The sequence below is a fragment of the Rhipicephalus microplus genome, chromosome 3 (assembly GCF_043290135.1).
Source record: "Rhipicephalus microplus isolate Deutch F79 chromosome 3, USDA_Rmic, whole genome shotgun sequence".
In the NCBI taxonomy this organism is placed as follows: Eukaryota; Metazoa; Arthropoda; class Arachnida; order Ixodida; family Ixodidae; genus Rhipicephalus; species Rhipicephalus microplus.
In genome coordinates this window covers 92,700,222-92,844,400 of record NC_134702.1, presented here as the reverse complement: position 1 = coordinate 92,844,400, position 144,179 = coordinate 92,700,222, and the positions used below count along the sequence as shown (strand labels likewise).

Below are 144,179 nucleotides of genomic sequence, written 5' to 3'. Positions count from 1 at the left end.
TACTGTTGTTTGGGCATGCCACCAAATTCAATAAAGTGTTTGTGTATTGCTGCTAATCGAACACTGTCTCTTTTGCCACGCCGCGCTAAACACTTTGTTTGTTGAGCGCGTGCGGAGCGGTGCGCTACACGGGAGTAGGTGATGGAGACGGGGCCCTGTGGCTCGCTATGCTGGAACTCGTGGTGATCTTCCACAACGGTGAGTTGCGAGGTCACTAAAATGCAAAAGAGGTGAAATCAGCAGCTGATAGCAAAAAGAAACCGTGAGTGTTTTCTACTGGAAGTTCGAACATTCACTGCATTAGCACGGTAACATCATAAAAATATTGCAGCCATTTTTTCATCACGCGTGGCATGAAAGGTATACAAATTGCCGTAGGTTGTTTGGGCGACGTACTTGGTGGGGTTTCGATACGCGGCGTTTCTGCACTAAACATCTTCAGATGTGATTGGCCGCTAGCCTTTAATATCAGTGCACTATTATTATCCTTAGTGGAAACCTTCCTCGATAGGTTCGGCTAAAAAAACTTTACGTAATAGTAAGATTAGAACCACGCAAAAAAAAAATAGCAGATCACACGTACAGTGGGAGTCAATGATATTAGAAGCACGAATGAGGAAGGTTGATATGTCACTTTAAAATCACTACAACGATACGAAGTGGAAGTAAGTTATGTCGTACACGACTTCCGTGTCATGATCATCATGTTTAGATGTGTCGTTTAACTTCGTCATTTATCTACGTCACGTGATGCCAAATTTAGTATATGTGAACCTAGCGAAACGGCCGCGAGCACACTATGAACGTGGTCTGTTGCATTGTTCTTACCTGACACGCGTGGCATGATTATTATGTTTGCACAAGTCGCGATGGTCACCTTCGTCATCCATCGACGTCACGTATTACCAAATTTGGTATATGCGGAGCTAGCAAAATGGCCGTGGGTGAAACGCGAAGGGCCCAACATATTGCAACGTAACGTTGACGTGCGCGCACGCTGGGCACAGCGACGCTATACGTTAGCAAAACGTGAGAATTCTATAGTGTGACGCCAGGCGCGACCGGCGTGACCAGCACGACCAGAATCCGTCGGCGCGGCCCGACGCCAACCGGCGCGCGAAATGCGACATGCTGCATTTCACACACACTACGTTACCCAGACAGCACTGCGCCTGCCTCTTTTCGTGATGGGGGAACGCCGGATGCGCTGAAACGCGCATGCGTCAAAGCAACACAGCGCGGCGCGCGACTGCAAGTATATGACAAGACCAGCGACTGACGTGGCAACGCCGGCGTGACGCGACGAAACGAACGCCAGCGCGCACGCGCGCCGTGTCACGTCGAAGTGTAATGGCGCCTTTACTGTGGCATGTAGTCATGTTGTCACATGACACGCATCTCATGATTATCATGTTTGCACCAGTCACATACCTTCGTCATTCATTGACGTCCCGTAATGCCAAATTTGGCATATTTGAAGCTAGCAAAACAGCCGCGATCGCATCATGAGTGTGGCATGTAGTCATGTTGGCACATGACACGCTAGCCGTAACTATCACGTTTGAGTGTGTCATTTACCTTCGTCATCTATTTGCGCATCGTATTACCAAATTTCGTATATGTGCCGCTAACGAAACGGCCGCGAGCGCATCATGAGCGTGATTTGATTGATATGTGGGGTTTAACGTCCCAAAATCACCATGTGATTATGAGAGACGTCGTAGTGGAGGGCTCCAGAAATTTTGACCACCTGGGGTTCTTTAACGTGCACCCGAATCTGAGCACACGGCCCTACAACATTTCCGCCTCCATCGGAAATGCAGCCACCGCAGCCGGGATTTGAACCCGCGACCTGCGGGTCAGTGGCCGAGTAGCTTAGCCACTAGACCACCACGGCGGGGCGCATCATGAGCGTGGCATGTAGTTATGTTGTTACATGACAGGAATGTCATGATTTTCATGTTAGGGTCTATAGATTGTGTTCACCATGCAGCCATGCCATACCATACCAGTTTTGCAACATGTCATCTCAACGAAACGACCGCAAGAGCTACAGGGCTATGAAATGTAAATCATGACATTCATGCCATGCGTGTCATGATTTTCATGTTATGACTAGTTAGATATCGTCGTCATACAGTCATGTTATGCCATAACAAGTTTGGTATTGATACCATTATCCAATCAGCCCGGAGAGCTCAAAGTCGTAGGTGGCTAGATAGATAGATACGCTTAAAGTCGCCGAAGTTCACTAAGAAAGGCTTCGCATTTCAAAACACAAACAAGAAGTAGTCCGCCTCCGTGGATCAGTGGCTACCGTGCTGCTCTGCTGCTTACCGGGAGGTCACCGATTTCATTCCGGCCCCAGCGGTCGCATTTCGGGGGAGGCGCAATCTTTGAGGCTGGTGTGCTGTGCGATGTTCACGCGCTTTAAAGAACACCAGATGGTCAAAGTTTGTGGAGCCCTCCATTAGGTCGTCTTTCATAATCACATCGTGGCTATGGTGAACAAAATTTCTGTTATTGTAATATTTCAAGCAAGAAGTAGTCACAATGAGCACTTAGTCGCAAGCAAAGGGTTTAATAGAAGAAACATTAACATGAAACATAAAAAGAAGTCTGCTCAAACTAACTGGCGATCGGTGCCACGTTCTAAAGGTGCTCACTTGTGAAAACGAACGAAAAAAAATTTCTTCAACAACCTCAATACTGCAACAGCCGAAACGTAGCAAATATGCATGCCATCATATATTCAAAAACCTTCAAAAGTCAGAAAAAAAAAGGGCAGATCTCACGTACATGGGAATCAATGATATGCTAAACACGAATGAGGAAGAATAATTAATATGTCATTTCAAAATCAGCACAACGCTACGAGGCGGACGTAAACTATGCCATACATAACTTCCATGTCATTATTATCATGTTTGGACGTGTCAATCTCGTTCATCGTCCATTCAAGTCACGCAATATTAGTTGCTCTATGCGAAACTAGCGAAACGTTTACGGTCGCATCATGAGCGTGGCATGTAGTCATGTTCTTACATGACACGCATGTAATGATTATCATTTTTACACCAGTCTTATGTCCTCATGATCTATTCACTTCTCGTAATGCAAAATTTGGTGTATGTGAAGCGAGAGAAACGACTGCGAGCGCATCATGAGAGTGACATGTAGTCTTGTTCTTACATGACAGCATGTCATGATTATTATGTTCGCGCTTGTCCTATAAGTTCGTGATCCATTCACATCACATTTTACCGAAATCGGTGTATGTGAAGCCAGCGAAATGACCGAGAGCGCATTATGAGCATAACATGTATTAATTTTCTTACGTGACACGCTGTCATGATTATTTTGTTGGCACCAGTCATATACCTTCATCAACCATTCACGTCATGTAATACGAGCTTTGGTGTATGTGAAGCAAGCAGATTAACCACGAACGTATCAAGAGCGTGGCATGTAGTCATGTTCTTACATAACAAACATGTGATGATTTCCACGTGAAGGCCTCTCACTTATATTCCCCATGCAGTCATGTCATACTATGGATCGTTTTTAGCAACTAGTTTGTCTATACAAAACTAGATGGCGCCACCTCACCGAAGGTCAATGCTCTTCTCCTTAGCGGCGCGGCGGAGATGTGGCATGTGGCGGGTGTTGCCCTGCAGCCTACGGCTAAAAACGGCCGTGGTAGTGACTCTTGCAGAAGAAAAACGGGTACCTAATTTCTGTCAGCCATAAGGTGACCTGACGCAGTGCGTAAGAGAAACAAAAACCTTAAAAAAGAGAAATGGGCGGCGTGGACTATGCGGAGCGCCCACTTTCCTTTGCTTCATCCCAGGAGCTGCAACGGTGAATCGGCCGGAAATCGGCTACGGCGAAGAAGTGGAAAGTATAAGGCCCTTAGATCACGTGTTCAAAGGTGGCAACGCCTGCTCGCCTCTGTGCAAAATCATGTATACCAGTTTCGCAACATTGGATTGGATAAACGTTTATTTGGTCCTCCGAAACGCAGATTACTCTGTTGCGGGCCACTCCCATGTGGGGACTGATATGCCGAGCTCCTGAGCCGCCTCGTGGGCTTGGTGGACCGCCCAGAGCTGATCTGCCAAGGACGAGCTGCGGATTGGAGCAGCAAGACAATGACATGTAATTCATGACATTCACGACACACATGTCTTGAATTTCACGTTATGACTAGTTAGTTATGCTCGTGATACTGTGACGTTATGCGATACCAAGTTTGCTATAGATCACATTATTATCCAAACGGCCAGGAGAGCTAAAAGTCGTAGGCAGCTAGAGATAGATAGATAGATAGATAGATAGATAGATAGATAGATAGATAGATAGATAGATAGATAGATAGATAGATAGATAGATAGATAGATAGATAGATAGATAGATAGATAGATAGATAGATAGATAGATAGATAGATAGATAGATAGATAGATAGATAGATAGATAGATAGATAGATAGATAGATAGATAGATAGATAGATAGATAGATAGATAGATAGATAGATTCAAACTCGTCAAAGTTCATTAATAAATGCTTCGCATTTGAAAATACTCGGCAGATCCCACGTAGATTGGGAATCGACTTTATGTGAAGTATGCGGATGAAAGGAGACAGTCATAGCTTTTTATTGAGCAAATCAATTCGAAGTGGCACTCTGCATCAGAGAATGACACAAAAGAAGAGATAAGAGGGGTTTAAAAAACAGAGAGCGAGAAGTAAACTTTTAGAGAAAAGTAAGAGATGAAAGACGGCTAGGGAAGCTTTTCGACAGATTCCGCATCGGTGAGCGGTCGTCAAAGACGTAACTTTGCGGACTAGATAACCATCAGCCAATGAATCCGCCAAGCATATCCACCGGAGCTTCGGGCACAGCTGCCAGGTAGACGGTCGCCTGTAGTTTGACAACATTTTGTCGACAATCGTCAACGTTCGAAACGAACAGTCCCGGACCAACGCCATTCCTGTGCTGAAGCGAGAGTTTGGCGGCACGACGAGCACAGCGAGGACTTGGTTTGCTCCACGTGTAAAAAAAAAGCCCGCACCAAAACATGGTGAACAAAAAAAAACAACATTTATTATACTATTCGCACGTGTTGTCCCTGATTTCTATGCTTTAGTGGGCAGTGTTCGGGAGACTCACGGTTACCCGGATGATCCCGCGGCGCTTTGTCCACTCATCGTTGTTCACATCATGAATACGCAGTGTTTTTTCTAAATCTGCTTCAGCTTCTTTTCAAGCGTGTCTATTTTTTATTAGCTATTATTAATATTTGAATAATTGCAATGACTATAAGTGCTTCTTTTTCGTCAAGCTGCCGCTTTGGTGAGTAAATTGCAAACATTTCAAGAGTACCATTTCAAGCATTTCTAGAACCTTGCGTTCATTTGGTTAAAGGATTAATTGGAAACCTAATGTCTTTGTTTGGGACACTTTTCACTCTAGGTTATAGTTTAAGCTATTTGGAGAGACGTAAGAACAGAGCGAAATAGCTAGGTTGACCACCAAGGCCTTTAGAGATGACCCAAGCTTGGAGTGTCCCTGTATGCTTGGCTTTATCGGCAGTACCACGGCTGTGAGGTTCCATTTCTAAGGGACGGCTCTCAGCTCTCCCATAGTAGTGTACCGATTACTCTAAATCGTTAACCAGTTCTTCTAAACACACTTTCGCGTTTGCTGTAATCAAGTAGGGTATTATTGACTGTCCCGTTGACTCATGTACGGCGGGAGTGTAGAGAAGTCCAATGTCCCTGATAGTGAATTAGGTGAAATGATTGAAACTATACTATGGGATCACCCGCCATTGTGCCCTAATGAATGTGGGCGCTTAGCGGCCGATGCTAAGGTCACGAGATCATGTCCCTGCTACGACGGCCGCATACCGATGAAGGCAACACGCCAGAAACTCGGGCGTCTTACATTTAGGCGCAGGTAAAAAACAAAACAAGAAAGGGTGGTCAAAATTTCCAGATCCCTCTACTACGTCATATTTCATAATCATGTTGTGGTTTTCGAGCATAAAATGTCAACAAGCAGTATTATTGGGTCATTTCTTCAGAACAGGTCTATTTTTTTTGGGGGGGCGGTAGTGTTACTAAATCTTATTTATTGCGGTTGGCAGTGAACGATTCAGAGAGTTACAATTTCTTGACCAGTTCTGCTTTTTCCAACAACATTTAAGCAACAAAGATAAATTACAATCAGCAAAACCATGAAAGGCAGCGAAATTTCATGCAAGAGGGACGGCTGCACGCAACTGCGCAACAGTCAAGATGACGCGTCGAGGCGCGCATGTAGCACTCTAAGAGTTCTCGGTTTTCACGTCAACATAGCCTGACGAGATGAGCAACCTGGCGTCGCCAACTTTCGCCGCCGCTGCCTGACACAAAAAGTGCGCTGGACTAGTTATCCCTCATTCTATAGATTTTGCGGTGTTTGTTATTTCATAATATTTATTCTTTCTCGACATTGCACATAAAAAAACGCGAAGGGAACTGTCGCATTTTCACTCCTGAACATTTTGTCGACAAAAGTACGGCCTCAGTGAAATAGTTCAGTTCTGAACGAACTACCATATTTAAATCCACTGATAAACGATGGATTCACGCAATGATATCCAAGTCATCCTATTCTTCGCGAGCTGGCTAACCCCCATATTTCTTCGCGTCATGTTACATTCGACCTCCCTCGACTGCATAACCATGCCACACACGATGTGATTCAGACCCGAATAATGACTCATGTCGGCTACTATTTGATAAATGATGACCTATAATGACTTGTGTTGGCTAAGTAACTCATAATGTTCAATAATATTGGAGAACATATGCTACAGTGCAGCCATGGGTGCTCAATAGGGCGACGGGATCCGCCTGGTCAAGTGTTGCATTTGTGACGGCGCAGCACTATGCAGGTTGTCCCACGTAATTTTAGACAGAGATTAAAAATATGCCGGATCACGTAATTACGATGCAACCAAATGCATGTTGCTCATCGTTGCTTGGAGGTAGTCAGACTACTTTTTGTGTTTTGAAATATTGTTTCATTAAACATGTTTAATTACCTAACTTTTGCAGGAATGTAGATCAATAAAAATGTGAATAAGAAAGTTGTAGATGGGTTTACAAAACGTCCAAATAGATAGTTTTGAACTTTATATCTTTTAAGTATTAGTGTTTTTGGGCTGATAACAAGTGCCCATGAAATACAAGAACATTGACGGCAGATCCACGATGTGAATGATGATGAGATTGGGCGAAGCTCCTGGAAGTAATACCGTGAAATTTTCTTCCGTTAATTCGCCTGGCGATATGCGCGCTTCCTCGCCGCTTCCCATTGTCGAACGTTGTCAAGGATCTGCTTCGCGATATTGACGTGCTGCCTCGGCCTCTCGTTCCCGTATGGAAGGATCTTGCCGACGCTGACGTGCCGCTGCAGCTTCTTGTTCACGTACGGCGGGATCTTGCTGACGCTGCCTTGCCGATGTGGCTTCTTGTTCCCGTACAGCAGGATCTTGCCGACGCTGACGTGCCGCTGCAGCTTCTTGTTCACATACGGCGGGATCTTGCCGACGCTGCCTTGCTGATGTGGCTTCTTGTTCCCGTACAGCAGGATCTTGCCGACGCTGACGTGCCGCTGCAGCTTCTTGTTCACGTATGGCGGGATCTTGCCGACGCTGCCTTGCTGATGTGGCTTCTTGTTCCCGTACAGCAGGATCTTGCCGACGCTGACGTGCCGCTGCAGCTTCTTGTTCACGTACGGCGGGATCTTGCCGACGCTGCCTTGCTGATGTGGCTTCTTGTTCCCGTACAGCAGGATCTTGCCGACGCTGACGTGCCGCTGCAGCTTCTTGTTCACGTATGGCGGGATCTTGCCGACGCTGCCTTGCTGATGTGGCTTCTTGTTCCCGTACAGCAGGATCTTGCCGACGCTGACGTGCCACTGCAGCTTCTTGTTCACGTACGGCGGGATCTTGCCGACGCTGCCTTGCTGATGTGGCTTTTTGTTCCCGTACAGCAGGATCTTGCCGACGCTGACGTGCCGCTGCAGCTTCTTGTTCACGTACGGCGATATCTTGCCGACGCTGCCTTGCCGATGTGGCTTCTTGTTCCCGTACAGCAGGATCTTGCCGACGCTGACGTGCCGCTGCAGCTTCTTGTTCACGTACGGTGGGATCTTGCCGACGCTGCCTTGCTGATGTGGCTTCTTGTTCCCGTACAGCAGGATCTTGCCGACGCTGACGTGCCGCTGCAGCTTCTTGTTCACGTACGGCGGGATCTTGCCGACGCTGCCTTGCTGATGTGGCTTCTTGTTCCCGTACAGCAGGATCTTGCCGACGCTGACGTGCCACTGCAGCTTCTTGTTCACGTACGGCGGGATCTTGCCGACGCTGCCTTGCTGATGTGGCTTTTTGTTCCCGTACAGCAGGATCTTGCCGACGCTGACGTGCCGCTGCAGCTTCTTGTTCACGTACGGCGATATCTTGCCGACGCTGCCTTGCTGATGTGGCTTCTTGTTCCCGTGCAGCAGGGTCTTGCCGACGCTGCCTTGCTGATGTGGCCTCTCGTTCCCGTACGGAAGAAGTTTGCCGACGCTGCCTTGCTGATGTGGCTTCTTGTTCCCGTACAGCAGGATCTTGCCGACGCTGACGTGCCGCTGCAGCTTCTTGTTCACGTACGGCGGGATCTTGCCGACGCTGCCTTGCTGATGTGGCTTCTTGTTCCCGTACAGCAGGATCTTGCCGACGCTGACGTGCCGCTGCAGCTTCTTGTTCACGTATGGCGGGATCTTGCCGACGCTGCCTTGCTGATGTGGCTTCTTGTTCCCGTACAGCAGGATCTTGCCGACGCTGACGTGCCACTGCAGCTTCTTGTTCACGTACGGCGGGATCTTGCCGACGCTGCCTTGCTGATGTGGCTTTTTGTTCCCGTACAGCAGGATCTTGCCGACGCTGACGTGCCGCTGCAGCTTCTTGTTCACGTACGGCGATATCTTGCCGACGCTGCCTTGCCGATGTGGCTTCTTGTTCCCGTACAGCAGGATCTTGCCGACGCTGACGTGCCGCTGCAGCTTCTTGTTCACGTACGGCGGGATCTTGTCGACGCTGCCTTGCTGATGTGGCTTCTTGTTCCCGTACAGCAGGATCTTGCCGACGCTGACGTGCCGCTGCAGCTTCTTGTTCACGTACGGCGGGATCTTGCCGACGCTGCCTTGCTGATGTGGCTTCTTGTTCCCGTACAGCAGGATCTTGCCGACGCTGACGTGCCGCTGCAGCTTCTTGTTCACGTACGGGGGGATCTTGCCGATGCTGCCTTGCTGATGTGGCTTCTTGTTCCCGTACAGCAGGATCTTGCCGACGCTGACGTGCCGCTGCACCTTCTCGTTCACGTATGGCGGGATCTCGCCGACGCTGCCTTGCTGATGTGGCTTCTTGTTCCCGTGCAGCAGGGTCTTGCCGACGCTGCCTTGCTGATGTGGCCTCTCGTTCCCGTACGGAAGAATTTTGCCGATGCTGACGTGCCGCTGCAGCTTCTTGTTCACGTATGGCGGGATCTTGTCGACGCTTCCTTGCTGATGTGTCTTCTTGTTCCCGTACAGCAGGATCTTGGCGGTGACGTCGCGCAGCTTCCTGGCGCGCTTCAGCCTCACGTGCTCTCACTTCAGGGTCGTATCTGCGAGCGCGCTCCACCACTGCCCCGCGCGCTCGCCTTTCGGCACCCTTATTCGTACGGTCACACACCGATGGCAACGAGCATCGGCAACTACAAACCAGTATCGATATGGTTTTGATTATAAAACCACTGCTTTAGAAAACACCTGGCGTCTTTCGTTAGGCAGCTGGCGTTTTCTTTTTGTTTTGGTTTAGAAATATTTGGCGTCTTTTCGTTTTGCTTTTAGAAAACATTTGGCGTCTTTCGTTGATTTATTTCATCAATCAATGGCGTTTTGAACAAAAAATTTTTTATTGTTTATTCACGCACAAGAGAAATCTCACCAGGCACTACCTTGGAGGTAAACAATGGCTGCTACTGGGAATGAGAGACAGCAGAAGTCGGCTTTTAACACTTCTACTTCTACTAACGTTTCCTACTGAAACATGCCAACGGCTGCTAATGGGAAATGAGAGACAGAAGAATTCGGCTTTTAGTTAACGCGCACGCTGCGAGTTTTAGGGGCGAAGCTCCTTAAAGCGGCAGCCGTTCGTCCCTCGTAGCCGTAGTAGTAGTAGTAGTAGTAGTAGTAGTAGTAGTAGTAGTAGTAGTAGTAGTAGTAGTAGTAGTAGTAGTAGTAGTAGTAGTAGTGTGTAACAAGTATAACATTATGACCTTCAAGGTGGTAACGGTGAGAAATTTCTTCTGTGCGTTGTTGAACAATAAAATATAGTGCTCAATGTACATGCCAATGGCTGCTTAGGGGGAATGAGAGACAGGAGAATTTGGCTTTTAGTTAACCTGCACGCTGCGAATTTTTCATTGTTCAACAACGTACAGAAGGCAAAAAAGGGTCGCTACGTTATACTCGCGGGGCGTAACCTCTTAGGTTTTAGAAAGGTTTAGCGAGCGTTGTGCTGCAGTGCCATGAATACAGTGGACTAGTATATACCATGAACTCGAGGTGGTTAAAGGTGGGAAGTAGACACGAAGCGCAAGCCGTACGAATGTGTGCGTGTGCCTCCTCTCGTTCAGTCCTTGGAATGTCCGCTGGATGGCGGTGCTTCTATATGAGGATTATATGATGAAAAAAAAATGCGAGATGGTGGCACTTGGAGTGTTGACTAGAATGACGAACGGACACACATACAGATGCATGGACGGACGCATGAACGGACGCAGGGGCGGCTGCATGGACGAACGCAGGGACGGACGCACGAACAGACGCACGCACGGACGGGCTGATAGACGCATGGACGGTCTCACTGACGGACGCATGGACGGACAGAAGCAAGAACGAATGGACGGACGAATTCTTCGCCCCACTCTCCATCATTCACTCCGTGGATATGCTGCCATTTTTTTTTTTTTGTTCAACAACGCACAGGAGAAATCTGCCACCGGCACCACCTTGGAGGTCAAAGCGTAAGACTGCCCCGCCGCGGTGGTCTAGTGGCTAAGGTACTCGGCTGCTGACCCGCAGGTCGCGGGTTCAAATCCCGGCTGCGGCGGCTGCATTTCCGATGGAGGCGGAAATGTCGAGGCCCGTGTGCTCAGATTTGGGTGCACGTTAAAGAACCCCAGGTGGTCGAAATTTCCGGAGCCCTCCACTACGGCGTCTCTCATAATCATATGGTGGTTTTGGGACGTTAAACCCCACAAATCAATCAATCAAGCGTAAGACTGGTTACACACAACGACTACGACTACAACTACGACTACGACTACGAGGGACGAACGGGTGCTGCTATAAGGAGCGTCGCCCCTGAAAATACCACGTGACAAACCCACTCGTGCGTCAGTGCGCACAAGGATTCTAGTGCTCCCTAACTTTCGGCGTACGAACGACCATAACATTTGCCCCATTGTGCTATCTCGGCAGGGCAGAAACGATGGTGGTGGCTTTAAGATGAACACGTGTTGCTATCGGCCACAAAAACGATAACCGCTGTGACTGCTTATCGCTGTCATGAACCGGTGCTAGGGAAACGTGTCGTTCGTACGCGAAACGTCAGGGAGCACTAGAATCATCGTGCGCACTGACGCACGAGTGGGTTTGTCACGTAGTATTTTTAGTATTCCGTGGGCATTTGTAATTAACTAAACAACACTAATACTTATCAGATACAATGTTGAAAACTATTTGTTTGGACGTTTTGCAAACCGGTCTACAACTTTCTCATTGAAATTGTTTTTCCGTATTTTTTCCTTTAAAAGATAGTTAATTAAACAGATTTAATTAAACAATATTTGAGAACACAAAAATAGTGTGACTACCTCCAAGCAACGGTAAGAAACATGCTTTGGTTTCGACGTATAATTACGTGTTCCGGCATATTTTTAAACTCTAGCTAAAGTCACGTGGCACACCCTGTATATGACACACATGGTCATCTAAAGCGTAGGGTGACGCATCATCATCGTCATGATCATTGTTTTCATCAAAATCATCAGCATGCATATTTCAGTCAACTGGAGAATGAAGGCCCTATGGTCTCCAGCTCCCCCTGTATCGTGCGAACTGTTGCCATAATAGGCACACGAAGCTCCTTATTTCAGCACAACGTGGCACTCTCTGCCTTCCTCGACTACGGTTCCGAAACGTTAGAAACCATTCTATTGCTGTACATGACCACTTAGCTCTAAAGGACTCCCAAGACCTACCCGCGGTGATATCAGAGGTACTTTTGAAACCATGACGGGTAACGAGGTCAAACCAGCTATGCGATCCCTCAAAGTGTTGACGTGACTAAAAGGTATTCAAAGCAAATTACAAATAAGAGATTTCAAAAGCAAATGCTTCTACTGAAATCTAACAGATTCTACAAGGAAAAAGAAATTTTTATTATTATTATGAAATAATTGTCTTTGCTCAGGAACTGTCAAACTGAAACTGGTCAAATGAATGTTGCAGAAACAAATATGTGAAAAAACGACGCACAAAAGAAAAGAGAAGAGGACGAAAACAAGAAAAAAAGTTAAAAAAAGGAGGGAAGGTAAAAACGAAAGAGAGAAAAATAAAAAAAAAATACGTAAGTCAATAAAAAACGTGAGACTGTTGCTTTATGAAAGAAAAAAAACGATAACAAAGTGAGAAAATAAAGGAAAAATTTAAAAAAGAAAAAGAAAAATGAAAAAAAATAGGCTAAGGCAACAATTGTGAAAACAATTTACGTTGCACTCACCAAAGATGAAATTCCAAAAATATCGAGTACCATTTGTCACAATTCAAAATTTTCTTCCTCAGAATTATAATCATGCAATTATATCTCTGAAGTTGAGGGAAAAAGTTATGAATACTTTCAAGTAAATCACGAATACTGTAAGCAACTCGACATTCTGTCGCACTTAAAATCTGCTAAATATCGTTGTATATCAAGAAATGAAATAAATATCTACAAATATTTCCAATTCTACGTACCTACTCCACATCTGCTAACAGGAAAAAGTAATGAAACCAATATGCAAACCAACTTGACACTAACGGGGGGTGAGAGGGGGGCAGTTTCTAAAAGTCTTTTAGTTTTACAGAGCACTCATTTCGGAAGAAAATTTGAATTAAATTGGTGACTTTTACTCTCACAACAAACAAGAAAATCAAAAACTCGAAGACAGCCCAATAAACGCAAAACATCATAACCGCGAAAATGCTCGCGACAGCGACGAGCAACGCGACGTAGATTCGAACACCCCACCGTGAAGAAGAACAAAAGTTCCTTTGCGGAAAAAACTTCGTTGCCGCTAAACTGGGCAACGCCGCGTCGTCGAGCCCCTATTGCAAAGTACCGCTGGCTCTTGCAATCTTTTCAGTCTTGCTGAGTAGCCTAATGCTGATCCTAAAGGTCAGGGCTGGAGCAAGGAGGTTCTATATCATTTAAATCTCCTTGGGCTGAAAAGCATTGTCCAGCCACCTTTTTTTTTTGCTGTTATCCTCTTCCTCTTCGGTGTGCGCCATGCATGCACTTCCACGTAATGTGGTAGAGCAGCGATGTGCTTCCACACCACGGTCTTTGTATGCTGTGGGGTAACACGTATGAAATTTGTGGATGTTCATATATGTGTTTGTTTGTAGTCAATGTAACGTCACAGAATTCATTGCCGAAAGGTTCTTGTGCTGTGTTGGGTAAAGTTTCCGCAAATCTCTGTAATACTGCAGAGTCGCTTTGTAACTCGGATCGATGGATGTAGGGTACCACCCTGTGCTGCTATCGGCAGCTCAGTAATAAGTGAACACTCCAGCCGCCTCATCTTTATATAGGTTCCCAGTAACACCTTCGTGTCCCAGGGCCCAAGTTATTTTCTGCGTCACCCCTGATCACCTCCCCTTCACCCTCTACCCGAAATATCAGCGAGACTGCCCCGGTTTGCTGCTATGCAGTGTAGGGTCAAAGAGCCCTCATGGCCAGCGCGCATGCCGCTGCGGAAGCTGAAGGTGTCCCGGGCTAGGGTCTCCTCCTAGAGTTTGTACAAGGTCAGCCATAAAGGTCACCCTTTTCTCTCATTTGTATATAGTTTCAATAAATGTTTTTCACCACCACCACCACAACCACCACCACCACCGTGACCAAGTGGTAACTGTTGTTAGTGAACTACGGTGACTTTATGCGTATCTATCTATCTATCTATCTATCTATCTATCTATCTATCTATCTATCTATCTATCTATCTATCTATCTATCTATCTATCTATCTATCTATCTATCTATCTATGTAGATATCTATCTATCTATCTATCTATCTATCTATCTATCTATTTACCCGCCTACGACTTTTAGCTCTCCTGGCCGTTTCGATAATGGTATCGATACCTAACTTCGTATGGTATAACATGACTCTATGACGAGCATACATAACATAAAAATCATGATATGTCAGTCATAAATGTCATGATTTACATTTCGTGGTCTTGCTGCTCTTGCGGTGGTTTAGTTCACATGACATGTTGCAAAGCTGGTATGGCATGACATGACTGCCTGGCGAACACAAGCGATAGACCCTAACAAGAAAATTATGACATGAGTGCCATGTAACGACATCGCTACATGCCACACTCATGATGCGCTCGCTGCCGTTTTGCTTTGCATATGCCATATTTGGTATTACGGGACGTGAATGGATGACGAAAGTATGCGACTGGGGAAAACATGATAATAATGAGATGCGTGCCATGTAACATGACTTCATACCACGCTCATGATGAGCTCGCGGTCGTTTCAGTAGCTCAACGTATACTAAAGTTGGTATTACGTGATGTGAATGGAGGATGAAGGCAAATGACACGTCCGACCATGATAATAATAAGGTGCGTGTCATGTAACAACATGACTACATGCCAAGCTGATGACGCGCTCATGGCTGTTTCAGTAGCTTCACATATACCAAATTCGGTATTACGTGACGCGAACGGACGACATAGGAAAATGACCCGTCCAAACATCGTAACATTGGCAAGCGTGTGATGTAACAACATGACTAGATGCTACGCTCATGAAGCGCTCGCGGCTGTTTCGCTTGCTTCACCTTTACATAATTTGATGTTACTGGACGTGAATAGACGACGAAGGTATGTGACTGGCGCAAACATAATAACCATGAGATGCTTGTCATGTAAGTAAATGACTACATGCCACACTTATGGCGCCAATACACTTCAACGTGACCCGGCGCGCGCACCGGCGTTCGTTTTGTCGCGTCACGCTGGCGATGCCACGCCAGGCGCCGGTCTGCATGCTATATGCTCGCAGGCGGGTGCCGCGTTGCGTTGCTTTGAAACATTCGCGTTTGAGCGCACCCCACGTCCCTCTGTCACGAAGAAAGGCAGACGGGGAGCTGCTTGGGTAACGTCATTGGCGCGAAATGCAGCATGTCGCATTTCGCGCCGGTTGCTGTCGGGCCGCGCCGACGAACGCTGGTAGCACCAGCCGCGCCTGGCGTCAGACTATTGAGTGCAAGCGTTGGTGCGCCCAGCGTGCGTGCGCTTCGACGTTAGGTCGGAATATATTGGGCCCTCTATGATGCGCTCGCAGCCGTTTCGCTAGCTTCACATATACGAAATTTGGTGTTACGGGACGTTAATGAATGAACAAGGTATATGGATGGTGCAAACACAATAATAATGACACGCGTGTCAGGTGAGAACAGGACTACATGCCACACTCATGATGCACTAATGCCCGTTTCGCTAGCTGAGCTGTACATACACTAATTTTGGTATCACGTGACGTCAATAGTTGACTAAGGTAAATGACAAGTCCAGACATGATAATGGTGACATGGAAGTCATGTAGGGCATAATTTACCTCCGTCTCGTAACGTTGTGCTGATTTCAGCGTGACATATTGACCTTCCTGGTGTTTGATAAGCTTCATTGTGTGTTTTGTGAAAAGCCCTGCCTGAATCCAATCATATTGTTTGTGTATATGTAATTATCTTCAAAGTACTTGTTTATCTAGTGTGGTATGGCATGTTCCGCAACCTTGCCGATACACCAGGTCATCGACAACCAAACCAGAGACGTGAGAGCCATTCTGTGCCTAGATCTAGAAAAAGCGTTTGAGAACATCTACCACTTATTCATACTCGTAGCAATTTCCAAGCTTGGTCTAGGAAAAGCCTTCTATGACTACGTATGGTCCTTTCTTACAGATCGGAAAGCCGTGATGAAGATTGCAGATATGGAAACCGCAGCAATCAAACTAGAAGCAAAGGGCACGCCTCAAGGGGCAATGATTTCACCAATGCTGTTCAACATTGCCATCATTGGATTGTCAAAGAAATTATTGAGCATCGAAGGATTGAAGCACAGCATCTACGCAGATGACATTACCATCTGGTGCACAGGTGGAAGTGAGGGGCAGATTGAGAGCGCCCTGCAAGAGGCGATTGACACCGTGGAAGAGTACCTTCGTCCTTCTGGGCTCAAGTGCTCATCGAGTAAGTCAGAACTTTCACTGTATCAGACTACACGCCGGGGACAGAAGCCAGGGGATGGAAGCTGTTAAACCAGATAGGTGTATTCATTTCCGCACAATTCAAGGGGATGCCATTGAGAGAGTCGGCTCTATAAAAATCCTAGGCATGTTGAAAGAGTCTACCGGTGCTAACAGCAAATCTATAGCCAAGTTAATTTGGAAAACATACAGTGCGGTGCCCCTGAAACGCAGAGTGGACAACAAAAGAAATGGGATCAAGGAAGACAACCTCATCAGGTTGATGCATGCGTTTGTTCTAAGCCACTTCACGTACGAGGCAGCAATGCACAACTGGTCAAGAACAGAGTCCGAGACACTGAATGTGATCCTCAGGAAAGTTATCAAGAAGGTCCTGGGCCTACCCATACATACCAGCACCGAGCGTCTGCTTGAGCTTGGCATTCACAACACGCTCGAAGAAATAGCAAAAGCCCGAGAGAGAGCACAGTTTGCAAGGTTATCCACAACAAGGTCGGAGGAAATAATCCTACAGGAGCTGGGCCAACACCCAAGGGCAATTACACGCAATTACAATGATGTCCCCGACAACATCATGAAGAATATCACGGTATCTCCTATACCACGAAACATGAATCCAGAACACAACATCGGGAGAAGAGTAGTGAGGGCCAGGACTATATTCGTCAAGTCTCAAACGAGGAACGAGGGGTCGTATATGTTGAAGCGGCTTCCTACGCCAATGGGAAAGCTTTTGTGGCAGTGGTGGTCGATGGGGCTGGCCGTGTCGACAACTCAGCGACGGTCAGGTCGAAAGAACCAATCATTGCGGAACAGGTGGCAACGGCATTAGCACTGAAGATGGGTAACATTCAAGTCGTCTACAGTGATTTCATAGCAGCATTGCGGGCATTCGCCAAAGGGAGGATATCTGAACAAACGCTGAGAATACTGCAAGGCAAAAACATAACGCATCATCTTCTGAGTTGTTTCCCAGCTCACCTAGGACAAATCAACGATTCCCCTCCCAATCTCAATGAAGCAGCACACAAGGCGGCGCGAGACCTCTCCAACCGCGCCTTCCCGGGGATGCGTTCTACCGTTGAAGGGGATAACCGGGAAATTCTTACAACATATTACGAGCTTACTAAACATTTCTACCTATCCAGAAGGATTTTCCCTCCACCTCACAAAAATATAAGTCGGCCCCAAGCGCTTATATTAAGGCTTTTGCAAACGCGGATGTACCCTACTTTGAAAATGTTACACGTCATGTACCCTGAACTATACCCAAGTAATCTTTACCCACATTGTGGGGAAATAGCTTCATTAGAACATATGCTCTGGCAGTGCACCAAATTGGCTCATTTATCGAACATCACCTCTGCCAGATGGGAGGCGGCAATCCACAGCTCGTCCTTGGCAGATCAGCTCTGGGCTGTCCATAAAGCCCGCGAGGCGGCTGAGAAGCTCGGCATCTCAGTCCCCACGTGGGAGCTGCCCGCAACCAAGTGATGTGTGTTTTGGAGGACCAAATAAAAGTTCGTCCAATCGACTCAGGGACATTCTCTACACCTTTAACGAGATTGCTATCCCCTACCAGAGGAGCCACAGGGCTTTCCCTTTGCCACATCGAAATCTCACGAGGCCCCAGGCCATGACTTTCAGGCTTCTGCAGACAAAGTCGTATCCCACACTCTCCGTCTTCAGTAGGTAAACAGAAGTCTCCCCTCTGTGTCCCGACTGTGGGGTGGTTAGCGACTTTAAGCACATGCTCTGGTCGTGCCCCTCTTAGCAGCACCACACAATCCACGGCTTGACGAATAAGCCTTCTCTGCTTTCCGCACGAGCCACGACTGCTTTGACCAACTCCGGGCTGTCCAGAAGGCCCACGATGCGGCGGTGAGGTTTGGCCTCTCTGTCCCAACGTGGGAGTGGCCCGCAGTCTTGCCCCTATAAAATGGGGTGAAGATTCTTTAGGACCAGAATAAAGTTATCTATCTATCTATCTATCTATCTATCTATCTATCTATCTATCTATCTATCTATCTATCTATCTATCTATCTATCTATCTATCTATCTATCTATCTATCTATCTATCTATCTATCTATCTATCTATCTATCTATCTATCTATCTAATCCAATTGACCTTCCTCATTCGTGCTTCGCATATCGTCGATTCCAACTGTACGTGGGATCTGCCTTTTTCTTTCTTGATTCATTCATTTGGTAGAAGCTGCTTCTTTGCGGTCGGCCATATTCGGCAGACAGTTAACTAGTGCAATTTCAGGCATCTCCACATTCCTCAGTGGTTTGGTTAAAGGATAAAAAGAAACGATCATTCCTCTTCATGTAATAGTCTTTTATTGTTTACTACGAGTAAAGCTACTTAGGTGGACATCTGAACTGTGCAATCAAATCAGATTGAGAACAAAGGCTTTCCAGAATGACTTAGTTAGACGTAGCTTACTTAGTTAGACGTAGCTTTGTATCACGAGCATCCTATACTGTGGTAGTGTACTAACATGTGTGTTCTCACGTTATAATAGAGTACCAAGTGCTCGTACTCTCAATCGTTACCTACTTTTTCTAATCTCCCCTCACGTCATAATATTTGTCAACAGGGCCTCATGAAGTATGAGGCCCTGTTGGCTTTATCCTGTCCCATAGTAGAGTACCCAGTACTTATTATCGTTAAACACTTTTTATAAACATACACATTTGTCAATGTACGTAGGTCACCCCCAAAGAGGGAAAAAATGGCAGCATATCCACGGAGTGAATAATGGATAGTGGGGCGAAGCATCCGTCCGTCCATTCGTTCTTGTTTCCATCCATCCATGCGTGCGTATGTGTGGCCATCCGTGCGTCCATCCGCCCGTCCATGTGTGCGTCCGTTCGAGCGTCCACACGTTCATCTGTACGTCTGTCCCTGCTTTCGTCCATGCATCCGCTCCCGCGTCCGTCCACGCGTACATCCGTCCGTGCAGCCATCCGTGCGTCCGTCCATGCATCTGTCTGTGTGTCCGTTCGTCCACCTATTCAACACTCTAAGTACCACCATCTCACATCTTTTCATTATATATTCCCCATATAGAAGCACCCCCAACCAGCGGACATTCCAAGGACTGAACGAGACGAGGCACACGCACACTTTCTAACGGCTTGCGCTTCATGTCTACTTCCGAGCTTTAGCCCCCTTGAGTGCAAGGTATATACTAGTTCACTATATTCATGGCACTGCGGCCCAAAGCTCGCTAAACCTTTCTAAAACCTAGGAGGTTACGCGCAGCGAGTATAACGTGGCAACCCTTTCTTGTCTTCTGTGCGTTGTTGTACAATAAAAAATTCCCAGCGTGCGCATTAACAAAAAGCCGAATTCTCCTGTCTCTCACTCCCCCTTCGTAGCCATTGGCATCTACATTGAGCACTATCTTTTATTGTTCAACAACGCACAGAAGAAATCTCTCACCGGCACCACCTTGAAGGTCAAAATGTAATACTGGTTACACACTACTACTACGGGTACGATGGACGAACGGGAGCCGCTTTGAGGAGCTTCGCCCCTAAAAATTGGCATATCCACAGTGGGAATCAAGGAAATGCGAAGCATGAATGAGAAATCTTGATATGTCACTTTACAATCAGCACAATGTTACGAAGTGGAGATAAATGATGCCGTACATGACTTCCGTGTCATGGTTATCATGTTTCGATGTGTCGTTTACCTGCGTCATCTCTTCACGTCACTAGGTACCAAATTCAGTACATGTTGAGCTATCGAAACGGCTGTGAGGACACTATGAGCGTGGTATGTTGTCATGTTGTTACGTGACATGCGTGTCAAGATTATCATGTTTCCACCAGTCATATATCTTGTCATCCATTGACGTCACCTAACACCAAATTTGGTATGTGTGGAGCTAGCAAAACGGCCGAGAGCGCATCATGAAGGGCCCAATTTACTCCAATGTAGTGTTGACGCGTGCGCACGCTGGGCACAGTGACGCAGCGTTAGCAAAACGCGAGCACTCTATAGTCTGACGCCAGACGCGACCAGCGTCCGTCGGCGTGGCCCGACGGCAACCGGCGCAAAATGCGACATGCTGCATTTCAAGCCGATGCGTTACCCAGACAACACTGCGTCTTCCTCTTTTCGTGACGGAGGGACGCCGGATGCGCTGAAAGGCGCATGCGTCGAAGCAACGCAGCGCGGTGCGACAAAATAAACGCCGGCGAGCACGCGCACCGCGTCACGTCAAATGTATTGGCACCTTAACTGGGGCATGTAGTCATGTTCTTACATGACACTCATCTCATGATTATCATGCTTGCACCAGTCATATACCTTCGTCATCTATTGGCGTCAATTAATAGCAAATTTGGCATATGTGAAGCTAGCGAAACGGCCGCGAGCGCATCATGAGTGTGGCATGCAGTCATGTTGTTACATGACACGCATGTCGTGATTATCATGTTTGGAAGTGTCATTTACCTATGTCATCCGTTCTAATCGCGTAATACCGAGTTTGGTACATGTGAAGCTAGTGAAACGTCCGCGAGCAGATCATGAGCATTGCATATAGTCTTGTTGTTACATGACACCGATCTCATGAGTATCATGTTTCCGCCAGTCAAATACCTTCGTCGTCCATTCACGTCCCGCAATAGAGAATTTAGTTCATTAGAAGTTAGCGAAACGGCCGCAAGTGCCACATGAGCATTGCATGTAGTCATGTTGTTACATGACACGCATCTCATGATTATCATGTTTGCACCAGTCACATACCTTCGTCAGCTATTCAAATCCCGTGATACCTTCCAATTTTGGTATATGCAAAGCTAGGGAAACAGCCGCGAGCAAATTATGAGCGTCGCTTGTAGTCATGTTGTTACATGAAACGAATTTTAGGATATTGATGTTAGGGTCTGTCGCTTGTGTTCCCCATGCAGTCATGTCACACCATACCAGTTTTTCAAATCATCATGTGAATTAAACCACCGCAATAGCAGCAAGACCATGACATGTAAATCATGACATTTTTGGCATAGATATCAATATTTTCATGTTATTACTACTCTCTTATGTTCGTCATACAGTCATGTTATATCATACCAAGTTTGGTAGTGATACCATTACCCAAACGGCCAGGAGAGCTAAAAGTCATAGATAGATAGATAGATAGATAGATAGATAGATAGATAGATAGATAGATAGATAGATAGATAGATAGATAGATAGATAGATAGATAGATAGATAGATAGATAGATAGATAGATAGATAGATAGATAGATAGATAGATAGATAGATAGATAGACAGATAGATAGATAGATAGATAGATAGATAGATAGATAGATAGATAGATAGATAGATAGATAGATAGATAGATTCAAAGTCGCGGAAGTTCGCTAAGAAATAATTCTTCGAATTTAAAAGGAACGTGGAAATCGTGCCTGTGACTCGTGCACGACCTCATGGTGGCATATCAGAATGCTGCTTAGACAAGTAGCGCCAAAACTTTTTTGGCTCAGACTGCATGAATGATGAAAGCGTGTCAGAATGGAATCGAGACTTAGCGCTGCGAATTTTGTTGTTCAGTGTAGCGATAAGGCCTTGTAGTTGATCAGATTTTTCGGCCTTGCGTCGCCTTTTAATCTTCCTTTTTAAATGTATGATCTCCCGCGTCACCCACGGATAATCACGGTCAACGCGTTTTCTTTTTAAAGGCACGTGACGAGCTTCACAATCGCCCACGATATCTTTAAAGCATGTCCACAGTTCGTCCACGTTGTTACTTTTATCGAAAACAGGAAACGACGATTCTAAATGGGCTAAGATAGCAGCGTGATCTGCACGTGCATAGTCCCTGAAATAAGTAGCTCTGGATTCCTTTGTTTTTTGAACTAGTGTTAAAGGACACGAAAGAGAAACAATCTTGTGGTCGGAAATCCCATCTTCAACACTTATACAACAGTTTTCAAGGGAATTACTTACAAACATGAGATCAAGCACAGATGAACAAGAACCTACAATAGGCGTAGCACTAGATACTAGTTGTGACAATGAGAAACTAAACGCTGTTAGCAACAATGATTCCGCACTTGCTACCTCTCGGTGATCATGACCCAATTCATGCCAGTTAATTCCTGGCAAATTAAAATATCCGCATAAAATTATCTTCGAACGTGAATTTGTGTGTTGTGCAATATAGTCGTGCATAATCTCTAAATATTCAGGGGAAGAGTTTGGTGGACGATACACTGCGCCCAAGAATATGCTTTTTCCATAGAAATTGATCCGGCACCACACACTTTCATGGTTGCTAATATCCTCTAAACGGGGAAACTTCACATTCTTTTTTATAGCTATCGCTACTCCGCCGCCTCTTGTTGTTCTGTCTTTGCGGATTAATTTGTATGAGGAGGGGACAACCTCAGAATCAAGCACGCCTTCGTGCAACCAGCTTTCTGTAATAACTAAAATATGTGGATTGTGGTTTAGTACTAGGCTTTCCAAAAGAGTTAATTTGTTTAAAACGCTGCGTGCGTTAAGTGATACAATTCGAAGGGTTTTAGAACGCTCCCGTCATTTCTTCGTTTGAATTTCCGGCTGCCTTTGCGCAGGCGTAACTGATTTTGTCATTCTAACCCTTCGATTTTGATGCGAATCCCAGATGAACAGTTTTCCGTCCACTTTTGATTTGTCATAAATTAGCGACACTTTTAGGCCTTTGGCCCTTTCCTGTGCTGCAGAATTCCAAAGTTTCTGTCGTTTATCACGCACTATTTTTGAAAAATCCTCCGAAATTGCTATTTTTCGTTCCTTTCAGTTTGCTGCAGCAGGACAAAATTCTGGTTTTTTCTGCAAAGTCATAAAGTCGAAGGATAATCGGACGGTGGCGTTCTTTATATTTTCCCACTCTATGAATCCTTTCTAATGACTTTACTTCTATGCCTAATACTTTCTGGAATACTTCTTGCTCAATTATGGCCTCCAGTGACTTCCAATCTTCGTCTACTTCTTCATTAATACCGTATATTACGAGATTGTTGCGTCTGCTCCTATTTTCTAGGTCGTCTACTTTGGCCGATAGTTCAAGAAGTTGGATGTTTGAGCTGCTACAGGCTTCCTCACATACCGTCAACTTTTGTTCAAGCATTTGCAGGTGACATATTTCCTTTTTCGATAGACGTAACCCTTTCTTGAACGTTGGTCACCGCAGATTCGACTCTTTTTAGGTCGGAAGTCAATTCTTTCAAAGATTTGGTAGTTTCCCTTTGCTGTTTCAAAATTTTTTTCAGTAGGTCGTTAGTCAAACTGGATTCAGACTCTGAGTCTGATGTTGGCCCCGGATTGGTTTCTATATCGCCAGCGGTTAGTAACAGCAACTTGATAACATCAGCAGAATCTTTGACAGTTTCAAGAAGAAAATGTGGACTTGGCAGCACCATCAAGGTCAGGGAGTCATCTCGAATGGAAGTGTATTGCACACTAACCTGGATAACGAACAGTAGAGGGATTAGCATCCTGTCCTTTTTGGTGCAACCAAGTCCACTGAAAGATCCGTCGTTGCACCCGGTATTTATACGGTCGAGATGAGGGCCTTCTGTTGACGTCACTGTGTCAGCCCGCCACTGTCTGCGCAGTATGCTTTCGTTGATGTCGGGTGGTAGCAGTTTCGTTGCGTCCATGGCGCATTGGTCCGGCGCAGGTGTTGTGTTGACTTGCAAACTGGCTGGATCACCGGCCTCAGCGATATGCCCCGTAGAGCACAAAGCGACCTGGATAACGAACAGTAGAGGGATTAGCATCCTGTCCTTTCTGGTGCAACCAAGTCCACTAAAAGATCCGTCGTTGCGCCTGGTATTTATACGGTCGAGATGAGGGCCTTCTGTTGACGTCACTGGGTCAGTCCGCCACTGTCTGCGCAGTATGCTTTCGTTGATGTCGGGTGGTAGCAGTTTTATTGCGTCCATGGCACATTGGTCCGGCGCAGGTGTTGTGTTGACTTGCAAACTGGCTGGATCACCGGCCTCAGCGATATGCCCCGTAGAGCACAAAGCGACCTGGATAACGAACAGTAGTGGGATTAGCATCCTGTCCTTTCTGGTGCAACCAAGTCCACAGGCTGGTCTTTTGTGTGCGCCTTTTGCTTTGCCATATAAGTCCTTAAGCTGGATGATGAGGGACAAGATTTTAACACGCTGCACGCCTTGCTTATTTCCTTTGGGGCCCAGTTTTAAAACACGCCCACGACCAGCGTACAGCATGCACTAAAGATATCGAGACATACCCTTTTTCAGGAGTGAAGCTTTTCATGGTCTCACTATGTTTGCTGGCGCGGTCGTTTTCTTCCTGTCGGACCGAAACACAATTAAGCGCGGAACAAGTGCATAGAATGTTCATATGGCACATGTAGGTTTAAAATATACCGTACACTGTCCATGAATTTGTTTGTCCATCTGTCCATCTATCGGAACGTGCATCTGTCCGTGCTTTCATCTGAGCATCTTTCCGTCCGTCGATACAGGCATCCGTCCGTTCGTCCGTGCATTTGTCCGTCCATTCGTCACTCCGTGAGCCCCAAAGTGTATTCGGCAAACGCCTGTGCCCATTGAGACTGAGTCGGTCAGAATCGAATGCGACTCGCGCGTCTCCCTTGTATCGATTGGTCCCGATGGGCACAATGACGCTAGCAAGGAAAGCGTGAGCGCTGTAGAGCCCGGCGCGAGGTGGGACCTTACGTGACCGCTGTCCGTTGGCACGCCCCGGCAGCCACCTGGCACCGCCGTAATCATTTAACAAACATTTCTTTCTAGACATTTCAAAGTCCAACAAGGAGCTTCGCTCCAACAGCAGCGTTCACTTCGTGGATCGGCTGCCAATTTTAATTGTTGTTGTTGCAGTGAAACGGGCACTGACAGTGGCAGAAGCACTGATTTTGTTGTTTCATAGATACCCGTATTTAATAAGAGAAGTTTCACGTGCTCGATGCGGGGTCGATGATGATATATGGTGTTTTTTGGCGCAAGGGCCATTTGATGGTCAAAGAGCACCAGTTCACGGGACATGGAATGTGGACGATGATTGTGATTAGCGGCTGTATAAGGGCCATAAAATTCCTCGCGGTAAGGCGGGTAAAAACATACAAGTAATAAAATCATGACCATGCCGTGAAAGGTGTGTGTGGTGCGAATAGATGAACAAAGTTGGTGATAATAAAAGACGATGGTGGATATGTATGGCATTAGCACAAGTGCCTCACTCGTTCATACCCTTGCGTCCAAGGGCCATGAGGCAAGTGCTTTCTTGTGTAGCCACCGCAGCGAAAACCTCTCAGGAGAGGTCATGCTACGGAATGCCCGGGTATATGATATGAAAACTATGAATTTCTTTTGAAAACGCTAGCAATGATTTATAACTAAAAAGCGGTTCCGTACCGACGAACATTGCAGGGTGTAAAGGTATATGTTGTCGGTAGGGTAATGGAAAGTGTTGTTTTCTTATAGTGTCCAATTATTTACATTGAATTAAAACGCGGAGAACTGTTAATGCCTCACCACATTTATCACACAATGGTGGATCACCACCGGACAAAAGATGTGTGTGTGTCGTGTATGTGTGTCCTATCCTGAGTCTTGTTAGTGTTACCTCTGTTAGACGTGATTTTGATACTGGTGGCCAATGGCCAAGGTGTGGCTTGACAACGTGTAGTTTGTTTTGTGTGTGTATATCCCACTTGCTCTGCCAGTAGTTCCTGAGGTTTCGTTTGAGAGACGGCTTAAGATCAAGGGCCGGGATTGATATGGATGTAATGGCAGTGCTCTCATGGACGGATGCAGCGAGCTGATCTGCCCTCACGTTGCCTTGGATCTCACGGTGCCCTGGCACCCAGCACACTACAACATGTTGTTTGAGTGTGTAGAGTGTGCACAAAATGGAGTAAAGTGAGACAAGGACTGGGTTTTTTTTTTGTTTTTAAGACTGTGCAGAGCCGTTACCACACTGAGGGAGTCTGTATAAATTACTGCTTTTTGTATTTGTAATTGCTTGATGTGTTTAGCTGCCACCAGTATCGCGTAAGCTTCCGCTGTGAAGATACTTGTGCGTGGATGTAGAGGGCCAGCATTTGAAAAGGATGGGCCGACAGCAGCGTAGGACACAGAGGAGTTAGTCTTGGAGGCATCTGTGAAGAACTCAGGACGTGTGTATTTGTGTTGAAGTTCCAGAAAGTATGTTCGGATATGGGCAATAGGTGCATGTTTTGTAACTTCTAGGAAAGACACATCGCAGTCTATAGTCTGCCACTGCCATGGTGGCGGGTATGCTACAGGAGCCATTAAACTGTGTTCAAGTGACACTTCAGTTTCTTCAGCTAGACACTGCAGGCGAACTGAGAACGGCTGCCTCATCAAAGGCCTGTTTTGAAACAGAGTTGAGCTCGACAAATCATTAATTGTAGAGTATGAGGGGTGCTTCTTGTCTGCTTTCACCTTAAGGAAATAAACAAAGGACATGTAAGTTCTCTGCAGATGAAGCGACCACTCATTTGACTCAACATAAAGGCTTTCTACGGGGCTGGTGCGAAAAGCACCCGTAGAAAGGCGGATGCCCAAATGGTGCACGGGGTCCAGCATCTTCAAGGCACTTTGAGTAGCAGACTGATAGACAACGGCCCCATAATCTAAGCGGGTGCGAATGAGGCTTCTATAGAGGTTCATGAGGCATTGCCTATCACTATCCCACGTAGTACGTGACAACACTTTTATAACATTCATGGCTTTTAAACATTTTGTTTTTAAATATTTGATGTGCGGTACGAAGGTCAACTTGTTGTCCAAGATTAAGCCTAAGAATTTATGCTCGGCTTAGACGGACAGGCGTTGCCCGTTCAGTCGAATGTCACGTTCCGAGTGCATGTCTTTCTTTCGAGAGAACAAGACACACGTGCTTTTTTGTGGGTTAAGTCGAAATCCGTTTTCATCAGCCCATTTGGAGACCTTATTTAAACCCAGCTGAACCTGCCGCTCACACATGGCCAAGTTGCATGACTTGAAGCCAAGCTGAACGTCGTCGACATATGTACAATAGAACATATTGCAGGGAATGGACAAGTGCAAAGAATTCATTTTGATAATAAAAAGTGTGCAACTAAGCACACCACCTTGTGGCACGCCTGTTTCCTGGACAAATGTTTGGGAGAGCACACTGCCCAGACGGACACGGAATGTCCGGTTTGACAGGTAACTTTCGATTATCTGAAACATTCTTCCGCGCACACCAAGGTGAGACAGGTCTCTTAGAATTCCGAAACGCCATGTTGTATCATACGCCTTTTCGATATCGAGGAACACAGAGAGAAAATATTGTTTATAAACGAAGGCGTCTCTGATCTGTGCCTTACCCCAACGCGGTGGTCTAGTGGCTAAGGTACTCGGCTGCTGACCCGCAGGTCACGGGTTCAAATCCCGGCTGCGGCGGCTGCATTTCCGATGGAGGCGGAAATGTCGTAGGCCCGTGTGCTCAGATTTGAGTGCCCGTTAAAGAACCCCAGGTGGTCAAAATTTCCGAAGCCCTCCACTACGGCGTCTCTCATAATCATATGGTGGTTTTGGGACGTTAAACCCCACAAATCAATCTGTCCCTCGATACAAACAAGGTGGTCTGTGGTGGATCTACTTTCTCGAAACCTGAACTGAAATGGGTCAAGCAAATTGTTTGTTTCAAGGATATGTACAAGTCGGCAGTTTATCATTTTTTTCGAATACTTTGCACAAGCAACTTGTAAATGCAATAGGCCTATAACTTGAAACTAAAGAAGGGTCCTTGCCCTCTTTCAAAATGGGAATAATAATAGCCTCTTTCCAGGAGGTAGGGATAGTGCCAGAAAACCAGATAGCATTGTACAAACAAAGTAAGGTTTTTTGTGTTTCGGCTGGTAGGTTTTTCAACATTTCATACACCACACGGTCGGAACCTGGGGCAGAAGTACTGCAGGAGTTTAGAGATGTCCGGAGCTCCGCTAGACTGAAAGCTTGGTTATATGCCTCGTATCTAGTGGATTTGTGTTCGAGTTTCTGTTTTTCTATTCTTGTTCTGTATTTTTGGAAATTGTCAGTATAGTGGGACGAGCTGGATACCCGTTCAAAATGTGCCCCGAGGAAGTTTGCCTGATCTTCCAAGGTATCACCTTGAGTGTTTACGAGTGGGAGTGAGTGTACTTTTCTTCCTGCTACCCTTCGAACCATCATCCAGACTTTAGCCTCTTGTGTATATGAATTTATCTCTGATATAAACTTGTGCCAACTTTCTCTTCTGGCCTGCCGACGCGTTCTCCTTCCTTGAGACTTTATTTTCTTGAAGGTGTCAAGATTTTCGGCTGTTGGTGAGTTACGAAGCAATCTCCATGCCCTGTTCTGTTCCTTTCGCGCACTACGACACTCTGTGTTCCACCATGGGACGTGTTGTTTGCCGGGCATTCCAGATGTTTGCGGTATGCACCTGGCTGCTGCGTCAGTTAGAAAATCTGTGAAGTACTGCGCAGCTTCATCTATGTTTAACCTACATATGTCTGTCCAACTCAAACGTGTAGTGTTGTAGAACTGTTCCCAGTCTGCTTTGTTTATCAGCCATTTGGGAACATGTAGAGGACACTCATATGTTGTTTGTGAACTCAACACTACAGGAAAATGGTCACTTCCATATGGATTATTTATGACTTTCCATTTAAGTAGGGGTAGAAGTGAAGGTGATACGATGCTGAGGTCTATAGACGAGTAAGTTTTGTTGGCAACGTTATAGTAGGTTGGCTCTTTCCTATTCAACAAACAGGCACCGGAAGAGAAGAGAAACTGTTCAATGAGACGACCTCGTGCATCACAGCGAGAATCGCCCCACAGTCCACTATGTGCATTTAGGTCCCCAAGAAGCAAATAGAGTTCAAGCAGTTCGTCTATTAAAGACTGAAATTCACGTCTTTCAAGACGGTGGTGGGGAGGTACATACAAAGAGCAGATGGTGACGACTTTGTTTAAGAGTACCGCTCGAACAGCCACCGCCTCAAGGGACGTCCGGAGTGGCAAATGTGTACACGCTACTCTTTGGTTAATAATAATGGCTACGCCACCGGATGACGCAACAGCATCATCTCGGTCCTTTCGGTATATGACGTAAGCACGTAAAAAATTTGTATTGGGGGATTTTAGGTGTGTTTCCTGTACACGCAGCACTTGAGGTGACTGTTTGTATAAAAGCTCTTGGACGTCGTCGAGGTTCTTAAGCAGTCCTCTGACGTTCCAATGTATAATTTGTGTTTCCATATTGGAAGTAAAGTAGTGCTGTATGTACGTTAAGAGAGTGACTTGTTTAAGCTGAAAGGTCGAGCTCAAATAATAGGGCTATTTTCAGGCCCTGTTATGAGCTTTTTAGTTCTCTTGGTGCGCTCCAGAGAGCCGCGCCGTTCTTTTGGCACAAGGGTTGCCGCCGTATCCATTGCCTCCTCGGAGGCACTGGATGCCCGCTCATGCGAGCTGGTTTTTCGAAGCTTGGGCCTCGCCTGGTGAGGTGAAGCCTTGAGACCCGAGGACCCTGGAGTCTCTGGTCTCTCTTCAATAGTAGGCGGAGTAGACTCAGCTACTGCCGCCTTGGGGGCAGGCGCCACAGCCAATGGCTCGCTCTGCGCAGGCCGAAGGAGTGGCGAGGGCTGGTGCGACACTGCCCCCTGGCGCGCCGCATCAGCATATGTGGGGCCCTAAAATGGCGAGACTCTTTTTCTTGCTTCTTTAAATGTAATGTTTTCTTTTATCTTTAAAGTGATGATCTCTTTTTTGTTTTTTCCAGAGAGAACAGGAACGCGAGTACGCGGCATGATTACCACCACAGTTCACACAGTGTGCAGGTGCTTCGCAGTTGTCAGAGGCATGGCCCACGACTCCACACAGAGCACAAGTTTTCCGGCCACGACAGCTTTGCGAGCCGTGGCCATATCTCTGACATTGGAAGCAACGGCGGGGGTTGGGAATATATGGCCTCACGGATGTATTTGTATACCCAGTCTGAATGGTTTCCGGCAAATCGCTCGAAGCAAAGGTCAGTACTAAGTGTTTGGTTGGTATTTCTTTTTGATCTCTTCTTATCTTAATACGCTGTACGTTTGTCTCGTTCTGGCTCTTCCATCCTTCCAGAAGTTCAGCTTCAGTCAGGTCAAGCAAATCTGCGCCCGATACGACCCCGCGAGATGAGTTCATGGACCTGTGTGGCGTAATACTGATGGGTGTGTCTTCAAACGTTGTGAGGGTGTTCAGTTTATCAAATTGGTCTTTGTCACGTAACTCAAGGAGTAGATCTCCGCTGGCCATTTTGGTAACCTTGTACCCAGCACCGAGAGTTTCGGTTAAGCATCCAGCCACTACGAAGGGGGATACAGTTCTGGCTTGTTTGTTAGTTTTTTCGTAGTGTATAACGTGGAAATGAGGAAACATTTGTCTTGGCCGGATGAAAAAATTGATATCTTCGGTGCGTACCCGCTTTGAGGAGGCACGATCACTAAGTAAAGGGAATGCTTTCTGCATGCTAATTGTATGTTGTTCAGCAGCGTTGGCGGCCACCCACCATGGAGCCCAACGAGGGCACGCTGCAAGTTTGCGGATGCTGAAAGCTTGCAGACGTCAGCCGTACAACGCTGCTATAACCCAATGCGCCTAGGCCAAGGTAGGCTATTTGCACAGGGTTAACCCTTGCCGCCGAGAAAATTGGAAGTAAGCAGAAGAGAGAAGTAGACAGGAAAGCTAAAAAAGTAAGAAAGACGAAGATGTAGGGAGAGAGAGATAGGAAAAGGCGACTGCCGATTTTCCCTGGGTGGGTCAGCCCAGGGGTGCCGTCTACGTGAAGCTGGGGCCAAAGGGGTGTGTTGCCTCTGCTGGGGGGCCTTAAAGGTCCAATCACCCAGCGTCGGCTCAACCCCCAGGATCCCCTTTTCCCCGGACACGGCAAAGCGACGCACGGCTAGGCGTGGGAGGGAGTCAAAACTCCCCCGTTAGCTCGGGTCCGTCGATGCGGGGTTGGGCAAAACATTTATATTTACGCCAGCTCTGTATCACTGGAAAGAAATATTTCAGGAACCTTTCTCTATCAGGAAATGCGGGAAAGTGAAGCTTAGCATGGCGTTTTCTTTTATTTCTCTTTGTTTGTATTTCTTTTTTTTCTTAGTTTGATTGCCTTTTCATTTTTTTCTCTCTTGCTTCCTTTCTCTCTTTATTTCGTTTTCTTTCTTCTCTCTTTCCTTCTTTGTTCTTTTTTCTCCACTTCATTTTTTCTTTTATTTCTATGTTTCTATCGCAGTGTTTTCTCCTAACTTTTGTCCTTCCTTTTTGCCTGGATCGGATTTGATTGGATGAACTTTTGTTTGGTCCTCAAAAACACAGATCACTGTGTTGCGGGCAGCTCCCACATGGGGACTGAGATGCCAAGCTCCTCAGCCGCCTCCGTGCTTAGCAGCGTGAAACTTCAGTTCTTGCTGGCAACAAAGGCGTTCATTCGTTTGTATTCCGACGACATTTAAAAGGACAAGCGAGTCCTTGTTGCTCACCATTTCACTCAGGTTTTAGACTCCGGCAAGTTCAAAACATTCCCGAGTTTAAATAAAAAGGCCTAAACTCTGGCTGAATCATAAATAATGTTACCAACAGGGTGACGTGAATAAAAGGACATATTGTCATATTATAAACGCAGGTATACTGAGAAGACCTCGATTGGAAGAGCACCAGTTACTCAAAAACGGCGCCTACTCATGCGCATATAACTGGTGAAGCTTCGAGGATCCAATTTCTGTACAATTCCGCAGCATGCCAATTTTGATCTGTATAAACCAGCTTAAGATCGCCAATGTTGCTCCAGATCATGTTTCTGAAATATTCGCGACAGAGCGGGACGGCTTTATGCTCTCCCATAGTAGAATACCAGGTACTCTACATCGTTAACCACTTTTTCTAAACACACATTAATATCATGTTATGCCCACGGGATGGCTCTGTTCTCTCCCATAGTAGAATGCCGAAAATGCGGAATCGTTAAGCACTTCAATTAGATTGCTCGTTTTGCTGGGGGGTTGTTTCTCGTCGTTGCGCAGGTCTGCAACTTGCTCGTTTTGGTAGGGGGTTGTCTCACGTCATTGCGCAGGTCAGTACGCTAGTTCTCATTGCTCTCTATATAGACGCAGCAGTGCTCTTCGTTTCAAGAGGGCTCATGAGAGGGCGCGCCGCCGCTCAGGCGACTGTAGTAGAGCTTAGACTTTCTCTTTTTCGTAAGGAGGGCTCAAGTTTTATAATTATTGAGTGAGACAAGTACTAGGGACAATTGGTGTCGGAAAGACATGGTTAAAGAGACTGTAAAGTGTTCAGGATGTGGGGTTGGTTTGAAAGTGGACCCAAGTGTAGAAGCGGAAAGAAAAGAGGCTGACGCGAAGTGTAGGCAATGTGAGGTTGAGGAAAAAATGAAGAAAATGATGGTTACCCAGAGTGACCTGCTGATGAGAATCACTGAGCTCGAGACTGCGTTGGCGACAGAACAAGAGAAAACGAGGTCTATCGTAGAAAGCCTGAAGTCCGCCGAGGAAGCACTAGCCAAGGTGAACAGAGGAGCGGCCTACGGAGAGAACAGTAGGGAACCGGCAACCAGAACGCCGGAGAAGAAAGAGCAAGCAAGTTTGGAAAAAACAGGTTAAGCCGGTTCAATTGTCGCAAGGCCCAGCTTCAGTGAAGTAGTGGTGGGGTTGGGAGGGGACAGAGCAGCCGGCGTCACAGGTGCAAGTAACGCCCAGGTGCAGGACGTTCCCGCTGAAAAGTCACAGCATGTGATCATCGCCGGGGACTCGAATTTAAATCGATGCACAGAAGCCATCAAAGAGAGGGTAAGAGGTGACAAGAGGGTTGACGTAGGGGCGTTTCCAGGACGCAAGCTGGAAGCAGTCATGAGGCAAGTGAGCGCAAAACTCAAAACTATAGCTGATAGACGAAACCTCGTGATAATTTCAGGTGGTTTAAACAATGTCTTAAATGAATACACGGCAGGACTAGCAACGACACTGGCGAAAGGCGTCGATGACATGCGTGCCACTTCTTCTCAGGTACAGGTAGTGATATGCACCATACCGGAAGTACCGGTGCGTGATAGCAACCTGCAAAGAGCGGTTGTCAACGAAAACCAAAAGATATGGCGGATGAGTCGAGAGAAAGGCTTTGAGGTGGTGGAATCAAACAGAGAGGTGCATAGGTGGGGTGGTTTTCAACGAGACAGAATTCACTTCGATGGGCGGCCAGGTGATGAGGTGGGTTGGCGACTTGCAGGACGTGCCGTAGCTTTTTCGGGGGGCAAGCGGGCCCTTTGGTGTGCAGGATAGCTAGTAACGAGGAAAACAACCATGGAGACTCTTTGACAGGTGGTATGGACAGATACGATTCCAAAGTAGCACCAGTATCTAAGATAGGTATAGTCCGGGGCAGAAATAGACGTAGCCACGAGCGCCTAGGAAATTCAGGCGTAGGGTATATTAACATGCAGGGTGGTAGGAACAGGCTGAAGTGGGAAGAGATAAAAGAACAGTTATGGAAGGAGAGGCCCATGTATACAGTTTTGTAGAAACACATCACAGGGACATGAAACAACCTCCTAACAGTGCGCACTACGCGTGAGAATATTGTAATAGAACAGAAGGCAGCAGAAAGGGGGGTGATATTGGGGCATTCATTCAAAAAATACAGACTGATAAAGGGTCAAGCAGGAGTGCAAGGAACATATGTGGCTAAAAGGGAAAGTGGCAGGGCAAATGACACTCCTTAGTTTCGTGAACTTGTGGACGGAAGCAAAGGCCAGAGAGGAAAACCAGGCAATGGTAGAGTGTATGTCAAATGACCTACAGGAGTTAGGAGGAGAGTGCGAGATATTTATACTAGGAGAGATGAATGCGCACGTAGAAGATATAGATGGGTATACAGACCCAACAGGCAAAATGATCATGGATATGCGTGAAAGGCTTGATTTGATCATTTGCAACAGTACCGAGAAGTGGTAAGGGCAAATAACATGGGGGGTAGGAAGGCTGTAGTCGACGACAGATTACGCGCTGATGTCACATAGGATGTATCATAAGCTCAGGCGAATGCACATAGATAAATGTGGCTCCAGAAGTCTGGGTAGTGATCACAAACGTATCAAGGTAAGTTTTGGAAGAGCAGTGAAAGAGGGAAGGAGAGAAGATGAGCAACTACAAAGCATTTTTTATCCAGACAGGCAAATTGCAATAGCCACTAAACCAATTAAGAAAGTAATCACTGAGTATAATAGAACACTGTGAACATACACAAATCTGTTTAGGCTGTTTGAGCTAGAGCTTGCTAAGGCACGTGACAAGTCACCCTGGAAAAGAAGACACAAACCCAAAAGCTGGTGGGATGACGAAGTTAAGAGAGCCATAGCAAAACGTCAGGAAGCCTCTAGGGAACACAGACATGCTAAGCAGCGGAGTGAACCGACAGATGATGTTGAAAGAAAATGGGCTGTAGAAGCTGTAGAAGGAATGCATCCCTTCGGATCAATGAAAAGATTAGAAGAAAGAGAGCTCAGTGGCTGGCAGAAGTACATAAAAAAAGATGGAAAGGCAGCTGCGAAATTTTGGAACCATCTAAACTCCCTAAGGAATGAGACGAGCCTACAGCAGAGGTTTATAACTACAGCTCAAGGTGCTAGGCTAGAAGGGGACGAAGCTATTGAATATACAAAAACAAGGGTGACAGAAAAAATTCAACAAAGAAGAGCTTCATGCACCACAATTGACAAGGATGAATTAAGTGGTGCAATGGCTCCATTTTCACAACAAGAGTGGGAAAGGGCTGAGAAAAAGGTTCCTTGTAGTACATCAACAGGCCCAGATGGCTTTCCAATTATGCTGATAAATACAATAGGTCGAAATTATAAGTAGGCTTTGAAAGGGGCCGTGAGCAAAATAATATTCGATGGAGAAGTTCCCGATGAATGGGAACTTAGCAGGGTGAGCATGATTTATAAAGGAAAGGGGGACAAAGCCGACATAAACAACTACCATCCTATAACAGTGACTTCAGTGGTCTAGAGGCTGGCGATGCAGATTATAAAGGAAAGACTGCAGGCATGAATAGAGGATGAGGGGGTGCTAGGGGAACTGCAGAATGGGTTTCAGAAACGCAGGAGGTTGGAAGACAATCTGTTCTCACTGACGCAGTGCATTGAAATATCAGAAAAGGAACACAGGCCCCTGTGGCTAGCATTTTTGGATATCAAGAGAGCGTACGATAGCGTGGCTCAAGAGGAATAGTTGAGAATACTGGACACACTAGGCGTGGAAGATGTAGTCACTAATCTTTTAATGTATATCTTTAAAGGTAACAAGGTAACGATAAAGTGGGTAAAACAGTTATCCAAGCCTTCAGAGGTTAAACGGGGGCTTAGGCAGGGGTGTCCCTTGTCTTCCTTATTATTCATGATGTACCTACAAGGATTAGAGGCTAAATTACAGGGAAGTGGACTGGGCTTTAAGCTCTCTTTCATAAAACAAGGAAAACTCATTGACAGACACTACCAGCATTGATGTACGCAGATGATGTAGTGATAATTACCGACAACAAGAAAGATTTACAGAGATTGGTAGAAATCTGCGGTAATGAGGGAGATGGGTTAGCTTTCAGATTCAGTAAGGAAAAATCAACAGTCATGATTTTTAATGATAATGAAGGTAGTGGGCTTAGAATACAGAAGGTCATGCTAGAGATAACAGATAAATGCAAATATCTGGGCGTATGGATAAGCAATGGGGCCGAGTATCTAAGGGAACACGAACTATACGTGTCGACTAAGGGTAACAGGAATGCAGCGGTATTGAAAAACAGGGCACTGTGGAATTACAATAGGTATGATGTTGTGAGAGGAATATGGAAAGGGGTCATGGTTCCTGGTCTGACGTTCGGCAATGCGGTCTTGTGCATTATATCAGAAGTTCAAGCAAGATTAGAAATTAAGCAACGTGAAACAGGTAGGCTTGTCATAGGAGCTCACGAGAATACACCAAATCAGGGAGTACAAGGCGATATGAAGTGGACATCATTTGAGGGCAGGGAAGCTAGCAGCAAGATAAAATTTGAGAAGCGATTTAGAGAAATGGGGGAGGATCGTTGGGCTAGGAAGGTATTCAGCTACTTGTACATAAAAAATGTCGATACAAAATGGAGGAAGTGAACCAGAAAATTGACGGGTAATTACTTAGCAAAGAGGGGGCCAAACCAAAAAGAATTATCGGTTAAGAAGAAGGTGAAGAAAGATGAGACCGATATGTGAAGAATTGGCATAATTGAGAAGTCCGCACTAGAGATCTATCAAACTTTTAAGCAGGAAATTGCCAAGGAAAGCATCTATGACAACACTCGGGGTAGTTCTCTACTGTTTGAGGCCAGCACGGGAGTATTGTGAACCAAGACATATCGGGCGAAATACGAAGGGGTATACATGGTATGCAGTGCGTGTGGAGAGGAAGACGAAACTGCCGAACACTTGATAATGTTCTGTAAAGGGCTTCACCCTAAAGTTCAGGATGATGGCGCAGAGTTTTTCAAAGCACTGGAGTTTAGGGAGAGGGAGGGCAAAATAGACATTAAGCGGGTAGAATTAACTAGAAGGAGGTTATCTGATTGGGGGCTAAAGTCAATGCAGGAGTGAAAATTAAACCCTTCACTGCAAAGTGAGAATCCTCAAACTAACTATTTAAGGCAAAAAGTAAATCTAGTTTTTGGTTCATTAAGTATTACGGCTTGGTGGCGCTAGCCACCGCCCGATCCAAAGGGTACAGCCATATACGTCCATATATCCATATATCTGAGGTCCCTAGATATAGGGACCTTACAGGTGATGCTAGCTCGCCTGAGCGCAGCGGGCGAGGCTCCATACCGGCTTAACGCAGCGAAGGATGACCACGATGACTGCACTTCGCTTTGAGCAGCGAGCAAGGAAGACACGCACGTTCGAAATGCTGGTGGTGGAAGTTGTGTGAACGCCGTGGCCGACGACGCTGCAGGTATCGCGTGTCGCAGCTTTTTGAGTGTCGACAATGGCGCGTCCACCGACAGCCCAATGTGTGTTCTCCCCAGATGACGAGTTGCGCGCTCTGTATACAGCTGGTAGAGACCACCATAAAATGGTGACAACACAACGGATGCGTGGAGGAATGAATGACCAAGACAGCGGATGGTATCATGCTTGTAGGCTGGCACCAGGGCGTTTGGCATTGCTCTTCAAACAAACAAAAAAAAACATTTTGCATATATGACGTGTATATACAATCACACCAAAGCAACTCTCGTGTCACTTATTTATAATATGATGAGTGCGCATATGCACAGATGATTCACAGTTTACCAGATTTAACCTCTGGAGCAAGCTCCTTCATCATCGTTCACTACGTGGATATACAGGAATTTCTTTAGATGCGAAGAAGCTCTTTAACCAGCCTGTGTAACGCTGTAACTCCGTCCGCACCATGCTCCCATGGTCGCAGGTGTTGGGGCGGCGCCAAGTAGGTCACGCATTCTCTCGCAGTGCGCGCGCGTTGACGTCTCTCTCTCCTTGGCCTGTCGCCGCTCACCGCGTGTCATCTCGCTCGCTTCACCCTCTCCACCACTCGCAGCGTTCGAGCGCAAATCGAGCGAACCGTCTTGCTGCGACGAAACTTACAGGAAACGTTACTCGCCTCCTGTGACTTTGCGTTTCAAACGTTCACGAGTAACGTTCACTCCAGTAAACGCTACACCAAGTTTCACTTCAAACCGCTCTTCCAGCCCCCGCGCCGACACCCGTTTAAGCCTGGTTGACGCCGGGCGCACCGCTGCTGCTTCGCATTCCATCAGGGTTCCCTTCAGCGAGCTGGTCCATCATTATTTTCTGAGCAAGCGTGTCGTTGAGTGTCGAACACAAGGGATGTTTTTTTTAAATGTGAGGCATTTCTTAGCGAACTTCGGTGACTTTGAGCGTATCTATCTATCTATCTATCTATCTATCTATCTATCTATCTATCTATCTATCTATCTATCTATCTATCTATCTATCTATCTATCTATCTATCTATCTATCTATCTGTCTGTCTGTCTGTCTGTCTGTCTGTCTGTCTGTATGTCTGTCTATCTATCTATCTATCTATCTATCTATCTATCTATCTATCTATCTATCTATCTATCCTAGCCACCAACGACTTTTAACTCTCCTGGCCGTTTCAATTGCGGTATCGATACCAACCTTGGTATGGCACAAAATGACTGTATAAAGAACATATTTGAGTTGTCATAACATGAAAATCAAGACACATGTACCATGAATGGCATGATTTACGTTTCATGGTCCTGCAGCTCTTGCGGTGGTTTCTTTCACATGGAATGTTGCAAAACTGGTATGGTATGGCATGATTGCATGGCGAACACAAGCGACAAACCCTAACATGAAAATATTGACATGCGTGTTATGTAACAACATGACTACGTTTCACGCTCATGATGCGCTCGTGGCGGTTTCGCTAGCGTCACACATACCAAATTTGGTATTACAGTACGTGAATGGATGACGAAGGTATGGGACTGATGCAAACATGATAATCATAAGATGCGTGTCTTGTAACAACATGACTACATGCCACGCTCATGATGCACAGGCAGCCGTTTCACTAGCTTCACTTATACGAAATTTGGTATTACGGGACATGAATGAATGACGAAGGCATGATACTGGTGCGAAAATGATAAACATGAGATGTGTGTCATGTAACCACATGACTACATGCTACGTTCATGATGCGCTCGTGGTCGTTTCGCTAGCTCCACATATACCAAGTTTGGTGTTACATGACGTCCATGGATGACGAAGTATGTGACTGGGGCAAACATAACAATACTGACACGCGTGTCATGTAAGAACATGACAACATGCCAAGCTCATAGCGTGCTTGCGGCTGTTTCACTAGCTTCCCATATACTAAACTTGGTATCACGTGACTTGAATAGTTGACGAAGGTAAACGACACATCCAAACATTATAATCATGACACGGAAGTCATGTACGGCATTATTTACCTTCAAATTATAATGTTGTACTAATTTTAAACTGACATATCAACATTTCTCATTCTTGCTTCGCATATCATCGATTCCCACTGTTCGGGGGATCTGCCAATTTTTCGCTCTCCAATAGTAGAGTACCAAGTACTCTAAATTATTAACAACTTTTTCTACACACAATGTCCCGTGACATATGACACTTGCATCTTATATGAATCTGGAGCTGGTACGGCCTAATGTTCTCCCATAGTGGAGTATATCGTACTCTAAATCGTCGAATATTTTTTTAAACATAATCGTTGCTGTTCTGAAAAGAAGTGACAGGAACTTGCTTAAGCTTGCAGTTCTCATGCCCTGGTGATTCTACCACTATGTTGTTGTATAATATGGAAGAGGTTGTGTACTACTCGTTTACCCAATTTACCCACTTAACCCACTCCCTATTGTGTAAATTGAGAGTTACATGCATTTGTTATTACGTTGATACGACTTCTGCTATTCGCAATATGTTAAATTATTAGCTTTTTGTGGTGGTGATTTCATGTACAATTTTACAAGTCATGGTAATACCGTGATGGTCATTGCATTGAACCACTCGATATGAGAAGACAGAAACACAGACTGTAATTTCTTAAACTAGTTTACACGAACAATACACCCCTAGACCCCTCATTATCTCTATCGCCCCTATAAACCCGAACCACTTGTCATCGTAGACAAGATGCTTAAACACCCTACCTCGCGAGAACAAATACAATTTAAAATTATTTTTTCCTTCGTACAATAACCTAATAGAATAGTGTAATCGAATGGACACCAAAATGCTGATTATTATTATTATTTGTTTGTATAGCGTTTCGCCAAACGTATTGACTCTGTTTCTGTATTAGTGTTCTTGTTTCATTTATTCTTTTTGTTTTCGGTATGTTCGCTGCTGTTGTACCATTTTATTTGCCCTCCCTGCTTGGACTAGGTGTCCGCAGTATTTGATAAATAAGTTAAACAAATAAATAAATAAATAAATAAAATATTATCATAATATAGGCTCTCATAGAACACGAGAAAAAAGACTCTTAGGCGCAAGCCCATGCTCAGTATGCTGCAGATATCTATGCTATATGCTCATTTTTTCGTCACCCTTCAATATATACTCACAAAACAGACATGTGCAAGCAAGAAGCGGTCACTAGTCACGGCTAAAGAGATTACAAGAAGGTATGCAGATATTTGCGCACACTATCGAATAAGATCACTTATATGTATCTTTATTTATAGTGAGCATTAACATTTGCGTCCTTTCTTGTGATCTGTTTGGTCATGACCGCGTGACTGCTTTTTGCTTACACATGTTTGTTTTGTAAGTAGATGCTGAAAAAAAGACGAAAAATAAAACTCGGTGCAAAGTTCGCAACTGACCCTGTTTCTGTGTCTTTATTTGCGCACACCATTTTACCTTGAAGGATGTCATTCTTCTTTGCCCCTTACTGCGTTATGTTTTGTATGACACGAGAAAGTGGATGCTAGCACTATATTTTATTGACAACGCTACCCGTTAGCAACATCCCTTCCGACTCGCAATACAGATTCACGACGCGCAAATTCATAATACACAAAGTGGTTCTAAGAGAGAAAGGAAGAGAAAAGTGAGCCCCGTAACTGACTGCTTCAGCGAGCGACACCTCAACAATAGCTCACGAGGGATGTGGGTGAGGAGGGATAAAAAGGATAAGAATAAAGGTGTGGCGAAAGAGAGATGAGGTAAGCCAGAGAGCGACGACATAAGAGAAATAGGAGAGATAGGAAAGATGAAAACACGGTCACAGGAGTCCGAGGATGGGGCACCACTTGCGAGAGCTCTTGTCGGCAACAGGAAGTGGCGTAGGGCTAATCCAGTCGGCCAGAGCTGCGCTGACGTCGTCGTTGGGGACCGGCGGCAGGAGGTGGCGTAGGACCAACCCAGTCGGCCAGAGCTGCACTGTCGTGGGAGATCGCGAGGGCACAACCGGTCGGCACGGAATCCAGCGAGCGAAAATTCATAAAACATCCTCGCACTTCTGCGTCGCTGAACGTGTCCGCGTAAATAATTCAGATAAGCGTTCACACGTATGCACCAATCAAAGTCGAGTCGAGCCAGGTCAAAACGGCACACAGTAATTAAGCCCGGAGCACAAAGCGGCAATTTTTCCCGCTTTTGTCAATGACCGTGCGCTGCATCAGTGGTGTCGTGTCTTGCAGCGAAGAATTTTTTTCGCTTCTGCGCCAGAGATGTTTTGGTGACGTGCACCACAAGGGCGTACCTTGTCTGCTTGGGGTAAATGGGAGCGGCTGTCGGAAGTGAGGGTGAACGAAATACATGTAGTGGCCGAACCTGTTTATTGCTTAACTGCGAGTGTAATTAGCGTCTCATATTATAGAAATAGCCTGCCAGAAAATATTGATCGATTATGGTAAAATTGTACTGTTTCAGTAGAAAAAAAATACCAACCGATGAACAGAGTGAATAGTGATGAACAGAGCACATGCGCGCTAATCTTCTTTCACCTTCTCGTCCATTGTGAGACCGTGTAATTGGGTGAGCGAATAAACTGGTGGTTGAGAAAGCCAGTGGATTGGCGTGTGATTGGCTGTAGTCGGTTACAATCTCAGAATAAATATAAGCTCCACACACAGCTGTACCTTTGCCACCCCGAGAAAATTCGCGTGTAGAAAAAGTGGTTAATGATTTAGAGTAGAAGATACTCTACTATGGAAGGGCATAAAGCCGACCCGGGGACGATTCCTTCAAAGCCACGAATGACTCAGTAAATTGCATCAAATTACATTTTTTTTTCATTTATGTGATGCCAAGTACCGTTCACGCATTTTATATCGGTGTTCTATAGTTCTGAATACGCAAGTAGGTGCCACTTGTTATTGGTAAACAAAACGTTGATTTCTTTCGCAAGTTCCGCAAAGAAGTCTACACCACTCGGCTAAGCACAGTTCTTCAAGTGAGGACGTCAAACTTTTAATTATTATTGGGCGTATTATTTATGTTAGCAGCAAAAAAAAGTAGTTATGGTTGCAACGGAAGCCACGTAGCAAGACTCTCTCGCACAGATGAATGACCGGTGACCCGCAGTTTTTGGAGCAGCGCTTGTTCTTTTATTCTGTGTTTTGATTTTTGTTATTAGGTTGTTGAGAGAAAAAGTGAATGGGCGAGTCCCTGAAAGTGGTTGGGTGAGTATGGGAGTCAGTTAAGAAGTGATTGAATGAATCATTATGCGAATGAAAAAATCGTCACATTTACACAGATGGCTCAAGTACTACAATGTCTTCAACATCGGCATTTATCATACCACAGCTCAATATTCAGGAATCATTTAAATTATGTCGCATGACGTCATCTACTACATCTGAGCTCTTCGCTATTCTGTATGCTCTAAAGTTTATAAACTCGGTAGCAGACGCTAGAAAACGGGTACCTTTCAGTGACTCACAGGCCGCATTAAGATCCCTCTCCAGTACAAACACGACAGTAATAAGTGATAGTATGACATACGAAACGCTGAAAGAGCTCACCAAAGCAAAGAAGGCGCAACATGAGATCAAATTCCAGTGGATATCTGGCCATTGCAACATTCCTGGAAACACAGCTGCCGATGAAGCAGCACGACAAGCACATCGTAAAGACGTTGCTGTTTCTTTACCCTTTTCGAAAAATGAATTGCGTAGTATTATAAAAAATACAACTTTCAGAATGAGCAAAACTGCTTGGTTTGACCAAAGTACAAAGAGCTGCGATTTATATCACATCGATACATTTATTGAATTCAAAACTACGCTGGCATTAGATAGAAGTATGGAAACTCTAATTCACCGATTGAGGCTAGGCACCGCATGCACAAAACATTTTTTCCACAGAATCGGCAGAGCTGAAACTCCCGAATGCGAATGTGGATTTATAGATGAAGACGTATGTCGCCTTCTCATAGACTGTCCACATCATGACACGCCGAGACGCCGTCTTAAGTCCGAATTGTTGGCATTAGACTGCAGACCGTTTAACATGAAGAAACTTCTGGGCTCGTGGCCTACTCGAGTTTTACAGTCACACGCTTTAAAAGCATTAACACGTTTTTTTACAAGACAGCGGGATTGCTGACAAGTATTAAGAAATAACGAACTTTCACTTGTAACACATGTACTTATTATGTACGGTATCATGTGACACCCATCATGCGTGTTGTGAAATGAATGATGTGTCGACTGTTATGTACACACGAGCGAATGCCTTTTTATAAGGACCAGACGCGTTCTCTGCTGTTTTGTGCTAGTGGACCGAATAGTAACGAGGGACATTATCAGAGACTTCATTCATTGACTTTTGAACATTTCCTTACCATTATGTTGTGATATGTGCATATAAGTGTGTCTTTGCATATCTGTGCTCGTGTTTTCTACTTTCCATGCGCTGCTTTGTATGTTTTGCTTCAAGATACGTGTTCAAGTTTCAATCAACGGCTAAGGAGTAGCCGATGCCATAATGGTGTGCCAACATCTCCTTACATATCATGTTAATAAAAAAAATAAAAAATGAAGAAGTGGCGATGTGATTGTTTGAGCGTCTGGGGAATGGTTATTTCCAGCCTAGTATACGCAGTGGGGGCAAAACTTACAAAAACGAAGCCTGAAAAACCCTTGCCCTGGCAGTGATGTTATGCTGTGGTATTGTAATTTCGCAACACGAATCCGAAATGAAGTTTATATTATTATTATTTCTCTACAGCGCTGAATTATTGACCAGCTATATGTTATCGCATAATATGTTCGGCTAGATTTGCGGCGAAATGAAAGCAAGCAAAGAAGCCAAATCTCGTTGAAGGCGCCCCAAATGTATGTATGATCCGAGCAGTCCACGCTAGATTTTTAGTAGCTCCCGTAGCACACACCGAATGAAATAGCCGTTCAACGTCCCCAGAAAATTAGATTCGCCAGTGGAAAGTTCATTTCTCGTATATGAAAGGAAACCCACCTGACGCTCGCTGTGAATGGACTGAGCTGAAAGGATCTGCGCAAGTGCAGAACGCCCCCGTTTTGCCCGCCGGGCTGGGCTGGATGTTGATTAGGCGCTCAAAACCTGTATTGAAAGATGGCAGATCCGCACTGCCCACGGATATACACAGAATTGTAATATTTTTAAATGCTTGACAAGCTATCTTAAATCAAATTGTCTTTTGAACCTCCCACAAAAACACGTTAATTAGGTCGGCTGCTAGATTGAGAAACAAAATAATCACATAGAATTGTAGACTTCCTATTGGCTGTTTTCTTTTTTTAATTTTTCAGCGTGTGCAGGATGGGTAGGTAGGTACATTTGAGGCTTCCCGTTCAGAATTACCAATTTCCAAACCTAAACTTACAGAATCTTTTTTACGCTTTAATTATTTGGAATAAAGATTTGTAGTGGTGCCTTCGTTGCCTTGCTTCGTGAGGACGTCAGCACGTCCTTGCTTTGCCGGGATGTGCTGACAGTCCGATATGTTCTTTGTGTGGCTCCTGTGATGCACTAAAACACGTCATCTTAGAGTGCCGTATACATTGGTTGCGCAGTGAGCACTATACTTCAAAAGGACTATGGACTGATTGGACTTAAGGGCATGAACCTTGACGATTGCTTGTTTTCAGGAGGGTGTGCTTCTAGGCGTTACCAGGCTCAGAGATTCCTTTGAACTTTCTTAAAGAAAACGGACTTCGCAACACGTTTATAGGCATTTTTCATGCGGCTATTTATTTCTTTGCGTGTGCGTTCTTCTTTCCTGCCTTCCTTTCGTCTATGTCTCCTCTTCCTGAAGGAGCAGGCTGGCGTTGTGCCCCTATAAGGCGGCAGATGTCAGCCTGTTCCCTTCCTATTTCCTATGTGTCTTCGTGTTTTTTACGTTCAGAAAACAAACAAAAAAATTGGCAGACCCCACGTACCTGGGAATCGACGTTATCCGAAGCATGCGGCAGGAAGGTGACCGTGTTGAATATTTTTTTTTTTTGTTGAGCGACACATCTATAAATGACGTTAAATATATGTACAAATGTTGCACCCACACACATATGTTGCAGATATGCAAATGTTTATATAACCAGTTGTTTACCCTTGGGCGACGATGCCAACTGGAACATGCGTGTTAGAAACACCAGAAGCTGATATGAAGCGCTGATAGTCGCGAGGATGCTGGCCGTGGACACTGCTACATAAATCAACTTAAGCGTATGGCAACTAACCTCAATTGACGTTAACCCGACATGACGGCTCTTTCAAAGGAGTACACATGTAATCTTTATAAAATTGAGTAGGCAGCATTGCCACCACTATTGACGTTAGATTAGCGTCCATTTGAAAAGTAGTTCCAAGACCTGGCGTAGCTCTGTGGTAAAATGCTCCATTGGCACGAATAATGCTTGGGTTCTATTCCAACTGGGACACTGACATTTATTCTTTGAATTCGTCAGGTCGACGCTACCGATGTACTGTCACCACTCGCGCGTTAAAATTGACTGTGTGTGTTCTCGCCGTTCCTGCGTAGACACTAAGTGTCAATCACCTGTGGCACATACCCACATACCAGCGGCACATACCCGCCCGTGGGTATGTGCCACTGTCTGTCGGGAAGTGTTTGACGACGTACGCGACGGGATTGTGACATTATTCATGTTTTGACTAGCGCTTCATATTCATCCAGCTATCGTACCCTCGCTAATTTTGGTTCACGTCAAGTTAAGGGAGTGATCACGAGAGCACCCAAACGTAAGTGGATAGATAGATAGATAGATAGATAGATAGATAGATAGATAGATAGATAGATAGATAGATAGATAGATAGATAGATAGATAGATAGATAGATAGATAGATAGATAGATAGATAGATAGATAGATAGATAGATAGATAGATAGATAGATACGCTCAAAGTCGCTGAGGTTCGCTAAGAAATGCTTCGCATGGTGGTGGTTCATACCCTGGCTTGCACCCGCTTGGAAGACATAAGCTACTGTCAGTAAAGTGATTCCCTGATCCAATTCGTGACCTATTAGCGGTAATATCATTGACGCAAAAAATGAAGTGCGCAAAAAATTGTGCTCTTTCGAGGTGGCCTTTCTCGCACCGGCTGGCTTAGAGTTATCCAGTTATTCATTCGGGTGCATGAGAGTGTGTGTGCCGCATTTCTGGGTAATTGAGTGTGCATAAATGCATATGTAGATATGTCTTGTTGTACAGAGCTTCTTCGCAGTTGAGAGCAGTGTCGCGGCAAACTGACAAGAAAATGGCCCAAGAAAAATAGGCTGAGCTGAAACTCTTCGAAACCTACTCATCACTAGCGCAGAAAATATATGGTATAATTTTGCAAAAAGAAGAGAAAAACTATGGTGACATGCAGTGGCTGCACTCTCTTCCGTCGTTGCACGCTTCTCCGCTTGGTACACTTTTCTAGTGCGCAAACATGGTTCCCAATTGCTCAAGTGTTTCGGCACGCAACTTTGCCTTCGCTTGAGATTTCGCAGCCTCTCGTCTATTTATATTTATCGGATGCTTGGATTCAGTCTGTCGCCAGCGCTGAAGCGCATCCACATCTGCGGCTATAGCTTCTGAGCTGGTGAAAAACCGATAGCGTTCTCCTACTTCGCTGGTTCGTGCCTCGAGCCATAGGGCTCTTCTGTTGCTCAGGTTAGCCGGATGCTCCTTTGTTACTCTCCGGTGGCTCAAGGCCATTGCGACATGACGAGAGGCGAACTAAAGCAGCAAGTGTGGCCCTGGACATGGGGTTCCAGCCACAGTAAACACGAAGCCTCGCTTTAAAAAGCTAGTTTCTCTCCCTTTTGCTTCTCCTTATGGACGCCGAAAGTCTTTGAATTTGCACGTATATATATTTTTCCCCGAGCATATGGGTATTCGCAATTCATCCCCTTCCCCTCACATATTGAAAAAGAAGACATGCTCTTTTGAAACAGTAAATGTTCAGTGGACAGCTAAGCATACAATTGTCGAGAGGAAGTAAAACAAAAACATTCCGCAGATCCCACGTACTTGAAATCGACGTTATGCAAAGCATGTGGAGGGAAAGTGACCGTGTTGCACATTTTTTGATTGAGTGACACCTCATGAAATGACGCTAAATTTACGTACAATTGTTGCACGCACAGACAGTTTAAGAGTTGCAGATGTTTATATAACCAGTTGTTTGCAGTTGCGCAACGATGCCAACTGGAAGATGCGTATTAGCAACACCACAAGCCGGTATGAAACGCTGATATGAAGCGCTGATGTTCGCGAAGATACTGGCCCTGGACACTGCTACGTAAATCAACTTCAGCGCATGACAGCTAACCATAATTGACGTTAATCCGACGCGACGGCTGTATCAAAGGAATACACATGTAATGTGTATAAAATTGGGTAGCCCGCATTGCAACCACGATGAACTTTCCATGAATATTAGCGTCTATTTGAAAAGTAGTTCCGAGACCTGGCGTAGCCCTGCGGTAAAATGCTCCATTGCTACGCAGAATGCTTGGATTGGATTCCAGCTGGGACCCTGACATTGGCTATTGATGTCGGGTATTTCTTAACACTGGCGCGTTGAAATAGCCCATGTGTGTTCTCGTCGTTCCTGGGTAAATACTAAGTGTCAATCACCTGTGGCACATACCAGCATACATACCAGCGTCTCATACCCGCCCGTGGGTATATGTGCCACTGTCTGGCGGGAAGTGTTTGACGACGTACGTGACGGGGTTGTGACATTAATCATGTCTTGACCCGTGCGTCATATTCGTCAAATCATCTTACCCTCCCATGCTAATTTTGGTTCACACCAAGTTAAGGGTGTGACTGCGAGAGCACCCAAACGTAAGCAGCTAGATAGATAGATAGATAGATAGATAGATAGATAGATAGATAGATAGATAGATAGATAGATAGATAGATAGATAGATAGATAGATAGATAGATAGATAGATAGATAGATAGATAGATAGATAGATAGATAGATAGATAGATAGATAGATAGATAGATAGATAGATAGATAGATAGATAGATAGATAGATAGATAGATAGATAGATAGATAGATAGATAGATAGATAGATAGATAGATAGATAGATAGATAGATAGATAGATAGATAGATAGATAGATAGATAGATAGATAGATAGATAGATAGATAGATAGTACGCTCAAAGTCGCGGAAGTTCACCAAGAAATGCTTCGCATTTAAAAAGAACGTCGAAATCGTGCCTATGACTCATGCACGACCTCACGGTGGCATAGAAAGTATTAGATTGACACGTATAATTACTTTCATATAGCTTTCACTTCTTGTTTAATGTTTCAAAAACACAGCGTATACCTCGTACTTAAGGCACATGGAAAAGCGTGGTTGAAATTATAGGAAACAAACTTTTACCCATCAAACAACTTGCATAATAAACAAATGAGAACATAAGCTTAATTTTCATTGTACAGTAAAAGCATTTAAGGTAAAAGGTAAAGAAGTGCTAATGCAGCAAAACATACTTTTTTATGGATCCTAAAAATACTGATGTTGGCAATGGTAGTAGTCGGGTGATGGAAATCTTGTACTGCATGTATTTTATTAACTATAAAATATAATGGTATGTATCACATGTCTCTAATGTTCTAGTCGGATTCTTTCCTGAGTGATTGTTATTTAAGTGTGTTAGGTAGTAAGTATGTTACAAGATTTGTACAGTCAGTCAGATTCATTGTAACATGATATGTTTTGGCAGTTATCTTTTCTTTGTTGCTTCTTTTGTTCATGAAGGACTGATGCCGCGAAAGCTGTTTTTTATTTTTATTTTTTGATGTACGAACTGTGTACAAGGATGTTGGGTCCTCTGTCAGGCTATTTACCTTTAGCCCCAACATCCTTTTGTTTCTTATGTCTTGTACAAAAAAACAATAAAACAAACTTTGAAATTGAAATTGAATTGAATGTGGCAGGCACCCTTGCTTTTGAGTCTTTCTACTAAGCCACCTCGTGAACTTGTTCGAATTCTAAAGAAGCTAGCATATAGTTTTTGACTTCGCTGCTGTTTACGCGAAGTAGACTTTTTTTGCCTTTGCCTATGAAGGTGTGTTAAGATGAATTTTGCTCATAGCTGACTGCTTTGTCGTCAACGGCGTGCATTGGAACACAGCAGCATATGCGTTATCTTGCTGCATTGGTACTTCCTTTACTAGGGCTGCCGTGTTCCAATTCTTAGACAGCACGTAGACAGTCTACGAAGACTGCTTAGAAGACAGCATCGAGCTTATGCTGTCCGAGAAATGGAACACAGACGGCTTTTTACGCGACATTGCACCACCTCGCGTCGAGAAGAAAAAGCTAAATTAGCAAACAAAACAGTTGTATTTTCTGGCTTATTTCGCGTTGAAATGGAAAAAAAAAATAAACGTTACTCACATTGAGCGTCTGAGAAAGCGTTAGCTTGTGTGCATACGACCATTCCGGTGATATCGGATCTCTCTGAGCAATTCTCTGAGCCGCCATCTTGTTTAGACAGCAAAGTAGCCTGCATTGTATTTGTCTACGATGTGATCTTCTCGGAGCTGTCTACTTTGCTGTCTACGTGAGAATTGGAATGGGGCTTAAGATGGCTGCCATCCATTTAGCTGTCTATTTAGCCGTCTACGGTGAGTATTGGAACACAGCCTATGAAGTCGCAGGTTCTCTGACACCGCAGAGAAGGTAAAAGCCTAGCCAAGCCAGTACCATCTAGGTACCCAGCAGCCCGGCCGGGATTCAGGGTTGCGTGACTTAATGCATTTTCATTTTTTTTTGCTCTTAACACCACTAGGGATCACATGATGGTAATGGCAGAACGCTTGATTAAATGAAGCCTTTTCTCATACTAAGCTTTTTTCCGAGACTCCCTTGCAGTAGTGCACGACTTTTACATTCTCCTATTGAGGGCGAACTCGCACTTTCGCCTTCCGAAAGCTGCCGCTGCGTTTCAGGAGGCGAAATTCAAACCTGCGTAGATAGTATGCGTCCAGTTCGCGATGAAGAAACCACGGTAATCAAAATTGCTACTGATACCTACATATGAATTGCTGAACGTGAAGTATCCGCTATTCTTTTTTAGGCCCACAATCCCTGCGCGCACATGACTGTCTTCGTGCCTTTGTTTTTTCTTAATATGCATGTTCATGAGCTAGAGACTTGACTGTTCTCAAGCCCATAGTTACAGTGCGAGAACAGAATGACGACGCTATATCTACGGTCATGTCATGCCAACTAGCCCAAACTGCCACACTACTTTGTTCTTAGTTGTTTTTTTTTTCGTGAAGCATTCAAAGCGGTCACCTTATGTTAAAGCATAACCATGAAACATAACTATATTTCAGAATCCAGTTTAGGGAGTCTAGATATCAGTCATTCCGGAGATTTATCGATATGTTGTTCGAGCCCTCATGCAAGGACCGCTGGAAAATAACATGTATGTAAGATGTGGGGAATGTCACCCTTCACAATGGCAGAGCGCGCACCTTGTGAAGCCCACCCTCTCTCCTTTTCTTCTACTCACCGTGCTCCTACCTTCTTCACTGCCCTCGCGAGACTACCTTGACTGCGGCCTGCTAACGGACGTGAGCTTGAGAGCCCTGGATTAACATTTGGATAAAGACAAACAGGAGGCGGGAGATGCGGCTCTTTTCGCGCGTCTCTCTATGCACAACGACAAGACGCGTTTATGTGAGCAGCAGCAGTCGGGAGCATCACCAACGCACGCCGCCCGCGGCGACAGAGCAAGCAGCGTTAATAATCGCACGCTAGGATGCGTCTGGGATGCTGCTCCCTCGCCTTCCCGCCGTCCGCCCTCTCGCCGACCGTCAGGCTGTGGCGTACGGCGCGAAGGAGGGTCAGCGTGAATCAATTTGGAGGCGGGGAGACGAACCCCGGCGCGCCTTTTTTGCCTGCTTTCCCCATCACTGCCTCTCCTTTCCTGTTGCCATGGAGACAGTCCGGGTCACGTGCTCTCGTTTGGGAAAGAAGAGAGGGAAAAGCGCTCCCCAAGGTTGAACGGGTGCTGCTGGCAGGGTCTCCCTCGAAAGAAGGGGGCAAGAGTAGGGGAGGTTTCATCCGAGTTGCGGAAGATGGCGCATTCCGTGGTCGAGCGGCCGCATCGACGGCAGACGGTAAGTTGCTCTCTGCTCCATTCCGATGCTCTCGAGGGAAGTCTCGCGGGGCTTTGGGTCACGCGGGCGCCTCTCGCGCGCTCCGCGAATCAGGCGCTCATGAGCACGGCTGAACGCGTGACTACTCGGTGCGAGCACTTCCGCGACGAAGCGGCCTCGCGACGCGTGAACTCGGCAGTACCGCGGTCCACTTTCGACTGACGATGGCGCTCCGTGTGTCGAAGGAACCCCGATGTTAACGTATAAATGGCATAAACTATTTCCTTTGATTCGTCGTATCGATCAAAGTTTCTTTTTTGCCCATCTACTCATACTTGCAATTGTCTGAAAACATTACATAACTATGAACGGTTCCCTAGCAGAACTTCAATAGATGACGACAGTGCCGCATCGGCATCGATAAGGCCATTTTAGACAATACTCAGACAGCCCCGAATCCTTCGAAATTACCATGAAGAAGTCTAAATTATTCCTGGGTCATTGGCTTGGTAGCGTACCTCAGCTACGTGACACCAAAGATACACTCATCTGGTGGTTTCGTTGAACTTTGTCACGCTTGAATCTTCTAGCAGCTTTTGATATATGTATTTGCCTAGTGACCTACACGATCATTGGAATTCGTTAGTAAAAGAATGCGCGAGGGCGCTCCACTCAAACGCATGTTTCCTCAGTCGAGCAGGCGTGCATTGGGTATGTGCACAATATCAAATGTTATATGCACATGATTCGCTCCTCTGGGTGCTGTCAGACGAACTCCGTGCCTCACTAATTGTGAGGCTGCACGCTGATACAATTCCTTCGCTGCACCATGCAGCTGTCCACAGTGGCAGCTTTTTCTCGCAGTGCATTGATTGGAATCAGACCGACAAAGCGGGAATGTAGGAGAGAGATGTCGTTTCGGGAAAGAATGATAAGGCGCGACGTGTATTCCGTGTGAATAGTGGGATTGCATCGATCGAGAGGCCACAACGACATTCTTTTTGCTGCCAGTGAAAAGCTTAAATTCGACCAATGAGCCATAGCCATGTACGGGCCAGTCATTATACTGTTGCTGAAGGTTTCGACAAGAAGGAGAGAAAGAGAGGCGACTACGACAAGACAGAGAAAGCGTGACGAAGGGGAAACATGGAAGCGAGATTTCGCGGCTCTCGGCGTGTGCCTCCTCCCGCAATCGCGTCGAGTGGCGCACGCAGCAGAGCTCCGAAAGCGAGTGTCAAGGCGCACGTTTCGCACTGATTAGATTCTCGTTTGACGCGGTTTGCCCACGTCGCGTGGAGGGAGACACGTCAGACACCTTACTCGCTGACGAATATGACTCGCACTGCAGGCAGAGCTGAACCGTTTAGCGCTCTAAACGAGGGTTTTGGCTCATCGTTGCACCCTTTCTTTTCATCTTGACGTGCTACGGCTAGGCACTTCTGAGACAGCATTCACAGAGCTTTAGGTTGCGCTTTGCTATATGCTTGCTGACGTCTCAAATGGCATGCGAAAATTCCGGGTATGATAGAATATACTATCTACGTAAGTCGTCCTTTTTTTTTTAGTTCAGCCGCTTGTCAATCTCTGTGAATCAGGAAACCACATTTATACACAGATCACGTGTAGGTTATTTTGAAGGTGTTAATCGCTATATGACTTGCTCTGCCATATATTCGCGTGGGAAATCAGCAAATAAGTGTGGCTACGTATTCTTATTGGTACAGCGTCTCTACTTCGTTGCATCTCAACGTTGGCCTGAGCGCTAAATCTGTATAATGTACTGCGTTCGAGGGTCCAAATATAAGCTGAGTTTCGAAGCGTTCTGCCTCGATCGGTCGGTCAGTCAGTCAATTCAACAATCAGTCACTCAATTCACCCATTCTTAAAGTTACGGATTTGTATAAGGACACGTGATACTAACGCAGGCAGAACAGCAGAGCCTCTTGAGGGGCCCTCGTGGGGATCTGTTGTTCAACAGAAGTGGTTACGGTTGAACTTCATGCAACATGTATATTTTAAAATGTCGCAATGAATTTTTACAAGCACGCGTGAACCTTTATTTTCGGTTATCCTGAGCGCGAACAGGTTCTAAAAAAAATTGTTGGGGAGGGTGTGATACGATAAAGTGAAAAGTTACCCGCTTTCGTGGCAATATAGGAAAATAATTATGATTTTTAAAGCGTACAAGAACATGAATACATCGCTGCAAGGGATCCACCGTGGTGGTGTCGTGATTAAGGTAATAGCGCGGCGAACCAAAGATCGCGCATTTGACCTCGAGCCACGGCGGTCGCATTTCGGTGGAGCTGAAATGCCAGATCATAGTTGAAATCAAGAGAAAATGAACATGGGCCGGGCATGTAGTGCGTAGACAGGATAATCCCTGGTCATTAAGGGTAACTAACTGGATTCCCAGAGAAGGGAAGCGGGTTAGGGGGAGACAGGAGGTTAGGTGGGCAGATGAGATTAGGAAGTTTGCGGGTATAAATTGGCAGCAGCAAGCACAGAACCAATTCACTGACGTAACATGGGAGAGGCCTTTGTCCTGCAGTGAGCGTAGTCAGGATGATGATGATGATGATGATTATTATTATTATGATGATGATGATGAAATGCCAAGAGCCATGTGTACTGTGCGATGTCAGTGCACGTCAAAGAACACCAGCTGGTCAAATTTTCCGGCGCTTTCTACTACATGGCATCCCTCGCAATTATACGATGACTTTGAGAAGTGAAATCTTAGATATTGTTATTATATCACCACAAAGGTGACACAGCATAAAATGATGTGATCGTGCCGCTTCTGACGTTATAATCGCTTGGCGAGGCATCGACGAACGCTTGACATCTGAGGTTATGTCCGAAAAAGAAAAATCGACACTCGAAGCACCGTTGTAGTTGGTTACGCTTTTTACGGTCGTCACAGTTGAGGCAAGTTTCCTATCGACTGAAAGTTGTGCTGCCTGCCTTAATGAAACCTTGCGAATGCAAAACAAAAACAAATAATAATCAGGATAGCAGTATTTGAGAAGCACGTGCACCGTGTGCAGATGATTCTATTGTAGAATATACCTGCTTGCAAGTGTCCTTCATAGAAGCATTAGAAAATGGCGGCCTCTTTCTGTCATCTTTCTATCATCTAAAAATCATCTTTCTATCTGCGCTAGCAACATCCAACGCACAATATTGCCACGTTCCATTTCTCAAATTTTGTTATCGCTCCGATACACTACATTCTCAGCGCAAACCGCACCTGCAGTTTTCTAGAAGCTTCAGGACTGTAGTAGATCATTTCAGTAAGGTGACGCCCACTCTGCGAAGTGTACAGATTATTCCGGAACCTACGTCACCGCCAGCGATAACGCCAGAACATTCGATGAGAAGAGTGTAAATGCCGACGCACTTTGCCGCCTGTCATCGACGGCCGACGCTCCGTCTGCCGCTATCAGTCCAAGACTGCTACTGTAGTCCGACTTTCCGTTTACAAGGCACAGGTTCGCCCAAATAAACAATTCATTATTCGACTCGCAGTGTGCTCCATTCGTCCACGTCACGACCCCGCGACAATATGCTAATGTGCATCAACTACAGAGGTTTCCAGAGCTCATGAAATCTGGTTATCCTGTCTCTCGTGTGACGCTTACCATCGCGTGCGACGCCTACCATTCGCAGAGAAACACAAGGCTCCTTCACTCTGAAATGACGTCGCTATAGGGCATGTCATATATCGTTAAGTATGTAACCCTCTGTCTCCTAACATATCCTATATCCCGTAACGTCACGAAGTTGTTATAAAAATTGCCCTGAACTTTCGGGGTAAATGAGGCGGATCGGTGAGCCGGCACCAACCCTTTGCGCCTCCGTCCTCTTTCAGGGGCGAGCAGGACTTGTTGCTTTTCGCTAAATATTTTCCATATGAAAAATGTATGCTGCACCACGGGTGAAATGTTGCGTACCATTGACTACTTGCTTCACTAACTATAACAAGCAGCGCAGAGGTCAGATGTTGCAAACTAGTTTTTTTTATTGTGTATAAAGCGACTCAATGTTTAAGAGGCACTGAGTGGAAAAGTAGACGCAATATCCGGATAGATTTTACTTACATTGACAACCATCTTCGCTTAGAAGAGCATGCATAGTTTTGTTCACTGACTCAAATACGACGTGTTTATGTTGAGACATAGTTCGCCTTTGTGATGAAAGGTTGTTGCCAATGTCTCAACAGCTGAACAACCTTTCCACTTTTCATTTCTCACTCCATTATATTGAGTGCAGTGCACCTAATAGCGATTCAATTAGAGCAATTTCTTCGAAAACGTGGTTTGCTTTAGTCACGTCTGTCATATCTTTGCCGTGATCAAGTGGACGGAACAATTTGGCATATCATAGTTGTACCTGGCAGACTGCCAGGTGACTTCTCGCACAGTTGCCAGGAAGGAAATGTCGCCCTAGCTCAGTATACGATGATCGGGTAGAAAAAATAATAACCCAAAGATATCGTACCATATCTGTAGTCTCTGAATTGGGCGAGGGCTATACGAATTAACACACGCATCCGCGATGTGCGTATATTCGAGCAAATAGTGCCACGTCGAAAGGGGATATATCATTAGTATGTAGTTTTAACGGTTCGGTTCCCCGCTGTCCGCAGTCTATCCGAGCTCAGGTGATCGCTTCGCTACGCGTGGTGCAAATTTACCTAATTCGTATTGATTTTCTATCTCGCGTTGTATATTAACGTCTCTCCTCACTATGCAATCGTTTTTCTCTCCACGGAATGGAATGCCTGATCGGATGGGACACTCGACCTCAGTCAGGGGCATTAGTAAAACTTTGACTTGATTATTTTGCATAAGGGTGATAGTCGGGCTTACTTTAAGCATGTTATGTCGTAGGGCGAAGGCTAATTTCTGAACCAGATAATGAAAAAATGTCTAGGCTTATTTCGTCACCGTATGATAAAAAAATAAAACTAGTAACAGCCACATAAGTGCATCTCCATAAAACATTCATTCATACTTGGTGGCTTGGCTAATTTAACGTATTATCAGTGAAATGAAAAAGAAGAAAGCAAAAAAGATCAAACTACAGCAGTAAAGAACAGGAGTTATGACCCTTAGTTTATTAGCACTCGCCTGTCACGATGGTTAATATCTATGCTGCTAGTACCTCCATTCAACCTTTTAAGTCTAATGAAGGGAATATAATTATTCCGGTCCGACCTCCTATAACATTGGTTCCACTTTCGTTTTCTTGTTTGTTTTTTTCTACATATTACGGTAGCAAACTGCAGCAGCTTCTCTGCAGACGGACGTACCTGCCTTTTGCCTTTCCCTCTTTTTGTGTCTCCTAGTGCGTGTCTTTACTTACTACAACACAGTGAGTAAACACCTATTATATTACATGTCACGACGACCAAGACGTCTGTCTTTAGGTCTTGCGTGAGAGGTCGAAGTCTACCGTCGAGAAGACAAGCTCATACTCGTAGTCAAGCCCACAGAGATTGTGAATAACCGCTTCCCTATGCTTGTAATTTTGACGGATAGCCGTTTCTGACCTCTTCATGCTCCCACTTATGGCACGCGGCTCTTTACTTTCATTCAACGTATACGTGTCACATGAGTCGGGTCAATTTTTCTTATTACTGGTGCGCTCGACGCCTCAGAGATATATACGATACGATGCCTTCAAGCAAGATCGATACGTCGATGGGTCTGCGGTCGTGTCGGGCCATATTGATAAGCGACTGCAATGGCACGGCACGAGTACACTGCGCGACTCCAGTATGTTTCTTGCATATGCAAGATGTTGGTTCACACGGTGCTTGATTGTTGGACGAACCGAGTGACATGGCTCTAACTCCTTCTTTCGTAGAGATCATTTGCAAATTAGAAGAGAAATGATTTTTCGGCGAGATAGCGGTGCATGTTAAATGGTCGTGACCGAGCGAAAGAAAAACAGGTGAAGGAGACGAGAAAGAGGGCAAACGAGGCTCTTCGTCTGTGGCACTTCTTCTCCCTCTTCTCAATGTTCCGTTGCGCTTTTCTTAAACTTTGCCATCAATCCATGTTAAGATCGCTGGAACTGCGTAGCAGGAGCTGGGAGTAATCGAACAATACGCTGCTGCTGCTGAAAATGAAGTTCGCGTCCCTGTAGACGAATAGAGAAATTTTCTTTCTTTCTTTCTTTCTTTCTTTCTTTCTTTCTTTCTTTCTTTCTTTCTTTCTTTCTTTCTTTCTTCCTTTCTCTCTTTCTTTATTTCTTAGTTTATTGAGAACAATTACAATATTGTCTAAGGAGACACGGCAAAAGGCAAACATTGCCTGACTGGGCCGTGCCACCTATACAGCAGCAGCAGCAAAAAAAGATGTTCACAAATATAAAAGGGTACATGGAAATCAAATGCTACACCTCTAATCAATAATACACAGTCCTATAGCAAAAAAAAGAGAAGAAAACATGAGTACAATTTTACAAAAAAAATTGCACGCACTATTCTCGAGCAGAAAAAGAAAATCGCATTGTACTCATCTACACACACACAAAAAAAAAGACTAGGAACAACTTGTAGGATCGTAATCTAAATGTGGGAAGAGAAAAACAAAAATCAACACAATACGTAGCATTCAGACAGAACCATAAGATTCTTTTATATTCATTAGTCCTCTGAAAATAATAATTTTTATTGTTTTTTGACACGCTTGCTTCCTCATTCCGCATTTGAGAAGATCTGTGGTAAAGGTATACTCATTGAGGAGGTTAGGAATTCGAACAGCAAGTTTTGCTTCTCCGTAATTTGTTCGGCGTTGTGGTATAAATACAGAACTTTTTCAGAATTTGTAGCCTGTCGTTTTGACACTGTACTTACTATGAAAGGAATGTTTGTCAGACTTAAATTGTCGCATAACCTTTAGTTTTAGTTTGTATGTGTAGAGTTTGGGCACCTTTAAAATTTATTTTTGGATTGATATATTTGGGTGCTTATCATACGTCGTAAATTTTCTATTGCACGTAGCGCACAGTTTAGAAGCATTTGAAATGATCCTAAATTATGCTGTGTTATAGTCGACCAAACTAGAAAACGGTACGTTAAACGGGAATGTATAAGTGCGTTGTAGATATGGTGCTTCACGCTTGTTGGTAGTAAATATCGCAGCCTGTTTAATGCACCTACAGCGCTGGCAATACTACTTTTGAGAGAATATATATGTGGTGACCAGGACATGTTCTCGTGGAGTATAACTCCCAGGAATTTCGCTGCGCGTGACTGTTGAATATTTACTTTTTGAACCTGTAGCTGATGATGACAAGCCATGTTAGTTCCTTTTGATTGAAACAGCAAGTAGTTTGTTTTACTTACGCCTAATTGAAGTTTATTTGCATTAAGCCACATATTCATTGCTCGAATCAGTGCGTTCAAGTTTATAAACTCTATTAGATAGCTGCAAGGTAGCTTTTTCTTGTACCTGCAGTCTCATTTGAAGTTCATTGAATTTGTCAGAAAGATGTTGAACGGATCATTCGAGCTCCACCAGTCTTGTAGGCAAAACCAATAGGGCATCAAGCTTCTCTTTAATTGACATAAGTCGAGTAGACAATTTATTGGTTGTCGTTTGGCGGGTGGTTTCAGCACTTGCTCCCTGCCCCACCCCCCGACATGATTCACATTTCTGTGATTTCTTAAGGCTGGTGCACACCGGCGACTAACAGTGGTCGCGCGACCATTTACGACTGGTCGCGAACAGTCGCGAGCGGTCGCAAACGGTCGCAAAGCGACTGCTTTGGCTAGTCGCTTCCTGACCAATTTTGCAGTCGCGCGACTGCAGTTGCAAAGCTGCTAGAACCAATCAGTGACGCTCAATTTTTGTTTTCTTGTTTTTTTTTCAACACTGTGCGAGAAGGGACGAAAACAATAAGGGCCAAACCTCATAAGCGCGAAAATGCACGCGACAGCGACGAGCGATGCTATGAGCGACGAAACAGGGCGTTCGCGCGACGTGTCGCGTGCTCGTTTTTGCGAGATCGCTCGGTTCTCCACATTTGGAAACCGTCGCTCATCGCCCGGAAGTGCTGGGCTCAAGCAGCCAATAGCGAAAAACCGGAAAAGACAAAGACTACATAGGTGCACGTGACCCTGCCCGAGTCACGTATGCGCAACAAAAAATAACGCAATGTTTAATTAGGCATGTGCATATAAAAAAGTGCTGCAAGGCAATAATAAACACTTTCCGTTTCATTAGACAACAATATATCTTATTTTTAAATTGCATACCGCTCGCTACGCGGTTTTCTTGGTGCGAGTAGACGGCCTCATGCCAGCAACAGTGGAATTCGCTCGCCGAAGCCGTCGCGTGAATGTGGTTTGCCTGCGCTAGCGACTGATCGCGCGAAGCCGATCTACGTCGCGTCGCTTGTCGCTGTCGCGTGCATTTTCGCGCTTATCAGGTTTGGCCTTAAATGCGGCGCACTCGGTTCGCTCCGTTCACTCAGCTGGCAACGATCAGCTGATCGGCGCCGGTCTCCAGAGTTCTCGCTGATAACGAGATCCGGACGTGACACTCTAGTTTTGCGACTTCCGGTCGCTCGCATGCAGCCTCTGCCGGTGTGAACATCAGTCGCTTTTTAGTCGCCAGTCACGAATGGTCACGCGACTGCTGCAAGTCGCCGGTGTGCACCAGTCTTTAGAGCTATAACCATTTCCAGTGAAAGCTTCTTCAGCTATACCGGAGCAAGTACAAAAATGAAATATGAATTTACACTCACAACAAGACATGTACAAGCCATTATCAGGTACGGATAATCGGCATACGCAACACCGCGACATTTAAACAGGTGATTGAGATATTGGCAACCCTAAAAGATTTGGCAGCAGAGGCAGGATATAAAAGAAATATCAGGTAGAACACAACAACCTGTAAAACACAGAAGTGGTGCTTAAAATTTGCTGTCCGTCTGTCGCTGCCGCCACTGCTGAAATTTATCAATGGAACCTTTCGATCAGTCAAATGAACCCTTGTCCGTCAATAACCAATGCGGGTTTGACGAAGAAAAGCAAAAATTTGCTCCCGCCTCTTATAGATTGCAACAGCAAGTGAGCCCCAATACACTATCTATCTATCTATCTATCTATCTATCTATCTATCTATCTATCTATCTATCTATCTATCTATCTATCTATCTATCTATCTATCTATCTATCTATCTATCTGTCTATCTATCTATCTATCTATCTATCTATCTATCTATCTATCTATCTATCTATCTATCTATCTATCTATCTATCTATCTATGGCTAAGGCCACGCTCAATTGTTTTTATGCTTTTCCTTAAAGACTTGAATTGCTTTGCTCAGAGTCTTACGAAAAGGCCTTGCGTGCAAGCTGCACCGAAATTATAGCTTGTATTCATAGTCCTAAACGGATGATGAGGTGGTGCGCTTCTGTATTCCACCGGAGCAAAACACGCTGTCACAAGAAAGAGAGAGAGATACCAAGTAATGACGGTGTTTACTGCGCACTGAGCGGAAACGACACAGTCGTAAAAATATAACCGGTGGAAGCGAGCAAGTGAAATGGCACAAAGTGTCGTGCCGTTATGTTCTTTTCCCTATCCGTCCTACAACGCTCTATGATGGACGTGCTTTCAGAGCACTGCACCGTGGATAGCGAAAGTTGAAGTACAGTTAATTTTTTTTTATTATTTGCTGGAATGTACGCCCAGTTAGAAGAGAAAATTTCTTACCAAGAGACGTGGCACTAGCTGCGGTTTTGTCCAATGAAAGCGAGAATGCTCAGAAGCACTGCGGAGCTGGTTACGATCGAAGCGGATGAGATGCAATAATGATGAGACCGCGTGGCTGTAAGGGAAACAGCAAACGTGACAGCGAAAAAAAGAAGAACACAGTGTGTGACAGATGATGATAAAAGATTGCCCGTGCAAGCACTTGTGGCCGGCGTTTAGTGTGCATACGTCATTGTGGCTCCGACGAAGGCGCTGCGATTGCAACCCGTCAAGTCAGCCAATGCTAGCGGCATGCACTTGTAGTTACTTTTGCGTTTCTTTTTTCAATTTAAGCCTTAATGGTTGATTTGTGGGGTTTAACGTCCCAAAACCACCATATGATTATGAAAGACGCTCTAGTGGGAGGCTTCGGAAAAAATTTCGACCCCCTGGGGTTCTTTAACGTGCACCCGAATCTGAGCACATGGGCCTTTTTTTTACTTTTCTAGCTAATAGGTTGTGATTATAACAGGTTGGGCTTTTCATCTGGTTGTACGCATGTGTGAGGGTATCATAAGGTGAGTTTCAGTTCAATAAAAGTCAGTTGTGAGTGTGCGCTTTTGCGAGTCTCTTCTTTTGTCTTCTTTCAAGTTTGCGCCAACGATGTTTTACTTTGCGGACTTTTGTTTCGTGAGAAAACAGCTTCAGGCCACACAAACACGCACGTAGCCATAATTACGAAGATTAGACAAATCCGTGCACTACCCATCGTTTTCATGCTCGCTGAAGCGCCGTGCGTTGCAGCTCCCATAGACAATATAGCGCCAGAGTTCCTTCTAGTGTATATTTAGAGAACTGTACACGGTCACTCTTGATCGTCTTGAGCCATATATATACGCACGAAAAGAGAAGAAAATAGAAAGTTAGGGCGAGGAGGATAAAAATGAGCAGGGTAGAAAGCAAGCCGTGGCCAGCTAGCATAGTATAGCGTGTTGAACCTATCGAAACACGGCGCAACCACGAAGCGGACAAAGAAAAGGAAGGGACAAACCACCGCGCCGTGTTTCAATATGTTCCGAGAATTATTACTAACTGGCCCAGCAATGAATTGTTGAAATGTATATACTAAAGTTTCCTATGAGAAGTTTAATACATAGATGGCAAATGAATGTGAGAGAGAGAAGGAGGGATAATACGACGGGAGAGCACAGCCGTGTACAGTACGATTTAGGAAGGGGGGGTGAAAAAAAGTTGGGGTGAGGAGGAGAGAAAGAAGGAAAGTGTAAAGCATAACATAGCCGTGAACAAGTAGCACAGAATGCCAAGAAGTGGAGCGGGAAGAAAGGGTCAGGAGTAATGTGATGAATAGCAGGAAAAGAACGGCATAGCATGCCATCGTTATATGTATAACCTTTAGCAAGGGTAATGGAGTGTGGGGCTCTGGAGGAGTGCCGTGAGAGTGAGGAGGAAAATGAGAAGGAAAAGCGTACAGCAAAGCGTAGGCATGTATTGTGCAATAGGTGACAGGTAAAATGGGCAATCGCAGGGAACTGTGGGATATGACGGCTTCCGGTTCGACGCATCGCGCGAGTCAACAGCGGCACGCGCGCATTTTTGTACTGCTCCGTTGAAAAAAAAGCACCTCGCCGTGCAATGTCAGCGCTTTATTTTTTTTCCAACCGTGACTAAGACGATGACAAGCTACAAAAGCCATGAACGGTCCGGAAACTTTTTTTGTTGCACTAAAATGATCTGAAACGCTTTTATGCTGCTCGGGGGTGCTGTCAGTTTGGCTAGCAGATCAGTCGATACACAAAACATTTTTCCTTGTGTGATACGGTACTGCTGATAAAAAGTCACCATTTTAAAGATCTCAGCGAATGGGGATGACTGTAGCAGTGTGCTAAGAGTTCATTTCGGGATCGCTGCTTCGGTTGACATCGTCAGTCGATCGGCATGAAGCGCAACACCTAATGAACGCGTTCACATTTTTTTCTAGCTTTTAGCGCGCTATAAGATGCATTTCTTAATCAAAGTCAAATGCTTATTTGAACACTGATCTTCGTCAAGCTGCATGGCAAGGCGCCACATAAATAATGCAGTAAACATAGTAGGTGGCCCCGAATAATCGAAATCCTGCGCTTGTTTAACGCACGTCTTCATTTGGGTGCCGTCCTGGCGCACAGTTTACCTAGAATGGATTGGATTGGATAAACTTTTATTTGGTCCTCCAAAACACAGATCACTGTGTTGCGGGCAGCTCCCACGTGGGGACTGAGATGCCAAGCTCCTCAGCCGCCTCGCGGGCTTGGTGGACAGCCTAGAGCTGATCTGCCAAGGATGAGCTGCGGATTGCCGCCTCCCTACCTAGATAAACGCGAATGAACTCATTCAGAGCTTCGTGTAAACTTACTCTTGAGTTAAGTTTTCACGTGTTTTTTTTTTTGTCATATATATAGGTGCAATGACCGGCGCTAATCGCGTATGGCAGGTAGATTTCGTTCGCTCGTTCCCATAATATCTCTGCTAGGCGCACCTGCGCGACAATTTATTCTCAATATAATATTCGCAGCAAATTCATGCGTAAGCTTTTTTTTTTTTGAGTGTGGAATACACCCGTAATTGTGACAAAATTGTTTTCGCACACTCTGGCTCCAAAGTTACGTACTCAAAGGCTACCTGTCGCTGTGGCTCTCTTCACAGTCGCGGCCCACCTCGTTTTCGTCTTCATTACATGTCAATTGATACCTCTGTTCGCCTTGCACGCTCGAGTTAGAGCAGCCAACGGCTGAACAACCGACCATGGTTCATCAGGACGAAGATATACGGGCGACCGAACGCGCGAATGCCGAATAATCATGGGCTTGCGGCGAAGCGGTTTGCCGTCGTCTACTCTTTTTGAACCGTAAGCTGGTAGCATACGGTAGCTTCCCACAATCCCTCGCTCTTATACTGGTCAACTATACAGCAAGGGGTGCGAATGAGGGTGAGAAAGAGATACGTGAGGAGGAAGGAAGAGGGTGACTCTGTGCCACAAATGGTCGTTGCCCTTCCCGCCGTAGATATTCGCTCGCATGATTTCAAGCTGGACGGTCGTCCTCTCGCGATCTCCGATGCCAGCGTAGCTCCCGCCGACTGGTTCACCCTGCGCGTTCTCCTGACGCCATGCAGCTCTCGCATTGTGGTTTCCCGCCCCCGGACTGCTTCGACCGGATCCCCACTTTCCTATCTCCTTCTATTTTCCGTTGCTTGCCTTTCTATTTCTTCGTATATTTCCTTCTATTCTTTTATCCCTCCTTCCCCTCTCCCCTATAAGGCACTGCGCCGTGTCGCCCATGAGGCAGACAGAAATTAGGTGCCTTCTTCCTTTCCCTTACGAACCACTAACCCCCGCCGTAGATGCGAACTGTTTGCGATGTCAGCGCGCCGTGTCCCGTCAACACGAGCGTGGCTGAAAGCCAGGTGAATCACTGATTCGAACTTTCTACACCTCTCACGCTGAGTTCACCATCATGTTTTTTACCTGAGCACGGATGCGTTCTGTAAGGACACGAATAAAAATGGCGCTGTTTTAAGCAACCTGATAAGTCCCTTACACATATTCAATAGTATTGGCATATCGATGTTAGACGTAGCAAGCATAATTTAGGAGTCGTTTTTGAAAACTTTATTTCCGTACAACCTCGTAAAAAAACCAGATGATGCTGTTACTTGTGTGACAACTTTTATGTCACGGCTTTCCGGTGAGAGCAGGGTTACACAGTAAGCCATGTAGCACTCTCGATCCGTGTGTTCAAATAGGGTTGAACGATTAAGAGTATTTTGTACTCTACTGCGGGAGAGTAGAAAACCGTCCCTATGGGTGGTAAAGCTGAGCGCACGCAAAGTGCCTTTATAAAGAGTGGTTATCGATTCGAAATACGTGATACTCTACCATGGGAGAGCATAAAGTCGTCCCGTGGGTGACATTTAGGATGGCAACAACCTCAGAGCAGACGTTTACTTTGTCCGATGAAGCGCATTGTACTAGTGCAAATCACTTGAGTCATCATCTAAAAACTCCATGATTGAGCTGGTTAGATTGCAGATATATGGTGTCTACGGAATGGCTCTTTTTAAATCATAGAAAGTAAAAAAAAACTGGAAAAGGGAAACCAGCTTTACAGTTCATTCTTTAACCAAACGACAGAAACAAAAATGCCTGGAATGATGCCTCTTTAATGTTTGCCATGAAGCCCTGAGCCAGCAAGGGGCAGGTTACACCAAAAGAACTGATAGCCACAGACACAGATGGATGAGTAAAAAATGTTCTTGTGTGGGGGCCAATGTGGCAAATCCCACCTAAAGTTCTGCCCTTGTGCCGCTTAAACGTAGGCCTTCATGAGGTTTTTAATCCTGCGCTGAAGGTGGTGGTCCCACTCCGGCCGCAATCACTCCGCCTTTTACGCATTGTTTGCAGATGCACTGGGCTAGCTGCGCTTCACAAAGAAAACTGAATTGCGGTACTTCAGAAAGCTTATTGAATGCGAAGAATTTTTTAGCTAACTTCGGCGACATTTAGCGTATCTATCTATCTATCTATCTATCTATCTATCTATCTATCTATCTATCTATCTATCTATCTATCTATCTATCTATCTATCTATCTATCTATCTATCTATCTATCTATTTAATCTAATCTATCTAATCTAATCTCTCTATCTAATCTATCTAATCTATCTATCTATCTATCTATCTATCTATCTATCTATCTATCTATCTATCTATCTATCTATCTATCTATCTATCTATCTAGCCACCTACGACTTTTAGCTCTCCTTGCCGTTTCGATAATGGTATCGATACCAAACTTCGTATGTCATAACATGACCGTATTAAAAACATACTTGATTGGTCATAACATGAAAATCATGACATGGATGTCATGAATGTCATGGTTTACAGTTCATGGTCCTGCAGCGCTTGCGGTGGTTTCGTTTACATGGAATGTTGCAAAACTGGTACGGTATGGCATGATTGCATGGCACACACAAGCCAAAAACCCTAACATGAAAATCTTGACATGCGTGTCATGTAATAACATGACTACATGCCACGCTCATGATGCGCTGGCGGCAGTTTCGCTAGCTTCACTTATACCGAATTTGATATTACGGGACGTGAATGCATGACGAAGGTATGATGCTGGTGCAAACATGATAAACATCAAATGCGTGTCATGTAACAACATGAATGCATGCCATGCTAATGATACGCTGGCGGCCGTTTCGCTAGCTTCACATGTACCAAACTCTGTATTACGCGACGCGAACTGATGACATAGGCAAATGACACATCCAAACATGATAATCATGACATGCGTGTCATGTAACAACATGACTACATGACACACTGATGATGCGGCCGCTTCGCCAGCTTCACATATGCCAAACTTGATATTACGTGACGCCAATGGATGACGAAAGTATGCGACTGGTGCAAACATGATAATCATGAGATGGGTGTCGTGTGAGAACATGACTACATGCCACATTCAAGGCGCCAATACATTTCGATGTGACGCGGTACGCGTGCTCACCGGCGTTCATTTCGTCACGTCACGCCGGCGTTGCCACGCCCGGCATCGGTGCTGCCATATACTCGCAGGCGCGCGCTGCGTTGCTTTGAGGTATGCGCTTTTCAGCGCGTCCGGTGTCCCTCCGTCACGAAAGAGGGAGACGCAGTGTTGTCTGGGTAACGTATCGGTGCGAAATGCTGCATGTAGATTTGGCGCCGGTTCCCGTCAGGCCGCGCCGACGGACGCTGGTCGCTTTTGGCGTCAGACTATAGAGAGCTCGCGTTTTGCTAACGTAGCGTCGCTGTGCCCAGCGTGCACGCGCGTCAGCGCTACATTGGAGTATACTGGGCCCTCCATGATGCGCCAGCGGCTGTTTTGCTAGCTCAACATATACGAAGTTTGGTGTTACATGACGTCACTGGATGACAAAGGTATATGACTGGTACAAACATGATAATCCCGACATGCGTGTCATGTACGAACATGACAACATACCACGCTCATAGCGTGCTCGCGGCCGTTTTGCTAGCTCCACATATACTAAATTTGGTATCACGTGACGTGAATAGATGACGAAAGTAAACGACACATCCAAACATGATAATTGTGACACGAATAATTGTGACATTGCATCATTTACTTCCACCTCGTAACGTTGTGTTGATTTTAAAGTGACATATCAACATTTCTTATTCGTGCTTCACACATCATCGATTCCCACTGTACGTGTGATCTGCCAATTTTTATCCCTTCTTTACAATCGCATCTGATTTTAATGCTTGGTTGGAAGTGTTACCTAGTAGTCGAAAACAGCGTGAGCAATAAAAGCATTTTCGCTGTACAAGCCTCCACTCTACTGCGAGTACGATGAAACTATTTAACGTAACTAAGTGGAATTTACTGTTCCTTTACACTAAGTGCCATTCAAGGTTTCTACAAAGAAATATTGGACATAAACTTATTAGCAATTCATTTACGTTTCAATGAAATTGGGCAAAATACTAGAGTTTTTGTAAGAATAATTTTTTTCTTTAAATAGCAGAACTGTAATAAGTAGCGGCTATGCAGACTACATTAGACTTATTTTCCATGCGAAGTCGCTCAGTGTTCCGATGAAAACTTTACGAATTATTATTGTGTCAATGGGGCAGTTTATGGCTGTACTTGGTCACGCATTACAGATGAAGTGACAAAACTATACAAGCTTATACTCTGAAAACATATGTAATGAAGAAGCAGGCCCCTCTCTGTGATTCCACGAAGAGCAATTTTCTTAATCTTTATTAGGGAACTTAAAAGATAGTATTGAATAGAGCTATATATAAAACAGGTATGAATTATATCTCCAGACTTGATAGTTTGCCTCACAAGGTAAGTCTAGTCGCCGCGCGTAACAAACACCACTCTATGACAAACACCAACCATAAAAGAAGGAGAGCTGAGTAATGAATCCTTTCCACTCGCACCACGTCAGCAGGCGGGGTGGTGTCGTCAAGTGGCAAATGGTTTCGGTACGCCAGAAAGTTGCGCATTCGTCACGCGCTCGCAGAACCAGCGTTCCCCGCCGCGTCTTTATAATGCGCATCTCTTCGTGGTTCAGCTGCCCGTGTTTTGCACGTTCCTTTGAGTTTTTTCATGCCTTTGAGGTTCGAAATTGTGAAACAAAAGACGCTGATACGCCGTACTAATGATATATGTAGCGCCGCTTCAAAAGAGACACGATGTTTTTTTTTTCTCTTTTGCCTTGCACATGAAGACTGCTCAAATTTCACATGCTCGACAAAATACAAAAGTACAACAAAATACAATGAAGAACCGTCAGCTTGCAGCTAACTATTGGTCAATACTTTGGAATTTGTACCAATAGTTCGATGCTCACAGTCCACTCTAGTACATCCTCTTGTCCCTTCACCACTCCAAGAACCTGGCACACCGATTCGCAGAAATATTGTCACACAGATCGCACTTCCACATCCGCATTTTCGGTGGATGTTCTCAAATCTTGTAATTCCCGATAACTTCAGAGTAAGACCGTATGGTCAGCGAAGAATAACCTGACTTCGCCCATAAGAATTGCCACATGAAAAAAAAAAAAGTAGTGCTGATACATATATTTCAGCACTGACGAACATTTTCGTTGCGAAGCATTTCTTTGCGTACTGCAAGCACTTTTGACGTCCGTCTATCTATCTATCTATCTATCTATCTATCTATCTATCTATCTATCTATCTATCTATCTATCTATCCGCTTACGTCTGGGTGCTCTCGCGATCACGTGAACAATATTTAGTCTAAGAGGATAAGATAATTTCATGAATATGACGCGATAGTCGATAGTCACGACATGATGATTGATTGATATGTGGGGTTTAACGTCCCAAAACCACTATATGATTATGAGAGACGCCGTAGTGGAGGGCTCCGGAAATTTAGACCACCTGGGATTCTTTAACGTGCACCCAAATCTGAGCACACGGGCCTACAACATTTCCGCCTCCATCGGAAATGCAGCCGCCGCAGCCGGGATTCGAACCCGCGCCCTGCGGGTCAGCAGCCGAGTACCTTAGCCACTAGACCACCGCGGCGGGGCGATAGTCACGACATGAATACTTTCATAATACCGTCGGGTACGCCGTCAAACACCTTGCACTAGAGAATGACACGAACCTGCAAGTGGGTATGTGCCACAGGTGATCGACACTTAGAATCTACCCAGCAACGACAACAGATGAGTCAGAAAGACAGAGTATGTGTTAGTGTATGTGCGCGCGTACGCGCGTGTGTTCACACTTTAGTGAAACGACGCCGGTTTCAGTCTGCCAGCTGTCACTGGGGCACCTTTCGTCGTGTCTTTGAAACGACGGCCACAGTTGGCGGTGAAAGACGCCGTCAGCGTTTGTGCTCCTTGCTTTTCATCGGCCGATATCTGCCGCCTCGCGCGACATACAAGACACGCGTGAGGCGACGCTGACCGTATACTTGTGCGAGCAATTTCCTCGCTTTTTGCAAGCGTGCATAAGTGGCGTCTTCTGGCGTCTTTTTTTCGAACTGTTGCGAGAAGGAAGGAGTGGAACCACTCCTTCAACCTCTACTGCCATGTAAACTGAGGAAGTGCCTGAGACGGGCAACTCCATGATTACTCTGGAAATAGGATGCTCGTCGATGCGGGTGTGGCGCCCTTCCTTGCGCAGCGCTTGTCACGAGTGTCTTACGGGATTATAGGTAAATTATTACTGCTAATTTATAGTCATTTTGTATTGTATATTAGTTCACACCATGTTGGTTTGTGTTTCACCTGTTTTGAGCTTCATTAGCCGCGTTTCGGGCCTGTATTGACCACTGCATGACTGTGCGACTTGAGACGAGATGGACAGCAAGCCGGCTCTCTAAAGTGCTACGCGTAGTGTAACAACCGTATCTTACGTGCGCTGCTCATCGGCAAATGTGCACGTTACGTGCACATTTGCCAAGCTATATCATTCACAATTGCACTCTTAAACAACGAGTACAAGTGTATGCAACAACGACGATGACCACAGCACAATAACAACAACGACGACGACAACAAGAACAACAATGACGATACGCGTTGCACAAAGAGGAGGCGACAAGCCGGGTCTCTAACCGTCTTTTCGATTGCTTTTCGTTCGAATGCCCTGCGCAATATCTTTCAATATTCCAACACCATCGAAGCAAATATCAATTCAAGCCAAGTACTATACTTCGCCCGTAGGATGCGCGAAAAGAAAATACAGAAGAGAAAAAAGCAATATGCTCTCAGGCCTTACTCGTCTACGGGAGAAGCAACGCAGACGCGGGGCAGATACTGCGCGGGTATCAAAAAAGACACACCATGGAGCAGTCGTGCTTCAAAGGACTCGAGCAATAAAAATTCGTCTTTACGTTACTGGGCAGGCAGAGCACGCACACTGGGCCGTCTATATGAACTACAGGGCGCTGCAATTGTTTTGTATTGTTGCAGAAAAAGTTTGACGGCACCGTGAATCACTGCAGTCTGCAGAGTGCGTCAAAAATGTAAGCAAGAGAATGCACCTAAAGATAGGAATGACTGGTTCTACTTTAGCAGACACGACGTCTTTTAAGAGCAGCTGCCACCGATGCCCACTGTGACTCTTTATAGAGTACAAGTGACATTGAGCGTAGCAAATGCGGGAGAAGCGATTAAGTGACCGCATGGCCTTGAGTTTAGCACTCTCCTTCCAGAGCGAGAAATGCACGTCACCATTTCTCCTTAGCAGCACCCCTTCGCGAAGTCAGATTCTGCTCGGAGGTAGTATTTCACTGAAATATTCATTTAACATTACATTTGCAAGTACTATTTGCCTGTTATATTTCAAATACACTGGCGCCAGTGTCGTTTCCATCGACGCGCTCAAAGCAGTATACTGAGGCGAATATGAAAGTTTTTCGAGTAGTTGCTCTAAATAAAAGTACTGTTGTCTGGAAACCTAAACCAGTATTCTGGTGCCAGGGAATGCATCGAATACAATTTTATTACCGCTACCTTAAAAATATAAATAGAATACTTTCGGTTTTGTTATCGAGGGGATGGTTTCCTAGTGACCTGTCAAAGCAGTGTGACGTCACGAGAAGACAGCAACTCGCGACATACTGACGGCCAATCTGTCGTCGGTTCATGGTCCACGTAAACAATGATAAGCGAATTGTCATCCCATGACCCTGGCATTGACTTCTGCGATTTGGGATACATTCAGTACGCAGAGCTTGCCAACTCGGGAAATGTCTTGACGCATCGGGAGAATCTCCATTGCACTGGCTTGCAGCTTCTCAGTGACGAAAACCTTAAAATCAAAAGAAAATGTTGTGTATCTGTTTGCTGACTCCCGAGTGGGAACATCGTTGACACTGCATACTAAGGAAACGAAAAATGTCCTTCTATGTGATTTCTTCAAATCGTGTCAGTACGTATTACAAAAATGTCGATTTCGTCGCAGTGGCGTGGTGGAGTTGTTAGTGCTCGCAATTTTTGGAACACACTGCATTGGGATCGCACGAGTGAGCTTGTGAGTAAGTGAGCGATTCATTGGTTGATTGATTGAGTGAGTGTTTGACAAACGATTGAGCCAGTAAGAAAGTAGTTCTAAGTTGATTGATTGATTTATTGATTGATATGTAGGGTGTAACGTCCCAAAACCACGATATGATTATGAAAGACGCCGTAGTGGAGGGCTCCGGAAATTTCGACTTCCCGGGGCTCTTTAACGTACACCCAAATCTGAGCACACGGGCCTACAACATTTCCGCCTTCAACAATTGTTTGCACTCATCGGGTCGACGCTCCTCATGTCGGGAATTTCTTAACGCTCGCGCGTTAAAATTGTACACGTGTCTTCTCGTCATTCTTGTGTAGATACTAAGTGTATATCACCTGTGGCACATCCCGCATACCAGCGGCACTTTACACACACGTGGGTATGTGCTACTGCCTGGCGGGAAGTGTTTGACAACGTACGCGATGGGTTTCTGGCATTAATTATGTCTTGACCAGCGCATCATATTCGTTGAACTATCTTACTCTCCCATGCTAATATTGGTTCACGCCAAGTTCAGAGGGTTACCACGAGAGCACCCAAACGTAAGCGGCTAGATAGATAGAATTGATAGATACCCTCAAAGTCGCTGAAGTTCACCGAGAAATGCTTCGCATTTAAGAACTGCGCCCCTTATTTCTCAAACCAATGGATGGAAGACTGCAATATTTTTCTTCGTTGTATGCATCGTCGCATTGTCTTTATCAAGCAATAAGCAAGCAGTCCGTACAGTTACAGATCACCGCCTGAAATAACAAACAAAATAAGCGTTGTAGGCTTATGCGGCTCGCGTACATTATTCCCATAGCCCCTTCATTCTTTATTTGTTCATGTAGAGGCAGCGTTGTTACTTACGTTCAGGAATAAATTTGCTGTTCCCGTGCACTGACCTTCGATGTCAACATTGCAAAGCTCGGTGTTGTACGAAGACAAGTACTGTCGTTGCAGACTCAAGCCCGGTGCCACCCACAATATTATTCGTTGCTTCAATTACCAGATGCGGTGTTCACCCTTGCCGTTCATATATCCTCATTTCTGAGAGCGTGGGTTGTCAGGTGGTTCGTGCAACAATCAATATAACTTAGGCACATTCCGCGAGCGGTAATTCGATTGGGCGAAGGGTCGCGACCTTTGGACAATGATCCGCCATTAAACATAGATCAGCAGTTCTTGCAACAGCAATTGTAGTGACCCGTGTTGGACGTGCGGCAGCAATTTGATATCACGCAAAGCCAGATTGCGTAAGAAAAGTCACCGCTTTGCCACAACGGCGAAGCAATGAACGCGATAGCAACAAATTAGAAGGTCACGTGCAGAGTGGCAAGCAGATCGAAACGTGAGACACGTTTCTCATGCACAAATGACGCACGAAACGTTCTCACACGTACAGATGAACGCGAATACGCATCTCAGATGTTATTACGCTGTGCCCCTACATGGTGGTGTAGTGGCTGAGTAACTCGGCTGCTGACCCGCAGGTCGCGGGATCGAATTCTGGCAGCGGTGGCTGCATTTTGGATGGAGGCGAAAGTGCTTTAGGCCCGTGTGCTGAGATATTGGCGCACGATGAAGAATTCTATGAAGAATTCCAGGTGGTCGAAATTTCCGGAGCCCTCCACTAAATCATATGGTGGTTTTGGGACGTTAAATCTCACATTTCAATCAAGTCACTTCGCTGTTTCTGAAAAGCGCGCCCTTTTCGCGAAAGGAGACTGTGCAACGATTGCAGTGATCTTCTTGCACGAGGTAACTAGAACAATATCGCTCCGGTGAAACCCCAAGACCAGCCAAGACGTACGATCCTCCCCACCGCCGCGAGAAAAAGGCTCGCAAAACTGAGCGTCCACCCCCCTCCCCCCTCCGTGAGGCTAAGTACTCGTGGCAGATGAGAGTGCACAAATCGTGCCGTGACGGTGTGGCGACGTGCGCTCATTGGGCCATATTGCTGGTAATACTGAAAACAAAACACAATAGTTCCCCCCAAGAAGTCCCTCACCAGTGGTAAGTGGTACATATGAGTATAGGTGAAACGTTGAAAGAGGTTATCCTACGTAGCTACGTGGTGAACCCAGAAGCTTTAACAGGTACAGTCACAACGATTGGTGGTGATGGGCCAACAGTACAAGCAGACAAGGCATCTGGGGAGGTTACTCAAGAGCCAGCCTGCCAAATCGAGGAAGGCTCGTGGATCATGGCCTAGATGTACTAGCTGTACAAGAAACTAAAGCAGACGGCGACGAAGAGACCCGGGGCATGGTGATATCTATCTATCTATCTATCTATCTATCTATCTATCTATCTATCTATCTATCTATCTATCTATCTATCTATCTATCTATTTATCTATCTATCTATCTATCTATCTATCTATCTATCTATCTATCTATCTATCTATCTATCTATCTATCTATCTATCTATCTATCTATCTATCTATCTATCTATCTATCTATCTATCTATCTAGCCGCCTACGACATTTAGCTCTCCTGGCCGTTTCGATAATGGTATCAATACCAAACTTGGTATGGCATAACATGACTGTGTGAAGAACATATATGATTAGTCATAACATGAAAATCAATATATGCATGTCATGAATGTCATGATTTACATTCCATGGTCTTGCAGCTCTTGCGCTGGTTCCGTTCACATCGCATGTTGCAAAACTAGTATGATATGGCATGATTGCATGGTAAACACAATCAACAGACCCCAACATGAAAATCAGGACATCTATCTGTCGATAGATAGATAGATAGATAGATAGATAGATAGATAGATAGATAGATAGATAGATAGATAGATAGATAGATAGATAGATAGATAGATAGATAGATAGATAGATAGATAGATAGATAGATAGATAGATAGATAGATACGCTCAATGTCGCCAAAGATCACCAAGAAATGCTTCGCATATAAAAATAAAAACTATTGATCGTTCTTGCACATTAGGTTATGAAAGAAAAAAGAAAGAAAAAGAACTCCAAATGTCCTTGGAAAGACTAATTGACTTGGAGTGCAAACAACCGGGAGAGTATAAAAATGGCATACGCAAAATTAAGCAGAAACTCGCGCTGCATGACGAGAAACGCTACCATGGCGCTCTCGTTCGTGCTATAGGGCTGAGGCTTTAGCTGCCAGAGAGACGCCAACCAAAAGAGTGTTAGGAGTGGAAAAAACAAACGCCCTAGAGAATCACAGTGAAAAAATAGAGAAAAATTGTCACGAAGTAACTGATGCTGACAGCATTTTATGCGTCTTTTTCTGAGTATTTTCATAATCTGTTTGCGTCTACAAAGATAAATCTAGAAAGATATAAAGCAGAATGCTTAGGACGCATGCCACAAGTGAGGGATTAAGTGAAAAACGCTTTGGAATTATCTATATCTGCATCTAAAGTTGAACGGGCGATTGATAAGTTCAATCCCGGCAAGTCTCCGGGGCCAGATGGTCTTTGTGCCACTTGGCACAAGTGTTTTAATTGTAAATTACCTGCTATACTTGCAGGCGCTTTTTAACAGCGTATACGAAAAAAAAAGTTACCACTATCCTTTGATGAATCACGTACCGCTCTGATTCCGAAGACAGATGAGGTCTTTCCAAAAAGCTCAGGCGTACAGGCCAACCACACTGACTCAAGTAGACTACAAGATTTTATAAAAAAATGGCTGCTGGAGTTCAGTCAGCAATAAAAGATATCGTTGGTCCACACCAAACGGCATTTGATTGGTCCACACCAATCAAATGCCGTTTCATAGTAACAAATGTTCATAAAATGCATTCTGTTCTCGAACGTGTTGACATCTGCCTAGGTCATGTGGTCATACTCCAGCTGGATCTGGAGAAAGCGTTTGACTGCGTCGCCTACGCTCTTTTGTTCAGCAGAGTGATTTGTTGGTCGAGTTGGTTCATTCTTAACGAGCTTATGGCGCGAAAAAAATTGCGAGAGAAGGACAGGCGCAGTATTGGAGCACATTAATGTTGGTAAGATAACTATGGACTGTGTAGTCATGCCATATCGAAATGGTAGTACAAGACTAATAATAAATAAGACATTTGGGGCCCCCATTAGAATTGAGCACTGAGTGCGTCAAGCTTGCCCTGTTAGTCCACTGGTGTTTTGCTCTACGTTGAAACATTATATGTCAGTCGATACTGCAAAACGACATCATTAGTGGGTTTAGGTTACAATCCTCAGAGGTCAAAGTACTCGCATACGCTGGTGATGTTGCGATTTGTAGTACTTCCTATGAAGGAATCGAAGAATCAATCAAAGTTTCTAAATCTTTCGCCAAAGTTACAGGAAGCCCCATACACTAGGGTGAATTCCTTGGCTTTTGGCATGGATATTGGCCTTCAAGCCCACAGTTTTTCGCAGCCATTAAATGGACAAAAACGCCAGTTAAATATCTCAGAGTTCTGCTCGAGTCATACAAAACAACTGATGATTATTGGGCACAGAAAACAAAAGTATATAAAGAGAAAGCGAATAGGTGGAAAGCAACTTTTCTGTCCGTGTTTGCTAGGACTTCTGCATGCAACAGTTTCTCTCTCTCTCTCTCTCTGTGCGTGTGCGTGTGCGTGTGTGTGTGTGTGTGTGTGTGTGTGTGTGTGTGTGTGTGTGTGTGTGTGTGTGTGTGTGTGTGTGTGTGTGTGTGTGTGTGTGTGTGTGTGTGTGTGTGTGTGTGTGTGTGTGTGTGTGTGTCTAAGCTATGGTATGTGATGCAAGTGCTGTGCTGTTCACGGGTCAACGTACAAAAATCACTTCGGGTGTTTGCCATATGTGTATGGGGGTCTAACTGGGAAAGGTGAAGTCGCACGAGTTTGTTTAGACGGGTGAAGTGTGGAGGCCTTGTGCTAGGGCATCTGCTTTTCAAGCAGTTAGTAAATGGGTTTTTCTTTATCCGCGAATCAAGATATCCTTTCCTGCTAAAAGTCTATCAAACAACACTAAGTAGACTGTTGCCTGAGTTTGTTGTGAGCACTCATGTTACCACAGGGGCTGGGCAAGGCTAGATGAAGGAAGTTGCGGCCAGTGTGCGATTTTTGTGCGTTCATTTTTCGACTGACTACCTGTGGGCTGTTGGAAAGAAAAAAATATGTACAAAGATTTATGTGACACTGTGCTCTCCATCCCACAGTACAGAGTGGTATATACAGCACGCAAGGGTCAGAATGTACTTAAAGGGCAACTCACCAGGTTTGACAATTTTGAGCTGACAAACGCAATGCGTAGGCGAGGCGTTCATGATCACGTCTGCCAAAATTTGCAACGCTACCCACCGCGAAAATTGGTCAAATTTCAAGATGAAAGCGGCTCGCCCTTCCCTCTGCCGGCGCACGCGTAGAGAATGAGGGCATGACGTGGGCGTAGGAATGGCCCTACGTACACAGCACTGCGGTCACGTTGGTCGTCTACGTAGACGACTCTGCTCTGACGTTGTCAACAGTATACCACGTGACATGGCAAAAATTATTTAACACAACATGCGTAGTTTATGTATTTGTTACTTTAAGAGATGAATAAAACTTGAAATAAATATTGAGACGCAATAAAAATTGTGCACGTTTTTCTTAAATTTTTTCCCGTGAAATGCTACGAGATGCAGGGCTAATGTGCCAGCGTTTCACATGCGTTCGGATTCCCGCGGTCAGCGCATTAAGCGGACGACCACCGTGGAACGCTCCTACGCGTTTGCGCATTCATTGTGCTCATCTACTCTACCACGTCTAAGCCAGCGTTTCCAAACAATTCCGCAGAAACAGGCAGAAGACCACAACATAACGCTAGTCAAGAAAGAAACGCCGCTCGCGTGCACGGGGGCTGGGCTTGTACGGGCCCGTCATGCGAACGCCACCTCTTGGTCGGACGCCGGAGATGGTGGAGAAGAGGTTTGGCTTGCGAAAGCTACGCGAAGGAGCGGCAAGGGTTTCGAGCTCGTCTCCTCTCACTCTCGATTCGCGCCGCTTCAAAAAACCTGTTTTCTCTGCTCGTAAGGACTCGCAAGGAGACGCTCGGAGCAGTAGGACGCACTGTACATCGTCTCCCGAGCCTTTCGGCATTTTCGCTGCGACGCGTGCTTACTGACCAATAATTTATGTATGAGTGGGTGCATGAGGTTATTGGGAACGCGCGGATATCACTCTCTGCACTGGATTTATCAAGATTCTCCCAGGAGCATCTGCTGACCCGACCAACGCCGCTCGCCGCCCTGAGCCTAGCTGGCTCAGCGCGCGTCCGGCTCCTTGCCTAAGCCTGGTGCAGCGTCTCACGCTACTCACATCGTCGTGCCCAGCCGCCCACCGGAATGGAGTGCGTCGTAGAAGGTCATACCATCTCTGAAGAGGAGTGGTCCGACGATTCCTGGCAATCACCCGGCTATCGTGCCCAGGAACGACGCCGACGGGAACTTCAAAACCAAGGCAAGCCCGTTCTTCAACCGTGTACGTCGGAGAATGCCCGCGCCGCTGTGCCGGAACGCCAACCCCAGGTCAAGTCACGTCCGCCTCGGTTACGTCGGCGGGCACCACTCCCCCGATTGCCGCAAGACTCCATTCATATAGTAGGACGTCCAAGAACGCCCATCGACTTGACGAAAGTGCCGCCGTGGCAATTGCACGACGCCCTGCTCAAGGCAGCTTCACTGCCAGATCAGCCACCAGCAAGTCGGGATCGCCTTCGGACGCACCCCACCAATAATACCTTTACCTTGAGCGTGATCGACTCGCAACGCGCCCAAGCCTACCTTCGAGTGAAGTCGATTACCATCGGCGCTGCTACTATCGAGCTCCATGTCTACGCCCCCCCTCCAGACGACGCCATACGAGGCATCATGTTCCATGCATACGATGACTTCTCAGACGAAGAGATTTTGGCAGACCTACAAGCCAGCAACCCCACCATTCCTATCGTGAGTGGAAGACGCTTGGGCCAAACTAGGCACGTCGTGGTTGCACTAATGACACCAAACCTTCCAAAGTGGATATTCTACCACGGAACCGACATCAGGCTGTACCCGTTCTACAACAGGGTGGAATCGTGTTTTAACTGCCGCAAGGTTGGTCACCGCACGGATGTTTGCCCGATGCCACGTAAGCAGCGGTGCCGCCGTTGCGGAGAGGAACACCCCACACCAGGACAGGGCGAAACACCCGCATGCACGCCACGCTGCATCGTCTGCAATGGTGCACACAACACCGGCAGCTCAAACTGCAAGTATCGCTTTATCAAGAAGGCGCCACCCACCACCGCAATCGAAGCAAGAAGCGCAAGAACCTTCGTCGAACATCCATCGCAACCCATCTCACAGTGGCTCCTCCAGCAGACGCTCACCATCATCTCGAGACCATTCTGCATCTTTCCCACCACTCGGGAACAGCAGCAACCAGCAGCAGCGCCGAGAGAGCAGGTCCCCATCCCACACCCGGCGCTCAGGGTCTCGTTCAGCTAAACGACGTGGCAGCAGGTGTCGATCCCACAGCAGGCGCCCGAGGTCACGCTCAGCCCAACGACGAGACAGCAGGCCCTCATCTCACTCAAGGTCCAAATCAGCCAGGCGCAGCCCATCGGTGTCTCGTTCATCCAGTCGAGGTCCCGGAGAAGCGTCCAAGTCGGTGGCCTGGCAGCGGGGCGCCCCGGCATCACTACTATTTTCCGATTCACAGGTGAGGGAGTTGGCAAAGGAGAATTCTGCCCTTAAGGCTCAAATCTCGGCCCAGCAGTCCCAGATAGCTAAATTGACTAGCTACATCCAGTCTTTAGAAGCCAAAATAGATAGAGCACTCAGTATCGACAAACAAACTACACCCACATCATCCGAAACACAAGACGCACATCCGAACCCCCTGGCACCAAACCCGGCGTTATCGCCAGTTCCTCAACTTCAGAACGCTAATAAACGCAAGGCAGCTACACCCACAGCTTCACTCCACGCAGACGCCGACATCACTACAAAAGTAACGACGGCAGTCACGGCAGCCATCTCAACGCTGAAATCCGATCTGAACGCTGAAATAGAAACGCGCTTTAATGCGATCCACCAAACCATCCGGGAAACAACCACCTCATTCGCCGTGTTAAAGAGCTCGACCGAAGCTGCACTGGCCGACTTCAGTGTGCAGTTGGCCATCCACCGCACACCATCCAATAGCCGGCAAACACCGGCCCCTACGCCAATAACATAGTCATGGCGGCTCTCCACACGCTCACCGTCTGGCAGTGGAACTGCAGGAGCTTCCGCAATAAGAAGGGCCATCTGCAGCAACATATCCAGCATATTCAAAACCATGCACCAAATGGGGAATGTTCGCCGGACATCATAGTTTTACAAGAAACGAACACTGCCGCTCAACTGCCCGGATACGCATCATATAATCAGAAAATAGACATATCCGCGAGCGCACAATGCCACACTGCCATCTTAGTACACAAGAATGTCACAGCCATTCAACATGAAATTGAGGGTACGAGTATTCATCACACACTGGTGGAAATTATACCAAAAAGACGAGGAGACAAGCCACTCTTCATTTTAAATATATACAGCCCTCCAAGAGATACAGCTGCGGATCTACCTTACATCTTTCGGAAAGCAACAAATCTGGCGAAGGATGCAAAGCTGCTCGTACTAGGCGATTTTAACGCAAAACATCCCGAATGGGGATACCCGAAATCCAACCCCAAGGGTCGCCGATTATGGAGCATCATACACGACCTAGGTTTCAGTATCCTCAATGATCCGGAGCAATCGACGCGAATCGGGAACAGCGTATGTCGAGATACTACCCCAGACCTCTCCCTTTGCAAAAACACGGAGGGTGCCCGTTGGCAAAACACAGGTCACACCGTAGGAAGTGACCATTTCATTCTAGCGGTAACCATTGAGTTAACCACAAGCAATGTAAAAAAACGAGCCACAGCTCGCATTACAGACTGGGATAAATTCCGCCAACTGCGCAAAGAAACGGCACCCGATTCGGTATTGGACTTGAACGAATGGATACTTTCTTTGAGTCGAGATGTGGACGCTACAACATACCAAGCAGACGTAACTCCGGAACAGCCATCAACAGATTCACGCCTTCTACATATGTGGGAGGCGCATGAAAGCCTCATGCGTAGGTGGCGGCGCCAACGTCACAACACAAGGCTCCGCCGCCGCATCTCGAGGCTCGAACGTGAATTAGAAGCCCACACCGCTGTGCTAACACGCCAACAGTGGGGCCAACTTTGCGGCAGCCTCAATGGCCAGATGGGCTGCAAGAAAACGTGGCATCTTCTGCGACACCTGCTGGACCCTGGTAGCTCCAAGTCGGCCGCACGCAAACAGCTCGCGCGAATTGTCCATCAATACCCGGGCACCAACGAAGAGCTGCTGGAGGAGCTCATCACCCGCTACATCAACACATCTCAGAAACAGAACAGCACAGAGCAGTTGCCTGAATACACTGGAACAGCCAACGAACAGTTGGACGCCGACATTTCGGAAAGTGAGGTTTGCATAGCGCTACATAAACTGCGTACAACATCGGCACCCGGTCCTGACGGGGTGACAAATAAGACGCTGCGCAACCTCGATCCAAAGTCGGTAGGGGCCATTACTGAATATATGAATGAGTGCTGGAGGTCCGGCCATTTGCCATCAGAATGGAAACACGCAAGGGTCGCGTTTATACCGAAACCGGGCAAGAAACTCGACCTGGAGAATCTTCGTCCAATCTCGTTGACCTCCTGCCTGGGCAAACTAATGGAGCATGTTGTCCTCTGTCGCTTGCAAAATTTCGCGGAAGAGCACCGCCTACTTCCCCCCACAATGCTGGGCTTCAGGGCCCATCTATCCACTCAGGATGCGCTCATCCAGTTGCATCACGATCTCCTACGACCTGAGAGTGGCACTAGTACCAAGGCTTTGCTCGGTCTGGACCTTCACAAAGCATTTGACAACGTGAAGCATAGTGCCATTTTAGGCAGTCTGTCCGAACTACGATCCGGGGAACGCATATTTAACTACGTCCGTGCTTTCTTATCTAATCGAACGGTTGAACTCTCAGTGGGTGACCTTCGTTCTAAGCTCATCACACTCGGTGATCGCGGCACCCCGCAGGGAGCTGTTTTGTCCCCTTTCCTTTTCAACCTCGCTATGAGGTCACTACCTCCCAAACTTGACACGATACCCGGCCTGCGATACACCCTCTACGCAGATGACATCACGCTCTGGACGACGGTGGGATCCGATGGTCAAATCGAGGAGACTCTTCAAAGAGCACCCGACGTAGTCGTTCAGCACGTGTCAGAAGCGGGTTTGGAGTGTTCCCAGAGCAAATCGGAGCTACTATTACTGCGACCTCCAGATCGCCGCAAAATTAAGACTCCACTTCCTAGTATTAACGTGTATGTCAATGACACGCCAATTAAGCAGGTGGCCCACATGAGAGTACTCGGACTCATTGTGCAAACAAACCACCACAACAACATTACGCTAGACCGTCTCACCGTAACCGTGAACCAGACGGCCCATCTTATATCTCGAGTGAGCGCTCGCAATCGAGGCATGAAGGAGAAAGAACTGCTACAGATAATTCAAGCCTTCGTTTTGTCGCGCTTCACGTACGCCCTCCCTTATTTGCACCTCCTTCAATCTGAGCGAGCCCAACTAAATCGGCTCTTACGCAAAGCGTATAAGGTGGCATTGGGTCTCCCCCGAAACACATCGACAGAGCACCTCCTCAGTCTTGGGCTGCATAACACCTTAGAAGAACTTCTTGAAGCGCATCTTACGGCGCAAATTCACCGATTACAGGGAAGCAGGACGGGGCGTTGGATCCTTGCTAACATTGACCATGTGGTATCTCCTACGGGTAACGATCCGGCTGTCATCCCCCCCAACATCAGAAAGAAATTCCTCATAAAACCACTGCCAAAGAACATGTTGGCCAGCCATCACGACGGTAGAAGGAAAGCGAGGGCCAAATTCTTGCAAAAAACGTACGCGTCCAACCCAACCGTTGCGTACGTTGACGCCGCCCAATACCGAGAGTTTACTAAAGCATATGCAATAAGCGTAATCACTCTCCCCGGCAACAACGCCAATTCACCTCAAATTAAAGCGGCTGCTTCTGTCCGTGTGCTTAATACGACAGAAGCTGAGGAAGCGGCGATAGCGCTAGCAGCAGCATCCGGATTCACCACTATACTCAGTGACTCAAAGGCTGCTATATCCAACTTCGCACGTGGCATTGTGGCCCCCACAACTCTGCGTTTACTATTGCCCAGTCTCCTTACAGATGCTGAGGAAGACGCACTATCCTCCATTGCGCTGGTATGGGTGCCGGCTCACGCGGGGAACCCAGGGAACGAGGCGGCCCACCTATATGCTCGAGGATTCGTCAGCCGAGCGGTGGTACCCGCCTCTGATTTGGAAAACCCTGGTGAAGCCTTGACATCCTACCATGACATCACACAATATTACCGTCTTTCGAGGCAGACAAAACCACCCCCGCACCATAAGCTAACTAAGCGCCAGGAGGTTATCTGGCGCCGCTTGCAAACACATTCATTTCCGTGCCCATACATTTATGCACGTATATACCCCGACTCGATTGATCCGCATTGCTCGCATTGTGGCTCAATAGCCACACTTAATCACATTCTCTGGGCCTGCAGGGAAGATCCCCCCTCTCTCGATCTCCTAGCCGCTCCCTCGCCAGAGGGGTGGGAGGCAGTTCTGACCTCCACCAGCCTGGCCGTTCAGCTCCAGGCCGTACAAAGGGCAGAGGAGGTGGCCATCAGGTTCAGCCTGGCGGGTCACCTACCTCCTTAAGTCTGACGACAATAAAGTTGTGTTCTCTCTCTGCTCGTAATGAACCGATTCGAAAAATTTTCGGGGCAAAACGTTCCTCATCGAACACCCAACAACTTCCAATGTCTAACTAAAATTCGGTATGGGGCCTGGTGAGTGGCCCTTTAAACGAGTTTTGAAAATGCCGGCAGTTCCAAAAGCAAAAAATCACAGCGTATCCACGGAGTGAATGATGATGAGTGGGGCGTAGCGTCTGTCAGCCCTTCTGTGCTTCCGTCCGTTCGTCCATGGGACCATCCGTGCGTCAATCTGTGCTCCTTTCCATCTGTTCATGCGTTCGTCCATGAATCCGTCTATCCGTCTGTCCAGCTGTTCATGGATCCATTCGTCCGTACGTCCGCGCGTCCATACATTCGTCCGTTCATCTGCTAGTCTGTCTGTCTGTCCGTCCGTGCGTCCGTCCGCGCGTCCATCTAGTGAACACTCCAAGTACCGCCATCTCCCGTCTCGCATCCCCTGTGGCGCATACCCACTCTAGAGTGGGTATGTGCCAATGGTTACTACATACATACATACATACATACATACATACATACATACATACATACATACATACATACATACATACATACATACATACATACATACATACATACATACATACATACATACATTTTGCCCCACCGTGGTGGTCTAGTGGCTAAGGTACTCGGCTGTTGACCCGCAGGCCGCGGGTTCGATTCCCGGCTGCGGCGGCTGAATTTCCGATGGAGGCGGAAATGTTGTAGGCCCGTGTACTCAGATTTGGGTGCACGTTAAAGAACCCCAGGTGGTCAAAATTTCCGGAGCCCTCCACTACGGCGTCTCTCATAATCAAATGGTGGTTTTGGGACGTCAAACCCCACAAATCAATCAATCATACATACATACATACATACATACATACATACATACATACATACATACATACATACATACATACATACATGCATACATACATACATACATACATACATACATACATACATACATACATACATACATACATACATACATACATACATACACGGAATGGACAGACCCAAGCCATAAGGAGCTTCGCCCCTAAATTTTTTTTTAATTGCACACCGGAAAACTCCCTGTAAGAACCTACCTAGAGGAGCGTGGGTTCTATATGCCATGGGGATCTGGAATCTGGAACAAACCGCTAAGTATAGACCCCGTTTTCTTGCACTGTTGGGAAAGAGTATACTTTCGGGACGCTCGTGAAAGAACCCCAGGTGGTCGAAATTTCCGGAGCCCTCCACTACGGCGTCTCTCATAATCATATGGTGATTTTGGGATGTTAAACCCCACATATCAATCAATGAATACTTTTGGGACGTATTATAAAGGACAATTGAAAAAGTTTCCGTTAGACCCTCAAGGAATCAGGTATTTGGGCAATATAGAATGATGATGGATTACCTTTTTATTTCATCATGATGACTGCCTTGCGCAGTATAAGGCGCTCTCGTGTGGCTGGATTTCACTGTGACCCTGATAGGAGACCAGCGAGGGAGTATTTTGAAGAAAGCATCTCAAACTTTCTCGAAGTTGTAAGAACAAATGATTGTGTTCCTTTATGGTTAGAGAGGGTAGAAGCTCCACTGACCATGATGTAATTTTGAGACGTGATGTGTTATAGTAATGTATTTTTTGTTATGTTTGTTGTGTACTAGAGTATATTTATCTTAGCACCCCGTGTGAAGTGTAACCGGAAATAAAGAAAAAAAAAGAAGATCCTTCGTAGCTCAGTGGTTAGCGCCTCGCACTCGCACTTTAGAGGTCCCACGTTAGATTCTGCGCGCCGGAGCCTTTTTCTGGATTATTTTTCTTTCTTGCGTTTTCATATATATAAATACGTATACATATACGGTGAGTGATGGCGACGCCGATGTCGACGCCGCGGCAAAATGATTGTGGTGTCCATATAATTGCTATCCATATAATCGCCGGTATAAGTGCTATCCATACAATCGTCCATATAATTACCGATGACCGTTTAATTGCTATCGCAATAAAAAGGATAGAAGCACAGCCCTAATCCTTCACTTAATTGTCTGATATCGGCGCTCAGAAGTAAGCGATCATGTGCCCTAGTGTATCTCGGACGGTGGGTTAAAATTGGCGCGCTACCGAAAGGAATCTAACAATTCCAGCTCTTTCATTGAACTTACTCATTCAATTTTCTTAATTATCCTGATATAGTTAATTTGTCTTTTTTTCATGTAAGCGTGTGCTCAAGTATCTTATGTATGCAATATCGCTGTGAACTTGAAACAGAACCGCGACTTCAATGGAGCTGTCTTTACAAGATTTTTTAACATTCAGAAAAGCAGGAGTGCTTGGCGATCGAAGAACAGGATTGTCACACAGCACTCGTACCAGTGCAAGAAGGTTGCCATCCCCCAGGTTCTCGCCCCGCCGCGGTGGTCTAGTGGCTAAGGTACTCGGCTGCTGACCCGCAGGTCGCGGGTTCAAATCCCGGCTGCGGCGGCTGCATTTCCGATGGAGGCGGAAATGTCGAGGCCCGTGTGCTCAGATTTGGGTGCACGTTTCGTCCGGTGGCATGCTTTCACGTCTCTTGTCCAGCTCCGACGTGAAAACTTTCGCGGCATCGAAGTAGAACCCCAGGTGGTCAAAATTTCCGGAGCCCTCCACTACGGCGTCTCTCATAATCGTATGGTGGTTTTGGGACGTTAAACCCCACAAATCAATCAAATCAATCAATCCCCCAGGTTCTGCAAAGTGCCAGACAGCAAATTTTGGTGATTCCACGGCACATCCGTGGCACATGATTTGGGAGACTGAATAGCAAGGTAAACTGCACGGTAAATGTAACTGGTAGCGAAGTTTTAAAAGAAGTCCATATGGTCAGAAAAAGGCTGCTCTTCAGCTGCGCACGAGGCTAGGCAACGTCAATCTCAGAACGGAACACCTCTGGTGGAACAAGAAAGCGGATGTGATGCAATATCCTGTGAACAAATGACGTCCACTTGTTGGCACTAGCGCGGAATCAGATCTAATGGTAGTTTTCGTAAGTGCCCGATCACTAACGACTTGCTCTAAGGTGAGCCAGTGAACCTTTGACTAGTGTGCTTCAGTGAACGCCAGCCAAAGTAACGTAGGCTATAAAACGTATTCTAACTTGTGTTCAGCGTTGATGATATCTTTTGCAGGTAGATTAAATCAAGCAGCAGTGTATGTTTCATAGTGGCATCGTTGCTTATAAGCTGCGCACATGTGCGCGCTCTTTAACAGGCACATTGCTTGTGTGCTTGAGTTCTAAAAAAATAAATAGCACCTAGTGACGCTGCAATTACGACATTTCGGTTTTATGCAGTGATCGCAACAGCGTAGTTTTATTAAACACTGCCCACAATGAACAGGAAGTGTCGTAATAAGTAAACTAAATGGTCTGATTCTACGCGCTCAGTCTCTTGTATCACGCCCCGATAAACTGCTATTGCGAGTAATAATGCATGCATGCAAATCGTAGCGCGATAGATTGCCCAGCAATATACTCACCGATAGCAGCAACGACCGGCACTGATTGTTCACGAAGGAAATTGGGTCACAGGAACACACATTAACGAACATCCAGCGAGCGCAGCACCCTGCACTGTTGCTCTGGTTTCTTATCTAGAAGGCATGCATGAGTTGCCAGGCATGCGTGCGAGCGTGGCTATTGCATCTTTCCACATCGCATCGCTTCCGCAGGAATCGGTGCAAGCGCTCGTCGTCAACTGTTCGCATCATCCCGTTGTCTGTTGCACAGTGCCATCATTTCGTTGACCAACGATGAAACGTACCTTACGACTCGGCGCACAGCAAAAATTTAATATTTTTTAGAATAACTGAGAACAACTCAGAGAAATCATGCAAGTGCGACACACCAAGACACGTGAGGGGGCGTATACGAACTTCACGACCACGCTTTTTTTTTTTTTTGCACCGCGAGGGCTGCACTGAGCAATAATGGCGTACTCGGAGGGCGCTAGAAAAAAGCTTTTCGCAGTAATAAAGCGCAGTCATTAATTCTTGGGTAATTGCACCCTAAAGATATTGTTGGGAATGTAAATGTCATCTGTAAAACTCGAAGATTTTATTGTACCTAAATAAAACTTCATTTCTCGCTATTAGTGTTAGTTCTCACTTATAGTCGCACTTCAATCGCAGCACCTATAACTTCCCGTGCTGATGTCGCTGGCAATTGGTTCTGAACCGTTTTTCGCCTGAAGCTGCGCGATCTATTTTGATTGATTGATATGTGGGGTTTAACGTCCCAAAACCACTATATGATTATGAGAGACGCCGTAGTGGAGGGCTCCGGAAATTTAGACCACCTGGGGTTCTTTAACGTGCACCCAAATCTGAGCACATGGGCCTACAACATTTCCGCCTCCATCGGAAATGCAGCCGCCGCAGCCGGGATTCGAACCCGCGCTCTTCGGGTCAGCAGCCGAGTACCTTAGCCACTAGACCACCGCGGCGGGCTGATCTATTTTGATCAACCTTGTAACTTGTTTCAAGCACTTAAATGATATGAAATAATCTGAATGATATGGTAACTTGATTTTTTTTTTTTTTTGCAGTGACAACAGCGAAGTCCTTGAAATTTCATTTGCCGTGTGCAACTCACGTCCCCTCCTTTCCTCCTCTACTGCCCTAGTTTTCGCCATCGCGTTTATGATTCCGTACGTTCGCAAGTTTGTTCATTCTCAATGGCTCAATGAAGACGCCTGTCACGGTCGATAAAGTCACCATGACTGCAATTTTCGCCATCTTCAAAGCACCTCTTCAAGCTAATTTTAACCTTTGCCAGAATGTGTGCTTATGCTAAATTGAAATCTTAATTCTTTGGTGTGTATGCGAGCCTTCACGGTGACAAAAGGGGGGGGGGGGGATTCTTAAATAGCAAAAGTTAAAAGGAAAAAGAGCCCCGCAACTGTCTGCCTCAAACCAGACATTTGCGGGGCACTAAAGCAGACAGCAGTGGCAGACATCTCAGCAGTAGCTCACAAGGGAGCAAATAAGGAGGGATAAAAAGAGGTAAAGGGAAAAGTAGAGATTGAGAGAAAAGTAAACGATTGGGAGACTGTTAGAGAAGTCCGTGGACGGGGCCTCGATGGGTAAGTGGTCGACGGAGAGGACATGGCGTACGACACAGTGTCAGCCGTGAAGTTCGCCGAGCGTCTGTCTCCCCACGTTGATGATGACGTCATGCTGCTGATGGAGTACATTATTTAACAGCTGAAGGAATCGCCGAAGTCTGACGCCCTTGCTTTGAGAGGAAAGATATTGACGTAGATGTTGGCCACCTGTCGTAGATAATTATCACGAATCAGCACGCACCATCTTCTTCCTCTTCATCATCTCTTCCCTCTTCTTCCTCTTTTGCTTTGCTACCAGAAGGCGTGAGCCGATCTGTCCTGCAAATTTGACAGTAACACACAGGGCGAGTGAACTAGTACGCAAATACATAAAGGGAAAAAACTATACAAGAAAGAAAAGTTATTCACGAAACTTTATTTGGCCGATGAGAAAATCGAGAACGGGTGGCAACCATCCGCAGGAGTGTGCCGACCTCTCGGCTATCCCGGCCTTGTGCAGTACGGTGCAGCAACGTGGTCAAGAAAAAAATGAACGATGCGGAGAGATGTGTGCATTACTAGGAGTGAAGGGTGGATGAGGGAACGAGTACAGAGAGAGAGGGGGGGGTAGAATGAATTAGAAACAGAAGCATAGACAGAAAAAAAACAAGACGGAAATGAAAAAGATTAAAGGTCAGAGGGCGGCTACAGAAAGAAAGATAAAAACAAGATAATATAGAAATAAGGGTAACTAGAAAAGGCAGAGAAAGAAAGATAGGAGAGAGAGAGAGAGACAAAAGTAGACACGCAGGGAAAGAAAAACAGAGAGAAACAGGCAGAAAAAACAGGCAGAAAAATATGTAAAAACTGAGAGCAGTGACGGTCATATAAAGTATAGCACAGTATAGTATACTGTAGTACAGTATAGTATAATAAAGGGTATGAAAGACAGAGATGAGGGGGTAAAAGCCAAGCCAAGCCAGGGCCAGCTAGGCACTCACCAGCTCTGCTGCGACACAACTTTGCACACCATAGAGGAAGCTGTGAAAAAAAAAATTGGGAGGGTCACGACACAAAAGGAGTTTTTCTTTTACTTACTCGGCAGAGAAAATTGACTCCGAAAGCAGCTCATAAAAGTATTGTGTACAATACTATATAGAATAAGCGAAGTATCTCACTGTGAGTTTTTAAGGAGCAAGACCCAGCCTGCAGCCGTGCCTATTGTATGACTTACAATTGCGTAGTAACGCGCCGTAAACCTCAGCACCATGCCCATGGTCTCTTCGTCACCGTCTACTTTAGTTTCTTTCTACAGCTAGTACATCTAGGTCATGATCCACGATTCTTCCTCGATTCGTCAGGCTGGCTCTTGAGTAACCTTTCCAGATACCTTGTCAGCTTGGACTGTTGGCCCATCACCACCAATTGTTGTGACTTTGCCTGTTCAATGTTCTGGATTCACCACGTAGCTACGTAGGATAACCTCTTTCAACGTTTCACCTACTCATATGTACCCCTTACCACTGGTGAGGGGGGAACTATTGTGTTTTGTTTTCAGTATTACCAGCAATATGGCCCAATGAGCGCACGTCGCCACACCGTCACGGCGCGATTTGTGCACTCTCATCTGCCACGAGTACTTTGCCTCACGGAGGGGGGAGGGGGGTGGACGCTCACTTTTGCGAGCCCATATCTCGCGGTGGGGAGGATCGTACGTCTTGGCTGGTCTTGGGGTTTCACCGGAGCGTTTTTTTTTTCTAGTTACAGGGTGCACAAAGGTCGCTGCGATTGTTGCACAGTCTCCGTTTGCGAAAAGGGCGCGCTTTTCAGACACAGCGAAGAGACATTATTGAAATGTGGGATTTAACGTCCCAAAACCCCCATATGACTTAGTGGAGGGCTCCGGAAATTTCGGCCACCTGGAATTCTTTAACGTGCGCCATTACCTGAGCACACGGGCCTAAAGCACTTTCGCCTCCATCGAAAATGCAGGCGCCGCCACCGGAATTCAATCCCGCGACCTGCGGGTCAGCAGCCGAGTTACTCAGCCACTACACCACTGTGTAGGGGCACTGCGGAATAACAACTGAGACGCGTATTCGCGTTCATCTGTACGTGTGGGAACGTTTCGTGCGTCATTTGTGCTTGAGAAACGTGGGTCATGTTTCGATCTGCTTGCCACTCTGCACGTGACCTTCTAATTTGTTGCTATCACGATCATTGCTTCGCCTTTGCGCCAAAGTTGTGACTTTTCTTACGCAATCTGGCTTTGTGTGATATCAAATTGCTGCCGAACGTCCAACACGGGTCTCTACAAATGCTGTTGCAAGAACTGCCGCTCTATGTTTAATGGCGGATCATTGTCCAAAGGTTGCGACCCTTCGCCCAATTGAATTACCGCTCACGGAATGTGCCTAAGTTATATTGATTGTTCCACGAACCACCTGACAACCCACGCTCTCAGAAATAAGGATAAATGAACGGCAAGGGTGAACACCGCATCTGGTAATTGAGGCAACCAATAATATTGTGGGCGGTGGCGGGCCTGAGTCTGCACCGACAATACTTGTCTTTGTACAACACCGAGCTTTGCAATGTTGACATCGAAGGTCAGTTCACGGGAACAGCAAATTTATTCCTGAACGTAAGTAACAACGCTGCCTCTACATAAACAAATAAAGAATGAAGGGGCTATGGGAATAATGTACGCGAGCCGCATAAGCCTACAACGCTTGTTTTGTTTGTTAGTTCAGGCAATCATCCATAACTGTACGGACTGCTTGCTTATTGCATGGTAAAGGGCGATGTGATGATGCATATAACGAAGAAAAATATCGCAGTCTTCCATCCATTGGTATGAGAAAAAAAGTGCTCAGTTTTTCAATGCGAATCATTTCTTATCGAGCTTCGGTGACTTTGAGCGTGTCTGCCTGCCTGCCTGCCTGCCTGCCTGTCTGTCTGTCTATCTATCTATCTATCTATCTATCTATCTATCTATCTATCTATCTATCTATCTATCTATCTATCTATCTATCTATCTATCTATCTATCTATCTATCTATCTATCTATCTATCTGTCTATCTATCTAGCTATCTATCTAGCTATCTATCTAGCTATCTATCTATCTATCTATCTATCTATCTATCTATCTATCTATCTATCTATCTATCTATCTATCTATCTATCTATCTGTCTATCTTTCTGTCTATCTATCTATCTATCTATCTATCTATCTATCTATCTATCTAGCCGCCTACGTTTAGACGCTCTCGTGGTGACCGCCTTAACTTGGCGTGAACAAAAATTAGCGTGTGTGGGTAAGATGGTTTGACGAATATGACGCGCTGGTCAAGACATAAGTAATGTCACAATCCCGTCGCGTACATCATCAAACACTTCCCGCCAGACATTGGCACATACCCACGGGTGGATTTATGCCGCTGGTATGCGAATATGTGCCAACGGTGATATACACTCAGTATCTACCCAAGAACGACGAGACGACACAATCGCAATTTTAACGCGCGAGCGATAGGAAAATCCCGACATCAGTAGCGTCGACCCGACGAATGCAAAAAATAAAATTCGGCAGATCCCACGTACCTAGGAATCGACGCTGTGCGAAGCATGCGGAGAGAAGGTGATCATGTTGCAATTTTTTCATTGAGTGACACGTCATGAAACCACGCTAAATATATGTGTAAACGTTGCACGCGCAGACATATGTTGAAGAGTTGCATATGTTTTTTATATAACTGGTTGTTTGCACTTGCGCAGCGATGTCAACTGGAATGCGCGTATTAGAAACACCAGGAGCTGATATGAAGCGCTGATATTCGCGTGGATAGTGGCACTGGACACTGCTACTAAATACAGTTGACATTCGCCCGACGTGACGGCTGTATCATAGGAGTACATACGTAATGTTTATAAAACTGGGTAGGCAGCACTGCAACCCCTATTGACGTTTCACGAAGATTAGCGTCTATTCGACAAGAAGTTCCGAGACCAGGCGTAGTTCTGTGGTAAAATGCTTCATTGCCACGCAGAATGCTTAAGTTCAATTCCAGCTTGGACCCTGACATTTATTCTTTGTATTGGTTGGGTCCACGCTACCGATGTAGGGTATTTCTTAATGCTCGCGCGTTAAAATCGCCCATGTGTGATCTCGTCGTTCCCGGGTAGATGCTAAGCGTCGACCACCTGTGGCACATACCCGCATACCAGTGGCGCATACCCACCCATGGGTATGTGCCACTGTCTGGCGAGATGTGTTTGACGATGTACGCGACGAGATTGTGACATTATTTATGTCTTGATCAGCGCGTCACACTCGTCAAACCATCTTGCCCTCCCATTCTTATTTTGGTTGACGCCAAGTTAAGGGGGCCAAACGTAAGCGGATAGATAGATAGATAGATAGATAGATAGATAGATAGATAGATAGATAGATAGATAGATAGATAGATAGATAGATAGATAGATAGATAGATAGATAGATAGATAGATAGATAGATACGCTCAAAGCCGCCGAAGTTCGCTAAGAAATGCTTCGCATTCAAAATGTCAGGGTCCCAGCTGGAATCGAACCCAAGCATTCTGCACGGCAATGCAGCATTTTACCACAGAGATACGCCAGGCCTCAGAACTACTTTTCAAATAGACACTAATCTTTGTGGAACGTCAATCGTGGTTGCAGTGCTGCCTACCCAATTTTATAAACATTACATATGTATTCCTTTGATGCAGCCGTCACTTCAGATTAACGTCAATTGTGGTTAGTTGTCATGCACTGAAGTTTATTTATGTAGCAGCATCCAGGATCAGCATCCGCGCGAGCATTAACGCTTCATATCAGCGCTTCATATCAGCTTCTAGTGTGGCTAATACACATGTTCCAGTTGGCATCGTTGTGCAAGTGCTAACAAGTGCTTATAAAAACATCTGCTACTCGTCAGCATATGCCTGTGCCTGCAAGATTTGTACATATATTTAGCATCATTTGATGACGAGTCAATCAATAAATTAATTTAATTTAACGCCGTCACCTTCCCTCGACGTACGTCACATAACGGTACTTCCCAGGTTCATGGGATCTGCTATTTTTTTTTTCGTTTTAGAATTCAGGCAAACATGGTTATTAGGATTTCTGTTTTTTTTTCCTGCAGAACATAAAGACTATCACACGAAGGGTTTCAGTGCCACCATGTTGGGCTGCTAACGCTCGTGTTTTGCATCTTTAACAAGTAACGTATACAGACGTATACGTATACAGTAGACGTATACAGACGAAGATGGTTGGCTTGATGCACACGATGATTCATCACCTTGTTAATTCTCATCACAATATACAAAAAAGCTATTAAAAAGCCTAAGGTGGCGGCGCCCACATGTTTTAGGTAAAGTAGTCTATAGAGGTAGATTAACGTGTGGGATATAAAGACCACCTTCTGGAAGACAATCCAGCTTAAACAGAAAAACAAAACAGAATGTCCTGCCCCCCTCTCCTTCTGACCTTTATCTAAACGGCGATCGATGTTTTGGTATCTCGTTTGCATACTATATCTATTCAGGCAAAATAAATAGATTAAAATGCAAAGACGAAAAAAAAGAGAACTCAGGCGTACAATGATCGCTGTCACTCGCGTGCTTTCCGGACAAACAGGCAATGGATCGATACGAATCCATATTTGCGTCCGACGAGTCGACGGTAGTTTTGAAGTTGAGTTTTTTTATGTATAAGGATATTCTTGCACCTGCACATCTCTGCATCAACCATCTTCACTCGCAAACATGAGTGCTGGACTAGCAACTTGCGGCAATGGCTTAGATGTAGCCCTTGTAGCCAGGTTTTGCATGAATCTATCTTGGACCGTTCTGCAATCCCTTGACGTAGATGAAACCTGTGCGTCTCCGGTGACAATTCGGATACATAAAAGATATGATGTTTGTTCACTGCAGGAAGAAAATTAGTGAAGATTGAAAATACGATGCCGGCGAACACATTCAAAATATCATTTGTTTATAAACTTATTCCTGTCACACGCGGTGAATCAGTACGGTATCTTTATACATAAAAAAATCCAGCCAGCTTCTCTTCGTGAACACCAGTGATACAGTCAAGCTACTGGTGTTCCCTTCATCGGGTTAACTAATTTGTGTGTTGTGCAATTCATATAAGTATGTTGCATCAATGCCTTCTATTGAGCACTCCTCATTAAGCTTTGAGTTGGTAGTGTAGTTTTATCGCATATTGACTATGTTTCTCTTAAAAACATCTTTGCTATAAGAAGCCTTGCCCTAAGATGTTTCGATATGTTGGATCACTATTCTTTAATAAACTCTCTTTGTTAAGCTTTCACGTGATCGCATAGCCAACACCTTTCGTAACCAAAAAGAATCACGCGACAGTGGTATCACCACGAGGGTATGACTATGGCAACGCGTCTGCCATTTGAAGGGTTTTTTTTTTTTGTTGCCGTCTTCCTTTTCGATGGAAATCGTGTACAGTAAAATTTACCCAAATTATGTGGCACGTATATACACGCTTATGAAAACGATAGTTTCCTGATACACCCACAGTGTTCGGTGACACATACCCCTTTGTTGGGCTAACTGTTGTACTTGTTGATTTTTAGTGGACCAGTGGTAAGAGTAACCCACTTCCTGTTTCGCGTACCCGTTTGTGATGCCCACCATAGTTACCACGAGTCCCGGACATTAATGCCTTGAGTAAGAACACTTTCGCAGTTGGAATTCGTCCGCCTTAGTACGGAAACACCACTACAGCGCACGTGGCGCAGGAACTGAGCAAGCCCCGCTGTACGCCAGTGGCTCACTACAAATGAACTCGTCCACGGGCAGAAATATACGCTCCATAGACGTTTGGCGTATCCCACTACTTACCACTGGAGCCTCAGAATGACGAAAGAAACACGCAGAAAACAAACACAAATTAACATTTCTGGAAATATGCAACCAATATCAAAGAGAGAAGTGAACCATCGAATCTGCTGTCCAATGATAATCACTGAACCCACTTGTTTTAGTTTCGCTCTTTGTATACATGTAAGGTATACGCTTGGGCTGTGAATCGTATCGAAACAATCATCGTTTTACGACATTTCCTGTTCGGGAAACAGAAACAGATTTCTGTTGCTACAACATGCTGAGCAGTTAAATGGCTATCTCAGTGAAGCTCTAGTCAAAACACATTTTTTTTTTTAAAGTAGGCATTTTGGCAGACTAAAAAATATCCGCAGCTGGCTTTCCGTGTAGGTCGCACACCATGTCGACGTGATTGTGCTCGCTGGCGCTCTCTCATTTTCATCCTCCGTCTACAAAAAGCGTGCATTGTCGAACAATCTCTACGGCTTCCGTCCCTTCATTTGCTTATTTGTCCGGGCGTTTCTGGAAACGCCTTTTGAGGCTTTGTTCGATGGGCTTCGATCGTCGGGCCATCCTATTGTGGGCGTGCGCTGCCTGTCATCAGAGATGGGAGGCGAAATTCGACGTCCAACGCCTGAGGCTCTACCGCTTGGTGATGGCGTGCCTTTGCTTGATACCATCTCAAAGGGCCAGAGGCGTTTATTTTGAACGACGCTTACATCAAGGCGTGGCAGTTGAGTGTGAGCTTCAGGTTTGATTTGACTAGCTTTCGTTACGCTTAAATGACCTCTAGACAAGGTTTTTTAAATGAAGTGAACTATCAGCCTGTTCTTTTGTCATGGCCTTTCGCATTGCTTTCGGGAATGTGGTAATTAAGCGGACACCCTGAAATTGCTTACAGGGAAGGTGGTTTATGCCGAAGCCTTTTACTTTAACATCGCGGAGATTTGCGAGAAAACATCGTCCAAGAAAGAATAACTAACTAACTAATTAACTAACTAACTAACTCCCTCACTAACTAACTAACTAATTGTTTATTTATTAACCAACCAAGTAACTAACTTGCTAACTATCCAGCTAATCGACTAACTAATGAACGAACTAATTAAAAAAAAATAATATTTTTGCTGTTCGAATGGGTTATGCGCGTCACACAAGAATTAATTTTTTATTTTATACTTCAGGGTCTGTAGTATAAAGGGCTATCTGATTGGTCTTCTGCTTCCAAAAGTAAGCACCAACTACGGCACAATGACAGTCTTGTTTTCTGCAATTTCTTTCTAGAACTCACTACCATCAATTATTAAATCAAGGCCCTCATTACATTGTTTCCGGCGGCATCTAAAAGAGTTCTTACTAATAACATGCGACACCTGAATGTATATGCATGTATATATATATATATATATATATATATATATATATATATATATATATATATGTAAGTGTTTAAATACGGTTATATGCATTTATGTGTACGTGTATAGGTTCTGAAGTGACACTGTATTAGTTAGTGATATGTATGTGTTATTTTATAGTCATTTGTTCCAATTAGTTATCTCCTGTTTTATCACTGACATGTAAATATTTTGAGCTACCCTAAGTTTCAATAATAATTTTTATTACGTTCATTTTGTTTTATTCGCTTGCTGTTTTTTTTCCTTAGTTGCCAATCTTTGTTCTATATTTTTGTACATGAATTCACAGGAGGTCCCTTTAACAGTTTTTACTTTGGGACCTCCTTCTTTATTATATCAACTTTTTCCTTGCACTGTATTGTACTGAATAAAAGCTAAAGTTCCAGCTACTCATAACCCTGGTCACGTGATTAGTGAATTCAGCTTGCAGGGCAAATACGAAAATCAGCGAACAACAAAAACTATTCTAAATTCGGCCCCACAATTTATATCTTAATGATTTCAGAAGCACATAGCCTATTTATTGTATCTGAATAAGAGATGTCTAAGGTAAATAAAACAAAAAAATGGTCCCGACTTTTTCCACCTTTTCTGAAATAATAACAGGCGTTATTTATTCTACGTCCCACCATGCTCTATACTTCTGATTTTGCCGGCGTAGAAGTAGTGAGTTTCCTATTGCAAGTGCAGGGTGTTATGCTTTCTACAAGTCCCCGCAACATATCTACATTTGCTTTTAAATGGCAATGCTTTATCGGTGGTTTTTGCTAAAATTGCAAACGGAGAATATTACACGTTAGCGTGCTTTGTCATAAGCCGTAATTCTTTGTGCTGGGCAACAGCGTTATGCAATGTCTAAATGTGTATCGAATGATTTTTTAGGGAACCTGAAGTGTGAACAATGCCCACATAGACCCATACCTGTGCACGGCTACCATGTTTACGCAGTCGTCTTTGACAGACGCTGCCAGATAAAAAAATAATTATAAATAGTGGAGGGGTTTACTACACTATATTGTTTGCTGAAACCTTTCTAACCTTTTAAAAGTGCAACCACAGCCCAAGGACGTCACGTGGAAACCCTCTTTCGCAGTCTCTCGATATTTCTCAGAAAAAAATTCCGCAGATCCCACGTACCGTGGGGATTGACGTTATGTGAAGCGTGTGGTGGTTAGGTGACTGTAGTCGTTACGAGACGACGGTAAAGATATATCAAATGTCACGTGTACACATAGATGTTGAAGAGTGGCATACGGGGTGTGTTGTCTACAGACGCGCAAGGACGCTGACAGCAGCGTGGGCATTAGCAACCCCAGAAGCAATGTTGTCCGTTATGACTCAAAATGCCCACACGTTTCACAAGCATGTGTGCATGATGCCAGGGCTTCTTGACAGGACCAGCAGCGCCAGCAGCATCAGGACTTGTTATTGGATTCATTCAATATCATACAGATGAGGGGACTGTGTGTAGCAAAATATGGCTTATAGTACAACTGTTGCAAATATTAGATGCATCTTACGAAGAAGTAATTCATGATGCTATCTGTTCTGGGCGTAAGAGCGAGGTCTTTGGGGGCCCAGTCCACGTCGAAAACATTAAAGCTTTTTCTTTTAGTACAAGAACCAGACGTTGTGAAATATTGACAGGCATGGTCCTCTCGGCAGAGGTAGTATGTGAATTATATGGGGAGCTTGTTTCTTGCGTAAACGATGAAGCGCGTTTATAAGAATAGCTGGACGGACTCCATTGCGCTCCGGATATAGAGTGTACGTTGTCGAGTGCGATGTGTTTGTTAATGTCATTGAAAGGCGCGACGCCGACGACGTCGATTCGACTGCTGTAGTGTGTGCTTGATCGGTGTCTGGCAGCCGGCAAAGTGGGATGCGGACTGCGTTCAAGTTGTATACATCGCCGTGTTCTTACATATGGTACCGCACCACGCTTCTCTTGCAATGAAGTCGTTTGCTATGGACAACACGTTGTAATCCCATTATTGCAATGGAACAAACACAAAGTTTCTTTCTTTCTTTCTTTTAGTCCGTATTATTCCCTTTCTTCCTTTCTCTCTCTCTCTCTTTCTTTCTTGATTTCTTCCTTTCTTTCTTTCTTTCTTTCTTTCTTCTTTTCTCTTTTTTCTTCCTTTCTTTATTCCTTTTCTCTTCTTTTCTTTCTTTATTTTTTCTTCTTTTCTTTCTTTCTTTGTTACCCTGCTGGGCTGTTGCCCAGTCAACCACACGCAGCCGCACGACAGTTTCTTAGAACTAGTCGAATATGCTTACGCATAAAAATAAGATCCTGAACGCTGAGATGACAGCAACGGTGGCTTCATTTGAACCCTATACGCGCAGAGCACTGTAGGCCGCGCCCACACCGTACATAAATACTACAACTCGACTCTTGCTCGTGGAGAGTCACCTACAACGCTTTTCGACTAATGCCCACACCCTGCTCCTTCCGTGAAAAAAACAGTTTTGCACAGCACCTTCCCGCGCTCCCTGTCTTCCATTTTCTGTCCGAGCAGCGGCCCTGGTGGAGTGGGTCCTTCCTGCTGGCCCTTCAGCGCACATAGAAGAGCGCTTTTGAATTAAGGAATGACGGCTTTCCTGAGGAAAGCAATCGATACTTCAAGATGGCGTCGCGAGTTTCAGCTTGTCGGCGGACCGTTCGCAGTTGTCACCGACTCCTTTTCCGCCTCGCGGATTCTGCCTTTGGGCTGGCTTGTTTACCTTAAGACTCGTGGTGCCAGAATTCAACACAAATTTCGGAGCACTTACACTGCTGCGAATATCGGAGCCAGTGAATCTGTGACTACGGCGGGTTTAGTATTGTGTATAGGTGAAGTTATATATTATCATTATGGACTACACTGAGCGAATAAACAGACAAACCCTCAACCGTGTAACGCTGTAAAAAGCTTTTTGGGCGAGGATTGCTCATGAAGGAACGTTTCCGCCAGTTTCGATAGTGGGTATAGGTTATTACCAGACGTCAATAACAAAGAATGCTTACGATCGTAAATGTTCGCGATTTGAGTCCCACCTATTATCTTCCAACCAATTCAGCCCGGCATGCATTTACAGTTTATCGCCATTTTTTGGTGTACGCGTATCGGTATTCTTCGCTCAACGCCTTTATATTGTCTCTTCCTTGGCGATTTTCTCTGGGTTGCCAAGGTGTCATGACTGCTTGCAAACCCTGCGCGCCGAACGCGCCTTGCCGGATGTCGGCCTGGAACAAATGTATATGCCGACGCGTTTTCATACTCACTGGCTGATGAAAAAACAATACATAAAAATACAATAAGTAAAAACACGTTGCGACAGATATGGGAGAGATGTAAGCGTCCGCTTCTTCCGTTTTATTTTCTGATTGCCTTTGCACCCGACTGTTCGAACAGCATACAGGGGCCATCCAGTCGCCTTCGTTTTTGTTAGATTTACTTTTTCAAGTTGCTCGAAAATTTTCATCGGGGCCATTCAATACAGCTGACATCACTTTTTAAAATATTTATATATGCGCTTTTGTACTTTTTACGCGTGCTTTAAGACAACCACGCTCCGCACACAAACCGTGCAGAAAGAGAGAAAAAGAGGGACATAGCAAAACAAAACAGGGAAAAAACGAATCAGGCGTTCAAACAGCGCACAAGTTGACCCGTTTTATTGCAACTGTAGTGTGGGGAAGTAGAAAGGAAATCAAATGACTAATGGCGGATGAATGGAAGAGGCAATGTGCATTTATTAATACAGAGTAGCGTAAATGAATTGATCTGAGAGTTTCATTATTGTCCTCTCGCATGAGAGGGCTGACGATGCGTTAACTGTTCGCCGCAGTACTTCTGTACGTATGAAAAGTATGACGAAACCTTCATCCCTCACAACAGCAAAATAAAAACAGCGACAGGATGCTAGACAGTTTCTTTTTTTTTTCTTTCTTTCTTTCGTTTTTTTTTTTTGCTTTGCCTTACGTGCTCACATTCTGTCGAAAAACTTAGGTACCGTTTATGCGCGTTATCTTACTTTGAGAACTAAAATAATTGAACTTCATGGGCGCTGCCGTTGTGGGGATACAGACAATAGATGCCTTTTTGCGCTATGCAATGCAACGTTGGCCACTGTCTGCCAGATTCAGAGGTATTTCCAAGAGCACGCTGGTTCAATTTTATGATAGCTGCCACCGATATTGCGACGGTAAAGGCCTCGTCAATCTGGAGCTGAATCACGAGTCATGTATGGCAGAATTTATCGTTTTTCCTAGACGTCGGTTGTCACGCACACTCCAAAAAAATATCGAGTAAAAAGGGTGTCTTTCTGTCCCACAACAATAATCGTCATCAGGCTTGCGTGCGCTTCCTTTCTTGAAAACTCGGCGCTGGCCACTTTCCTATCCAGAATGCAATGTAACCCTGATAATGGGCATGTCGATCGGGACCGGAATTTACCGGGCGCGGGGCGATAGCGCAAGGATGGAACGCAACATAAATGAGGATTATTGTTGTGGGACAAAAAGACACCCTTTTTACTCGCTCTTTTTTTTACAGTGCACACAGCCTCGTCCAAAAACTTTCATTGTGTTCTGGCAGCATGCCTTCAGGCTGTGACCGCGGGCGCCCCATGAAAAGTTAATGTCTTGTTCAGTCAAATCGGAAAACTACCTAAACCAACTAGCCTTGCTTCAAAGTTACCACGGCAGAAGATTATCGCTCGCTTCGCATTTAATAAACATTTTGCCACCACCATCATGAACACCACCAACACCACCACCACTAACAACAACAACCAAACCAATGCGTGTCTGAATGTGCCTTTCTGAAAAGCAACAGAAAGTGTTGGACGGCATTGAAAAGGCCGTTAGTTTCCGATGTGTTGATATTTATTTTTATATTTATTTGCGCTGTTTAGGGGGAAGCTCTGTGCCCGACAAACTCATTACATGCATTGCACGGCCATCGTCGTGGAACGAATTGCGTTAGTACCGGGGATGGCGGTGACAAGGGTGGACTGGACTGGAAGCGCTTGCATCGACGGTGACAACACGTGGGCCCCCGGCGTTGCCAGAGCAACGCGTCGAATCATCTGAAAGCACCTCAGGCGGCAGGCTGCAAATTGGCTTAGCGAATCCTCGCCTTGCAGACTCCGCCGACGACCTTTGCCACGGTCACTTAGCTTCAAAGTGCCATGGTGGTGGATCAGAATAGCGAAAAGAACGCACGCACTCATTCACGCACACAAACATGCACACACACTTTACGGAAATCGTACAATGATTTGGATGTATCTGAAAATGTGCTGCTTAAATCGCTCTTTCCTGTACAACTCTGATAGGCGAAGGTCAGTGTTTAAAAATAATTTTTTTTTATTTACTCATACTGTTGACCTGTCGACCGTTACAGGGTGGATCAAAGCGGGACATTTGCATGGTCAACATTGTGTGACTTGAGAAGAGAAAAAATAGAATCCATATTACATAAGAAAAAAAAACACAAGCGTACATAAAAAAGAAAGAAACCATACTACATAAGAAACTGTACATAAGATACCGCACACAAGAAAACATAAACGTACCAAAGCGAAATAGTTCCTGCATACATGATCTAATTATACGACATCATAAATGCACAGTTAACAAGCGATGTTGGGAAATATAACCGACCATTACCGTACAAAAACACACAGCAGTACATGCGAAATATTCTGTACATACACCGATCAAACAATACAAAGCTAACAACACAATGCAACAACTGAATCGGACAATTACTAAATAGACAGCATGCGTAAAGGCGGCGTCCTTAATAACCTACTAGGTTATTTTCAAACTTTTCTACACCTTTACTTTCTCGCGTTTGTAGTGGCAATTGATTCCATTCTTTAATGGTTCTTGGGAAGAAAGAAAACGCGTAACTGGAAATGTGCATGTGAGGTATTTCGAAAGTACCATCTTCAATTCTTCACAATTCTCTACCTTGTCGTGCTACCAAGTACTGACTGCTATTGATGCTGAATTTGTTTTTAGAGAGAATGTTGAAAAAATTCAGTCTTGCTATGCACCTGCGTTCAGCAACCGTAGGCAAGTTTAGCAAACCGAACATTTCGGTGACGGAATCTGTACGAGAGTATCGCGCTATAGAATAAACCTTGCTGCTCGTCGTTAAACTCTTTCCAGTCTCTGAATTAACCCTAACTGATGAGGGTCCCAGATTATACAGACATACTCTAGCGTGGGCCGAACGTAGGTCAAATAAGCTGTTAGTTTTACTGACTGTGAGGCTAATTGCAGTTTTGGTCGCAAGAACCAGAGCTTGTTTTCCGCAGTTTCGCATATTTTGCCAACATGGTAAGACCAGCTTAAATTCGTGGATATGTTTACGCCTAAGTATTTCAGCACGTCAACCGTAGAAAGCACCGAGAAATTCACTGTGTAGTTAAAGTACAAGATGTTATTTACTTTATTTGTTACGCGCAAAAAAACAGTTTTATTCTAATTTATTTTCATTTTCCATTTGTCACACCATTCTTCTACTGTCCTAAGAGCGTTACTGAGTAACTCCTGATCACCCGGGCTATCAATTTTTTTGTACAATAGACAGTCATCAGCGAAAAGTCGGACAGTGATCCTTTCGTCAATTTCAGAGGCGATATCATTAATATAGACAAGGAATAGCACTGGGCCTAACACAGACCCCAGGGAAACACCTAACGTCTACGCGGTTATTCATTTTACTATTTGTTCGTTTATTCCCATAACTGCCAGTTTCAGAAGCATTTCTGCATGTAGCACTCTGTCAAATGTTTTTGACAGATCAAGACAGATGGCATCTATCTGTTTCTTTTTGTTTAACGTCATGGCAAAGTCATTAATTGTTTCAAGAAGCTGTGTTGCTGTGGAAAGGCGCTGTCGGGATCCATGTTGGTTGGGAAAAAATTGGTTGCCATTTTCAATATACGTGTAAATTGACTTGGCTACAATGTGTTCTAGGAGCTTGCAGCAAACGCAGGTCAGCGATATTGGACGATAGTTTTCAATGAATTGCTTATCACCAGATTTATGCACAGGTATAACCTTTGCCGTAAGCTAATCATCTGTGATTCGGCAGTCTGCGAGAGATGTGTCAAATATAATCTTTGAGTAATGAGCAACCCATTCCGCATACCTGTGCAGAAACGCATTCGGTGTTTCATCAGGGCCTACTGATTTTTTTACGTCAATATTCAGTAGTTGGACCACAATTCCTTCATAAGAGACTTCAACATCTGGCATTTTTTCCGAGCGAAGCAATGGAGAGGGAGTGGATTCGACACCGGATTGTGACGGAGTAGAAAACACCGACTGAAAGGATTCGTTGTAAGAAGAAGCGATTACTGCAGGATCAGTAACCACTGTGGTATCCACTACAATGCTAAGTGACTCGTTATCTTTTTTCAACATGTGACGCCAAAATTGATCAGGAGACTTTGTCATGAACGCTGTCAGTGTTTCTTTGTAATATCTATTTTTGGCTTTTGTAATCATGGAACGCAGTTGTGCAGACAATTCAGTTATTTTTGTGCGGTCTTACACACAGCACATCCACATCATAGAAATGAAGCGTGGAAGTCACCGAACGGCACACCAGTCGAAGTGCTCCAAGTGGCTTCTGTAGCAACGTCATATCTAGGTGGCCGCATTAAATATTAACTCTCTGGAGCATGATAGTTTCCGGAAAAATTGCGACCTTAATTTTAGGTATGGCAGTCCCCTGCCACTAAATTCCAATTTCCCACAGGATGAGTGCCTTCCCGAGGGAGAATGAACTCGTTCTGCCAAGCACGAGGCCGAAAGTGCTCTTGTACCTATTTTACTGGTAGGAACCGGTAGGATCCCACAGCAGTGGCGGATGCTCAACTATTTCACCAAGGGTGAAATATATTGAGGTGTGCACATGGCCTTCGCAGGGCTTTATGGGGCCACTTTTCGAGATGCGTACCTGTGAGCAACCGAGTTCCAGGTTGGTGTACTCCTCTACCCATTGGAAAAAAATGGCAGCATATCCACGGAGTGAATGATGGAAAGTGGGGTGAAGCATTCGTCCGCTCATTCGTTCTTGCTTCCGTCCGTTTATGCGTCCGTCTGTGTGACCGTCCATGCGTCCATCCGCCTGTCCGTGCGTGAGTCTGTTCGTGCGTCCGTCCCTGCGTTCGTCCATGCATCCGCCCCTGCGTCCGTTCATGCGTCCATCCATGCATCAGTCTGTGTGTCCATTTGTCCATCTCTTCAACACTCCAAGTACCACCTTCTCGCATCTTTTCATCATATATTCCCCATATAAAAGAACCGCCATCCAGCGGACATTCCAAGAACTAAACGAGAGGTGGCACACGCACACTTTCTCACGGCTTGCGCTTCGGGTCTACTTCCCACCTTTAACCATCTTGAGATCATGGTATATACTAGTTCGCTGTATTCATGGCACTGCGGCCCAACACACGCTAAACCTTTCTAAAACCATGGAGGTTACGCCCAGCGAGTATAACGTAGCAACCTTTTCCTGTCAGATAGTGCTCAATGCACATGCCAATGGCTGCTAATGGGAAATGAGAGACAGGAGAATTCGGCTTTTACTTTCTTACGGCTTCCGCTTTGTATCTACTTCCCACCTTTAACCACCTCGAGTTCATGGTATATACTAGTTCATTGTATTCATGGCACGGCAGCTCAACGCTCGCTAAACCTTTTTAAAGCTAAGGAGGTTACACCCAGCGAGTATAAAGTAGCAACCCTTTCTTGTCAGATAGTGCTAAATGTACGTACCAATGGCTGCCAATGGGGATCGCAGCGTGCGCGTTAACTAAAAGCCGAATGCTCCTGTCTCTCATTCCCCCTTAGCAGCCATTTGCATGTACATTGAGCAGTATCTTTTATTGTACAACAACGCACAGAAGAAATCTCTCACTAACACCACCTTGGAGATCAAAATGTTATACTTGTTACACACTACAACGGCTACGAGGGATGAACAGGTGCCGCTATAAGGAGCTACGCCCCTAAAACCGGTAGGCTCCCAGTTGGCCCTGGGATTAGAACCCGGTGCCTCCCGCATTGGATGCGCATGCTCTAACCATGTAGCCACCACTGCGTTTCGGGAAAGGGTGGCCTGAAAATGGCCCTACCTCTATACTGCTACAACGTGTGGGTTATAAGGCAAGACGTTTGCAGAGTCACTGATAAAGTAATTGCACCTTGCACAGTGCATACATGTCTGCGTAACTTCAATTTGCTGTTCATGTGCTCTGTGCAGTGTCTTCTGTCTGAAAAACATAACCATACCAATGTGCATTTCAACGTCTACGGCGCACCAGTGGAACACAGCGCAAATGGAAGATGCGCAAAGAGCGTGTCCTAACTTTGTATCACGTTCCTTCGATGCGCTTTAAGCGTAGTTATGAATTACCAACTAGCATGACCTGCCTCTTTTTCAAGTTATACTATCATAATGCATATCCTACACTCTCGAGCTGGATAGTGTAATTAACCTGGATAGTGTAATTAATTAATTAATGAGATAGTGTGACCATTCGGTAATTACACAACTTGTCGGAGATTTTCGGAATGTTTGAGCCAGTGCGAAGTAGTAAGGCGGTAATGCCTTTTTCTTATGAGACGTAGGGTTCTTTCGACATTCTGCTATTTATCGGCCAGTGAAAAATGTAGACGTGACATATCCGAGAGCGACATTACTAAAGAGATCAAAACATTTTTAATTAGGACCCGCTTATATCGCATGTCACCTACATAGGGGAGAGATAAAGGATAATTTGTCACACGTCCCTGTACTAGCATTGCGTTTTTTTACCTTGAATGAATTTTTCCACTCCGTCATCTAACATTCGTTCGTGGCGAGGACGGGCATTAGAATCTCGCGATTGCGGTCAGTTTCAGTTGTTACGGCGAAAGGAGGAATGGTCTCAATAAACACGAAAAGTGACACACGTTGACAACACGAGTGATGCAATAACTAACCGTTGTACAACGACGTTACATCGCTACGTCATCTGACATTACAGATCGCCAGAATTTGTGACATAATCATGAAGTCATGGTGACATAACTGTAACCTCACAATGTAACGTGAAATGAAGATTTCATCATACTAAATCGTCACTTGGTCATATAAGGGCCTATACCGGAGGCACGAAGACAGCACAATGCTCGCGATACCTCCGCACCCCGAAGGCAGCGCTGAACCATGAACCAAGTCCGGGGGCATCGATACAATAGACTGAGAGGAAGAAAATTGATTTCGCCTCAAAATAATCTTGGGCGAATGCTATGCGAATTTGTTCAATGGCACCGGATGGCTTGATAAAAAAGCGTCCGTTCAAAACAGGGTGGGAACTTGCCCTCCACCAAGCTCAAGATTTCGTTGTTGTTGTTGTCATCGTCGTCATTGTTGTTGTTATTGCACTGCAGCCAAATCTTTTGCAGTAAAATAACGCTTTTTTCCTATTAAAAACAATATACATATACAGCCCAAGATTTCGGGCCATACTTCAGATTAACCCTAATTTTCCTGCGTTCTTTGATTTCTCCTTAATTTCCCATCACCAGTCCTCCAGACGTGCTAGTTTCAATGAGTGACATGTTTACCTTTCTAATATTGTCCCTTAAACCCAAGGCTTCATGCAGGCTAATGACGTAACATACACCCGAATGGTATATCTTGATATTAAAATAAAACGTGCTGCATCGCTTTCTTATCTTTCCACGTGCGTTTCTCTTTATCAAATTTCGCTTTGTACCTGTGTGTTCTAAGGCAATTTACGACGTCACTTAAAATAGCAAAGCGCTTCACATTGCGAAAAGTGTACGCGCTTACTTTTTATTTATCCTTTTGATACTGACAGGGGATTTTCTTTGTACCATTGCTACACAAAACATCTTTTATGCCAGATACATTTCTTTCCTTTATTGAACTTTGCTTTATAACTTTGTGTTTTAAGGCAACTCACGACCTCACTTAAAAAGGCAAAGTGCTTCACATTGCCAAATGTATAATTGCTTACTTCTTATTTACCTTTAGTTAGTTAGTGAGAGTTGGTTTTTTAATCTAAGCTACATAATAAATAGTTTCTGCCTCTGTGATATTTCCTGTAACGCTCTTTGTTACCATGTCTATTGAACAGCCAGCTGTACCCTTGCTGATGATTCACCTAGTCCTTTTGTTTCAACTGTAAGGCCGCGCTCTTTCCGCAGCAATACTGCCGCAGCAATACTGGAACACTTTTTGCTCATATCGGCTGTCTTTTAAGCTCCTTGTTCTCTCTCCGACACTCCTTTTGGTACCACCGAATAATTCGCTAAGGACTTCAGTGCCTTCAAATGTCTCTATGTTGTGCAGTGAAAGGGCCCTGTTGTATGCTCTTGCTGTATGAGCAGCGTGGAATTTCTGGTAACAAAAATGTCGTATAGAGTGATCGAGGGTCATTTGACTATCATGGAAGATATTCACAAATATTGATTGGCAAATCTGAAGGCGGAAAGTAATGTCGCTGCATATAGGTATACGCGGCGAGTTACAGCATGCATCTCACGTTACAATCTGAATTCAAAGCTACGTATATTGTATACTCCGAGGGGATGCTGTCAACGTACATTTCCAAAGCAGTGAGGCCAGTCCCTTCGACGAACGTCCCTGTACTTATCGGCTTTCTAACCACTGGGAAGGAAGCGAAGCAGGAACGACAACGTTTCTGAAGCCATGCCTGTATTTCCTTTTCTCGCCCGGTTTCGCCCATACCATACCTATGGTTGACGCAAAACGCAAAACAGGTGGAACTCCGGAAAAGCGGGGCGTCAACATATACCGTGACAAATGGACCGAGGGACGCGTCGTCATCCCGACTATATATATCCGGGCAACATCCTCTAGATGTCCGACTGCATAGCCGATTTTTATTTCTTCCTCTCCCTCCTATCCCGAGTCCCCAGTGACTGCGATCGCGTCGTATATAACTCGTTCCTCCAGACGGAATAACAGCAACGACCGATTTTTTTCTTCTGTTTTATCGTCTAGGCACACGTGTCCAGCTAACCTTCCCGAAGGATGGATGGATAGAAGGACCGGGGCCACTCGTCCTTTGTCCCCCCATCCTGAAGGAAGGGGATAGTGCATATGCTTGTTGCTTCTTTTCAAGCACTTTCTCTTTTGCTCGCTCGTCAGTCGTCCTTCTGATTGGTTCTTTTGTTAGATTTACATCTTTTTATTGCAGTTTCTTCGCACTGGAATCCCCTCATCTCTGTTTCGCTGTTCTTTCCCCGCATTTCCTTTGTCTGCCGGGTCTCTTCTGTCTCGCCTTTCTGGGAAACAGCTGTCAAGCAGACACTTCCCCCCCACATTCGCAATGCGGAGCGACTGGACATCGGCTAGAGATTGCTCGTGCAAATAAAATTAAGTTTCCTTTTTCTTGCTCGTATTTGTTTCCCATAGACCTCTGTAGATTAATGCACTTGCTGTTGCGCGAACCAATGTATCTCAAATGTCGTGGGGACACTCCAAGACGAATAGCACCCACCAGCAACAGCCTTATAGGAGGAAGTACCACCATGTAATTGAGCCGAGCTTGAGTCAAGTTTTAGGGGGCGAGACACCTTAGGATCTCGACTTGTCGCCGTGTCATGTCGTCGTCACGGTCCATCGTAAAAAGGGTTTGCGCCGCAAAAATTTGATTGAACCTAACTGTTTGGCATCGGTACATACAATGCACATTGTGAGTTAAAGGTGCATCGCTACTGACTAAAACATTGTCTGGCTCAGCAGAGTTGTCAGAATCGCCTGAACGATTTACCAAGACGCTCCACTTTCTCATCTTCAGACAGAGACGCAAACGTGCGTATCTACAGTGAAGTGATCTATTTGAAACACCACTTCTTGAAACATGTCTGCAACGTCATGGTGTGATAGCAAAACCGGAGGCGAGTAAAGCAGTGAAGAGCAAATGCTTTGGCGTAGGAAACAGCGGCGCAAACTGCATGATTCGTCCCTACCCAAGTTTCACGTTGGCGTGGCTAACAAAAACCTGCACTACGTGCCCCTTCACCACAATATTAAACATTTCTTAGCGAACTTCGGCGACATTGAGCGTATCTATCTATCTATCTATCTATCTATCTATCTATCTATCTATCTATCTATCTATCTATCTATCTATCTGTCTATCTATCTATCTATCTATCTATCTATCTATCTATCTATCTATCTATCTATCTATCTATCTATCTATCTAGCTGCCTGCGACTTTTAGCTCTCCTGGCCGTTTCAATTATGGTATCAATACCAAACTTGGTATGGCATAATATGACTGTGTAAAGAACATATTAGACTAGTCATAACATGAAAATCATGACATGTTTGCCATTAATGTCATGATTTACAATTCATGGTCCTGCAGCTCTTGCGGTGGTTTCGTTCACACGGCATGTTGCAAAACTGGCATGGTATGACATCATTGCATTGTGAACACAAACGACAGACCCTAACAAGAAAATTATGACATGCGTGTCATGTAACAATATGTCTACATGTCACGCTCATGATGCGCTCACGGCCGTTTCGCTAGCTTCACTTATACCGAATTCGGTATTACAGGACGTGAATGGATGAAGAAGGTATGATACTGGTCCTAACATGATAATCATGAGATGCGTGTCATATGAGAACATGACCACATGACACAGTCAAGGCGCCAATACACTTCGACGTGACGCGGCGCGCGCGCTTGCCGGCGTTCATTTTGTCGCGACACGCCGGCGTTGGCCCCGCCGGGGTGTTCTAGTGGCTAAGGTACTCGGCTGCTGATCCACAGGTCGTGGGATCGAATCCTGGCTGTGGCGGCTGCAGTTCGGATGGAGGCGGCAAAGTTGTAGGCCCGTGTGCTTAGATTTGGGTGCACGTTAAAAAACCCCAGCTGGTCGAAATTTTCGGAGCCCTCTACTACGGCATCTCTCGTAATCATATGGTGATTTTTAGAAGTTAAACTCCACATATCAATCAATGAATCAATCAACGCCGGCGTTGCCACGCGAGGCGCCGGTCCTGCCATATACTCGCAGGCGCACGCCGCGCTGCGTTGCTTTGACGCATGCGGGTTTCAGCGTGTCCGGCATCCCTCCGTCACGAAAAGAGGGAGACGCAGTGTTGTATGGGTAACGCATCGGCGCGAAATAGAGCATGTCGCACTTCGTGCCGGTTGCCGTCGTGCCGCGCTGACGAACGCTGGTCGCGCCTGGTGTCAGACTATAGAGTACTCACGTTTTGCTAACGTAGCGTCGCTGTGCGCAGCATGCGTGCGCGTCAACGCTGCACTGGAGTGTTTTGGGTTTGTTATGATGCCCTCATGACCGTTTTTCTAGCTCCTCATATACCGAATTACGTGTTACGTGACGTCAATAGATGACGAAATATATGACTGGTGCAAACATGATAATCTTGACACCCGTGTCATGTAAGAACATGACAACACACCACGCTAATAGCATGCTCGTGGCCATTGCGCTAGCTCCACATGTACTAAATTTGGTATCACGTGACGTGAATAGATGACGAAGGTAAACGGCACATCCAAACAAGATAATCATGACACAGAAGTCATGTACGGCATCATTTACCTACACGTCGTAGCGTTGTGCGTATTTGAATGTGACATATCACCCTTCCCCATCCATGCTTCCCATATCAACGATTTCTACTGTACGTAAAATCTGCCCTTTTTTTTTTTTTTAGGGGCGAAGCTCCTCAAAGCGGCACCCGTTCGTCTCTCGTCGTAGTACGTAACTTGTCTGACGCTTTCACCTGCAAGGTGGTGCCGGTGGGAGATTTTTCCTGTGCGTTGTTGAACAATAAAAAATTCGCAGCGTGCGCGTTAACTAAAAGCCGAATTCACCTGTTTCTCATTCCCCATTAGCAGCCATTGGCATGTACATTGAGCACTATCTGACAGGAAAAGGTTGCTACGTTATACTCACTGGGTGTAACCTCCTTGGTTTTAGAAAGGTTTAGCGAGCGTTGAGCCGCAGTGCCATGAATACAGTGAACTAGTATGTACCATGAACTCGAGGCGGTTAAAGGTATGAAGTAGACACGAAGCGCAAGCCGTAAGAAAGTGTGCGTGTGCCAACTCTCGTTTAGTCCTTGCAATGTCCGCTGGATGGCGGTGCTTCTTTATGCGGAATATATGATGAAACGATGCGAGATGGTGGTACTAGGAGTGTTGACTAGGTGGACTAACGGACACACAGACAGATGTATGAACGGACGCTTGAATGGCTGCACGGACGAATGGACGCATAGACGGACGCTGGGACGGACGCTGGGACGGACGCATGGATGCACGTGCGGACGCACGAACAGACGCACGCACGGCCGGGCGGGTGGACGCATGGACGGTCGCACAGACGGACGCATAGGCGGACGGGAGCAAGAACGAATGGACGGACGGATGCTTCGCCCCACTCTCCATCATTCACCCCGTAGATATGCTGCCATTTTTTCTTCTTTTTTTGGCAATATTGCATGTTTAGTAGTAATTTATGGACCTACATGTTTCAGGCTTCCAACCGTTAAATGTATTTTTGTCGGTGCTATACCAGATGAGAAAGTCTAAACGATATGATTGCTTCAGCTCGTTGCAGTGCATGTTCTTTCAGCTGTTATGGACGGGCCAGGAACTTGATTTCTAGGTTATGAAAACTAAAGTCTTCAGCTTGAAAAAACCAATGTGTCTGGAGCATTATTTATCACTGAATTTGATACGCCGTTGTGTTTCAGCTGACAGGAGTGGCAACCCGAAGCGTGCCAGTACATGATTGATGGATTACGTTTTTTTGGGGGGGGAGTGGGGGGGGGCAGTGAAGACCAAGTACTGTCTAAAATGCCTCAATGAATACGACCATACGCGTACTTTTCTTCATGTCTGATTCCCTAATATACTGATGATAACGATGACGTTAAATATTTTTCGGTAATAAGAGTGCAAATGCACCACTAAAGGAGGTGCAAAAGATTGATACAGAAAACAGCTTACAACTAACGCTGAGAATTTTCGTTAAACTGAAAAACAAAATTCAGCAATATTTTAAACATACTGCGTCGTTAGTAAAGACACGCGATGTTTAGAGCAGCATTGATAAGTCCTTCACTTGCCGCACGGTTCAAACTGGCGGCACTTTGGCTCTATACATCCACTACATGTGTAGAATAAAAAAGAAATGCCCATATAACTCGGTGATTTAACATTTCACCGCGACGTTAGCATGAACATGACTCCCTGTAGTTTATTCCTTTTTCATGGCATTACATGGCCATCATTGAATTGATGCCTTTACACATTATTCATAGTATGGCGCACGTGTACGTACACAGCTATACACTCTTATAGCTTCGTTCCTACGCGACACGGACTTGAACAAGCGGCTGTAACAGCATTGTCACACACCGCGAAAGACAAGATTGGACTATGACTGAGTGTGCGCGCGTGTGCTGCCGAATGTGCTGTGTTTATCTATCTTCCATCTCTGCTCTCTATCTTTCATCTCCCCCATCCCCCTCCCATGCGCAGGGTAGCAAAGTGTCTGCATATTGGCTAGTTAACCTCCCTGCCGTTCTTTTCCTCATATTTTCCTTCCTTCCTCATAGCTTCGTTAAAATAACAACATCAATAGCCTCATTATGTGATTCATGCCTGCACAAGTTTGTGACAACTTTTATTGTGCATCATAAATACTTGTCATTCTTACTACGAATCAGGATTCGGCTGCTGTGGGTAGTCGGCTGATATAGCCTCATGAAATTCGTATTACTAACGGCATCATGTCATTCGTTAAGTTCACATGAGTAGACTAATCCCCATAAGGACAAGACGTGTTAATTGCTATGTTGTTCCGGTTAGATTCAATAGGGACTAGAAACATCGTCAGAGATATTATTCATTGTTATTCGGACATTTTCTTTTACGTTGCGACAGTGTTGCGCAATAAGTGCGTGTGAGTGTGTTCTTACGTATGTGTGCTCGTGTGTCCTTTATTACATGTACTGCTTTTTGTTGTTCCCTCCTAAAGATATATGCGCCATATTCACTCATGGGCAAAGGAATAGCCACTGTCTTTATTGTGGGCCAACACACCCTTATATATCATAACAATAAAAACACGCACGCACGTTTTGGCATGTGTACTCTGGTATATGTCAATGTAATTAAACGACTAAAGTGCAATGATGACGGAATGCTCTTATTTGAGCCGTTGACAGCATATATACTCCTGTCATAGCACATATTTGCTTAAATATATACAAATTTAATTGAATGAAGCGATTCAACCAAAACACAGACAGACAGACAGACAGACAGACAGACAGACAGACAGAGTCACAGGCGGATAGATAGATAGATAGATAGATAGATAGATAGATAGATAGATAGATAGATAGATAGATAGATAGATAGATAGATAGATAGATAGATAGATAGATAGATAGATAGATAGATAGATAGATAGATAGATAGATAGATAGATAGATAGATAGATAGATAGATAGATAGACAGACAGACAGACAGACGGACGGACGGACAGACAGACAGACAGACAGACAGACAGACAGAGAGACAGACAGACAGACAGACAGACAGACAGACAGACAGACAGACAGACAGACAGATAGATAGATAGATATATAGATAGATAGATAGATAGATAGATAGATAGATAGATAGATAGATGATGATGATGATGATGATGATGATGATGATCATCATCAGCAGCAGCAGCCTGACTACGCCCACTGCAGGACAAAGGCCTCTCCCATGTTCCGCCAGTAACCCGGTCCTGTGCTTGCTGCTGCCAATTTATACCCGCAAACTTCTTAATCTCATCTGCCCAACTAACCTTCTGTCTTACCCTAACCAACACCACCTAGACTTTTTTTCAGGCCTTCGCAAGCCTACGTGACGTCATCAGTGTGAGATCTGCCTGGAAGCTGGCTTCACTCAAATGACCAGCACACGTTCGCGTTTTGTCGTTCCGCGGCCCAGTTGCACTCATAGCATTTTTTTTCTCAGAGATTTACACCTAGAAGCAGGCCCGTGGCTAGGGGGGAGGGTTTAGGAGCCCCCCCCCCCACGAAATCCGGATGGATGGGGCTGTTTTACTGAGAAGAAATAGTGAAAATAGGTGGTGGTGAAAACATTTAATAACCATTAAATGGTTACAGAGAGGTGATTGGATTGGGGCCTTATTGGCCTCCTACCCTCACAGCACTAGGTGGAACCCCTATTCCGGGGCTCCATTGGCAAGCAACGCCACCCGCGCCCGTTGAACCAGAGCCTTCAGGTCTTGAGAGCCGAGCAGGGCCGCCTCCCAGTCCTCTCTCGTGGGATTGGGGTTGGGGGGGGGGGGGGGGATAGATGGATTAGACTGGCACGCCCAGACGATGTGAAAGGTGCACCTCACCACAGAACTGGCACGTGCCATCAAAGGATGAATTTAAATGTTTTAGCACCGCCGGGCACAGTACGGTATTGGTAAACAGTTTTAAAAGGAGGCGCTCGTCAGCGCGATGCAGTCCCTTACAAGGGTCTGGATAGCTCCGGTGCACCTCCTTGAAGTAATTGGTAATATCTTTGAATGAAAGGGCCGAATTGTCTGATTGCGAGTAGGCTTCCAAAGACAGGGAGATAGCCCGCGAAGAGAGTGCACGGGCGGCCTGATCGGCCTGCTCGTTACACCTGAGTCCTTGGTGACCGGGTGCCCAAACCAGATTTCGCGGAGTTGGATTAACGTATCGGCAGCTAGGTTCCAGTATGCGCTGAGCAAGCGGTGAAGCCCACCCTAGCTGATAATTCCGACAAGCCCCTCGTGAGTCGGTGATGATATGTTTAGAAGAGGCATAGGTGAGAGCCAGAGCGATGGCAATCTCCTCCGCGTGTGTGGCGCTGTAGGCTTTGAAAGTGAGCCCGTTTACGGTGTTTGCGTTGTGTATGACTGCGGCCGTATACCACCCCCCATGGTGCGGGCCGGCAACGTCCACGTAGCACACGTGTTCCTCTTGACCAAAGTGTCGCTGCAACGCTTCCGCGCGCGCCTGGCGGCGACCACTGTGGTTTTCTTTGGACATGTTGCGGGGAAGGGGTCGGACCCGGAGGGCGCGTCTCCAAGGTTCTGGCACTCTCACCCTTTCCTCAATATAGTAATCGTGTTTGATGTGTATTCGGTCCAAGAGGCGGCGACCGGAATGGGTCTGTGCAAGGCGCGTGTATTGGTTAACGAGGTGGGCTTCTCGAAGTTCCCGGTAAGTATTCACCACGCCTAGGGCCAGAAGTCTCTGGTTGGACGTGGTGATAGGGAGGTCGAGAGCCCGCTTGATAATTTTACGGTTAATGACCTCAAGTTGATCATCCTCGTGTTTGCGTAGGTGCAAGTAGGGAGTCGAGTAGAGTATTCTACTCGTTACGAAAGCATGGGCAAGCCGCATTGCATCCCTGCTTCGTAATCCGCCCCGCTTGTTGGAGACCCGGCGGACCATACGGCCCACCTTGTCTCCCACCGTGCGAAGTTTGGCTATTGTGGTGTCGGCCTTGCGTTGGTGGTGTATGAAGAGGCCAAGGACGCGGATCTCCTTGGCCTCACGGATCGGTCCCGAGGGAAGACTGATATGGAGCTGAGTTGTGTCCTGAGGGGAGGGACGTACGTGCACAAATTCTGACTTAGCCGGGGCACACTGGAGTCCGCAGTAGGTTGCGTAGTCGTCGACTACATTAGCTGCTGCTTGCAGGCATGACTCCATGTGACCCAGGTTACCTTGCGTGGCCCAGATCGTGATATCATCCGCGTAAAGAGCGTGATGTATCCCTGGTAGAGAAGCCAATTTGGGGGAAGATGAAGCATGGCTATATTAAATAGGAGGGGAGAGAGGACCGCGCCTTGAGGAGTTCCCCTTGAGCCGATGACGTAAGGCCCATGTTCCTCATCTTGTATGCGTATGTAGGCTTGACGGTCTGTAAGACACTGTCTGACATAATTGAATGTTTTATAACCACAGTTGGTCTGACTGAGGTGGTCAAGGATTACCTCATGCTTCACGTTGTCGAATGCCCCTTTAAGATCCAAAGCCAGGACTACCTTGTCATTGTGAGGGCATTCAACAGGATCTAATATGTCATGGTGGAGCTGTAGAAGTATATCCTGGGCTGACCTCTGAGGGTGGAATCCAAACATGGTGTCCGCAAAGTGCGCTGTGTTTCTAGAAACTCGGAGAGTCTGTCGCGCACCATCGTTTCCATCAGCTTACCGACACAAGACGTGAGGGAGATGGGGCGAAGGTTCTCCACGGCAATAGGTTTACCTGCCTCACAAGTTCCCGGTAGGGATGAAGGTCACGAGAGCTGATTTCCATTCAAGAGGGAGAGGAGTTTCTCCATCCCAAATGCTATTGATGTATTTGAGGAGCGTGGCGTAGGCTGCGTCGGGAAGATTGACCAACAGTTTGACAGTAACCTGGTCACGCCCTGGTGCAGTGCCACGCTTCATCTTGCGTAAGGCCGCCTGGAGGTCGTGGAGCTGGAACGGGGTGTCCAACTGCGTGTTCTTTTTGCCTGCGTAAGAGTATGTGGCCGTCCGGGGGTCCTTGGTGGTGCACAGGTATCGGTCCCTGAACGTGTTTGCCAGCTGTGTTGTCGTTCCTGTAAAGTTGTGCATGACCTTATGTAAGTGACGTTGAGTTTCCGTGCGTGTTTGTGTTGGATCGATGAGAGCGCGAAACAGGCGCCACGTGTTGCGACCAGACATCTGGCGTGCAGCCGTGTTGCACCTGTCCACCCAGTTAGTGACGGCTAGCTGAGCAGCATATTCCGCAGCTTGCTCCGTGAGTTCTAGGATGCGTTTCTTGAGGCGTCTGTTATGTTTCTGTTTTTTCCATCGTTTGGTGAGGCTGCGGCGGGCCTGCCAAAGATGGAGGAGGTGGTTGTCCACGTCCGTTTGAGTTTCCGTGAGCTGTATCAGCCGTTCGTGTTGTTTCAGTGTAGACGTCAGTGATTTAGACCAGGTGTCGTATCCCGACTGGAGAGGGTCTACAATAGGTAGAGTGGTGCGGAAAGTTGTCCAGTCTGGGATATGAGCTTGTGTAAGTGGGCGTTTTAAGGGACGCATGTACACAGTTGTAATTAATACACAATGATCACTACCGAGAGTGTCCTGTGAGTTCAGCCAGTCGGCATGGCGTATGTTGCGTGTAATTGTGAGGTCCGGGCAAGTATCTCATTGAACAGAGTTGCCTACACGTGTTGGGCTGGCGGGATCAGTGTGGAGGGTGAGTCCAAGTGTAGAAAGAAGTTCCACAAGCTTCCTTCCACGCGTGTCCTCTCGTGGGTAACCCCATAACCTGCTTGGGGCATTGAAGTCACCGACGATCAGGAGGGGGTCCCTTCCTGCCACCTGCATAGCTTGTGTGAAAGTTGCGCTGAACGTGACGTTCTTAAGCTTTGGGGGACAGTAAATGTTTAAAATATGAACAGGTGGGTCAGATCGACTTATAGGCAGCACCGACACCATCGTGTATGGGAAAGGCGGTGTTGTGGGGAGTGTGACTTCCTGGGCGGTATATTTCTTGTGAACAAGTATACATGTCTCCGGGTTGTGTTGAAATGTAGTGTAATTTGTGAGTTTGACGTCCGTTCTGGGTTCCTGAAGGGCAACCACGGCAACGAGGAACTCAAACGTCTCAAAATAGAGGCGGAAATTAGCCCGCTTCTTGTGGTTCTTGAGACCTCTGCAGTTCCACTGTGTTAATAACAACGGCTGAGTTGCTCATGAAAATAGGGGTTTGTCAAGGACTTCAACAGGTGCCAGTCGCGTCCATGCTCGCGTCCATGCGGTTCTTTGGTCGGCGTCCATCGGAAACCGATAGACGCGCGCTTTAGGTCCATGAGCATAGTTAGAGTTGCACCCTGGTGCACAGCAGCATCCAGGCACATTGCGTAGTTTACCCAACCATGCTCACACAGCACAAGAGAAATAAAAAAAACAGCGTAAGCGGTAACAAAATGCAACTAGCCTGCAACCACAACAGCCAGCAGAGTGAGCGAGCACGTAAGATCATTGTGGCCAGACGCACTGTCATGCGCTGCCAACTTCGCTCGGCTGTGCACAAAAATGTTTAAAACGTGAATAAATTAAGTAAATAAGTACATCATTTGAAAGCTAGAATATTGCTAAGCTTTTTTTGTTAGACAGTAGGTAATAATTTTCTACAGTTTGGCTACTGAAAACTTTTTTCGAAGCAAAAAAGATTGTCTGTCTATTTGGCGAACAGAATCCGCAAGTCATTCCGACCTCAGCCAGTTGAGCGTTGCTTTCTCACAAATCTCGCAGCAGTGACGTCACGCTGACGAGACGGAGGCTTGCCGAGGCCGTGAAAAAAATCTAGGTGGTGTTGCCCTAACCCGCTTGCATTCTCTGGGAATCAAGCTAGTTACCCTTAACGACCAGCGGTTACCCTGTCTACGCGCTACATGCCCGGCCCATGTCCATTTCCTCTTCTTGATTTCAGCTATGATATCCTTAACCCCCGTCTGTTCCCTAATAATCCACTCTCCTCTCTTCTTGTCTCTTAAAGTTACACCTACCATTTTGCTTTCTATTTCTCGCTGCGTCGTCCTCAATTTAAGCTGAACCCTCTTTGTAAGTCTCCAGGTTTCTGCTTCGTAGCGAAGTACCGGCAAGATACAGCTTTTATATACTTTCCTCTTGAGGGATAGTAGCAGTCTACATGTCATAATTTGAGAGTGCTTGCCAAATGTGCTCCATCCCATTCTTATTCTTCTAGTTACTTCAATCTCGTGGTTCGGCTCCGTGGTTATTACCTGCCCTGAGTAGACATAGTCTTTTACAACATGAAGTGCACTATTACCTATCTCGAAGCGCTGCTCTTTTCCGAGGTTGTTGTACATTACTTTCGTTTTCTGCAGATTCATTTTAAGACCCACCTTTCTGCTCTCCTTGTCTAACTCCGTAATCATGAGTTGCAATTCGTCCCCTGAGTTACTCATTAATGCAATGTCAGATAGATAGATAGATAGATAGATAGATAGATAGATAGATAGATAGATAGATAGATAGATAGATAGATAGATAGATAGATAGATAGATAGATAGATAGATAGATAGATAGATAGATAGATAGATAGATAGATAGATAGATAGATAGATAGATAGATAGATAGATAGATAGATAGATAGATAGATAGATAGATAGATAGATAGATCCACACTCCTCAAGCTTGCTCGCTGAAATGTTTAGTTTTTCTTTTTTTTTGCATCAGGCAGTCTAACTCTCGGTCTCTCGGGAAAAAGATTTTGGAATACAGGAACTACATCAAAAAACGGGCCAAAGAAGAGTGTGATAATTTCACTGATTATGAGCGATGCTATGCGACAAAGCGCAGAAAGGAAGGAGGCCATTTTTTATCGTATATTCTTCTTTTACACTCTACCATTCCCTAAGAGTGGACAACCAACCAAGTGTTGCCTTGAAAAGCCTTACGCTAATCTTTGCCTGTCTCTCCCGGTCCTCTTTTTGCGCAAAGCCGAATAAGTTGACCAGGGACGTCTCTCGTTATCGCCGCACACAATTCTCCACAGCGATGGCCCCCGTTTTTTTTTTTATTCTTCTCTCATTGATATATATACACAAGTGGGTATGTTTTTTTTTTCACATTTCGTCTCTCTTTTCTTCAAAAAAGCCCAAGTCGGGGGATCGCAAACTTTGTTAGTCAAGTGAATGGCCTCTTACGCAATAAGTATGTTAAGGCTAACTTGGGCGTACATGTCCGAGCCTCTTAACGTCATCCATTTCGGGAGATGGACTTGTCGCTTAAAGCTAACATTACACCCCAACAGAATAACAATGGTGGTGGACTGGAGAGGGGAAAAAACAATTATACAAAGCTCTGCAAAAAAAGTGAACAAAAAGCATAAGGTCGTGAGAGCGAGATAGAGAGACCCCGAGAGAAAAGAAAGTTAGTCGCGTGATTTTTTCTGTCTGGCGCAGAACATGGCAGAGCAGACTACGGGTGGTCAGCTAGCAGTCGTAATCGCCGCTCCAGGAGCCGTAAAAGAAGCAGCCAGGGCAGGGTCTCTCGCCTGCGATTGATGGCCTAGAGAAAGGGGAAAAAAAGAATTATCAGCGAGTGCTTGGGACAATGCCGTCTACGGTACGCTTGCATTTTTGTTTTCCTTCCTCGTGTCCCTCGCTCCTTCTTAATCCCTGCTCGTCCGTTGAGCGCAGCGCTGAGACACTGAGTTGAGGGTGAAGATCGGAGACCTTCCTCTGTTGTGATGGCCCTCGTTCTGGGCGACGAGTCCGAAGAGTTGTTAAACGCGAGTCGCCGTCGCTGCAGTCGCGCGAACATGCACTATCGCTGCTCGTTCCGGGAATGACAGAGTGTGTTATAAAACTGGATGAAAACATGAAAGGACGCGCGTTGATGCTGGAGGCCTGTTGTCAAAATGGCATGCTGAAACAGAGCGAGAGGGGAGTTAAAGGAATTGGCGAGATTGCCAGATCGTCACCGGCTCTTTCGCACTGAAGAAGGGGTGGATTAAAAAAGATAAGTACAAGAAAGAATCTCGCAAAGCGAGGCCCCAGGGTCCTCTTCGTGCAGAGTGATTCTGGAGCTCCTCGTCCCTGCTTCTGCTTTCGAGCAGTCTCGTTTCGCAATGAGAATTTAGGACTATACCAAGCGCACCGGACTATGTCTTCTGTGCTGCTGATGTTGTCCGTGAGAACTCTGTGGCCTGTTTACTTGTTGCTCATGCTGCTCTTCTCTCTGAGCACTTATGAAGATTGAAGTTGCAGTATGAATGACAAGGTCGCATATCTGGTCGAGGCAGGCGTTGTGCAAATTCGAGATGCCGCATAGAACAAAATATGTGGAGGCATATTGGCCAAAGTAAACTTGCGTGTACAACGTGATGATGAGTACACAAATGAAATCAATCTGGCGTGAGAACGTGAGAAGGGCCCACCAGTACGTATCGATCTCCTTTTTTTGCTTTGCTCATTAATTCATTCGCTAAGCAGCCTTTTCTCAATCCTTGCTTTGATTCCTTCTCTACTCAAATATGATTACTAACGAAACGTTTTAAATAAAACAATACTGGTTTTATTATTATTATTATTATTATTATTATTATTATTATTATTATTATTATTATTATTATTATTATTATTATTATTATTATTATTATTATTATTGATATGTGGGGCTTAACGTCCCAAAACCATCATATGAATATGAGAGACGCCGTAGGGGAGGGTTCCGGAAATTTCAACCACCTGGGGTTCTTTAACGTGTGCCCAAATCTGAGCACATAGGCCTACAACATTTCGGCCTCCATCGCACGAACAAGAGCCAGGCACAGGCCCTTGTGCGAGCCGTGATTCTTCTTTCTTATGTAGCATACTTGTGCTAACGTTGCACACAAAAGTTCAAGGATAACAAATTTTCCAAACGCGCAAGTGATCAGCCTGACAACCGATTACGCAACGCGTTTTACTCTATCATATTCACCGCACATACATGGAATAAAAAAGAAACTTTTGCTCACCTCATGCGATGCCAATCCCCGTATCCGCAGCTATAGTGGATGCATTCTTACAACGGCTCCCCGAGATGACTTGCCTTGCACTACGAGGTAATGAACCTCGCGTATGTCATCGTATGTTTTCTTTGAAAGAGGACGTGATATTTGTCACAGTCGCTACACAGACAACGTGAAAATTTCACAAAGAAGCGGCTCAGTGTGACCTTTCGGAGTTGTGCACGTGCCGTCGTTTACCTGGGCCGTCTTATCGATGCGTTTTGGATCGGCATTCCCTCGGGACGAGCAAACAGCATTTTCCGTTTCCATGGCAACCTCGGTGGCGTGAGGATTGCGTTCAGAATGCCGCGCATATATTGAGTAGAGCATTCCGGGAGCGCTATAAGTCTGCTCCGTTTTTTTTTTTTTTTGACGCGTTGCCTATGCGTTCCAGGGAACCGAAAAATAATGTGCAAGGCCTTTTATGCAATTCAAGTTGTGGAAAAACACACACGCGCAGACAGAGACACTGATATAACTAGTGTAGTAAGTTCAGATTGTTGCTAAAAGTTCTCCTTCAAACTGCGCATATACACGAAGACGTAAGAAAGTAAAAACAACACAGCCATCGTGTCGTCTTTTCTATCTTTCTGTCTTCGTGTGTGTGTGCGCGTTTCGAAGGTAGTGCTATCATAAACCTTAAAGGGACACTAAGGTCGAATAATAATTAACGTCAGAGTGAAAGCTCAATGTATGACAACATCTAAAACGACTGAGAAATTAAGGTAAGTGCAAAAGAACACATGCGCCGCGGTAGGACATTCTCAAAATGATCCCGATGACTTCAGACAAACCTGCCCCGCCGTGGTGGTCTAGTGGCTAAGGTACTCGACTGCTGACCCACAGGTCACAGGATCAAATCCCGGCTGCGGCGGCTGCATTTCCGATGGAGGCGGAAATGTTGTATGCGCGTGTGCTCTGATTTGGGTGCACATTAAAAAAACCCAGGTGGTCTAAATTTCCGGAGCCCTCCGCTACGGCGTCTCTCATAATCATATGGTGGTCTTGGGACGTTGAACCCCACATATCCATTGGCATCAGATGAACCGCCTACAATTATACACTAGTAATTGATCTAGCTGCGCTAAATAAAGAACGTTTCGTGGATCAAGGGAAGCAGTAAAATGGTGCTTCATCGTTTTTATGTTTCATTAATGGAAAAACATAGAACCGCTGAACGTTACTAACGGAGAACGGCACGAGTGGTTCAAAATTCAATTTTCGCGTGGTCAAACTGGAAAGGTGATGCCATCTAGTGGGGTCTAGTTAAACGACATGCGTCTGCAATCCCGGAGCCAATGGGGGGAAATTGTTCAGTAGCCATTGCTGTTGCTGTGGCTCCCGCTGCTTTCGGTGTGCTGCTACTAGCGCAATAAACCTAGGGTACGTTGTGCGCGGCAACAGTGACGTGAGTCGGTCCGGCCGGTTCGCTTCTTGAGGGGGGTAACTTGAAGTGTGCTAACCCGATGCGGACCACTGGAACATGATTTCACTTCAAAGTAGGCTCTTCCTTGTCACAGAATTAACTCTACGAGGTTTCTGGACAACCATTTCATCAATCAACGTCGACTTAATAGTTGCATTTAGTGCTCCTTTAAGCCCGACCACGGTGGTCTAGTGGCTAAGGTACTCGGCTGCTGACCCGCAGGTCGTGGGCTCAAATCCCGGCTGTGGTGGCTGCATTTCCGATGGAGGCGGAAATGTCGTAGGCGCGTGTGCTCAGATTTGGGTGCACGTTAAAGAACACCAGGTGATCAAAATTGCCGGAGCCCTCCACTACGGCGTCTCTCATAATCATAGGATGGCTTTGGGACATTAAACCCCACAAATCAATCATAGTGTCTCTTTAAGATGGTGGGCTACTATACAAGCCTAAAAACAAGGACACACGTGGAAGTTCATTGGGTGTCACGTACTAGTATATCGTAAAGGGCACGATGATTCACGTGCGGCGATTAGCGGTCTCAACAGAGCGTCCGAGGCAACCGTTTCCATCAAGCTGTCACCGCATCTGACCTCCGGGAAAGCTGCTAAAAGTTATCGGGCCGGGCTTCTTTTTTCCCGTTAAGCATTTTGCTGTCGAGACAAGCAGCGATTTCTGTTTATGAACACACGCTAGGTGACACGCACGCACAAGCACAGGAACACACGTTCACCCCGCAAATACAAACGAGCACAATTTAACACTCACCAACACATGCGTGTAAACACCCACTACATGGCATGCGTACAGCTACACCCGAACACATACACACCCGTACGTGCGCACTAGCGCATATGAGCAGGTACCCCCTACACAATGACGCACAGGCAACATTGATTGATTGATTGATTGATATGTAGGGTTTAACGTCCCAAAAACCACGATATGATTATGAGAAACTTCGTAGTGGAGGGCTCCGGAGATTTCGACCACCTGGGGTTCTTTAACGTGCACCCAAATCTGGTCACACCGGCCCACAACATTTCGGTCTTCATCAGAGATGCAGCCGCCGCAGCCGGGATTCGATACCGCGACCTGCAGGTCAGCAGCCGAGTACCTTAGCCACTAGACCACCGCGGCGGGGCACGAACAAGCAACATTATCCCACCCATACGTACACGCACACAAGCGTACACAAACGCAAAGAGAAAAAGCACACGATATCCTACACACGCTTGCTATGCACTTATAGGAAGATATAGTAACGTTATTGCTCTTCTTACTGCGGTCTCATTTTGTTCCCGTTACATCGACCTTGGCTTCACAATATCGTTGTTGTGAGACTGTTTGATGAAAACGGCAGCGTAATGAATCAGTGAAGCTTCCCTGTCCATTCCTGCGCTCGTCCTCCTTCGTGGACACATACACACACGTCCCGACGACAGCACGAGATTACCGCCTCGCAGTGAGATCAGCCGCCACCCGGCAATCTACCCGGAGTCGAGGCGAGATTGCTAAGCCGAGACCACGCGAGGGAGTGCTTTCGGACTCAGCTATGGGCAGGTTCCTTTTTTTTTTTTTATAGCGTCGATCGCTTTCTTGCTGTCTCCATCGAGGAAAGACAAAACAAGCGCAACCAATACAGACGATAGGACGTCTTGTAATGAAAGCTGTACCCGTCCTTGGCCTTTATTAAAGCAATGCACGTTGCATCGCCTTACTTTTTTTTAGTCTGTGACATGTGAACCGATTACGCTCCTTTTCCACCTCACATACCAAACTTTAGTTTCTTTGTTCCTTTGTGAGCTGCCTATACAATGAATAAACTAGATCGCCCACAATAAGATCGTCTTTCTTTCTTTCTTTCTTTCTTTCTTTCTTTCTTTCTTTCTTTCTTTCTTTCTTTCTTTCTTTCTTTCTTTCTTTCTTTCTTTCTTTCTTTCTTTCTTTCTTTCTTTCTTTCTTTCTTTCTTTCTTTCTTTCTTTCTTTCTTTCTTACGCGTACAACTTTCGCGGTAGCCGCCAGTATTCAAAGAAGTCAATCGAGATCTCTCGCAAAGAATTTATTCTCTGCGGCATCGCACCAACGAGCGTAGAAAATCGTGATTCGCTTGAGCTGCACTCGCAGTGTCGAAGGTGAATGTTACTGCGGACGAGAATTCAATTTTGCCTGCACATAAGTGTTATAGTTCTTGTCGAATACGCTCGTGAGCCGTAAATGTCGTTTACGCCACCAACCTTGTGTTCAATTCACTGCAATTTTATAGTGCACGAAAGAACCCACGGACAGATGAAGACGGGACAGCCGCAACTTGCCACAGTGTTTACTTGAGAAAAAGGCAACCATGTATATGACAACATCGCTTTTCAATCATCATGATTCCACGTGAAGTTTGCAAATTCAGATATATTTCCATAGATAGCCTAACTCCTTACATGAAAGAGCAATTGACGAAATCAACCTATCTACCGAAAGTATACAGCTATCATTACACACAGTGTATCATAGTGTACAAACTTGGCGTAAACCGGAATGTCTGGACGCGCTGGTCAAGACATGTCACAATCCCGTCACGTGCATCGTCATACACTTCTCGCCAAACAGTGGTGCATACCCGCTGGCGGGTATGTGCCAGTAGAATGCGAGTATGTACCGCATATAATCGACACATATTATCCACCGAGAAACGACGAGAACATAAATTGGCAATTTTAAATAATTAACGTTAACAAAAATCTGAAATCAGCAGCGTGGACCCGACGAATGCAAAAAATAAATGTCAGAGTACCAGAAGGAATCAAACCCAAGCATTCTAAGTGGCGATCAAGTATTCTACCACAAAGCCACGTCAGGTCTCGAATTTACTTAACAAATAGGCCGTAATGCTCGTAAAACGTCAGTTGTTATTGCAGTGCTGTCTATCCAATTTTATGAAAAATAATGTATTATGAATAATACAGCCGTCACATCAGGTTAACGTCAATTGCAGTTAGGTGCGACGCGCTGAGGTTGATTTTTCGTAGCAGTGTCCAGTGTTACCATCCTCGCGAGCACCAGCGCTTCATATCAGCTTATCGCTTCTGCATGTTGCAAATACTAATTTCCCTGTTGGTATCGTTGTGCAAGTGGAAACAATTCGTTAAATTAATTCGCAAGTCTTTTATATCTGTGTGTGCGTGCAACAGTTATACACCCATACATATGGCGTCATTTTAGTGCGCGTCGCTCAATAAAAATATTACAACATGGCCATCACGTACGTAGGATCTGCCGAATTTTTTTCTTTATTTTCTGTATGTTTCATCCATCGAATAATTTTTCTCTTCTCACTCTATGACATGTCGGGGCAGCCCTATAAGAAAAGCCGCGATCTCGGTGTGCTTGTTTAATACTAAATGTGAAAAGGCTCGCCACTATTAAATGTTTTCGTGCCCACCAATCTCTCGAGAATTCAAGGATTGTTATTTTTTTTATTTGTGTGTGCCACGTTTCCCATCGTAAAGCACTTTTAATCTCACGCACCCTCATCCATCATTTCGGAAACTTGCACACCTCTTTTGTTACGTAAGCACCCTCCTGAAGTCCGGAGTTGGTTCGTGGGGAAGCTTCAAAAATTTAATCTCAGCGGCAGTCCCCTGACACATCTTGGCCTGAATATTTCAGGGCATGAGAGTCTTCGCGATGTGATTACTCTCACTATAAACTCGAACAAAAACTTTCCCGCGAGTGCTGTTCTGGGCAGAGATTAGTCGAAATGGCATCTCCGCAAATCACGCTTTATCGCCGAGATGCCGTTTTTAATCGCGTCATTGTGAGACGTAAAGAAGAAGCCCGTCCACGCAAGCTCAAATACGCCCTCACACCAAGCCTGACAGTGAGCGATTACGCTTACTTCGAACTCGTACTAGAAGTTGTGTTTGATGCAATGCAGCTACAGACATAACAAAAAGAGGGGTTTCATAAAAGTGTTCTACTTAATTTTTTTCATTGCATATGCAGGTCACACACAGAGAAGTGGCGACAAACTGAGGCGCACTTCACAGGTCTCAGCTCTGCAATCATAGCGGTTCTTCAGCCGCATGAATCATGACACACGGTAAGTGCTTGTGACGTCAGCATGCAACCCTCGGCAACGCCTGGACGAACGCGTTTTTTTTTCTTCATCTGAGCATTCCAATGCACACCTAATGGACACAAAAAGTTTGCGCATATAATATTTTCCTCAGCAAGCGAGAATATTTCAACTTTTTTCTCGCTTACAGGGTTCATAGTGATTGTTGAGGTTTTGCGCCCCAAAACAATGATGTGATTGTGAGAGACGCCGTAGTAGAGTGCTCCAGTAATGTTTACCATTTCCGGTTCGTTAAAGCGCGCATAAATCTCGATAAACGGTCTATGAACAGTTACCCTCCAGCAAAAGGTGGCCGCCGTTGGCGAAATTTGATCCTGCGGTCGTCGGGTCAACGCTCGAGCATCCCAACCACTAAAGCACGTGAACGAGGCTTTGGCAGGTTGATTGCCTAGAAGGATTGTACTTAAGTTGCCTAATTACAGCGGTACAACTCCATGACGAAAGAGCTGTTGATTTGTTATGTGTTGGAAGTGCCTTTGGTGAGCCCTCGTGGCCTGACTGGCGTGGTGTACGAAACTACTGCCTTGGGTGGTTCGGCTTTAATGGGGTAAGCAGGTAGTTGCGTAATCGCAAAGCAATGTATAGCATGGGTATTCTGTCAATAATGGCGTTGCGGCACGGTAACTTAGGCGTCAAGGTTCCTGCGATTTAGCCAATGGATATTACTTCAAAAGAAAAGAACCTTTTTTGTGAGGGCTATTGTGTTCGCCCCCAGTGAACATCAATCCTTCGACTGTAGGCTGTAGAAAGCATTCATTTCCCACGTTATTTAAGTTACATCATTTAGGTATGCAAGTCGGCATGCATCCGCTGACACTTACTTTGCGAAACGTGCATTGTCTGCAAATCGTTGTCAAATGTATCTCTTCGCACGATATTACATTATAGCAGTTCTCCTCATGCACTGTAGATTGTATATTCATGATATAGCCTGTAGCCTAGAAAGTTGCAATACAATGCATGATTGCACAAATATGCATGGTAATACGTTCGAAATATAATTTTCGGTAGTACAAGAAGGATGAAGCTCGAGGGTTTAGATTGTGGTAATCATTACGTGCTTTGCAGAGCTATGAATAACGCCACTGCCACTAAGCCTATGGCTTTTTTTTTTTTTTTGCTGATCGGGTGTTATTGTCTTTGTATGTGCTTAAGCAAGATTTCTCTTGCATTTTTTTCTCAATGATATTGTAGCTAACACTTGCCGTATCGACAGTGAGACTGGACGTCATAATGACATATTGATGCAGGCTAATATTCGCAAAATTCTTGAATACTTAGCCACGCATGGGTGTAAGCCGGGACGAGCTGAAATAACATCCACCTATTTTACACTGCCCGCATGAGCAAACAAGGGGCCTATTGAAACACTTCACGTAAGACGCTGCGTTCGGGGACACTTTTTACGGCCAGAGGGCGATACACCGAGCCAGAAAGCCCATCTAATAGTAGTGATCGCCGCTACACAACAGATCGTAGAAACCGCAAGCACACCCCCAACTCCCATGCGTTGCATCCACTGGAGCTGTGGCCCCTTATGCTCATCACCTCATCACGCGTACTTGCTCATGGTTAAACACAGCGTAATACTACAATGGTATGATACACAGTAATATACTACGGTATAGGTAGATGGCTGCAAGGATGCCACATCATCAAGGTAGTAATGTCTGTAAACGCTCCACCTTAAAATCGCTCACGGAAGCTCGTAGGGTGGAGCTGCTTAGGAAACCACATAACCCGATGTCCCTTTCCCTTGCTCAAATACCTCAATAGGTCTCACAAAGCCGCATCTAGGCATAACAATCACCGGCTTAGTACACGTGACTAAAGCCAGACAAGCAGCTATGAAATGTGCATGGGCCTTGTTTTTTTTTTTTTTTTGCTCGGAGAATGGAATGGCATCATTTTGAACTTTTTTTTTGCTTGGAGTATGGAAATGGATCATATTGAAGTAAGGGCGCAGCGCATTTGCTTTTTTTATCTATCGGCACTTGCTGGTCGGCCAAGTTAGAGCTAGCCGAGCCTCCCACTGTGTTTTGGTGCCAGTTCTGTGTGTGTCAGGTGTGGCGGATGCTTCGACTTTACTGTGGTACAGTGTATTGACTTTTGCGTACCAAGGCCAAGAACCTCGAGAGTACGTCGGGAACGTGGCATGTAATCTTTTCCATTTCCATGAAGATAAACACCATATCACGGTTGAACGGGCAGCCAAGGCCAGTGGGGCAATGGATTAAGGGTCTCTTATGTTTCATAAACTTATGTTTCATAAACTTTTTTCTGTCTTATTTTGCTTACTTGTGGCGCAGCCCTTGAGGTGTGCGGTCGCCTCCGGTGTCAGTGCCCGGTGGTGCATGCCGGATGAGCCTGGTGAAGGTGGTGGTGTTGGGCGCGCCGGCGGTGGGCAAGACATCCATCATCCACCAGTTTGTGTGGAGCGAGTTCAGCGAAACATACGTGCCCACCGAGAGCCGACGCACTTACCACCCGTCGGTGGTGGTGAACGGACGCCTCTACGACTTGCAGGTAAACCGACATACCATATCGGCCTTCTCAGCATTGCTTAACGAAGTTCCTTGATGGGCTAGTCGCTTTACACCCAGGAGTACTAAATAATGCACTTTTTTTTTGTTGTCTGAATGAACTATGTCAAACCACTAAAAGGCAGATTGCCTAATGTAGATATCTTTGGAAGCATTGAAGATGAGAGGTGGAGACGTCTATCGCGTTAATAACGCTTCAGTATCACAACAATATATTCCGCGTTCTTGTTCCCCTGTCTCTATCTCTGTGGTTTTTGGGCTGACAGATGGTATTTATCTTTCACCTTATTATGGCCTTTTTAGGGGTCCCTTAAATGCATACCGGTACAGTTACCAATCGGTCGTTTTCATGAATGTCAAGTTGATCTCCACTTCCGCTGTCGCAGGTGACGGACCTTCCCGTGGTGCCGTACTTTCCGGCCAACTCGTTCTACGAGTGGAGCGACTTCCGCTACTGCGGCCTGCGCAGTGCGTCCGCCTACGTCCTCGTGTTCGATCTGAATGCGCCGGAGACCTTCCAGTACGTAAAGAACATGCGCGAGCAGATCGTCGAGTCGCGCAACATGCAAGGCGTGCCCGTCTTCGTGGTCGGCAACAAGCACGACCTGGGTGAACCCCGCGAGCACCGCGAAGTCGCCGGCCTCGTCAAGAAGCACTGGCGATGCGGCTACGTCGAGTGCTCGGCAAAGTACAACTGGCACGTTGGTCTGCTCTTCCGAGAGATTGTGCGAGCCCTGGACGACGGGGGAGGACTCGGTGCGTGGGGAGCCGGCGACCAGGGTCGAAGGGACCGCTGTCGCATCCTATGACGCCGGCGATCGGCGTCGGTGTGAACGAGCAAACATTGCTTGCAGGCCACGAACACCCTTCGCTGCGATCAAAGACCGAACTTGGGGACAGGGATCAGTTTTATTTCTCTGTAGCCAGGGACATGCAAGCGAAGTATTCCCGAATTTCTATTGTAAAAGAAGGGCCAGTGGCTAATGTCACAGGGAGGTATGTATAAAATAAGCCGGTGTCTAGTTTTCACGGTTAAGAGGGAAGAAAAACTGAAAAGACATGACGAAAACATTCTCAGCACTAAGACACTACTGTCGCTGCTTTATGTTGGTGAGATCAACTCCTGCCTTTGCGAAGGTGCGACATACTCACAGGCAATTCTCCCAATTGGCAACTACAAACAGCATTACACACACTACTCTACTCCTGTCAACCAGCTCATCACGATCTACTGTGACTTTGGATTCCTGCGCACAGGGAGTCGGTGTGCGTGAACATGATAGTTAATGGACGCAGGCTGTGCAGCTGCAGTGCATCGACACTCCAGTCCTTATGGTCACGACAGTCGTGTCTTGAAAGTCTAGGGACGCTGAATCGTGACTTGCATCTTAGTGAAAAAGACAGTAGTTCGTACTTGTTGATTTTTGTAGGGAAGTTTTGTCGTCGTCAAGACTACACGAGCGGTTAGCTTTCACCCTTCCCGTGTATCTCTTGTGTGCAATAATCGATGCGTCAATTAAGTTTCGTTGTGCCATAGGTTGTTTAATGCTACGTGTACAGCCGCTAGGAGGAGAGATTGCGTGGACGCGAACGATGCAACAGATATTGCCGGATTCTCCTGCTTACTGAAAGTTACTCAGATTATTGGTCTGTGGTGAAATATGGCAAGCAGGCAATGAGAGCTGAACCATCCGTTTTGTCTGCAAGAATGAAGTCAGCGTCTCGTGAGCTATAGCTAGCTTGAATTTCAATCACACATGCTGCCGTTTTCACTGCAGCTAAAACAGCTGGTTTCCACCTCGGAGAAATGCAAGATCTATCCACATGGCAGTGGCGTGCCTGCCATTCGCCTGTGTAAAATAGTTAGAGTTGCTATTTTCCGTTCAAAGTGCATTCTTTTTCCGCGGGTGGAAGCATTGTCCACAAGGTGAAATGAAACTTGTTGTTGCTACCTAAAACATTACCTTTGATAATCGCTAGAATGATCAGCAGTGGTCTCATAAACTTTGCTAATATGTTGAAGTTTATGAAATTAAATCACTTTGCAAACGTATTTTCGTGTGAAGAACTTAGATTCATTAAACGCGTAAAAGCGTATTCACATCTCGAAAATGTGAAAGCGGGATAATTATATCTCGAAGGAAGAGCAACTAGACAGCACATGTATTTCTTGCTTTGGTTGTAATCTGAAGTGTGCCGTTGAATGAAGCAGATGCCCACGACGCGTATTGTTCTGTAACGTATGATGTTATACATCTTACATCTTATTTATTGTCTGAGAGAAGTTCCGTACGGGGGCCTGGAAAAAAAATCAAACGCCGAATTCAAATATGTTCACAAGCAAACGGTTGTTGTGGAATCTGATGGTGATCCTTCGATTTCGATGCTTCAAGTTTGCGAAGATTGTGCAGGAAAATGACCTTTTATAGATGATACGCAACTGGTAAACTACATTACAGGAATGTTCTCAATAGAAACAAAGCTTCGAAAACATGGCATAGAATTTTCGGTTTCCTGCATCATCCCCTGCTTTGTTATGCTCCACCAAAAGTCAGGAGTGAAGTTAACGAGAGCTATCGCACGAATATTTGTGACGTAGTGTAGGATAGAGGATGTTTAGGGCGGCAAGAATATTTAGACAACTTTCATAAACAACGCCGACGTTTTATAGTGCTGATTAGTTGGTAAGACGTCACTCGATTAAGTGCATGCGATGGTTTCAGCGTGAAATACCTGGAAGAAGCACGGAGGCACTTGAGTTAACTTTAATATACTTTAGTAAACTTGTTGTTGGGCTTGTTGGGGCGCATTACATGTGCGTATACAACGGGACCTCCTCAAATTCAGCGTCGCTTTGTAGTCTCTTGCATCTCAAGTGAAAATAGAAAGTTAGCACAAGCTTTAATAAGCAGGTAAAACTTTTCCGGAAGTCTGTGTAGGAAATGCGTCATATAGCTGAGCCGTATAGTGCTAATAGACGTTTCGATCACGAACGCAGTGACACATGTCCCATTGATTCTGTCGAGCTAATCTCTGTAGACGTTTTCCATTAGGCTCGACGGCGACGCCTAAGTTCATCCAACGAAGCGGGTATGAAAAAAGAGAAGCGTGACCCTGAAAATTACAGCCCCGTTCTCAAAAATTTATGCAGGCAGACCTTTATGTGAAAGGTTCATTTCGTTTTTGCTATTTGAGTACGCTTTAAATTCATTAATGGATTCTATTCACCCGTCAATGGTGGGTTGGTGTAGTCACAAAGTGAAACAGTTTGCCATTGACGCAGAATGATAATTGCAAGCGTGAGTGAAACCTGAAGAATAAGCCAAGAATAAGCCATTCTATCATTGCTTTATGTAACTGTCACGTCTCGGTTGAACAACGGCATATAATGCAACAGGAACGTAGCTGCATAAGAAAAAAAAATGTGTTTGTACTTGCCTGTCATTTTATTATGCCACTGCTTTTGTCTTGTCAAAAACACTTCGTCAATATTGTAGCATTAGTTGGTACCACCTCTTTACAGGCTATTGACCAGGTTATAACAGAATTTTGTGCCGTTTAACGACGTCGGTGTCGTAGTTGTGGCATTTAAGTTTTTTGAAATACTCAGACCACCGCTAAATTATAGTGGTCGAACCACTTCGTTGATTGAAGTGTATGGCTCATTTCTGCGGTACTCCTTGTATTACCGATTGCCACAGTGCATATCTTTTGCTCTGCAATGGTTAACATGTTAGTTACTTAGGAGCTGTGCTATTGCACAGGCCTATTCGCACGGAAGTGTTATATCACTGCGTCATACGTGTTTATATGCCATATGGTCAAACACGGTTTTTGTGCGCCCAGGTCCACAGTACAGGTCATTTCGATTTTTAAATCTTTTTTTCAGTGTATTTATTTTTACACAACTGCAAACGATAGAATCTTCCTTGGTAAACTAGTTTAGGTGAAGCACAACTCACCCACATTCGTCTCCAATTCCGTTTGAGGTGAAATCTGCAACGTTGAATTAGCTCCTTACAAGGAACAAAATACCTACTGAAGTGTAGCGTGAAACTTAAAGTCAAATAAATAGGTTTGTCATGGAATAGCTTTCATTCGATCTCTAGTGCATGAAACAATGCAAGAACAATGTGCTATGCGCAAAAAACGGGGGCGTGTGTTTGTAGATTACCGTGTTTTCCTTGTGTTGTCCCTTGCACTGAAAGGCTCAGTGGGACTGTCAGTATCTTGGTAAAAGGATCGTATACGGGGCATATGCCATTCAGGTGGATTCGCTCAAAGATCTCAACTAACCAGAAGACCAAACTCAGGTCAAAACTCAGTGACTGTGGATTCCTCTGTATACAGAGGAATTCACAGTCACTGAGTTGTACACAATTAGGTCCCAGAAGAATGCTCTTGCTTGTGTGTGCGACGATCTTTAGTGTTCATTATTCTCATCCCTGCTTTCTTATTTACTCGTAAGTTTACTTGCATTGCGATAACATAAAGTCTGCTCAGCTATAATATGTCCTGTTGTTCTGGTCAGCTACGATATCGCTGAGCAACCAGCCCAGAAAAGTGAAGATCTCATCAAGGCTAGTCCCAAGGCAAGGACGCTCTGGAAAGAAATGGCTAACTTCCTAATGAAGGAACTGCATAATTATCCTTACAGGTGATAGTATTTTCTTTTCAGGGAGATCCTATTTATTTGCAAATATCTAATAGATTTAAAATTCGTGTTCATCGGCAGACCTCCTAATGAAAAAATTATTACATAATGACTATTTTGCACTCGTCCCTTTTTGCACTTCAATTTCTGATAGCTTCGCACCATCCGACCTGATAAAAAGTTTCCTCCTGTGACGACTGAATATTTGTGACACTCAATACAAAGAAATAGAACAGATATAAGACAGCGTGCTGCTCGCTTTTAATAAAGAGGAGAGGAGCGTGCATTTAAAGGAAAAATTTAATAAAACCTGGTTGGCTCTTACCATGTGTCCACGACAGCAGGAACGAAGACATCACTTCCATCCCTGATGGCCGTGCCAAGCTGGTTGTTACGCGTTATCGCGTTACTGCGCAAATGAAATACAGTATGTTGTGACTCAGTACGTACGCTCATGTAGCTTTCATATAACACACGCTCACATAACATGTCCACGCACTGATCTCACAGAATCATGTAGGATCTTATGCAAATTACCAAGTTCTTGCTTGATAATACGCTATTGTATACTGGATCCCGGGGTGGTGATTCGTGGAAACTCTTCAATACGAACTCATGATTTGTAGAGACTACAGTATATGTAAACCGTAAAAATGCTCTATGACGGGCACGGAATATTATAAAAGTACTTCTCGGGGTTCAAGCTAATAAACTGTAGACCCTTTTGCCGAAACCTTATTGTTATTTGGAGACTCAATTTATCGCGTTTTTCTGCTTTTACACCTCGGTGGCACAGACCTGCTCTATTTCAGATTTTGCTCATTGTTTCTCTGAAGGATAGAGTTGGTCAACCGTGTTCTGTTGCGCAAGATATCACTGACTGTAACGCGGCCAAAGATATCTGGGTTCCTTCATATATTGCATAACTGCTGTCATGAAAAATAAAGCCAGATACTCCTGTTGATACCTGTGGGTGAGAACTGTACCTGTTTTTAGATTAATGAGTTTCTAGGACAGCTTTGTCTTGGTGTTCATGGTAGGACACTGTCAATGTGTTAGTTTAGCGAAATAAAAGCAGAGAAATTGGGTTGTGTACATTGTATTGTTATGGCTATGTCCAATTTTTTTTTATTCCTGGAGGGTGTAAAAATTTACAGAACCCTCACTGCTGCTGTTATGGGCCAATGACGCACAGTGTCTCTATCATTTTGGTTTCTGTACGTCCCGTCTTTGTGCAGGAAGTCTTGCGCCTATCAATGTCTTGGTCAATGCTTCGGTCAATGTCTAGGGACAATCGTGAAAGAAAAAAAACTGTACACATCTACATTATGCCTTTATACCAAATTCTTCAATATGAAATTGTCTATTAGGTTGGCAAAGAAACCTCTAAACAAAAAATAACGCATATGAGGAAACCGACCGGTGAGAATACCTTTTATCATGCACCAAGATTTCTGTATAATTGCGCAAATTTCGTACTCTGTCATTTACAGTCTTTTTATGTTTTGTAAAATTGATAAACTACTCATTTTTGACCGATCATCTACAGTGGTTCTTAGCCAAATTTAACGGGCGGACAAGTCGAGGTCAAAATTTTTCTTTATATGGCGTTGAAAAGGGGTTTATTGGTGACTGTTGCGACGGTGGCCCTACTATGAAAACACGATCGGGAAAGAGCGACGGTCATGCAGATGCCGGCGATGATCAGCACGAGCCAAGCGAGAGAAGCCCAGCACCCAGTACCCAAGCGGTGGCAATGTTGCTTGCCAACGATGCGTTTTCTTCTTCACAATTTGCCCCCACCGAAAAAAGCCATCCTGGCGACCTAAGATTCTGGAAGCAGAGAGCTATGATATGGCTTAAGGCAGGCGACGTGGACGATGTCACGTCCCCGCCGGCGCATGTCATCAGATGGGGAAAGTGGCTCAATGAGAAAATTCACCGGCGAGGTTTACTCCAAAACGCGGTATGGGCCCTTGTACTCTGGAACGAGTTTTGAGGAAAGGCCGGGGGTTTGGTAAGGAACAGCCAGCCATACAAGTGATCCCAGGGAATAGCTGTGGCTTTGTGAAGAGTCGGCGTTGTTTCCTTTCTGGCGCTGCGGTTCTTGTGACGTAAAGGTGCGTGCGAGTTCACGGCACTCTTCCGCATTTCGGGCAGCTTCGGACACAGATGGGCATTCGGATGCGTCAGGACGGTACGGAAGGACAGTGTCGATGGTGTAGGATGATTTGCGTCCATAATGAAGAGTGAAAGGTGAAAATCCAGTGGTAGACTGTGTAGCGGTGTTGTTTGCGCACGTGATGAATGGAAGAATGCGATCCCAGTTAGTATGATCGGATGCCACATACATCGCGAGCTTATCGCCAAGGGTGCGGTTAAATCTCTCCGTGAGCCCGTTAGTTTGCGGGTGGTATGCCGTGGTCTTGCGATGAACATCATGGCATTCAGAAAGCAAAGACGTGACCACTTCCGATAGGAAGGCTTGACCTCGGTCACTTAGTAGTTCTCGAGGTGCACCATGTCGTAGTATGAAGCGATGAAGGACGAAGGATGCTACGTCCCGCGCAGTGGCACTTGGAAGGGCGGTGGTCTCAGTGTAGCGTGTTAAATAGTCCACAGCCACTGTGATCCACCGATTTTCATCTGATGTTGTCAGTAGAGGGCCATAGAGATCAATTCCGATCCGATTGAAAGGTTTGGCAGGGCACGAAAGCGATTGAAGCGCACCGGACGAGTGGAAAGGCGGTGATTTGCGGCGTTCCAGTCAGGGCAGCCCGTAACAAATTTTCGAACAAAATTATACATTCCACGCCAGTAGAAGCGATGGCGAATGCGTTCGTAAGTTTTGAAAATTCCGGCATGACCACATTGGGGATCGTCGTGAAAGGAGGCGCAGATTTGTGATCGCAAGCTGCGCGGGCCAACCAAGAGCCACTTACGACCTTCAGGGGCGTAGTTGCGTCGGTGTAGCAGCCGATCACGAATGGCGAAATGAGCAGCTTGACGTCGGAGAGATCGTGATACCGCAGTGGTTGACGATCTAGAAAGACGGTCAAAAAGGGAAGAGATCCACTGGTCTTTGTGTTGTTCACCGGCAAAGGAGTCGAGGTCGAGAGATGCGACGGAGTTGGTACCAGTGGTTCTGCAGGCCGAGTTCACCGGCAAAGGAGTCGAGGTCGAGAGATGCGACGGAGTTGGTACCAGTGGTTCTGCAGGCCGAGTCGGGAGGTAAAGGCGAATGCGACAGGGCGTCGGCGTCAGAATGCTTGCGTCCGCTGCGATAGATGACGTGAATGTCGTACTCCTGGATTTGCAGTGCCTACCGAGCTAGGCGGCCAGAAGGATCCTTCAATGTGGTGAGCCAACAAAGTGCATGGTAGTCCGTTACCAGGTCGAATGAGCGACCATACAAATAAGGGCGCAACTTGCGAAGCGCCCACACTAGCGCCAAGCACTCCTTTTCAGTGACGCTGTAATTGGCCTCAGCTTTAGTAAGCGTGCGACTCGCATAAGTGACGACGTATTCGGAGTAGCCCGGCTCGCGTTGGGCGAGGACAGCGCCAAGACCAACCCCACTAGCGTCTGTGTGAGCTTCCGTTGCAGCTGTTGGGTCGAAATTCCGAAGAATTGGAGATGTTAGCGGACTACGCAGCGTGGAAAACGCAACGTCGCAGTCAGGAGACCAGCATGAAAGGTCTGCGTCACCGCGTAGGAGGTTGGTCAGTGGTGACATGATCGACGCAAAATTTCGCACGAAGCGCCGGAAGTACGAGCATAGTCCAACAAAACTGCGTAATTCTTTCAGTGTAGTAGGTTTCGGGAACTCAGCGACTGCTCGCAGTTTTGCAGGGTCGGGTAGAACACCATGCTTCGACACTGATGTGCCCCAAGATGGACAGCTCTCGCGCGGCGAAGCGGCACTTTTTAAGGTTCAGTTAGAGCCCAGCGTTGGTTAAACACGTCAGAACCAGTTGGAGCCGAAGCAGATGTGTAGGAAAATCGGGAGAGAAAACGACAATGTCGTCGAGGTAGCATAGACACACAGACCACTTCAGTCCACGCAGTGTGTTGTCCATGAATCGTTCAAACGTGGCAGGAGCATTACAAAGCCTAAATGGCATTACGTTAAATTCGTACAGGCCATCTGGTGTAATGAACGCAGTTTTCTGGCGATCAGCTTCTGCCATGGGAACCTGCCAGTATCCAGATCGTAAGTCTAAGCAGGAGAAGAATTCGGCTTCTTGGAGGCTGTCAAGGGCGTCGTCGATGCGCGGTAATAGATTGACGTCTTTCCGCGTCACCTTGTTTAATCGCCGGTAGTCGACGCAAAATCGAATCGATCCATCCTTCTTTCGAACTAGAACGACAGGAGATGCCCAAGGACTGTGCGATGGTTGATTAACGTGATGGCGTAGCATCTCTTCGACCTGGTCGTTGATGACATGACGTTCTGAAGCAGAGACATGGTACGGTTTTTGACGCAATGGCTGGTGCGAACCAGTGTCAGTGTAGTGGTGCACTGTGCAAGTCCGACCCAATTGCGGCTGAGAAACGTTGAATGAATTCGCGAAGTGCCGGAGGAGATTAAGAAGCTTGGCGCGTTTTTGAGCACTTAAGATGTTGGCGATGGAACTCGAGAAGATGTCACTCGACGAGCATTCCAGTGGGGAAAGGGCATGAAGTTTGGTCGAGGCACTACTGCACGATTCGTCTGGCATGTTAAGAAATAAAGAGGAATTGAGGTACTCCACTCGACCGAGACATTCGCCGGCAAGTAGCGCAAGCGGTGCAGAAAGGGGGTTGTGGACGAAAATATTGCTTCGGCCAGCAGTGACGTCAAGTGTAGCGAAAGGCAAGGAAACGCCTCTGCGGCACATGAAAATGTCGGAAGGTGTAAACATTACTGTAGCATCGTTATGGTCATTGCAGCAAACAGGGACAACGGCAATAGAGGCTGGCGGAATTTCAGTGTCTTCACGCACGACGAGTTTTGGGGACCGCTCAAGAGTTTCGTGCAAAGGTTCGTCAGACAGGTGCGAAAATCGAACTTCAGCGCGTGCGCAGTCGATGACGGGATGATGATGTGACAGGAAGTCCCACCCGAGGATAACGTCATGCGAGCACATCGAAAGGACGATGATCTCTACAACGTACATGGAGCCTTGGATGAATATGCGGGCTGTACAGGTGCTGAGAGGTCGAACTGGTTGTGCGCTAGCCGTACGAAGCAATAGTCCAGAGAGCGGCGTAGTCACTTTGCGCAGGGAGCGGCAGAGCGGGGCGGCTATAACAGAAACGGCAGCACCTGTGTCGATGAGGGCAAAGGTAGAAACACCATCGACAGATATGGCGACGACGTTAGCAGGTGAAGTGCGAGGACATGGGCATTTCGACGACGGCGCAGTTCTTGCCTCTGGAACTGCGGCGTTCAGTTTTCCTGGTTGGAGGAAGCGGGTCGAGGACGCATTGGGGACAGAGATCGCCTGCGAGGAGACGGCGAGCGGGAAGAATGAGTCGGAGATGGGGGCTGGAGTGACTGAGACTCGAGAAGGTTAGTGTAGCCATACTGCGGTGAGGGGTAGGGAGCAGGTAAGTGCGTGGGCTGCGGGTCATACGGTAACGGCCAAGTAGCGTTGTGTTGCGATTGGAAGTGACGACGACAATATCGTGCCACGTGTCCAGGAGTACCGCAGGCGTAGCAGATTGGTCGACTGTCAGCAGTGCGCCAGGAATTTCTGACTCGCGGTGTGGCCCAAGGTGTTGAAAGAGGGGTAGAGTGGGGAGCAAGTGCAGACATGTGTGGCAAACGCTGCTGGCGGGGTCTGCTGCGTACCACCTGGGCATAAGTAAGAGGCACGGCCAGGGGCTGCATAGCCGGCGCATGGGGAACAGGCATGGCCACAGGCTGCTGGTGGGCAGCGACGGGAACAGCCTGAGCTACCTCTTCGGCAATAACGTCGCGGAGTGGTGAGGGCAGACGAGAGGACGGCGGCTGCTGCGTGAAGGGAATCAACGACAGTTGCCGAGCTACTTCTTCACGCACAAAGTCTTTGATCTCTTGCAGGGTTGGTGAGTAATCAGGAACAGAAGTAAGACTAGACAGTGAGTCGGCGTGTGAGAAAAATGGCCGAGTCAGGGCGCGCTGCTTCCTCAAGTCGTCGAAACTTTGACATAAAGTCACAAGTTCCGCAACAGTAACAGGATTGCGCGCCAGGAGCATCTGAAATGCGCTGTCATTTATCCCTTTCAGGATGTGTTGAATCTTCTCCGACTCGGGCATGGCGGTGTTCACACGGTTGCAAAGGCCAATAATGTCTTCGATGTAACTGGTGAACGATTCAGATGGCTTCTGTGCTCGAGTCCGCAAGCGTTGATCGGCTCTGGACTTGCGGACAGCGGGTCGGCCGAAAACGTCAGAAAACGACGTTTTGAAGATGGACCACGTCGTAATGTCGTTTTTGTGGTTGTTATACCACATTTCGGCCACGTCAGTAAGGTAAAAGATGACGTTAGTCAACTTGTCCGCGTCATCCCACTTGTTGTTTGAGCTCACCAGTCCGTAGTTAGCGAACCAGTCTTCCACGTTGGTTTCATCAGCTCCGCTAAAGACCTTGGGCTCTCGCAAACGAAGAACGCCGGGGTTGCTGGGGGATGGAGTGGAAGAGCCAGGTTGCGCGTTGTTGGTAGCCATGATGGGAGGTAGCGTTCGGTTGCGCAGCTCCAGGTTTAGGCGACGGCGAATAGCAGCACCCAGGTTCAGGCGACGGGGAATGTCAGCACCCTCCACCAATTGAAAAGGGGTTTATTGGCGACTGTTGCGACGGTGGCCCTACGATGAAAACATGATCGGGAAAGAGCAACGGTCAAGCAGATGCCGGCGATGATTAGCACGAGCCGTGCGAGAGAAGCCCAGCACCCAGCACCCAAGCGGTGGCGATGTTGCTTGCCAACGATGCGTTTTCTTCTTCACAGCGGTAAAGTTCGAGGAAAATTCACGATAGTTCATTGTTGTAAGATGATGCGTCATTGAAACATGTCGACTGCTATTTCAAGTGTTTATTGAAATTTCCAATATACCTGTAAGGCCCTTTGCCCGGCTGTGTATTTGTTCCCCTGCTTATACCATGGCTCCACAGTCATGCAAAAAATGTATAGAGGACTCCCACCGATTGCATCCATGTACACGGAAGCAACTGATTGATATCTGGTACAACTACCTTTGACGGGAATCTTCGGTTGTGCGAAGCCACTATTTAGCGAGGTTTGTATTTTTGTAAACGAAAGTGACGGGAATGTTGCTTCGTGTCCTCTTGTTTTCAGACAATGACAAGCAGAGATTGTTGAGCAAAATAGGCCGAAGTAAATAAATGAAGTGGTTGAAAACGGTGTTGCTGTTCGTTTCTCGCGCTTCAAGCCCGGGAACGGCAACACTCGTGGTATGCAACTAGGCAGGGATTCTGTAAGGCAATGATTTCACAGAAATCATGGCCATTTTTGAAACTGAAGCGCCCAGTCACGGTAACGTGTGTGTAAACACCACGCAGCTCATTCACACTGCAGGTGCTGGCTGAGGTCGTGCGACCATTTGCTACCGGAGACTGCACACGCAAGGACTAGAGGCGACTGATGCTAACACCGCGTAAACTGATGCGTACCTGTTTACACCGAATTCACGCCTTACCTGCATGTCATTATACCGTAAAAGTAAGGAGGTTAATAGTCTTGCGCGAAAGATTGGTTCTGGTTCAGGGTCTTTGGGACAGCAATCGCGCAGTTGAAAAATTGAGTGGCGAGCGAATGAGCTCCAATAGTTGCTTTTCGGCCAAAACGACCTCTTAGATATGGTCACTTTATGACCAGTGCCAGTCACCGGTGTGAATGACTTTTCAGGCCTCAGTTGAGCACAGAACGCTACAACAGAAGCACAATCGATGTAGAGAAGTTATAACTACCTCGAATGAAATAACACTGGTCCACCGTATTGTCCTTTCCAAAAGGCATGCAAAATATCTGCTCGCCGACGAAAAAACTTCCCAAGAGAATGAGTCTAGTCTATCGGTGTCATAGATATAAGAACCGTAAAACCTACAAGCGTCTTTATTCTCTACGAATGAAATGGTGTGCCTTACTGAATGTATCAAGACGACACCTATTTTTAATTTGAAAGAGTAACAATTAAAAAAAACATATTTTCAAGCTACGTATCATCGCAAAAATAAACAGATGGCATTGAGTGACATCGAGATCATTGTGCTTATATTCAAT

At 45.7% G+C, this 144,179-nt stretch overlaps 1 protein-coding gene across 2 annotated transcripts; it reads left to right on the top strand.

The window, feature by feature from the left end:
• Positions 1-51,818: 51,818 nt before the first annotated feature.
• LOC119172048 (ras-like protein family member 10B) lies at positions 51,819-136,998 on the top strand. 2 transcript variants are annotated; one of them, XM_075889984.1, is made up of 4 exons: positions 51,819-51,919; positions 128,582-128,678; positions 131,024-131,240; positions 131,644-136,998. In XM_075889984.1, the coding sequence occupies exons 3-4, from the start codon at positions 131,076-131,078 to the stop codon at positions 132,064-132,066; spliced, it is 588 nt and encodes a 195-aa protein (XP_075746099.1). In that variant the 5' UTR covers positions 51,819-51,919; positions 128,582-128,678; positions 131,024-131,075; the 3' UTR covers positions 132,067-136,998. The 2 variants fall into 2 exon arrangements, with proteins under 2 accessions (XP_075746099.1, XP_037278918.1); XM_037423021.2 differs by lacking the exon at positions 51,819-51,919 and adding an exon at positions 70,256-70,399.
• Positions 136,999-144,179: the final 7,181 nt, after the last annotated feature.

Coding starts and splice junctions, on each gene's coding strand:
- LOC119172048 (XM_075889984.1), top strand. CDS start 131,076: ATGAGCCTGGTGAAGGTGGTGGTGTTGGGCGCGCCGGCGGTGGGCAAG. Junction 131,241..131,643: donor GACGCCTCTACGACTTGCAG/GTAAACCGACAT, acceptor CCGCTGTCGCAG/GTGACGGACCTTCCCGTGGT.